Source organism: Schistocerca cancellata, chromosome 5 (assembly GCF_023864275.1).
Source record: "Schistocerca cancellata isolate TAMUIC-IGC-003103 chromosome 5, iqSchCanc2.1, whole genome shotgun sequence".
Taxonomy (NCBI): domain Eukaryota; kingdom Metazoa; phylum Arthropoda; class Insecta; order Orthoptera; family Acrididae; genus Schistocerca; species Schistocerca cancellata.
Genome location: NC_064630.1, coordinates 421,377,213 through 421,512,485, shown reverse-complemented (window position 1 = coordinate 421,512,485; position 135,273 = coordinate 421,377,213). Strand labels below are relative to the sequence as shown.

The 135,273-nt window shown below is 38.9% G+C and overlaps 1 protein-coding gene and 1 non-coding gene across 3 annotated transcripts; both read left to right on the top strand.

Annotated features, from left to right (window-relative positions):
- Positions 1-39,157: 39,157 nt before the first annotated feature.
- Positions 39,158-126,008, top strand: LOC126187911 (syntaxin-12-like). Of its 2 annotated transcripts, none has more exons than XM_049929266.1 (8): positions 39,158-39,228; positions 58,144-58,280; positions 64,616-64,685; positions 77,511-77,610; positions 101,204-101,333; positions 101,892-102,016; positions 102,336-102,491; positions 125,703-126,008. In XM_049929266.1, the coding sequence occupies exons 2-8, from the start codon at positions 58,169-58,171 to the stop codon at positions 125,796-125,798; spliced, it is 789 nt and encodes a 262-aa protein (XP_049785223.1). In that variant the 5' UTR covers positions 39,158-39,228; positions 58,144-58,168; the 3' UTR covers positions 125,799-126,008. The 2 variants fall into 2 exon arrangements, with proteins under 2 accessions (XP_049785223.1, XP_049785224.1); XM_049929267.1 differs by lacking the exon at positions 125,703-126,008 and adding an exon at positions 103,711-103,768.
- Positions 59,614-59,688, top strand: Trnal-caa (transfer RNA leucine (anticodon CAA)). The gene has a single exon. It is a non-coding gene; the product is annotated as a tRNA-Leu (tRNA).
- Positions 126,009-135,273: the final 9,265 nt, after the last annotated feature.

Genomic DNA, 135,273 nt, shown 5'->3' with positions numbered 1-135,273 from the left:
TCCTCACTATGGATCAATTGGAATGTAAGCAAATCTAGTCTAATCTAATCTAATACTGTTACCTTTTGCTCATGGGATTAGGTACGCTAATAAGAAGCAGCATTGTTTGAATAAATCCCTTAAATGAACACATGAAAATAATATTTCTCTTACTACAATACTCTATACAGTTCTGCCTGTTAAAATTTATAAAATCATTGACTTGAGAAACCTCAAACCTTTTAATGTGTATATTCATTAGAATTGGAATCATTTAACTACACCATCCCATGAAACCTTTTGTAAATATTATGCTGCAGTTAAGAACAAATAACAATATTGTTAATTACAATTCAGGAATAAAAAGACTTAAGCTTAGAAAAGGAAAAAAAAAGATACTGACAGAAAACTCTTTGATAACTTACCTGATGATATCTCTAGCATAGCAAAATTAAATTTAAAAGGAAGATGAAGTTTTTTTAAGGGCAATTACTGTTGCCTGAAAGAATTTTTATCTAGAAACATGTAACTCAAGAGGAGAAGGTTGTATACATGGAAGATTTTATATAATGTAATAATAGGAAGTCTGTGATTTTGAAACCAAATTTTAAACTGCTAAAATTTTTTAAGGGTCCAGATGTAGATTCCGACAATGATTTATTGATTATGAACTGTTAATTAAAAGTGAATAAATATCAGAATCATGGAGACTGCCGTTGGTGGGGAGGCTTGCGTGGCTCAACGGTACAGATAGCCGTACCGTAGGTGCAACCACAACGGAAGAGTATCTGTTGACAGGCGAGACAAATGTGTGTTTCCTGAAGAGGGGCAGCAGCCTTTTCAGTAGTTGCAGGGGCAACAGCCTGGATGATTGACTGATCTGACCTTGCTGTTCTGGTACTGCGAACAGCTGAAAGCAAGGGGAAACTACAGTCGTAATTTTTCCTGAGGGCATGCAGCTTTACGGTATGATTAAATGATGATGGCGTCCTCTTGGGTAAAATATTCTGGAGGTAAAATAGTCTCCCATTCGGATCTCCGGGTGGGGACTACTCAAGAGGACGTCGTTATCAGGAGAAAGAAAACTGGTGATCTACGGATCAGAGCGTGGAATGTCAGATCCCTTAATCGGGCAGGTAGGTTAGAACATTTAAAAAGGGAAATGGATAGGTTAAAGTTAGATATAGCGGGAGTTAGTGAAGTTCGGTGGCAGGAGGAACAAGACTTCTGGTCAGATGAATACAAGGTTATAAATATAAAATCGAATAGAGGTAATGCAGGAGTAGGTTTGATAATGAATAAAAAAATAGGAATGCGGGTAAGCTACTACAAATAGCATAGTGAACACATTATTGTGGCCAAGATAGACATGAAGTCCACGCCTACTACAGCAGTACAAGTTTCTATGCCAACTAGCTCTGCAGATGACAAAGAAATTGATGAAATGTATAATGAGATAAAACAAATTATTCGGGTAGTGAAGGGAGACTAAAATTTAATAGTCATGGGTGACTGGAATTTGACTGTAGGAAAAGGGAGAGAAGGATACATAGGTGAATATGGATTGGGGCTAAGAAATGAAAGAGGAATCCACCTGGTAGAATTTTGCACAGAGCATAACGTAATCATAGCTAACACTTGGTTGAAGAATCATGAAAGAAGGTGGTATGCATGGAAGAACCCTGGAGATACTAGAAGGTTTCAGATAGATTATATAATGGTAAGACAGAGATTTAGGAACCAGGTTTTAAGCTGTAAGACATTTCCAGGGGCAGATGTGGACTCCGACCACAATCAATTGGTTATGAACTGAAGATTAAAACTGAAGAAACTGCAAAAAGGTGGGAATTTAAGGAGATGGGACCTGGATAAACTGAAAGAACCAGAGGTTGTACAAGGAGAGCACAAGGGAACAATTGACAGGAATGGGGGAAAGAAATACAGTAGAAGATGAATGGGTAGCTTTGAGGGATGAAATAGTGAAGGCAGCAGGGGATCAAGTAGGTAAAAAGACGAGGGCTAGTAGAAATCCTTGGGTAACAGAAGAGATAATTAATTTAATTGATGAAAGGAGAAAATACAAAAATGCAATAAATGAAGCAGGCAAAAAGAAATACAAACGTCTCAAAAATGGGATCGACAGGAAGTGCAAAATGGCTAAGCAGGGGTGGCTAGAGGACAAATGTAAGGATGTAGAGGCTTATCTCATGAGGGGTAAGATAGATACTGCCTACAGGAAAATTAGAGAGACCTTTGGAGAAAAGAGAACCACTTGTATGAATATCAAGAGCTCAGATGGAAACCCAGTTCTAAGCAAAGAAGGGGAAGCAGAAAGGTGGAAGTGGTATATAGAGGGTCTATACAAGGTCAATGTACTTGAGGACAACATTATGAAAATGGAAGAGGATGTAGATGAAGATGAAATGGGAGATATGATACTGCGTGAAGAGTTTGACAGAGCACTGAAAGACCTAAGTCAAAACAAAGCCCCAGGAGTAGACAACATTCCATTAGAACTACTGACAGCCTTGGGAGAGCCAGTCCTGACAAAACTCTACCATCTGGTGAGGAAGATGTATGAGACAGGCAAAATTCCCTCAGACTTCAAGAAGAATATAATAATTCCAATCCCAAAGAAAGCAGGTGTTGACAGATGTGAAAATTACCAAACTATCAGTTTAATAAGTCACAGCTGCAAAATACTAACGCAAATTCTTTACAGACGAATGAAAAAACTGGTAGAAGCCAGCCTCGGGGAAGATCAGTTTGAATTCCGTAGAAATATTGGAACACGTGAGGCAATACTGACCCTACGACTTATCTTAGAAGTAAGATTAAGGAAAGGTAAACCTATGTTTCAAGCATTACAGAAAGCTTTTGACAATGTTGACTGGAATACTCTCTTTCAAATTCTGAAGGTGGCAGGGGTAAAATACAGGGAGTGAAAGGCTATTTACAATTTGTACAGAAAGCAGATGGCAGTTATAAGAGTCGAGGGACATGAAAGGGAAGCAGTGGTTGGGTAGGGAGTGAGACAGGGTTGTAGCCTCTCCCCGATCTTATTCGATCTGTATATTGAGCAAGCAGTAAAGGAAACAAAAGAAAAATCCATGGAGAAGAAGTAAAAACTTTGAGGTTCGCCGATGACATTGTAATTCTGTCAGAGACAGCAAAGGACTTGGAAGAGCAGTTGAATGGAATGGACAGTGTCTTGAAAGGAGGATATAAGATGAACATCAACAAAAGCAAAAGGAGGATAATGGAATGTAGTTGAATTAAGTCGGGTGATGCTGAGGGAATTAGATTAGGAAATGAGACACTTAAAATAGTAAACGAGTTTTGCTATTTGGGGAGCAAAATAACTGATGATGATTGAAGTAGAGAGGATATAAAATGTAGACTGGTAATGGCAAGGAAAGCTTTTCTGAAGAAGAGAAATTTGTTGACATCGAGTATTGTTGTAAGTGTCAGGAAGTCGTTTCTGAAAGTATTTGTATGGAGTGTAATCATATATGGAAGTGAAACATGGACGATAAATAGTTTAGACAAGAAGAGAATAGAAGCTTTTGAAATGTGGTACTACAGAAGAATTCTGAAGATTAGATGGGTAGATCACATCACTAATGAGGAGGTATTGAATAGAATTGGGGAGAAGAGGAGTTTGTGGCACAACTTGACTAGAAGAAGGGATCGGTTGGTAGGACATTCCTGAGGCATCAAGGGAGGGCGGCGTGGAGGGTAAATATCGTAGAGGGAGACCAAGAGCTGAATACACTAAGCAGATTCAGAAGGATGTAGGTTGCAGTATGTACTGGGAGATGAAGAAGCTTGCACAGGATAGAGTAGCATGGACAGCTGCATCAAACCAGTCTCAGGACTGAAGACCACAACAATAACAACAAATATCAGAAAAGATGGGATCCATATAAATTGAAAGAACTGGCTGTTGAGAATTTCAAAGACAGCATTAGTCAGCGATAGACTAAAGCAGGTGAAAGGATTACTGTAAAAGATGTAGGGTCAGCCTTCAGAGATGAAATAGTGAAGGCAGTAGAGAATCGAATAAGTAAAAAGACTCGGCACAGTAGATATCCTGAATAACATGAGGTATTGAATTAACCTAATTTAAAGGAGAAAATATAAAAATGCAACAAGTGAAATGGACAGAGGAAATATAAATACACTATGTGATTAAAAGTATCCGGACACCCCCAAAAACATAGGTTTTTCATATTAGGTGCATTTTGCTGCCACCTACTGCCAGGTATTCCATATCGGCGATCTCAGTAGTCATTAGACATCATGAGAGAGCAGAATGGGGAACTCCGCAGAACTCGTGGACTTCAAACGTAGTCAGGTGATTGGGTGCCACTTGTGTCACATGCCTGTATGCGAGATTTCCACACTCCTAAACATCCCCACGTCCACTGTTTCCAATGTGATAGTGAAGTGGAAGCATGAAGGGAACCACAGAGCACAAAAGTTTACAGGCCGATCTCGTCTGTTGACTGACAGAGACCACCAGCAGTTGAAGAGGATCGTAATGTGTAATAGGCAGATATCTATCCAGACCATCACACAGGAATTCCAAACTGCATCAGGATCCACTGCAAGTGCAATGACAGTTAAGCCAGAGGTGAGAAAACTTGGATTTCGTGTTCGAGCGGCTGCTCACAAGCCATGCGTCATGCCGGTAAATGCCAGGTGACATCATGCTTGGTGTAGGGAGAGTAAACACTGGATGATTGAAAATGGGAAAAAGTTGTGTGGAGTGACGTATCACAATACACAATGTGGCGATCCAATGGCCGGGTGTGGGTATCGCAGATGCCCAGTGAACGTCATCTGCCAGCATGTGTAGTGTCAACAGCAAAATTCAGAAGCGGTTGTGTTATGGTGTGGTTGTGTTTTACATGGAGGAGCTTGCATCGCTTGTTGTTTTGCATGGCACTATCACAGCACAGGCCTACATTGATGTTTTAAGCACCTTCTTGCTTCCCACTGTTGAAGATCAACTCAGGGATGGAGATTGCATCTTTCAACACGATCGAGTACCTTTTCATGATACTCGGCCTTTGTTGGTGTGGTTACATGACAATAACATCCCTGTAATGGACTGGCCTGCACAAAGTCCTGACCTTAATCCTATAGAACACCTTTGGGATGTTTTGGAACATCGACTTCATGCCAGGCCTCACCGACCAACATTGATACCTCTCCTCAGCGCAGCACTCTGTGAAGAATGGGTTGCCATTCCCCAAGAAACCTTCCAGCACCTGATTGAACATATGTGTGTGAGAGTGGAAGCTGTCATCAAGGCTAAGGGTGGGCCAACACCATATTGTATTCCACCGTTACTGATGGAGGACGCCATGAACTTGTAAGACTTTTTCAGCCAGGTGTCCGGATACTTTTGATGACATAGTGTATGTAAAAAATGAGATTGGCATGAAGTGCAGAACAATAAAGCAGGAGTGGTTATAGTACAAATGCAACACTGTAGAAGAATGCATGAATGGGAGAAAGCAGATATTGCAAAATTAGACTTCTTGAGAAAAGGAAGCAGCTATATAAATATCACTCTCTTAATATGGAATGCCGCTATTAAACAAGGAAAATAAAGTTAAAATGTGGGAAGAATATGCAGAAGGTCTATACAAGGGAATGAACTTACAGACAGGTTTTATAGGAAAGGAAGTAGGTAGATGAAAATGAGGTGAGAAATTTTATACACAAGAAAAATTTGACTGAGCACTGAAAGACCTCAGCTGAACAAGGCTCGTGGGGTAGATGATATTCCCTCATAATTATTATGATCTTTTGAGGGCCAGACAACAATATTATTCCACATAGTCTGCTCAGACTTCAAGCAGGATGTAATAATTCCAAAGGAAGCTGACAACTATCAATATTACTGAAGTACCAGTCTAATAAGTCATTTTTGCAAAATACTGACACAAATTATTTACAGAAGAGTGGAAAAACTAGTGTAACCGGACAATGGTGAAGGTAATTGTAGATTGTGGAGAAACATAAAAATGTGCAAGGCAATGGAGACCCAATCTTAGAAGACTGTTTTATTAAAACTATCTTACATTTATAGCATTTGTAGATTTAGAGAGAGCTTTTGAGATTGTTAACTGAAATATGCTCTGTGTTGTTTCCATTAGTGAATGAGATGGCACAGACAATTCAACATTTATTAAATGGTTAAAAGATAATCATATTTAACTGCTCCACACTCTGATAGTTCGAAAGTACTGTGAATCACTGGCTGTCAGTACAATGTTCAGTCTCTTTCTAATTATTACCAGAGTAGCGGCATTGTGCTAGGTCCATCTATTCTCACTGCAAGTTGTCAGAGATCTGGGATTGCACCCAGTGTGCGCAACTTAAAAATATGTGCAGAGAGGTACATTTGGTTTCAAAGTGTCTCATGCTCAAATTAAAGGTGATGTGGGATTTGAGACCATCCGTCTCTGGGACACAAGTGTCTATTTGCCGGGGGAGAGATGGTGATGGGGGTCAAGCTGAGATTTTTTGTTCTTTGTGATTGGAGAAAGTACAAAATGACTCAGATGTCTGGTTAAGTATGGTTTTTCATACAATGAATTATGAAAAGGAGCCAGTTTCCATTTCTGTAATTGAAGCCTTAAGTTCAATTGCACGTCACAATGGAAGTGACGAACAGATACAGGTATGTATTTGCAAACATACAAAAGAAACCTCTAACCACGGTCCGGAGGTGCATACAGGCAAGTCTCACAAGTCCTTTTTAGTGAACAAGCTTAGTTGAGTTCTCAAATTTCATAGTTTCTGCTGCTGGCTGTTGGTCGCCCAAAGTGCTGGCTGGGTCAGATTTTGTTGCTTGACATTTGATGGCCTCTATATACTACATTTGGGGCTGTTTACTTACAGGTGCATAACTGCGTCACTTTTTAGCATCCAATTTGCAATCAGCAAGCATGAAATCAACAGTTTCATAGTGCGTGTGACCTCTTATTGAACTGACGAAAGTGACTAGCATGGTGTCTCGATCTAAGTTACCAGGCTTTACTGCTAATATTCATACTTAGGTGATTTTTTTTTTGGTGATCCTTCGCGTTATGCTCATTACAACTATGTATTAATTATCAGTGTCCATTAACCTGCTATACTGCATTCTTGTCAAGGAAGCATATAAATGGTGTATGATTATGCAACAAGATTGCTACTTTGGGGGGAAATCAGCTGTTTACTTATACTAAGCAGCAGATGTTTCATCCCTCACTGCTTCTTTAATATTTACTCGACTGAGAGAACGTTAAGGAAGATCTCTTTAAAGTTGGTACCGCCATTAGACTGTTTTTTATTTGCAGTGTTACATTTACCTGATCATGATTTCGGCTTTGAAGTGCCATTACCAAGTGTTTTAATGTTATAAGTGCCTAAGATGGCATACTGTCATATTTAAAATACACTATTAGACATATTGTCTAAGAGTCAATATTTCTGGTAAAAGCCTACTGCTTTGTTTTATCACTGAGTACACCACCTTGAAAATGGTTGCCTGATTTCCTTTTTAATTTATAGCTTTACCTAAATTTTTTTCTTATATCCGCTAGCAGTTTTTAAAGATCCATGCATCAGAATATGTGTTCCACTTGTAACATAAGACAAAGAGCCAAAGTTTACAAGGAACTGATTTGTATGACTTTTATTATCATTTTGTAAATCACAGTTTTATAATTATAATTAAAATTATATTTATAATTAGTGATCAACTTCATCAAGTAGCCAAGTATAGCTTACATCACTAGACATATGACATGGAAGCAGTATGTATCCCCCATTTTCTTCTTTCTCATGGCCAGAGAACAAGTAGGCAATTGGTGTAGTCGTGCTCAGAAAAAAGAGTCAGACACTGCTGGGTGGCTGGACATGGTTTGCTTGAATGTAGAAACAAAAAATAAATTCCATAGTGGATCAAGCATGTAATACTATCTATAGACTGAAGTGGTGTTGACTGGGTGCAGAAGATTTGCTGACCAGCTGCTTCAGAGATTTGGCCAGAACTATTGTATAAAATTTTGTCTTCTGCCTGTTCTGTGATGTCAAACAGATGGTGCTGATTTGTAATCACCGGACAGTCTCTAATTGGTGGTTCATGCTGCATAGTTAGTGCAGCATGGTGAATGTTGCTAATGTAGGAATCCCACACCAATCTTTTTTTTTACCATCCTGAATTCTCCTCTAAAATACTTCTTGAATAGGGCAGTTGCTTTTTAAAGTATTTATATTCATTATATGATATTTCATGAAAACTGTAGAATGTCAATAATTTGCTGTCAAGATGTTTCAGTGCAGAATCACCTGGTCGTTTTCACTGTGTGGTGGTGAAAGTACAAAGAGTTGGCTTTTATAAAACTGTGCTGGCACATGTTTGGTACAGAGGACCAAGTGAAGACACCTCTGCATGAAGTTATGACAGCTGTTGGGAGCCTATGAAGCATCTTTGACATTAGTAACACATTATTAGAGTTTAATCTTTTGTTCTCACTGTTTACAAATTGTTGTTCTTCCACACCAACCTTGACTGTTGCTCATTTAGCTGCTTGTTGAATCTAGCTGATGCCTGTCAAGTCATCTCTGTGGTTGCATGCCCAGGAGAAGGTGTCAGTGACCCTGGCGCCACAGAAGACTGCTAGCGAGCAGGTTCACCCATTGCCCAGTGCAAAGTGGTTCTTACGCTGGCTGCTGGAGTGTACTTGGCCCCACTCTGAATTCTACGATGACCCAACCATGATGTGCATGGTGCAGTTGTCTTGGGGTCAGCTGATCTCCTCCCTACTTCTGGTAGGTGTCAACACACAGAGACGCCTGAGTGTTGAACAGGAGTGTGGACCCCAAGAGACTCCATTGGATGACTTCTGCATCAAAGTCCAGTGTTGGCAGCACTCTGCAATGTAGTGTTGCTGGAAAATAGCCAGTTCCTCCATCAGCAGATGGTAGGTGGCAAGTAGCTTGAAGTTCACCAAGTGAAGGCCATCATTTCGAGTATGTCTTTAGCTAGTTCATGGACTGCAGTATTATAATCATGGAATCAGCCGCTGTTAATGTGAATGCTTCCAATCTCAATGATCAACTCATGATAAAGAGCTGGAGTATTTAAAGGGAGCTAATGCAAGGCTATGACGCAAGGCTCAGTTCATAATGACTGCATGTGTCCTCCTCATTCTGCTATATTCACTTAACAGGCTGTTAACTGCTGTGTCAGTTCCTCATTCCATGCTCTAAGAGAGTGAGTTTCTTGCAACATGTCTTACAAGCTGATGAATATGCTTGTCTTGCTTCTGTGGTCTTCTCTCACAGTCCCCTTTCGGTTGAACCTGTATCTTCACGCGAAAGACAGTGTTGTAATCTGTTAATGACCTGACCCACTTGTGACATACTGGCTTGCTTCCTGTTTCCACATTTGTCTCTGTTATGACTTGAGTTTGCCTGTGTTGATGTGGCTGAGCTTTGATAAAACTTTTCTAATTTGTACCCCTTACTATTCTGTACCCTAACAGTGGTCTACCCAGTTGTCACTAAGCATGTGTTGCTAGAGTGCATGTTTTTTGTGGCAAGTCTATGTGAGCAGCCTCAGTCTTCACATGGTAAAATCACAAAATTACACTGGCTATCTGGCTATGCAAGCAGAGCACAAAGTTTTTCTACAACAGGATTCCATGCATTATTTAACTGGAAACTACTGTCCACATTGATAAGAGTCTCAGACAGTTGTATTTCCATTGATTCTTTGATAAAAGAATTCCAAAAGTTTTAGGGGTGGGCCACAATTACTGTTTGAGTGTATTTCATCAGATGTACAGTACAAATACAGTTTTTTGCGATAGTGGATTTGCTGGCTTCGTGGAGGTGAATATGCCACTGTTGTTCCATGATGCACTCCTGGAAAGTGTTCATTGTTTATCTTATATACAATCTGATGCCCCCCCCTCCCCCCACACACAAACACACACACACACACACACACACACACACACGCACACACACACACAGAGAGAGAGAGAGAGAGAGAGAGAGAGAGAGAGAGAGAATCCCTATAAGTGCTTTTATAGTGCAGCTCTAAGTCATCTTTGATTGATCCCAGAAGTGCTGAGTTTTTTTATGGGAAACAAAAGAACACTTTAACCTTGGGGTGCTCTGCCTATTTTCATGAAAACTTTTCCCATATAAAGGAGGTAGGCAGTCGTCTTAAAGATCTTGTCTTCTCCCTTGTTGTGCCATTTGTATGTTTGGAGCACTCTCTATATGTACTGATGTGAGAATCCATTTTACAGGAACACACTTTGGACATATTCCAATTTCACTTTCAGATTATCTGAGAGGGTACAAGCTTAGTGAATCAAGGTTCTTTGGAACATCCACTGTTAGGCAACTAGTTTCTGTAAACACAGCTCAGTATGAGTGGCTTTCAAAATATGAAATGTGAAAGTGTACATGTGCTCTTACATTGCACTAAGATGTCTAAATTGGCAAACAACCTTCTTTCACCATCTCCATAGTAAATTTTATATTTTCCTGTACGGAATTTAGATATTGAAAAAACACTCGAAGACTGTCTAAACCATGTGGCCAAAGTATAAATGTCATCGGTGCATCACCAAAATACTGTTGATTTTAAAACAGTAGAGCCAAATGCCTGCTCTTCAATGCTTTCTATAAAAATTTCTAGGCCTGATAATTGTTTTAATGGTAGTGTGATGTTGCCTTTTGCTATGCTGCCTACGAGTCCCTACTGCTATCTGCAATTACACTATCGAAATTGTATGACAGCTGTTAAAATCACATACATAGCTGGGTGAGAAAGTGGTGTTAGAGCTTTGGGTGGCCACTGGATTTGTGGTGGCTTATGTAATGGGTGGTCCAGTGATAGTGACCAGTCCAAATATCTCACAAAACAAGCATCAAACAAAAAAACTACAAAGAACGAAACTCGTCTTGCTTGAAGGGCGAAACCAGAAGGCACTATGGTTGGCTCACTGGATGGCACTGCCATAGGTCAAATGGATATCAACTGCATTTTTTTAAAAATAGGAACCTCCATTTTTTATTACTCATGTTAAAATGGATCGTTTACCAATTGCGGAAAAGGTCAATATCGTGTTGATGTATGGCTATTGTGACCAAAATGCCCAACAGGCATGTGCTATGTATGCTGGTTCAAGTGTCCGAACCATTCGCTGGATAGTTATGTTATTTAAGGAAACAGGAAGTGTTCAGCCACATGTGAAATGCCAACCACATCCTGCAACAAATGATGATGCCCAAGTAGGTGTTTTAGCTGCTGTCATGGCTAATCCGCACATCAGTAGCAGACAAATTGTCTGAGAATCGGGAATCTCAAAAACATCAGTGTTGAGAATGCTACATCAACATCAATTGCACCCATACCATATTTCTATGCATCAAGAATTGTATGGCGACGACTTTGAATGACGTGTACAGTTCTGCCACTGGGCACAAGAGAAATTACAGGACGATGACAGATTTTTTACAAGCATACTATTTAGCGACGAAGCATCATTCACCAACAGCGGTAACATAAACTGGCATAATATGCACTATTGGGCAACAGAAAATCCATGATGGCTGTGACAAGTGGAACATCAGTGACCTTGGCAGGTTAATGCATGGTGCTGCATTATGGGAGGAAGGACAATTGGCCCCCATTTTATTGATGGCACTCAAAATAATGCAATGTATGCTGATTTCCTATGTAATGTTCTACCGATGTTACTACAAGGTGTTTCACTGCATGACAGAATGGCGATGTACTTCCAACATGATGGATGTCCAGCACATAGCTTGTGTGCATTTGAAGCAGTATTGAATAGCATATCTCATGACAGTTGGATTGGTTGTTGAAGCACTATACCATGGCCCGCATGTTCACTGGATCTGATGTCACTGGATTTCTATCTGTGGGGAAAGTTGAAGGATATTTGCTATCGTGATCCACCGACAATGCCTGACAACATGCATCAGTGCATTGTCAATGCATGTGCGAACATTACGGAAAGCAAACTACTCGCTGTTGAGAGGAATGTCGTTACACGTATTACCAAATGCATTGAGGCTGACGGATATAATTTTGAGCATTTATTGCATTAATGTGGTATTTACAGGTAATCACGCTGTAACAGCATGCGTTCTCAGAAATGATAAGTTCACGAAGGTACATGTATCACATTGGAACAACTGAAAAAAATGTTCAAACGTACCTATGTTCTGTATTTTAATTTAAAAAAACCTACCTGTTAAACAACTGTTCATCTAAAGTGAGCCATATGTTTGTGACTATTACAGCGCCATCTATCATAAAGTGAAAAAAGTGGTCCAACTAAAACATTCATATTTCTTTATGTACTACTCGAATATGTAATAAAAAATGGGGGTTCCTATTTTAAAAAAATGCAATTGATATCCGTAGGACCTATGGCAGCACCATCTAGAGGGCCAATCATAGCGCCTTCTGGTTTCCCCCTTCAAGCTAGACAAGTTTTGTTCTTTGTAGTTTTTTCGTTTGATGCTTATTTTGTGAAATATTTGGCTCAGTCACCATCAATGGACCACCCTCTATATTTGCTGCTGTGATCTCTTCAACTTTTATGGTAACGCCATTTTCAGTATTAACACTTAGTAAGGAGGCATGTTCTATATTACTGCAAATGTAAGTTGTGCATCCATAAACATGATGGTATGTTGCACCAGTTATTTTACATCTAGATATTCTGCTTCTTGATCAAAGTCTGTCTACACTGTAAATATTAGTTTCTTGAATAACAGTAATTTCCACATTCTTTTCTCTCAAGATGTTGGAGATAATTTTAACCTTTTATTCTTCTGGATCCTTCTTTATTGAGTTTGCATATTCAGAGACTAGATCCAATATTCCTTGTCTTGTGGCTCTGAGAAGAGCCATTTAGATCTAAATTTGATTCCATGTTTATTATAACGAGGGCACCATACTTGGAAGGAGCCCATGAAGATATTTCCAGGTTGAGAACAAACTGACTTCCTTCCAGAAACCCGCCCCTGCAACTGGCCCAGCTGCTTACTGGTAGCAACTTCACTGTTGACAGAAAATGTCATGGAATCTGGACTGCAAATGTTCCACCTGAAAGGCAATATCTTATTGATCCTCTGCAGAGACCCAAGGTCTTTGAATCCCCACATAATCAATGGAAGAATATAAATCAGATCCGAACAGGACACAGAGTGTGTGCATACAACATGTGCAAATGAGTTAAGCAGCCCACCCTAACGCTGTGACTGTGGAGAACTGGACCAGACCATTTGGTGCATTGACAAGAAGTGTACACTGAGAGCTTACCTGGCTGACACAAACAACATTTTCATGGCCACAGCATCACGCCTTGACTGGATAAGGAGATTGAACATTAGAATATTACACCAGTTTTTAATGTATTGTCTGTATTTATTTCTCTTTATGTATTTTTGGCTGTATTTCATGTGTAAAGCTACTGTATACACTAAATGAATAAACAATATTGAAATAACTGACTTAATTGTTCTGATTTGCGTATAACTTCTGTGTGTCTGGTACACTTTTTAAAGTACATGTTAAGCAAGAAAATGTTCTGAGAAGTGAGTGTAAGTATTCCAAGACCTGTGAGACTCTCTGCAAGATCTACTTTACACAACAGTATTGTTTGCTTTCACTGATTATTGAAGAAGTTGGAATGAATGACATCTATGGAAGTTGGAAGAGCTGGACTGCTAGTGGTCAGGAAGGCCTGTAGCTCACCACCCTGTCTGTGGCTGCAGTGGTGCTTGATTTGGTTTCGTTTTGGCTTTATGGCGCAAAAAACAACTGGGGTCATACAAGTCCAAGTCAAAACTATAGAACACGAAGACAGAGAGGAGTTAAACGACTATACATCAGCTCTGATTGACATTAGAAAAGACAGTTAAAAACAGGGACATGGAGAAAGGGCTAAAAAGACACCATACCAGAAATGAAGGTCCAAAACTAAAAATTAAATGGCCATCACCATATTGCTTTGGTGGATAAAAAGTAAAATGCAGTCAACAGCCCATGGGACAGTTGCTAAAACAGCTGATATCTCAGGCGGCAAACCCAAGCGGGAACATAAACAGTAAAAAAAATGGGGATTCTGTCTGGAAGTGGTGGACAATTAAAATGTGGGCACAATGTGTACAAAGTGGTTGGGTAGCGCCACTTATCAAATGATGATGGCTAAAAAGGCAGTGCCCAATATGCAGCCTAGTTAAAATGACCTCCTCCTGGTGGGAGGGCCGAGAGGAGGTGGTCCAAGCCACTGGGAGAGGCTTAATAAGCCAGAGCTCATTCCCACGAATGGAGAACCATTGGCAATGCCAAAGAGATGCCGACTCCTGACAGACGTCAACACAGAGACCATTGAAGACCTTGTAGGAATTAATGGACTGAAGTAGGACTGCAGCCTTGGCAGCAGCGTCAGCAGCCTCGTTTCCTGGGAGACCGACATGGCCAGGAACCCACAGAAACACCACACTGGCTTCACCAAGAGTGAGCAAGTGACAGTTTTTTTGGACCTGCTGCACTAAGGGATGGACGATGTACAGCACTCATAGACTTTGAAGGGTGCTGAGTGAGTCTGAGCAGAGGACACAATTGAAAAGGCTGTGTCACCAGATGTACTCCGTGGCCTGATACAGGGCAAAGAGCTCAGCTGTAAATACTGAGCAGTGTGCCAGAAGCCAATATTGAAAGACACAGGTGCAGGGACAAAGGCACACCTGACCCCAAGGTTAGTCCATGAGCCATCAGTGTATACAAAGGTACTATCACAGAGTTCCATGTGAAGGTCATGAAGCTGAAGGCAATAGAGCGAGGCTGGAGTAGTGTCCTTAGGTAGAAAATGAAGGCCAAGGTTAACGTGGGCCACTTCATGAAGCCAAGGTGGTGAATGGTTCAGGGATGCACCCCATACTGGCAATCAAAGGAATCATGGAAGAAAGAGGCATAGGATGGGTGGCCATGCATGGCAGAGAAACGGCATGCATACCTGCTGAGAAGAAAGTCACGCTGGTAGGACAGTGGTAGTTCAGCAGCTTCAGCAAGAGACTCTCAGCCGGGCTAGTGTAAAAGGCACCAATGGCCATACGGATACCATGATGGATAGTGTTGAGATGGTGTAAAAGGGATGGACATGCACATGCATAAACAAAGCACTCACAGTCGAGTTTCAAACAGCCAAGGGACCGGTACAAATGGAGGAGGGTGGTTCGATCAGCACCCCAGGAACTGCCAGGTAAGACACATGGGAGGACCAAGAGAGTTTCCTATCAAGCATGAGACCCAGGTGTTTCATGGTTTCAGTGAACAGAAGGGCAAAAGGTCCAAGATGTAAAGATGATGGGAGAATCAGACTGCCAGAAATTCATACAGATGGTTGTGTCAGTGGAAAAGTGAAAGCCATTGTTGATGCTCCAGGAGTAAAGACAATCAAGACACCGCTGAAGATGCCACTCAGTGAGACAGGTCTGTGGAGAACTGCAATAGATGTCAAAATTGTCAACTAAAAGGGAGCCAGAGATGCCCGGTGGGAGACAGGCGATTATAGGGTTAATGGTGATAACAAACAGGACGACACTTGGGATGGAACCCTGAGGCATATCGTTTTCCTGGATAAAGATGTCTGATGAGCCAGAACCTTCACGCACCTTGAAAACTCGGTTTTAAAAATTCCTGAAGGAAACAGGGCAGCCGGCCACGGAAGCCCCATGTGTAAAGAGTATGGAGGATACCAGTTCACCACCATGTGTTGTAGGCATTCTCCAAATCAAAAAAACATGGCCACAGTCTACTATTTCCACAGAAAACCATTCATGATGTGGCTGGACAAAGTAATGAGATTGTCAACTGCAGAATGCCATGCTCGAAATCCACACTGTGCGTTCATCAGTAAATTGCAAGACTCAAGCCACCATACTAGCTGGCCATGAATCATATGTTCCATCACCTTGCAAACACAGCTGGTAAGAGAGATGGGGTGGCAGCTAGAATTAAGGTTTTTGTCATTACCGGACTTAGGTATGGGTATGATGGTGGCTTCACACCAACGTCCAGGAAATGTGCCCTTTGCCCAGATGCAGTTGGATGTGTTAAGCAGAAAGTGCTTGCCTGCAAGAGAGAGGTGCCACAACAACTGAATGTGGCAGTGTCTGGCCCTGGGGTGGAGGATCGGGATGAACTGAGAGCATGATTAGCTCCCTCATAGTAAAGGCAGCATTGTAGCACTCATGATTTGGAGAAGAGAAGGGTATCGCCCAAGCCTCCTCTGCTTGTTTCCAATGGAGGAAGGCAGGATGACAGTGGGAAGAGCTCAAAATGTCCAAAAAATGGCGGCCCAAGGTGGTGGAGACTGGAGACAGCAATAGGGTCCACGACGACATTGTCTGCCACTGTCAGGCTGGAAATTTTGGAATGGATCTTGGTGTCACAGACCCATCAGAGGTTGGCCCACATGACAGAGGATGGGGTGGAATTGTTAAAAGAACTAGTGAATGAAATCCAGCTAGCTCTTTTGCTATCCCCAAGAACATGACAACACTTTGCACACCTCTGTTTATAATGAATGCTGTTTGCTGTTGTAGGATGACTGTTAAAAACATGGAGAGCACATCCCTGTGCATGAATTGCGTCACGGCATGCCTCAGTCCATCAAGGTACTGGGACACAATGTAGTAAAGAGGAAGTGCAAGGAATGGAATGTTCTGTAGCAGTAAGGACAATGTTTGTGAGATGTTCCACCTGGTCAACACAACTGGGGAAATCTTGTTCTTCAAAGGTCACCAGGGAGGAGTAAAGCTGCTAGTCAGCCTTAGTAAGCTGCCATTTGGGTGTGCACACAGATGGGGTAGGAGTCACAAATGGATAGCACATGGGAAATGGTCGCTCGAGTAGGTGTCATAAAGAATGGACCACTCAAGATGATGGGCAAGCTGGGCACTGCAGAATCATAGGTCCGAATGGGAATAGGTGTGTGAGGAGTTGGAAAGGAAAGTGGGTGCTCCAGTGTTAAGGCAGAAGAGGTTAAGTTGGTTAAGAATGTCAGCCAAGAGGGCACCTCTCTGTCAGGTCCTGGGAGAACCCCAAAGGGGATGGCATGTATTAAAGTCACTGAGTAACAAAAATGGGGGAGGTAGCTGCCAAATAAGCTGAAGGAAATCTGCCCTGGTGACAGTGAATGATGGAGGGACATGAATGGTACAGAGGGAAAAAGTCAGGTGGGGAAGGAAAAGGCGAACTGCAACAGCTTGAAGATGGGTAGTCAGGGAGATGAGTTGACTCTGAATGTCATCCTGTTTGAGCAGCATGACACCCCTATGAGATGGAATGCCGACCTCAGGGGGAAGGTCAAAATGAACCGGTAAGAAATGTGAAAGCTTAAAGCCATCATGAGGACGCAATTTAATTTCCTCAAGGCAGAGTACAAGGGGACGCTGCAATGCTAAAAGCAGCTGTAAATCCCCTTTGTGGGAATAAAGGCTGCAAACATTCCATTTGAGAAGAGCCAAGATGGAGAAGAGATGTAGGGGTGTCACCTCTGTGGCTGCCGATCGACAGCCTGTGAAGAACCACTAGTACAGGGCACAGAAGCAGGAGGATCTTGCTCCACGGGGTCCACAGAAGCTCCAGCTTTCTTGTGTGGTCGGTCTGTGGAGTCCATCACTGAAAAATGGTTGGTGGTGTGCACCCTCAACACAGAGGCAGGCCACACCAAGGTATCATGTGGCAACACTGTCGAAGAGGATCTTCGAGTCGAAGACTGTTTGCCTTCGGTGGACTTCTTCGAGCCTTTCCAGTTAGAGGAAGACTTGGGGTGTTGTTTGGCTGGAGGGACGGAGGAAGTCTTCATGGGAGTACTCCTTCTGTCCTTTCTGGCCTACCAGCTGTGTACCTGATGGCTTCGCCCCATGAGGTGAGAGTTTGATGGCTAATTGCACAGCTGGATGGGGGGATGGCAATGCTATGTTGACACTGGGCAATTTCATAACCTTAGAGCTGAATTGGAGGTTGCGTGTCTGCGTGGCCATGTCCTTCATGGAGCGAGGGGTAACAAGAACAGAACTATAGGTGCCGGATGGGAGAACGCAGGGTTTGCGACTGGACAATAAATTGTGAGCGACTGGGTAAGGCACATTTTCCTTAGGTAGGTAGGTATTGAGTGAATACCTGACATTGTGCAAATATTTATGTTTATATATATAAAAAAATTAAACAAATTAATTACAATAGAATCAAATTTGATTTTTATAGATTTTGAAATGAATTAATTAAATTGAATGGTTTATCTTTCTGTCTTAATTCACAACTCTTGTACACTGTAAGTCAGTAGCAGTGTGAACTTATGTCAATTTTTGCATTCTCTATGCCACTGAGATTTTTGTAAATTAGTTTATTATATATTTATTCTTCCACCATAAGTACTTCTCATTTTCGACTGTGAATATAATCCTGATTTTTATTGGACTTCCTCTTCAGATGCAGGCAGCTACAGTGACATGACGTTAGCATAATGCACGGAAGAAAAAAGAAGAAGGTGGTTTTGCACTAAAAGAACTCTCATAATTCATACTTTCATAAAAATTATTATTCAGATAACACAATGTCTACTACACACTTCTCACAATAATATGTCTTTGCCCTATGAGAACTAAAGACAGAGTCTTCTAAAAAATTGAACAAAATTTACATAATTCGTCATTCGCCTTCCGGCGTAGCAAAATACATCTTTGCCGATGCTTACAGTGGCCGCGCTAGTGTTTATTGTCATTGGTTTTTAACTATTACCTTAGTGTGTTGAGGCTTTTCCTTATGTACCTATACGATTGCCCGCACACTGTGCGGAGACATGCGATGGAGACTCACAGTGTTTTGTGCACTTGTACAGCTTAAATTTAAATTTTGCCGAAAAGGGATACAGTGACCTTTATTTATAGGCGTATTTTTCTTTGTATATTGGGTTGGAGATGTCAGCTTGTCTTGTTTACACATCATCCTACAGGAAATAAATAACTTACATATGGAATGATAATTCATTAAGTATTTACATGAGAGCGCAACAAGAGCGGCTGCTTGTCTTTTGGGCAACATTGCCAGTCTCTGCGCATGTGCACAAAATATATTTGTTGGTTCGCTAAGAGCTGTTAGTGTTCCACGTATTATTGTGTATGGTTGTTTGCATTTCCATTTGTGCTTTCAGTGTCATTTTCACACTGAGTGTCATACTATCTGTCGAATAATTTGTTGTGGCATTGTTTTCCATTGTGAGTGTGGCGCATGTGCATTTGTTCTTCAAGAACTGCTGTGGCAGATAATTCACCTTTGATACGGCCCGGGAAGAAATCTTCTCCATCATATCCACATTTTCAGTGGAGTGGATACTGCACATCAACACCCGACATCAAGGTATGTGATGCTTGTACAATTGTAGATTGCTGATCAGATGTTGCATAGCATAATATTACCAAAATTGTTTCATTGCACTATTGCACATGCATTTGGATACTGCTACAAATTTCATTGTTCACTTTGTCATGAGAATCATTTTAGTCTTTGAGTTTTTTTCTTTTTCAAGTTCATCTTTTACATATGGTTTGATATTCAATTAAAATTGACATAAACATTTTGACATAACAATATGTATTACAATAGCTTACACCTAAGGCTGACATTCCACCCATTATTTGTACTAAATGTAGAAAATTCTTAAATACTAAAACATTACAAAATTCCTTCTTCAATTACAGTTACTGGTTAATAAATTTATTTGTTAACTTCAAAATTCCTTCATACAGAAATACATATAAACACATCCTTTCATCTTTCCCTCTCCTTACCTCTTTCCAGATGAAGCAACCATGGGTTGCAAAAGCCTGAATTTTGTGTGTGTGTTTGTGTTTGTTAGTGTCTCTATCAACGTACCAATGCTTTTGTTTGGTAAGTTACATCATCTTTGTTTTTAGATATACACTCCTGGAAATGGAAAAAAGAACACATTGACACCGGTGTGTCAGACCCACCATACTTGCTCCAGACACTGCGAGAGGGCTGTACAAGCAATGATAACACGCACGGCACAGCGGACACACCAGGAACTGCGGTGTTGGCCGTCGAATGGCGCTAGCTGCGCAGCATTTGTGCACCACTGCCGTCAGTGTCAGCCAGTTTGCCGTGGCATACGGAGCTCCATTGCAGTCTTTAACACTGGTAGCATGTCGCGACAGCATGGACGTGAACCGTATGTGCAGTTGACGGACTTTGAGCGAGGGCGTATAGTGGGCATGCGGGAGGCCGGGTGGACGTACCGCTGAATTGCTCAACACGTGGGGCGTGAGGTCTCCACAGTATATCGATGTTGTCGCCAGTGGTCGGCGGAAGGTGCACGTGCCACTCGACCTGGGACCGGACCGCAGCGACGCACAGATGCACGCCAAGACCGTAGGATCCTACGCAGTGCCGTAGGGGACCGCACCGCCACTTCCCAGCAAATTAGGGACACTGTTGCTCCTGGGGTATCGGCGAGGACCATTCGCAACCGTCTCCATGAAGCTGGGCTACGGTCCCGCACACCGTTAGGCCGTCTCCCGCTCACGCCCCAACATCGTGCAGCCCGCCTCCAGTGGTGTCGCGACAGGCGTGAATGGAGGGACGAATGGAGACGTGTCGTCTTCAGCGATGAGAGTCGCTTCTGCCTTGGTGCCAATGATGGTCGTATGCGTGTTTGGCGCCGTGCAGGTGAGCGCCACAATCAGGACTGCATATGACCGAGGCACACAGGGCCAACACCCGGCATCATGGTGTGGGGAGCGATCTCCTACACTGGTCGTACACCACTGGTGATCGTCGAGGGGACACTGAATAGTGCACGATACATCCAAACCGTCATCGAACCCATCATTCTACCATTCCTAGACCGGCAAGGGAACTTGCTGTTCCAACAGGACAATGCACGTCCGCATGTATCCCGTGCCACCCAATGTGCTCTAGAAGGTGTAAGTCAACTACCCTGGCCAGCAAGATCTCCGGATCTGTCCCCCATTGAGCATGTTTGGGACTGGATGAAGCGTCATCTCACGCGGTCTGCACGTCCAGCACGAACGCTGGTCCAACTGAGGTGCCAGGTGGAAATGGCATGGCAAGCCGTTCCACAGGACTACATCCAGCATCTCTACGATTGTCTCCATGGGAGAATAGCAGCCTGCATTGCTGCGAAAGGTGGATATACACTGTACTAGTGCCGACATTGTGCATGCTCTGTTGCCTGTGTCTATGTGCCTGTGGTTCTGTCAGTGTGATCATGTGATGTATCTGACCCCAGGAATGTGTCAATAAAGTTTCCCCTTCCTGGGACAATGAATTCACGGTGTTCTTATTTCAATTTCCAGGAGTGTATTTTTCCCATGTGGAATGTTTCTCTCTATTATATTTATTTATATCTCATTACATTGTGTAACTATATATGCATTTAATGCATCTACATTTTGTTTTGCAGTCATGAATACATCAGTTATGTGAGTTTAATATTTTTCTAGGGAGAAATAGAGAAAAGGATTTACATCAGGATTCGACATTATGCATTGCTGGCTTAACTACGCTTTGGCACCGCCTCCTGCATTAGGGAGGTAATAAGGAATTACTATTATACTGGTTTATGGATTACCAAGGAAATGCTGTTCGTACTTTCTTAAATCACTTATCAAGGAACTTCTTTTTCATGGAAACGAAACATATTAACAATTTACTCCAGTACTATCATTTTTTTATACCACAGCCTTGCTTATATTTGTTTACGTGTAGCTTTGTGTTCGTAATGTAGAAGTTTTTGCATTACCTCATGCTTATCTCTTTACAATTACATGGAAATGCTATCATTTATATTCACATGTGATGCGACAGGAATTGATTAGTTTTATTTGAAGTCACATGCCTCCGTGTTTATGTGCACTTTGTAGTCAGTAAGTACAGGAAAATGTTTTGTTGTTGCACTACGATGATGTATATTCTTATTCTTCATTTTCTTGAGGACCAAAATATACATATAGACATACTAGTAACTAAATCTTTTCTTTGAGGTTTGGTTTTGCTGCTGGTAGCATCTTGTACTTTGCAATTTTGTACTCGTCAAACAGGAAATTTATTCCGTCTTTTTAATTCAGTGCATCAGACATTAAATTAGTCATGGAACCAGTGTCAAGTCTAGCTGGTCTGAATACACAGCTCAGAGTGAATCACACTGAAGTGCACAGAAACTTATGTGAACACCAGCACAGACATTGACAGCTCACAGTGGTGACATATGCACAGAATGTCAGTCAGCAACAGAAATTGCTCACACAACGTGACTCACAGTAGGAAAGTTTGCCCACACTGATAGTGGTGTTTGGGTGACTAGGTTGGCCACGCACAAACCGTGATATCCCGAGGTAAGCAGCTAGTAGCAGATTGAAGTTATACAGCAGATGGCCTGCTGGGTAGTATGCACCCAGTCAGCAGCATTCAGACTTAATGCAGACGGCAGTAGCTTGATGACCCAATATCCGGCATAGTCTTCCCCTTGTAGACAGTTCATGGTTAGGACGGAACACTGACTGTCTTAAAAGAGTAGTATTTATATGAAATTAGTCCACTATTGATTCTGAAATGGCTGCGCTTCTGCCTCCTAAGCCATAACAGAACCGAGGTGGCAGGCATGGCTACTGGACAACCCTTACCTCACTGCCCCCCCCTTTTTTTTTTGTCAGCACTTTCCACAACCCTGGCTATGTTGTAATGGTATGGTAATTTCTCATTTCAGATGTCCTGAGTAGTACTACTACAATGTCAGCACAACCTGGATATAGCTTCTTTCAGAAAAACATCTTTTCGCTCTTTGATGTTGAGGTTTCTTGCACTAGCCTTGCAACTCCTGTTGAGTTGATTACAGGACTCTGCTTCTAAGCCAGATGAGGCTATGGCACAACATTACATACCTACATTACCCTCCTCCATGTGTCAACAATGTGAGACATAGTTTTCATTGGAAAACATCACCAACAGAATGTTTTCACTATTTTATTTATCGTCTCACTCAGTTTTAGTGTTTTTATACAGCTGATTCCAACAGAACTTTACATGCAGTATTTCATGTAGTGTATGTGAATGAATGGCCATCTCTAGTGCCAGTAGATCATGTTTATTCATTTCAGTTGCTTAACATGTGTCCTTGCTTACTTTGTAAATCTTTTCCCAGTGTTCCCCCAGTTAATTATCTCTAAGCACCCATGACTGAGTTATTCATAGATATATGGTTTATGGGTGCTGCTTCTTAAATTTGTTTGCTGTTTGAATGATTATAATGTTTATTTGTATGGAGAAAATGTGAAATAAACATGGTTAACTATGATTTACTTGCACCTTTTTTCATTGTCAGCATGTTTTGCAATTTTTTTTCTTTTTTTCAGTGTCAGCACCCTTTGTAGCATTTTCTTCTTCTACTGGAACCTTGAACTTTTTCGTGAAAGATTTAGTTTATTCTGTTTTTGATGATGATGATTTGGTTTGTGGGGCACTCAGCTGCACTGTTACCAGCACCCGTACAAATTCCCAACCTTTGCTCGTTCCAAACTTGCCACTTTCATGAATGATGATGAAATGACGACGACAACACAAACACCCAGTCATCTCAAGGCAGGTGAACATCGCAGACACCACTGGGAATTGAACCCAGGACCCCGTGCTCAGGAAGCGAGAATGTGACCACGAACTGTGGACTATTCTGTTTTTGAGACCCATTGTAAATGTTTGGGTTTTTGCCTGAAAGAATTTCTCATGGAAGGCATGTAAAGTTTATACTGCATTTTAGTTTTTTATAAATGGTAAGAGAGACACCTAAATATGTCCCACAAGTCCTCAAGTGGGCTGTTATGTATAAGAGTTATTCTGAAAATTTGCAGTATCTGATAGAAAATCAACATTTTTAATTATAAGTAATGAACTTCAACTCTCAGTGACTTTTCACTGAGAGATGGGTAGAGCACCAGTTTACTTCCTCACACAGCACAGTTATAGACTGTTTGGTTGACTATGACAGAGCTGGAGTGGGTACTTATTCCCTGAGTTGCTTACCGTTTCAGTACCTCTCTTCTCCATTATATGCTGAAAGTAAGTGACACCATTCTTTGAGATAGTTTGAATAACTTCTCATGCCACTGAGGTTTAGTAGACCAATCAACAAGACCAAAAAGGTGGAATGGGGGGGGGGGAGGGGGGGGGGGGGGAATCTTGTAGTCACAACTTTTTGTTCTGTGGTAGGAGGGAGTGTGAATGTGGGGGTGGGAGATGTTTAAAGGTAACTTTTTTATGCCCCCTTGGTTCCGAATATCTAAAAAAAGTGGCTTATAGCAAGAATATTTCCCTGAAAACAATTAAATTACACTATTGGCCATTAAAATTGCTACACCGTGAAGATGACATGCTACAGATGTGAAATTTAACCGAGAGGAAGAAGATGCTGTGATATACAAATGATTAGCATTTCAGAACATTCACACAACGTTGGCACCGGTGGCGACACCTACAATGTGCTGACATGAGGAAAGTTTCCAACCAATTTCTCATACACAAACAGCAGTTGACCAGCATTGTCTTGTGAAATGTTGTTGTGATGCCTCGTGTAAGGAGGAGAAAATCGTACCATCACGTTTCTGACTTTGATAAATGTCGGATTGTAGCCTATCATGATTGCGGTTTATCGTATCGTGACATTGCTGCTTGCATTTGTCAAGATCCAATGACTGTTAGCATAATATGGAATCAGTGGGTTCAGGAGGTTAGTACGGAATGCCATGCTGGATCCCAATGGCCTCGTATCACTAGCAGTCGAAATGACAGGCATCTTATGCGCATTGCTGTAATGGACCGTCAGCCATGTCTCGATCCCTGAGTCAACATATGAGGATGTTTGCAAGACAACAACCATCTGCATGAACAGTTCAATGATGTTTGCAGCAGCATGGACTATCAGCTCAGAGACCATGGCTGTGGTTACCCTTGATGCCGCATCACAGACAGGAGAGCCTGAGATGGTGTGCTCAATAACGAACCCGGGTGCACGAATGGCAAAACGTCATTTTTTTTTAATGAATCCAGGTTCTGTTTACAGGATCATGATGGTCGCATCCGTGTTTGGCGACATCGTGGTGAATGCACATTGGAAGCATGTATTTGTCTTCGCCATACTGGCGTATCACCCAGCGTGATGGTATGGGGTGCCGTTGGTTACATGTCTCGGTCACCTCTTGTTCGCATTGATGGCACTTTGAACAGTGGACGTTACATTCCAGATGTGTTATGATCCGTGGCTCTACCCTTCATTCGATCCCTGCGAAACCCTACATTTCAGCAGGATAATGCACGACCGCATGTTGCAGGTCCTGTACGGGTCTTTCTGGATACAGAAAATGTTAGACTGCTGCCCTGGCCAGCACATTCTCCAGATCTCTCACCAATTGAAAACATCTGGTCAATGGTGGCCAAGCAACTGGCTCGTCACAATACGCCAGTCACTAGTCTTGATGAACTGTGGTATCGTGTTGAAGCTGCATGGGCAGCTGTACCTGTACACGCCATACAAGCTCTGTTTGACTCAATGCCCAGGCGTATCAAGGTCGTTATTATGGCCAGAGGTGGTTGTTCTGAGTACTGATTTCTCCGGATCTATGCACCCAAATTGCGTAAAAATATAATCACATGTGAGTTCTGGTATATTTGTCCATTGAATACCCATTTATCATCTGCATTTCTTCTTGGTGTAGCAACTTTAATGGCCAGTAGTGTACGTTAAATTCCCTACAAAAGACGTTCCATTCATTTTTATTCTAGGAATAATAGTTACTGTGTAGCAAGGACTGGAAAAAATCCTATCACTGAAAATGATGTTGTAATGTTATAAAATTAATCTTTAGTCTTAAATGAAGTAGGCTGAGAACAAATATTAAATGAGTGTACTACATTCAAGTGCAGAAGAGCCATATTAAGTGATAAATTGTGTCCTGCTGATAACAGGTTGGAGGGGGAGGGGTGGAGGGTAGAACTACAAGGAAAGGAAGGCTGCCCCTCCACACTGCAGCTTATCACTCACTGGCAATGCAGTGTACAGATATGCCTGGGGTAGTTCATATTCCACAAAGTGCATTAACACTACATGGAATACAGATGTGAATTACTAATACTACTAACATGAAATGGGAGATATGATACTGCATGAAGAGTTTGACAGAGCACTGAAAGACCTAAGTCGAAACAAGGCCCCGGGAGTAGACAACATTCCATTAGAACTACTGACAGCCTTGGGAGAGCCAGTCCTGACAAAACTCTACCATCTGGTGAGAAAGATATATGAGACAGGCGAAATACCCTCAGACTTCAAAAAGAATATAATAATTCCAATCCCAAAGAAAGCAGGTGTTGACAGATGTGAAAATTACCAAACTATCAGTTTAATAAGTCACAGCTGCAAAATACTAATGCGAATTCTTTACAGACGAATGGAAAAACTAGTAGAAGCTGACCTCGGGGAAGATCAGTTTGGATTCCGTAGAAATATTGGAACATGTGAGGCAATACTGACCCTACGACTTATCTTGGAAGCTAGATTAAAGAAAGGCAAACCTACATTTCTAGCATTTGTAGACTTAGAGAAAGCTTTTGACAATGTTGACTGGAATACTCCTCTTTCAAATTCTGAAGGTGGTAGGGGTAAAATACAGGGAGCGAATGGCTATTTACAATTTGCACAGAAAGCAGATGGCAGTTATAAGAGTTGAGGGACACGAAAGGGAAGCAGTGGTTGGAAATGGAGTGAGACAAGGTTGTAGCCTCTCCCCGATCTTATTCAATCTGTTTATTGAGCAAGCAGTGAAGGAAACAAAAGAAAAATTCGGAGTAGGTATTAAAATCCATGGAGAAGAAATAAAAACTTTGAGGTTTGCCGATGACATTGTAATTCCGTCAGAGACAGCAAAGGACTTGGAAGAGCAGTTGAACGGAATGGATAGTGTCTTGAAAGGAGGATATAAGATGAACATCAACAAAAGTAAAATGAGGATAATGGAATGTAGTCGAATTAAGTCAGGCGATGCTGAGGGAATTAGATTAGGAAATGAGACACTTAAAGTAGTAAAGGAGTTTTGCTATTTGGGGAGCAAAATAACTGATGATGGTCGAAGTAGAGAGGACATAAAATGTAGACTGGCAATGGCAAGGAAAGCGTTTCTGAAGAAGAGAAATTTGTTAACATCGATTATAGATTTAAGTGTCAGGAAGTCATTTCTGAAAGTATTTGTATGGAGTGTAGCCATGTATGGAAGTGAAACATGGATGATAAATAGTTTGGACAAGAAGAGAATAGAATCTTTTGAAATGTGGTGCTACAGAAGAATGCTGAAGATTAGATGGGTAGATCACATAACTAATGAGGAGGTATTGAATAGGATTGGGGAGAAGAGAAATTTGTGGCACAACTTGACTATAAGAAGGGATCGGTTGGTAGGACATGTTCTGAGGCATCAAGGGATCACCAATTTAGTATTGGAGGGCAGCGTGGAGGGTAAAAATCGTAGAGGGAGACCAAGAGATGAATACACTAACCAGATTCAGAAAGATGTAGGTTGCAGTGGTTACTGGGAGATGAAGAAGCTTGCACAGGATAGAGTAGCATGGAGAGGTGCATCAAACCAGTCTCAGGACTGAAGACCACAACAACAAAAACTAACACAATAAATGCATATGGGCATACGGACAGAATTTACATAAATCTGTGTGCACTGTTCTACACTGCTAAGAGGGGAAACTGATTCTTAGTCATGTGATTGTAGCAGTTATCCAGAAAAGGCAACTTTCCCTGGCAGATTGCTGCTCCCTTTTTATTTTGCAGACTGATTGTACCTCCACAGCATTTCCCATTCAGCTCTTTTATGTGAGTTAACAAGAATAAATCAGTGAGCTAGTGTTTACATAATAGAGTTATTTTTGGTCCATTAAATGAGTGTATGTTTATAGTTGTTTAGTGAACTGTTATGTAGAAATGTTGAACAGCTGGCGCTGTCAATCTTCTACCACACTGAAGAGCCTGTCTGAAGTGTAACACTTTGTCAGTATGTATTTGATGACAATGTCGATTTCATTGTCTCCACCATCACTGCCAGGAATACTTTTAGTAGCAAATCAAATGTATCACCCTAGCCTCAGCTCTCCCAACATCTGAAGAGGCCCAAAGGCTTAAATTGTGCCCATGTGCAACAGAAGTAAGTCACTTAGGTGTTACTGAACTTCAGATATATTAATGTAAATCATTGCATTATAACAGATTACTGATCTAGTCTTGAACGTGATCAGTCATATTCCAACAGAGTTGGTTAGTTATGTGTTCCATAGATAATTTGAACAATTCTTTTATCAAAATAATGTGGAACGCATCAGTTTGCAGGATATGTATGTGTGATTAGTGTTAAAATTAATGAACTCATTATTTTTAACCTCATTCATGCAGCTACACTTATTTTTCTTACTGGCTACCAGTTTTAATCAGAAATTCATCAATGGAATGGGAGCTGTCCAGGAAAAATGACTTTAAATTAGATTTAAAACTTGCTTTGTTAACTCTCAGATATTTTAAATTATTGGGAGCTGATACAAAATTTTTGTTGCTCTATATCAAACCTCTCTCTTAGCAATTGACAGCCTTAATAATGGGAAAGAAAGGTCACTTTTCCTCTAGTCTGGTATGTAAATTACTGTTCTTTTGAAATTGTGATGAATTATTAATGATGAATTGCATTAGTGGATATACATTTAGGGTACTGTGATGGTGCAATTAAATTCCATAGCTCATTGAAGAGGCACCTACATGATGTCCGCAGGAGAACACCGCATATTATTCCTACTGCCTGATTTTGCACAATCATTACTTCCTTTCTAAATGATGAGTCACCCCAGAAAATTATTCCGTATGATGTTATTGAGTGGAAATATTCAGAATAGGTCAGGAGGTTGATATGTTTGTTTCCACGATTGGCAAGGCAATTATATGAAGAGAAAAAGTTGCTGAAATTAATTATTTGAGAAGTTCAGACATATTAACACCTACCTTGGAAGATATCCTGTGAATGTGTGGTTCACACCTACCTTGGAAGATACCCTGTGGATGTGTGGTAAGTGGCTCCGTTCAGTTTAGCCCACACTACGAGTACCTGCAATTCCTGAATTGAACAGATTTGTGTAATCTGCCAGTAACACAATTAATAGTGAGAGAAATAAAGTATCTTTCTGATGAATCATTAATTCATCATCAGGTGACTATGAAACAATTACATGACTTCACTATATGCTGCCAAAGATAGACAGCAGCAAGATGTCCCATTTACCAATCCAATCCCTTTTCCACCAACACTGCAAAGGTCATTGCTCACAAGACACATATTATACACTTCTGAGCCATTGTTAATAGGAATGTATTTTATATAAAAGCTCACTTAGCAGCTGCAAATAAGTACCTATTTAATAAAATGGAAATAACTCCATTATGTAAACATGAGTTCGGTGAAGTTTTTTTGTCTACTCACATAACAGAACTGGACAGGAAATGATGGGAAGGCAGAGTTTGTCTGCAAAATGAAAAGTAAGCCACACTCATAGTGGTGGAAACTGGCTTTCTCAGAAGAATGCAACAGCTGCCTTTCAGAATGACTAAGGATCAATTTGCCCCCATCAGTGTAGAACAGTGTGTAGAGATTTATGTAGATTCTGTCCATATGCACTTTGTGGAAAATAAACAACCCTGGACATGTCTGCACAATGTGTTGCCAGTGACACCCTGGCAAAGATCAGTATAATTTTGTAAAACACCCTGAAGTTGCTTCTTGTGTCATTGGGGGTAGATAAAGTGGGACTCACCTGTTCAAACATTGGTGGGGTGGATAGAGTGGGGAATTGCCTGATCCCACTTCAGTTTGCAGATCTATGACAGACAGAACTGCGTTACCACAATCTGGCAACCTACCTTCCCTCAAATTTCTACCCTCCACCTCTCCCCCACCAACCTGTTACACCCCGAAGCACAATCAGTCCTTATTACTGTTCCACTGCCCTTAGATGTGGTACACAACTATATATAAGTTCTTAACCAATTCATTTAACAGTAAACATTAACGTTATATCTTTAAAACACTATTTTAATGATGTATGATTTTTCTACCCCCTCCATATAAAAACTATTCATTATAGAGACAAAATGAATAGGACATTTTTTGTAGGAAATTTATTGCAGTTTGATTTTGTACTGGGAAAATTTTTGCTAGACACCACTTTTCTTCCATTTATTCGCAATATTACGACTGTACTGGGAAAGTTCTTGGCAAGTTTCAAGTTGAAACAATCTTTAGACCCATCAAGAAAATTAGTGAGTGTTTAAGATCGGCGAAAGATGCTCAACACCCCTTAGCAACTCCTGGGATGTATAAATTTCTGTGTAGGTGTGGGAAGGTTTATATTGGAACAATGAAAAGCAGTGTCAATACCCACTTAACAGAACACAAAAGGAACTTGACTGGGACATGCCGACAAATCAGCTGTAGTGGAACATGTTTTTAAAGACGGTGATCAGGAAATAAAATTTAGTGAGACAAGTGTGCTAGCCAGGACATTACATTATGTGCATGTATGTATACAGAATGTATAGAGATTCAGAAACGCCACAGTAATTTTAAAAGTAAAGAGGTAGACTTGAAGTTAGATAAGATATGGTGGTCGACTGTATGAATGATGTGACAATTGATTATCTTCGATCGAGAATAATGACGCTAGTCAGAGATGGACTTACAGTCACACAACATGACATATGGTGGTGCCCTCTATGTGCTCTATATAAATGGGACCTCCATAGCATGGCAGCCTGTCTTTGACTCACCTTGGAAGATGCTGCCCACAGTTGGCAATGAAACGTCAGGAAGATGAAAAGTTTTACAGATTGACCATGGCCTCTCAGCCTGAAAGTCTTAACTAAAGAAGATGCTAGCCGTGAAATCCTACACATTATGAGAAGAGAGAAACTGATCTAAGGCAACATCAGATGAAGAGTTGGCAATATATTTTTCATCTGAGTTTTGAGCATTTGCACTAGGCATTCTGCCTCACTGCTAGATTGTGGATGGCACAGCGGGGCAAGAATGTGACAGATACCACAGGAATCACAAAATGCCACAAACTCTTGTGATGAAAATTGTGGGCCATTATCAGATACTAACAGTGTGGGCAAGTCTTCAAGTTAAAAAGTTTTGGACGAGGCTGCAACAGTGGCAGTTATGGATGTGGAAACACAATGAATGACATCAACAACCAACAGCCAATAAGCATTGAGAAACAGGAAGCAAAATCCACATGTATATGGTCCCATACATGTGAAGGCATTGGCCAAGGAGACAATAGTGTCTGGGGAGCTGCTAAATGAGTTCCACACTTTGAACAGGAGACAACCAGGCAGGTAACATCACCATCCAAGCTGGGCCAAAACATGGGTCGATGGACCAACACTTTTGTGCGTCATATACGCCAATGATTTGCATGTAATAAATGGAGAACCTCCAAATGAAGCACTGAGGGGATCACTGTCTGAGGGCAGCGTGATCCATGTCTAAAAGCAGAACACCATCCACAACAGAGGATCAATGTCAAAAGATGTAATAATTATGGAGGGGGTGAGATGCACAAGAAGGTCTTGAAACTGGCCACCTATGTTGTGAATGTTATGATCTTTTGCTGCAGCCTTCATGATCCTTGTGCTAGTTACAGAAAAACCATCAACTGTCTACTGTGCAGTGACATCAATGTGGAGACAAAGCAATTCCTCCTGATGAAATCCTGGGTCTGGACCAGCCAGCAGGTGGGACAAAGCATTGGCATTTGCATGTCAGTTCATAGGGCAGAAATGAATCTCATAGTTGTAACACAAAAGGGAAAGAACCCACCGTTGAATGTGATGTGGTGTTTTATGCAGTAATGATGCAGGAGGACTGAATAAGGAAACCAATGGTCTGTGATTGGTGACCAGGTGGAATTTAGTACCATAGAGAAAAACATGGAATTTCTTCACAGCATACACAATGGCCAAAGCTTCTTTCTCTGCCTGAGAGTACCTAGTTTGAACAGCAGTCAGCAGTCAGCATTTTTAAGGCTTGAGTACTGACTCATCGGGATATCTATGGGTCAGTAGTGCCCCCAAACCATACTGTGCAAGGACCAAGTGGAGGCCTGGTTGATACGTCACTAAGCAGCACACTGACTGCAATGTGGTCTTGAGGGTGGAAAACTTGGTTTCACAAGTTGGAGACCAAACAAACTGAGTCTGTTTGCTTGTAACTTCTGTGCAATTGTCATTACCCCAGGCAAAAATTTATAGTAGTAGGGGACATTGGTTAGAAAATCCTAAGATCTGTGACTGTCGTAGGGTGTGGAAGCAACACAATAGCAGAAACATATTGATGCAGCATTTGAAACCCTTGTGAGAAACTTCAAACCCAAGGTAAACAACAGAATGTTGAAAAAATTGACATTTTTCTATATTAAACTTCAACCCAGTCACTTGGACAGCAGAAAAACGAGTACAGAGATTTTGTAAATGTTCCTCAGAGGAGGCACGAAAACTACAATGTCATCCATATAGTCTGCACAACACAGCACAGACACTGTAAGCTGTTTCAAAAAATGCTGGAAAATAGTAGGTGCACTGGTGACTCCAAAATGCAACCATAATTACTGGTACATTCCAAAAGGGGTATTGACAACTAACATATGGTGTGGCTCTGTATCTAAAAAGAGACGTAAATAGGCATATAACAAGTCAATTTTTGAGAAATATTGACCACCTGAAAACTTTGCAAAGACTTCATCTGGGCACGATATCGGGTATGTATCCACTACAGTTTGTGCATTCACAGAAACTTTAAAATCACCACAGAGGCATAACCGGCCCGTGGTGTCTTTACTAAAATTAAGGGGTTAGACCATGCACTTGATGAATAGGCTGAACAATGCTGGATTCCACTGAGGGGATCAAATTCATCTTTGACTTGTTCCCTGAGTGGCACTGGAACAAGATAGGCTAGGAACAAACGAGGTCGAGCAGAAGGTTTCATAGTAATGTGCACTTGAAAATTGTTGGCACAACCCAATCCAGGAAAGAACAAAGAGGAAAACTCAGAACATAATGCATTTAACTGTGTATGTGTACATGACACTTGTTTGGACACAATTCACTTAATCTGAAATGGTAGAATCAAACAAGTTTTAATCATTTCACCCAAAAATATTCTCCGCACTTGCATTATCTACAACAATAAATGTAACTGACCAGACTACTGAGTTGTAGGTCACTTGGGCAGAGAATTGCCCAAGAGTAGGAATACTCAACTGTAATTTACTAACTTTCATGACACAGGGAGAAGATGAGGAGAGCCCAAGTCCAAATAAGAGTGTGAGTTTAACAAGGTTATTGCAGCTGTTGTATTCGATTGCATGTGCGAAACTTTATGAAAAATCATAACATCAATGAAAAGCTCATTTGGTGCAACAGAAATAGCTGATAAAATATTTATGTCCATATCTGCATCAGGATCATTGTGCTGAATTTTTGCATTACAAACAAAAACAGTGTAGCCATTTCTGTTGCAGTTATGACAGGTGTCTCACTGCTTTGGGCAGTCTGGGTGCTCATGGGTAATGAAACAATAAGGTCAGGATGGGAGTGTGGAAAGCGTACACTGCTGTTTACTGGCCTGTTTATTTTGTTGGCGGGGCTGCTGCTGGGAGTGAGGCTGGCCATCTTGATGCTGTGATTGTGTGAGGACTACTGTGACCATGTCTCACCCTGCGAATCATCATCTGGAGCTTGGAGTGGATGAGAGTGGACTCCTGATACCTTCACCATGACTCAATTTGGTTACCCACAGCTCATGACACCTCGAACGACTGTGCAATAGCTAAAACCTTGGAAAGGGATGGATTTTCTCACTGGAGGTCCCACTCTTGCATCTCACAATCTAGGGCTAAATGAATGATAGCATCTCTCACCATCTGATCAGCATATGGTTCTTTATTCATGTCAGACACAAAATGACAATGATGACTTAACCCTTGGAGTTCAGCCACCCTTGCTCGATAGGGTTGACGCGGTTGCTTCCTACAGCAGTAAAACTCAACGTGGGATGCAATAACATGGGTGCACTTTCAGTAATATTTTGGAAGAAGTTCACACATTAGGTCAAATGTTAAAGCAGACTGTCCCTGCAAAGGGGTGAATCATCATAGGACTTGATACATTCTTGGTGATATCCTTGAAAGAAACAAGGTACTACATAAAATAGTGTCAATTATCCCAAAAGCTTGAAAGTGTTGTCACAGACATTTCTTGTATGTGTCCTATTCCTCAACAGACACATTGTATATAGAAAAGGGAAGCAGATAAATCATGGTGCCATGGAGGGAAAAACAGCATATGACACAGACTGATGTGCATGCTGACTAGACAAAACAGAAGTCAATGACTGAAGTAGCTGAGTTCAATTGCCAGCACCTGTGATTGGTGGTGCGATGCTGTGGTAAATGATTCTTGCTCCTTGATCAGCTGATGTAAAATATTCTCTGTAACACTATCAGCCATCATGAGAATAAATAGAGGACCAACCAGAGTAGAAATGTGTGCAGAGAACAGGATCACACTTGTCTCCAGTCATGTTGTAATTATACATAAGTACAAAGCAACCAGCAGACTGAACAAAACTTTATTCCATGGGAGGATTAACAACATGAACACAATATTTAAGTAACATTTACCAAGAACCAGTTACGTACACAAAGAGCTGTAGCAATACACATAGAGAATGGAGCATAGCTCGGCTAACTTTAAATAGTCTGGGGTCTTTGGCAAGCTCTGATGGCGATTTCTCTCTCTCTCTTTCTACAAGGTGCCCTCTGTAGATGAGATAGCACTGTCGCACATGGGCCTTTTGAAAGTACTTGGACATATCAGTGCACTGACAAGCAGAGCAGAGTTACATTAAATACTTTGGCAGAACCCCTGAATGGAGAACAAGTGAACTGACTTACTGACTTGTTTTCTTGAGAAAGCAAAGAATGCCACTGTGATGCAAAATTTTACTGTCCATATTTTGTGTTATGGTCTCATGGAGCAAAGTACTAATACTGGATTGTGGCTGCTGCTTACAGATTAAGCTTCTCACATGGTATGTGCATTTTTCAGTTTCGAGTTTATGTTGCTTAAAATAAGTCATGTTACTTACAGGTGACACAGACTAATGAGCATGCTGACTAGACAAAACAGAAGTCAATGACTGAAGTACCAGAGTTCAATTGCCAGCACCTGTGACTAATAAAATAATTAAGCTTTCGGTCAAAGTGCTTCTTCTGAAATAGAAAACTTACTCACTTTCACACAAGCACCCACTATTGCCGGGCACTGGGGCCTGATTGTGGTTGTGTCTGACATGAGCAACTATCTACTGGAGTGGGTGGTAGAGGCTAAGGAGGAGGCATGGGGCTAGGAAGGAGAGAGGCAGCAGGGTAGGGCTGGGGGAAGATGCTGTGCTGCCTGTGGGAGTGTGCAGGGATGTGGTGAGGACACGATAGGGCCACTGGGTGCAATTTCAAGAGACTGTGCTAGGGGCGGTGGGTGGAGGGTGACGGGGAAAGTGAGAGGTGATGGGAGATAACCAGCAAAAATGAAAAGTGGTAGCAGGGGAGGGGATAGACAGGTGATGAACAGGGAGTAGTGAAGGTTGAGGCCAAGTGGGTTAAGGGAACGAAGAATATATTGTTGGGAAAGCTCCCATCTGCACATTGCAGAAAAGCTGGTGTTGGTAGGAAGAATCCAGATGGCACAGGCTGTGAAGCACTCATTAAAGTGAAGCCCATTGTGTTTAGCACCATGTCCAGCAACTGGGTGGTTCAGCTGTCTCTTGGCCACAGTTTTGGTGGTGGCCATTCATACCCTTCATGGCCACAAACAGCTTGTTATGTGTAGAAAGCAGTGCAGTGGTGGCACTTTATTTTGTAGATCACATGGCTGCTTTCACAGGTAGCCCTGCCTTTGGTGAGGTAGGAGATGCCTGTGACAGAAATGGAGTAGGTAGTAGTGGGACGATGTGTGGGACAGTCTTGCAGTGCCTATTGCAGGGATATGTGCCATGAGGCAAATGGTTGGGAACTGGGCAGAGTATGAATGGACAAGGATACTGCATAAGTTTGGTGGGCAGCAGAATACCACTGTGGAAGGGATGGGGAGGATATCTCTCATTTAAAGGCATGATGAGAGGTATTTGAAACCCTGTCAAAGGATATGATTCAGTTGCTCAAATCCTGGGTGACACTGTGTCATGAGAGGACTGCTTTTTTTCAGCTGGTCAGTGGGTGTGTGGGTGGTGGTAAGTGACTAGAGAACAAGGAACGGGAGATCTATTTCTAGACAAAGTTGACTGGGAGGGTAATTTTGGTATGTGAATGCCTCAGTGATACAATCGGCTTATTTGAAAAGGAACTGTTTGTTACTGCAGATGTGACAACTATGAGTGGCTAGGCTTTATGGAAGGAACCTCTTGTTATAGAATTATTATTTTTTTTCATCATGCTTTTCTGCAGGTCAGTGCCTCCTTCTTTTCCGTACTGTTGTTTCTCCTTTCTGCACATCCCATTGTTTTATATTCAAAATAATGTCTTTAAATATATAATGAAACAATGAAATGTCTAAATTGGATGACAGGTTCACATAGTATATATTTTTTGGATTACGGAAATTTTGGAATTATTGGACAATCATTTTCCCCATTAATTATTGTTTATATTTAATATTTTTAATTTTTTTTTAGTTTCAAAATTTCATTCAGTTAAACAGGGAAAAACTTTTTCTGAAAAGTTTATTTGTGAAGATATTATTTTTACTTTGTATTTTTCTTTACAGATCACTTAACAGTCATTTAAAGTTCACAGACTCAATGTGGACTTTAAACTGCTGTATTTATTGAGAATATTAATAATGAAGGTAAACTGTTATAGTGTGCCCCACAATGGGGCAAAGTGTACTACTACAGTGTAGTTTTAGCTCTCTGAGACTGCAGACGTGTGTGCAAGTTGCACTTGCATAAGTATGTGTGTGCGAGTGTATATGTGTGTCTACTGCTGACAAAGGCCTTAATGGCCGAAAGCTATGATTGTGTGAGTCTTTTTATTGTCCCTATTATGACTCAGCATCTCCACTGTATGGTGAGTAGTAACTTTCCTTCTTTTGTATTGAGACAAAATTAAAATTTAGAATATTTGAAAATAATTTAAAGTTTTTTACAATATTCATTGGACATTAAAACCTTTTAAATTGACATAAAATTTAAGGCACCCATGCTATGTTTTGGTTTTTCCAAAGCAAACAGATTTTGGTAAAACCATTACTACACTTTTTTCTGATACACATGTTGATATAGAAATATGCTTGGATTTTTTACCCTTCTATGGAGTAACGTTAATTCATATTCACTATCATAATCATTGTTCCTCATCTGTGTACCAACATATCAAACTACGTTCTTGCCAAGGGACCCTACTAAAATATAACTGTCTTGAACAGCAGGCCTAGTGTTTACTTCTTTGCCCTCATTTTGACCTTTAATAGTTTTATTGTTGGAGTAATCTAAAGGATCATACATTTTGGCGTACACTGTTCCAGGCAAGTATGATTCTTAGGAAAATAGATTACTCTTGTTAGTTTTAGTTTTCTCTTCCTGTTACATTTTCCACTGTCTTGTGTGATCTTCAGACACTTTTTATCAGGGTTATCTATTGCAATGCAACTCACATCCCACTCTCTATTTTTCAGTTGCTCATTCATCATTAGCTTTAGGGGGACTTCTAAAAGAAACCATCAAAATTCTGTCATGGTGGATCTTCCTCAGATGATATATTAGCAGGATCTCCCTCAGACTCAGTTTTACACTTATCATTGTCACTGTCTCCTAGAACAGGGGTTTCACTGCTAAAATCACTGTAACAGTCCTACACTCTACACCACATTAAACTGTTACAATGTTTATACAATTCATTAAGTTTCAAAAAAGTCCATAATATTACGAATTGTTTGCAATGTAGGATGATTCATGACCGTTGACTAGGGTCATAATATCAAGAATTACAGCAATGTTTCATGACTTTAAACAATAAAGGGAATGTTATTTTATGATAAAAATTTACTTCACGTACCTCAAAACACATTTTTTTTTTCCTACACCCCAAAGATGAGTTTTAATAACTTCCAGAGTAGACTGGGCAAATCTTGTAAATAGGTTAAATGCAAGGCTATGAACACGATATAAATTATCATGTTCATAGCCTTGCAGAAATCCAAATTTTGCAGTGTGCTCCATGTTACACTATACCTTGCCCTCCCCTATTATAATTATTCTCACTGACGTAACATAGTGATCAGAACAGGACCCCTGCTTCAGCTAAACTGGCTTCAAATCCTGGACCAATGAATTTGTGTGAAATTCTTTTGTGTTTTCACAAATAAATTCCAATGCAATTCTTAGAACACTGCTAAACAAGGCTCCTGGGGACCTTCTTACATAGTGTAGTTCCATTAAAATTGCAAATGTTCTACATATTTTATTTTCAGGAGGCACTTGCATCCCAACAGCAGTCATGGCATAATTAATACAATTTTGGAACATTTTATGCATTTTTAGCATTAACATTTCTAAATGTTTTGTACAGAAAAACTGCAAGTTTTGTGTGTAATGTACTGAACATTAATTTTCTTTTCATTCACTTTGCATTCTTGTATTATGGGCTCATACACGCAATATATCACTCAAACTGTAATATGTTACTATTAAATGAAAACATATATACATATTTAGTGAGTGAATGAAACAGTAACTTAAGCATGACTGAGACCAATGTTTACAAGCAGCTGAGTATTTTGACTCAGGTGGCTTATCTGATTATACTTTAGAAGGCTATATCTTATGTAATGTGTCTTATCTCTTTCTTAAGGTGTGAATAGGACTATATCATGAAACATGACACAGTATCATTTTCAGAATTTGAGCAAGTGCACACAAAGGGAGCAGTGGGTAAACATAATTCATTTATAATTTGTTCATTAAGATAAGATAATTGTAATGAACTGTAATAAAATGAGAACAACATTTTGAATAGTAGTGATTCCCCAGTAAGAAGCTGTAGTATAATTCTCTTCAGTTTTCCACCACTGTTTTTTGTTATACATTTTTGTGAGTAAAGCTTATGGTTTGTTCTAGTGAAGATCAGTAGGTAAAATCCTTGGAAGCAAATTACATAAGAAAGTAGTTAAGGCAATAGCATATTTGTTAATTATTTGCCAGTGATATCAATAGTAAATAATGCAAAATGGAAAACATTAGACTGGAAATAACAGTGTGTACAACCATCAGTTCCAAATATATTTACTTCTAAATAGTGTCTGCTGCTGAGGATAAAACTAATTTTGCTGAATTGTGAGCTATACAATTACAATACAAGAAACAGAAAAAAAGATTATCATGTGTTACATTATTTTGAGGAGACATTGATTTACGGCTTTCCAATATTTTTCAGAAACCACAATTTAACACAATAACTGTTATGTTGCTTCACTATTTTTTAAAGAACAACAAATCATATTTTTTTTTGTTTAGACTTTGTCACTTTTTCTAGGATTTAGAGTGAGGTTATGTAGTCTGGAGTTAAAGTGTTCAGTGAGCTCCCATCTAATATGAAGCAAGACAATGGTAATCTGTACCAATTCAAAAGAAAATTGAAACCTTACAGCATTAGCCACTCTTTCTACTGATTACCTGAATACCTTGATTCATGGATTGAAAAGTCATGTTAGCTACATGGCAAATAGAAGCATTCATTGTAAAGCTGCATGACAAATAGTGATGCATTGTGAACATGGCTCTATATTTGTAGATGTAGGCAACTATTCTCTTTTAAAAATACCATTGTAATTGAGTACATATTTAGGTACCAATAGGAAATGAACAGCAGCTATGTAGTACAACTCAGAAGGCAGCAGCTTTTTGCACTGCTTTCTAATTTACTTGCTTAAATTTAGTTGGCATAAGGAGGAACCATAACAATGCTAGGTTAATGCTGATAGAGAATACAAATTGAGTTTCTAAGATCTGCTTTCCTTTAATTAATGTGTACCTTAACTTGTTCCACATCACTGAGGGTTTTGTTTTTTGATGAGGTCTAAACAACCCAATGAATAAATGAATGAAGCATTGAGATGACAAATATCAAAATATTGCCCCACTCATTGCCTTCTTTGAGTCAGATAGTTTCTGGTTACTGAATTTACAGCCTCATAAGTTAGTGTCACAAATTAAATAGTAAGAATAGATAACTAATTTTAACTTGCTTACTATTTGCTAATACTATGTGTTATTGAACTTTTCTTTGACCTATCCAATATCAATTGTACAATTTGGGTTGTGTGATAAAACTTGACCAATAAAAAAATCAATCAATTCATTCAGTCAATTGTATTATGAAATGTGTTTTATTCATCTCATAACATACAGAATTTCAGAATGTGGGTCTGATGTACAGGAGACATGTCAAGGTTACAATTCACTTATTTGAAATTTTGTCACACTTAACAATGTTACTTTGTGAAGAATTTACTTGTTTACAATCTGTCAATCTTACAGTATTTACATCCACTGTTACTATCATAAACTTTTATTCTACTTTAGGGATCCAGCTCAAAGTATCACTTCATCCTTCATGAAATCTTCCACAGGGTAGAAACATCATTCATTTAGAAAATTATGTAACTTGCTTTTTAAAATATTTATCTTCAAATTCATTATGTCACATGCTTTTATTGTGTGTCACATGCTTTTATTGTGGCTATATACTGAGGAGTCTGAGCACACAGTGTGAAGTGATGTGAGGTGAGCATAAAGTTTTCTTTATGTCTTGTGTTGTACAAGTGTTCAAAATGTTTCTTTTCTTTTTTCCTTTAAATAGATCAACTCTGCTGTGCAGTGGCAGATACAGAAAAACCCCAAGGAGAGGGCACTAATGGTATCTTGAGCTACCTTTACTTTTACTGTAATAAAAAAAAGGTCACATGCAAATGTTTAGAAAGTTTTATTTAAACTGATTACACACTTATACAAGACAATGCCATCTTATGATCTACCAAAGTTACAATTGTGGTTCTCTTCCTTAAATGATGAATTCTATGAGCCTATTCTTCCTGGCGAATTGGTTAATTACATCATCAATAGGCCAATCAGTGTCAGGGTGAGTATTCAACAGAGCTAAGCCATTAAGTCGATCCCTATGTGCCAGACAGAAACATATAAAACACGATGACGCAGATGCGTGTGCTAAATAGGAAAAAACAACTAGTCGGTAACTCGATTCAGTTGAGTCAACTGACGAAAGAAACAAATCACTAGCGTGCGGCAGGCCAACTGGTGGGGGCGGCTGTGGCGCGGGAAGCCCTGTAAGGGGGGGGGGGGGGGGTGCATATGTATCCACTACTGCTGCTGTGTAGGAAAAGAATCACATCAAAGAGGGAGCAGTTAATATTTCTATGTCTTTAAATAATGGTCGACATGATGCCCTCGGTTGTACGGTGCACATTTTACAAATGATTCTTTTTTGCAACTTTAAAATTCGTGTAACATTTCCCAAGTTTCCCCAAAGAATTATGTGATATCTGATAACAGATTCAAAGTAGCTATAGTATGCTATTTTTCTGGTGTCCTTATGAGTGGAACTGGCTAAAATTTCCATAATAATTGCAAGGCTGTTTAATTTACTTGCTAGATATTCTATATGAGAATTCCAACTCAAATTTCTGACTGTGTATATGCCTAGGAATGTGACTGCTCAAGTTATTCCATTTTTTGATTATTGTAAGTAATACAGATTTCTTCAGTTTTTGATTGTTTGGTTTTAAAACCCATCATGTAGGTTTAGATTGAACCATGTTTCCAAGTTACTTAATGTATTCATGATACTCTGTGGTATATTGTCAGAATTTTTATTTTCAATTAGGGCAGAAGTATATTCTGCAAACAAGGGTAAATGAGAGGCAATTCATTTGCATAGAACAGTAATAAAATTGGTCCAGGGATTGAGCCTTGAGGAACAACTTGTGACACAGTTTTCCACTCTGAAAAGTAATCTGCTCCATTTGATGTGTTTATTACTCTTTGTTACCTCTTGATGAGATATGATTCAAGCCATTTCAAAGCAATATCCCTTATTCCATACCTGCTGAGTTTGAAAATTAGAATGGCATGGTTTACAGAGTCGAATGTGTTTGTGAGATCACAGAATATTCCTGCAACTTTAGCTTTTCTATCTAATGATGAAGTAATTTTTTCAGTAAACTCATTTATTGCATCTACTGAGTTTTTGCCTTATTTGAAATGATATACTATGTAATGAAGCTTTGTATCTGTAAGGCAGAAATTTTTTCAAATATTTTTGAAATGACTGGGAGTATAAAATGGGGCAATAATTTCCCATACCATCTTTTGAACCTTTTTTAAAGAATGGTTTTACTTCTGCATACTTCAAGAGATCAAGGAAATAACCTTCCTCAAGTGACTTCTTTATTATGAGAGAGAGAGAGGATGAGATATTATGTTGTAAACTTTTTTTAATTACTTTGGAGGGAATGCGTCCAAACCTGCTTAGTCTTTGTATTTTAAGGAGAGTATGGCATTTTCAACAAATTTTGTTGAGACTGTGTTGAATTTTTTAAGATATTCACTAGTATTGCCTTTCAGCCCAAAACTATTTACTTTCTTCTCATAATCTGCTACATATAAATCAGATTTTGCTACATTTATGAAGTACTCATTAAAGCACTCAGATATTTGAGCTGGGACTAACAAAAGATTTTTTCCTTGAGATTGTTTTTTGAAATGTCTTGTTTGTGATTTTTGACACCTAGTTCAGACTTAACTACAGACCATACTGCCCTTGTTTTATTTATTTATTTATTTATTTTGCCCTAGAATGAATTTATTATTTGTCATTTGTTTCAAAGCTTTCACAACTTTTTTTAAAAAAGTTTTATAGTCCATAAGATATTTTTACAAACTCAGGATCTTCGTTGTACTTCAGCTGATTGTGTAGCTTCCTTTTCCTCTCACTGGAAATTTTTATTCCTGGTGAGATCCATCTTATCTTACTTGATGCTTTATTGCAATGTGATCTTGGTGGGAAAGTTTCAATAAATACGTCAAGAAAAATGTTTAAGAATGTACTAAAGTTTTTATTTGTCGAATCCCCATCCCTGAGAGACCACTTAATTTCAATTAGTTTCTCATAAAATATTTCAATATTTGTTTTATTGAAACTTCTTTTGATATAAGTTTTTCTGACATTGTGTTTATCAGTGGCTGGCAGTGAGACAAACAAGGCTGAGAGATCAGAAAGTCCCAAGTCTAGACAGAATGTATGTACATTATCAAAGTAGTTATTTGTTTGAATGTTATCAATGCATGTTCCTGAGTGAATATTTTTTCTGGTGAACACTGAAAAATTTAGTTTAAAACCAGTCCTTTTAATTGAATCAATAAATTTTGTTGATTCTTTATTGACATTTGCAGTGTTTATATTAAAACAGTGTTTATATTAAAAAAGGAACGGTGTGACTAATGCCCTTTCTGGAATTCTATAAACTGAGATGACTAACATATTAAGGTCATTAAGCTCTACACAACAGATTTCACATATACAATCTTAATCTAAACAATTAGAATCTGTATTCAATTTATAGCTTATAGAAGAATCCAGGAGTATGCAGCAATCTCCATGAAAATTTTTTCTCCCTGCAATAGCTGCTTGTAACATTGAAGTTTTCAATTTTATTTAAAATATTTATTGTATTCGAGCTACACCAATGTTCATTTAAACAAATGATTTTTATGTTTTTACTTTCTAAGAGTACAATTTGTAAGTCATGAGGTGCTGGAAGATTTCAAATTTAAGTCGTTTGTATTCCAGTGCATCAAAAAAGAATTTTCGCTTGTTTTAATGGTATTAGGCAGACAATTTCCTAAACACTGTTTAGCAGTTTTCCCTTTAGCTAACAGGCATTTTTCTTTTACATCCCCTCCAGTAAATATTAGTTGTTAATGTTCAGCAGCATCAAATGGCAGTTTGTGCAAATGACTTAGGGCTCTATCTTCTATGTAATTTGAGTTATCTTGAAGTTGGGAAATGGCCAGTTTTCTAGAATAGTAACAACATCATTCCTATTCCATGTGAAGTTTGGAATTGCAGCCAGATAATGCTGCTTTCTTGCCATGATATTTCTGCTTACAACCATCTTCAGGTGAGTGTTTTCCCTGGAGATTGCTAGTTCACATCACAACCTTTATATAAAAAATTTGCGTGAAGACGCATACACAAAGACAGCCACTACCTGAGCGATCTCTTCTGAGTTAAACGCCCTCTTTGAATACGGCAGGTGCATGTGTAAAGAGATACTACATGCATGCTTTCTGTCAGAAGGTATATTTGCAGAGTTAAAACTCAGATGTCAAAATGAATCAAATTAAGTCACTAGATGTGTCATAGGTCATAAAAAGTTTTCTTTCTGAAGAAATTAAAGGTATCACTGGATCCCATGCCTTATCCAGTTGAAAGCTGCCATCATGATTAATAAGGTCTTCCATTAAAATTATTTCCACCAATTCCTTAAGGATCTCTTCAAGGCTAAGATTTTTGTGGCAGAGTAATCCATGGTATGTTCTGTGGCGATACAAGTCTCGGCTGTGGCTGACTTACTGGGCTGCAGAAGGTGACAATCATGTTTAATGCATATTTCACACACTGTGCATGTTGTCTGACAAATGTAGGCTTTGCCTCACTGGAAATATATTCTGTAGATTCCAGCCTTCCACAATGCTAGATCATCCTTTGCCAAACAGAGAAGAGCACACGTCTTTGTAGGTGGGTAGAAGATTACTTTCACTTGATATTTTCTTAATATTCTGCCTAATTTTGTTGCAATATTGCTGATGAATGGGAGGAACACCCTGCAGTTGAACAGCTCCTTCTCCTCTTGATTACATGGCTGCTCATGTTTCTTCTTCCTTAAAGCTGTGCTTATCTGATGTGAAGAATATCCATTATCTTTGAACACTGATTGTATGTTTTCCAGCTCCTGAGCAAGGCCCAATGAAACAATGTTTGGACAAACATAGTTTTTGATGGGTGGTGGCAGCTAGATACCTGCAGATAAATGTCTGTATGTGTAGACTTACAGTATATGGAATGCCCCAGTGATCCATCCACTTTCTGTCTGACCAAGACATCCAGAAATGGCAGACAGCCACCTTTCTTCACCTCCATCATAAAATTGATATTCTTTTTGCTGTGAGGCCACACTACAAAAGTATCATTCGCATATTGCCAGAAGACTTTTGGTTTAAGTTCAGCTGAATCAATTTACAATTAAACTGGTGAAGGGTGCCTGTCTGCCAGATGTGACTACATGTACTTGATTGACTTCTAAAATAATTTTGTAGTATAGGACAATATGGCATGTCCAGGAATTATTTGGTAACCATATCCAGGAGCACATGCTATGGTGTGGTGTCAATATTGTTCGCACTACATAGTTCTGTTACTGAATTGGCATCAGGCCTAGTGGTCTATCAGTGAAGGGCATGCCTGGAAACTGAAATATCGTGTGATTTACCTCTGGTTGGACTGTAGAATATTCCAGTCTACCTTTAACCGAGCCTTCACTACTCAAAGATGTGAACATTCACAAGGAAATACATGTGTTTCAGGTATCACATTAAACTTTCCATGACACAATTACTGGAGTTAAGTCAGGGACATGCAAATTGCTGAAGTGGTGTGCAACAGAGAGGCTTACATCAAGTTCATGAACAACACATAATCATCATTACTGCTGAAATGTTCTTGATATCCACTAAGTTATCACTGAGATGACGCTGTATACAATTTAAAAGTTACAGCCGTTTCACTATATCACTGCAGCTATGATAACATTATATATTTGTACCTAAATTTTACATGTGTTACCCAGTCAGAAATATAAAGATGATACATCAAGCTGAAGACAGGCACAATTAAAAGACACTCATCCACAGCCCATCAGCAAAAGAGACACATGCACCATTCACACACACAAGCAAGCATACCTCACGCACACATGACCGCCAGCTCCAGCATCTCAAAATAAAAGATATAATACTATTAACAGCGCATACTTCTATCATTGCTGTGAGTTCACAATCTCATAAAACTAATATTTGTTGTTCATCAGTCAGTTATAATTAGCTTTATAATTTATACAAATTTTCCCTGTCAGAATGATTAAATATGGCAAACACTGCAGAATTGTTGGGAATGGAAATCAGGATGAGGAATGTCAGTGTTTCTTTCATGTGGAATTTTGCACTACAAGCTACGTTATGAGTGAATCTGATTAGTTCTTCTGATAGGTATTGGGACAGCAACTGCTATGTTTAAGAGCAATAATGGCAATACCTTCAGCTGTATGCATTAGTTTTGGTGATACAATTCATTATCTTCAGGTCCCTAGATACAGCAAACATATCAGCCATCATTTTGCATGAAAATAGTATTTTAATAAGTACATTTACTTTTCTGACTGATGAAATGTTAACTATATTAGACTGAGGCAGTTTTCATTACATTATGTGTAAGTGAGCAACACTGTATTAAAAAGTAATACATCAACTTCCAGAAGTGTCTCCACTATAGCAAATTTGTAATAATTCTTGTAAAAGGAAACAGTCTGTATATAGTATTGTTGGGGACTGTATCCCTCATGTGTTTACCACATAAAGCTGTCAAATGCTTTGGTGTACAATGTGTCATTTTCATGGGATGGAACAGAAACATATAAGTTTTTTAGTTCATTTGGGTATAACTGATACAATTGTTAAAAACTATCCATATAGTGTAGAAATATTATTTTCAATGTAATAGGCTATACATAGCTACCAGCAATGCTCCACACATTTTGTGCAACTAAGGTAGGAATGCTATCTGGAGTGGAATTTCAATAAGTGTGACATTTTGTAATAGTGATATCCTATTAGTAACAAGACAACATACAGGGTGTGATCAATAAGTAATAGGACTGAATTAATTTAATGTTTTTATTGAACTAACTGGTACAAAACCTTAGTATTCCTTGAAGTAGCACTCTTGTGATTCGACACAACACATACAACGTAGTTCCCACTGCACATACGCCTTCTGGAACACGCTTTTCATGGTCCTCTCCATGCAAAATTTAATATTCACAGTTGATCCAGGAGGCACAAACTCCTGGTGAACCCCACCACAACAGTCAGAAAAGCAGATGAGCGTGGTTTTGACCCTTGACTTGCTCATTTTGGTTTTGTACAGTTGCAGAGAATTGGCAGTGTGCCACTCAGCACTCTGCTGTTTGGTCTCCGTGTCGTACTCCAAACACCACAATTTATCACCAGTAATCACATTGCGAAGAAAATTTGGGTTCTCTTGGACACAGTTCAAAATTTCCTGGGAAATCTCCACATGATCTATTTTTAATTGAGTAAATGAGTAAGAAAGCTGCTTGTTCAATTCCTGTCTTATCCATGAGTGTCTGTACACTAACTTTGGTGTCACTAAAGTCATTGCATATGATCAGAGTTGCTTAATGTTTGGTGTGACATCTTTCAATAATAATATCCTGCAGCAGTCACTTAAGACTTCATGCATTCCCTCTTAATTGCTAAATAAGTTTCCTTCAGCATCTCTCAAATCATAGCTCTAAGCTTTGTTCTACACCTATCATACAGTAGTTTCTATTTCTTTAGAAGTTTTTTTACAATGACTGTATACACAGAGGATTACTCCCATCATCAACTCCTCTATTACATAGCTATCCAGTGGATGCTCAACTATTCTTTTCAACTTGAGCCACAATTGTTCTACATGCTCCTGCCCAGAGCTAAAAGCTTGAAATTACTCACTAAGCTATTACAATAATGCCTCATAATCTAGTTTACAAAAGCTATAGATCTTTCTACTTGTTTTAATTATTCTTTGTACTGCATCAATCACTGTTACTGCAATTGCCTCATGACCATTAATACCAGTTCAAAGGTGGACGTCCTCAAAGAGATAAGATCAATTTTTGCTAATAAATCCAACATATTTTCATCACAAATGGGGGTCCAAATTATCTATTCTAGGTAGTTTTCAGAGAAGGTATCGAGTAGTGTTCCAAAAAATGTCTTGTCACATCCACCACCAACTGATTATTCGATGATTTAAGTCTCCTCTGATGACTACATTGAGACGGAAGAAGTTATGTATTAGCATCTAAGGTTTCCTCGTAGGTTTTTGGTTATGTGTGGAGGTGATCATGGTGGTTCGTAGAAGTTTACTACGATAAATACACCTCCTCTGTTTTCCATTTGCCTATCGTATTGATAAACACTTAAATTTTCTCCAAAAATCTCACTTCTTTCAGTTTCAGGTTTTAACCAGCTCTCTATACCTAGAATTATGTGCATGCCACTGCTTTGTGGGAGTACTTCAAATTATGGTGCTTTGTTGTGAATGCTTCAGTAGTTAATCACTAGGATTTCATTACTCTATGCTGGAGAAGGGATGGAGCATTTCTTTGGATCTTACATAGATACTTCTGGATCTCCTACATATATTGTAATCTGGACTGTATGGAGAGTCACCCAATCTAAAAAAAAAGGACCTTGTGTGCTGCAACTCACACACAGTCAGTTATCTGGTTAGCAGCCTCTGATGTGTAGTTCACACATGACACATTTGGGTGAACCTTACAGTTCCCAGACCTATGGTGCAAGTCTCACAGAATCTTTTGAGGGCTCTTGTTGAAGCTTTCCACTCAATTCAGAGCCAGGTGACAATGCTGCAATCTGTGAGCTTCGTTGAAACTCCATGAGCAAGGTTGGTCACATCAGCCTTCTCTACCAGTTGCTGGAATGATCTAATTATGATCTCAGAGCCCATAGGCATCATTTGTTCTGATGTGTGCCACAATCTTCAGCTGGTTACATTCTGTTTCCTCAATGGCTGCGAGAATAACCTCTTCATCATGTTGAATGAGGCCACCAGGGATGCAGAACAAGTGCACATGTACTCCATCACATCCCTTGCTACCTTTTCTCTAAGGGGTTCCATTATTCACCATGTGTCTGAGCTGCTGATGCTTAATAAGACTCCCAACACATGCATTCACCTTCCATTAACACAGCACATTTCCTAACAGTTACCAGCCTCTGTTGATGATGCAGCAGGACAGTAGCAAGTCACTTGTTTAGCTTTTTCTGCTTGTTTTCATAATTTAATTCTTAAATTTGTTGTGTGTTTTCAAGGGAATTTTTGCATTTTAGTGACAATGTAGTGTATATTTGTACACTCTGTAGTACAATTCTTTTTCATTTTGAAAGGCAAGTGATCACTGATCACAGCTGTCAGTCAGCAGGAGAGTAACAAGTCACATATTAAGTTTTCTCTGTTTGTTTCAAAAGTTTAATTTTTAAGTTAGTAGTGGTAGGATGGATGGAGGGGGGGGGGGGGGGGGGAGGTCATGCAGATGCAGTGTGCTGATGCAGAAGGAGCTGGCTGCAGTTCATGAGCAGTTGAAGACACAGTAAGCCATCTACAGGTTGCTGCCTTTGTGTGTATAGGGGTGGGGGAGCACCTGGTGTGTCAGTGTGTCAAAAGGAACACCTCAGGTGTTGCTTGTTTTGCCATATATTGCAGTGTGCCCATTGTGGGGAACCCATGCTCACCTCAGGGAGAGTGGCAGGTTGTAAAGCATATGTATCACTCTAGGTGGAAAGCCAATGTGGAAACTGGCTGCCTGGTCTTACCAATTCACCGCGTGAGTGGAAAGATGGTCGCAGCTTCCGTGCAGGGTTCAAGCAGGCGCCTGGGGGGGAGGGGGGGGGGGGGTAGAGTCTTAAAGCTTATCAGGAGCTAAAATTTTAGGCACATTGTAGAGGCCCTTACGAAAATAATGTCCAGGACTGGAAAGGAATCCATTATGCACTTGGCACGTGTGCCGGAGGGCCTCACCTGAGATGCAGGGGAAGTCCTGTCTGTGGCTGTCTGACATGCAGTGTGTAGTGGTCTGCACGATGTGGCTCACATCAGCAGCAGTTACATCTGTTGCCTGGGTTCTGGGGCCAACCTGAGTATGTAGGGGCAGCTGGCAGAAGTGACTGCTGGCCTCAAGCATCAGGTCAGGCAGAGCTCAAAGTTTTCAGCATTGTTCCTATAATTGATCAGGGTCCTTTGGTTTGGAGCCAAGTGGAGGATCTCAAACAAAGGCTCCATCAATTGTGTGATGCTCTTGGCTGCAGATCTCTGGAGATGGGATGGAGAATTGTTGGACTCCCCGTGTGGGGCCATGGGTGCACTACGCAAAGGGAGCAGTCACTCGGGTAGCAGAGTACCTGTGGAGTGCACATCATTTTTTTTTTTTTTTAATAGATGGTAGTTTGATGTCCTCTGCTGAATGCTTACCAGTCAATATGCAGAGAGTGACATCAGATCAATTACAAGGTATATACACTTTTACTGTCAAAACTTTAACAGTAAATTGTTGAATACATTGCCTGCCCTCCAGGAAAGTTGTCATATTCAGATTATTCTCAGAACTGAGAACTGACTGAAACATGAAGTAGAAAGCTCTGAAATATTTACAGAGGCATGGAACATTTACCAAAAGAGCTGATTGGGTGCCATAGGAGAGGGAGTATTCATTGCTACTGACAAAAACATTGTGTCTATTGAGGTTGAAACAGAGCCTGACTGTAAAGTCATCTGGACGTGAGTACAGGCCTTAGTGAATTAAAGTTAATTATTGGATGTTTTATTGGCTGTCTGATTCCATCATAAGAGTAGCAGAGTCATTCAAAGAAAGTCTATGCTCATTAGTGTGGAAATATCCAGACCATGCAATATTAGTTGGAGGCAACTTTAATTTAGGGAGTACTTGTATATTTCGGGATATCTAGAGATTCGTTGCAGGTGGTACAGACAGACAGTTTTGTGAAGTATTTTTTGAATATATTTTCTGAAAACTGAAAGAATTGAAAACAAATGTCACCAGGTTTCGATGGAGTACCAGTTGAGTTTTATAGAGAGTACACTGCAGCATTGGCTCCCCTACTTAACTTAGAACAATGTCCTTAACATCGGTTTGCTGCAGAATTCTTGAACATATTACCAGTTTGAATATAATAAACCTCCTTGAGACAGAAAAGCTTCTGTCCACAAAATAGCATGTATCCAGAAAGGATAACTCATATGAAACTCAGCTTGCTCTTTTCTCACATGACATTGTATGAACCATAAATGGAGGGAAACAGGCAGAGTCCATATTCCTAAATTTCTGGAAAGTGTTTGACACTGTGCCCAACTACAGACTGTTAACTAAGGTATGAATACACAGAATGTGTTTCCAGATATGTGAGTGGTTTGAAGTCTTCTTAAGTAGTAGAACCCAGTATGTTGTCCTTGATGGAGAGCATTCATCACAGACAAGGGTATTGTCAGGAGTTCCCCCAGGGTAGTGTGATAGGACCACTCATTTTCTATATACATAAATGATCTGATAGACAGAGTGAGCATCAGTTTGTAGCTGTTTGCTGATGATGCTGTGATGTATGGTCAGGAAGCCACTACAACTTGTAGGTTATGGAGATGAGTGACTGTAGAAGGATGCAGAAAGACTTAAACAAAATTTCTAATTAGTGTGATGATTAGCAGCTTATTAGAAATGTAAAAAATCTAAGTTAAAGTGGATGAGTAGGAAAAACAATTCAGTAATGTTCAAGTATAGCTATAGCAGTGTCCTACCTGAGATAGTCACATTGATTAAATATCTAGGCATTATATGGCACGGCTACAGCAAAGGGAATGAGGTAGCAGGGAAGGTAAATGGTTAACTTTAGTTTATTGGGAGAATTTTAGGAAAGTGTAGCTCAGCTATAAAGGAGACAGCACACAAAATACTAGTGTGATCCATTCTTGAGTACTGCTTAAGTGTGTGGGATCCCCATCAGATCAGATTAGAAGGCATAGAAGCAATTCAAAGGCATGCTGCTAGATTTCTTACAGGTCATTTTTCGCTCACTCCATTTGCAAGTGGAACAGGAAAGGAAATGACTAGTAGTAGTAGTAGGTACTCTCTGCAATGTACTGTATGGTGGTTTGTAGAGTATGTGTATAGATGGAAATGTAGTGAACCCACCTGGTTCAATTTCACTTTAAGGAAGCCATTACAACTTGTAAGTTAGGGAGACGAGTGTAACACCCTGATTTCTCTCTGGTCCCTGTAGCTCTTGTACAGGGTGCCCAGATCTACCGTCGACATGCCACTCGCAGTCAAGTGGATGAATTGTGATGGATCCTGTACCTACTGCAGAGGAGACAGCATCCACAGGAGAGGATAGTAAATGAGGCGCCTTTAGTATCTCCCAACACACCAATTTGTAGCAGCTTCCAATCACTATACAGTATTCTGGACAATTTCCAGCTACTTATAAACAGCAACAAATTCATCCTGTGTCCTGCATAGTGTACACAGTGTGGCTGCAGTGTGCCTTGTAACTAATTCATCTGGTGCCCTAGAACAGCGTAAACTGCATGGTTGTACTGTGGCTTGTACAGTATTTTACAGAACAGTAAACTAAGCTTTCTGATTTTCTTTTAATTTGTGGATCCAATATACTACAACTATTACCAGTTCTCTTTAAGAAATAATGTAATTAACAGTCAAAAATAGATATCTATTATGATAACATAAAAATGTGGGGTGAAATTTACTAATTCCCTGAAATTTTAATTATTTAGGTTACAGACTAAATATGTCAGTTATATGGTGCAGTGGCTGTAAATCACAGATACCAATTTGCTATAAAATATGTTGTGCAAAACACTTGTAACCTCCTAAAATTCTCAAAAATGTATGTTTGGTCACATATACGATGAAATGAGAAAACGATTGTTTTCAAATGAAGATATAGGTGCCAGAAGTTTCTAAAAAGCACAGATTAAGCTTATTAACATAGTCAGTTAAAGATTATATGAAAATGACATGAACGGTTAAATATCAGAATCTACCATTTTTAATCAGACCTGTCTAATACATACAATCTCGCACAAAGAAAATTTTGGAAGCAGGTTATATATAAATAAAAGTGCGAAATCACAGATTTTTTACTTAATTTGTGTTACCTTTTACACTAGCACAAAGCACCTCTTCTGCTTGGGGTTGCTAACCATACCAGAAATCCGCTCCTGTTCCTAATATCCATACTTGACTTTTCAGTGGCTCTATAGCAATCTTCAAAAACTATAATGTTGCTGATGACACAAACATATTAAACAAGGATCCAAACTCCATCATTTGTGAACAGCATGGATAACTGAACAGATCTACAGATGGTTCACATCAAAGAGAATTAGGCTTAATCTTAGCATAACTGTCCTTATGCTGTTACAAACAAAAACTACTTGTTGGTAACATATTAGATATACATAGATGTTAATATACTAAACAAAACACAATGTCTGAAATTCAATAGTGCCAAACTGGCTAAGAAGCTAGAATGGGGTCCATACATAAATGAATTATAATTTTCTTCATGCAAGGCACTTTGTTAAAGAACATTTTGAAGTTTTCCACCTTGGCTATTTGTCACAGGTATACATTTTATTATACCTTGCACAATTGGCCAATTTTGTCCTTACTGGCCATTTTCAAATACAGTAGGTGTCAATGTGTTGTATAATTATCCTGTTAACAAGCAGAGATATAGCCAATCTGAAACAAGCACATAAAATGCAAGCATCAGAATTAAAACCAGAAAGCTTACTTCATGCTGCAATAGTCACTTTTATAAATAATGTCATGTTATAGGACTCTATATGCACTTACTTTTGTTGTTGAACACCAACTCAGTTGTGCCCATGAAATATTATTGTTTCATAAAATTTCCCTCAATTACTACTATCAGTGTTGTGAAGTCATTCTTGATGATTCCCCACACCGTGATGCAAGGAGTAACACTGTTGTCCTTCTACAAAGCATTGGAAAAATGGGACCTCTTTCCAGGCCACTTCCATACTCACTGACAATTGTCATTCAAGAAGTGCAAAACCACAATTCATCACTGAATATGATGATGTGACGCCATTCATCAACAGTCCATGCTTCCTGGTCATGGCATTACTCCAAATGCAGCTGTTTGTGTTGTGGTTTTAATGGCAGCCTGCACATGGGGCAGTAATTCCCTAGTCTGGATGCTGTTAGTCTCAGACCAATTGTGCAGGATGTCGATGAATGTTGCAGGGTGTTCACTACTTGTTGGCAGATGACAGGCACAGACATGAAGGGGTTATGTATGCTTGGTACACAAGATAGCAATCCTCCATTGTGATGGTCTTATGTAGTCAGCTGGAACCTTGATGGTGAGTATTCCTGCCCTTAGATTTCCATGCAGACCAACATCAGGCCACTGCCACAGCTGAATGACCCACAAATCTTGATATTACATGACTTTACCATTTGGCCAAATGGAAACCCACAATGAGGCCCCTTTTAGATACCGTCAGATGCTGAAAACACAGTCTCACATGAGTACGAGGCATCTGTCTAACCTTCAGAGTGATCACTCAACTGATGCTGTTCACACCCCCTTATATAGTCTACCACCCCTTGTAATAACATTAAACATGAACAACCCTAAAACACTCTGGTGGCTATTCTACATGTTACAGTGAATTACAACTCTAATGATTTGCTTACCTGCCAGTGGTATGTATGTGTATGAAATTACATTGACAATCAACAATGTATTTTGGATACTTCATTATTTTTTTCAGGCAGTATATATTATTGTTGACATTTGACTATGGTTATTGGGTAAACCTTTGACTATTGGTTTTACAACTAAATAGCTAAAGGTTGCTGGATCAAAAAACAAACTACGTTTGGCTGTTGCACTACATCCTTCAGTTCTTGTAGGGAATTTCACAGTGAAAAATAATCCATTGACAGATGTTAACCCTGTGTCATTACTATTTGGCAGAAAATCACACACTTAAGTCTCCACAATCCATGATAACCTTATTGACATGATTCCTAGCAGTAAAAATTGGCATTAAAGCTGCTACTTCTTTTCCACCATTCATCTACTTTTTATCTATCACTCTTACTTAATAACAACAATATTGTGAAAAAGGTTGATTGCTACTTAACATAAAGATGACACATTGAGTTGCAGACAAGCACAACAAAAAGACTGTTACATGCTGATCTTTTGACAAAATCCTTCTTCAGAAAAGAGATGAAAACAGGCACACATTCACACAAGGTGGTTCACCTGACACACACATGACCACTAACCACTATCTACAGCTGCTCTGGCCAGAGCGGCCAGAGATATTGGTCACTTGTGCTCTGGCCAGAGGTGCCAGAGATAGCAGTCATATGCGTGTGAAGTGTGTTTCCTTATGTGAATGCATGGCTGTTTTGCTCTCTTTTCTGAAGAAGACTTTGTTTCAAAGCTCAGTATGTAAATAGTTTAGTTGTTGTGCTTGTCTGCAACTCAGTGTGTCAGCTTTACAATGAATAGCAATCTTTCTTTTTCATAATATTTTTGATATTCCAACTGAGGTGCATGGGTTGGTTGGCTGCTTTGGGAGGAGGCAACCAAACAGAGTGGTCATCAGTCCCATTGGATTAGGGAGGGATGGGGAAGGAAATTGGCCATGTCCTTCCAAAGGGACCATCCTGGCAGTTGCCTGAAGCGATTTAGGGAAGTCACAGAAAACCTAAATCAGGATGATTGGACGTGTCATCCTCCCAATTGCAAGTCCAGTGTGCTAACCTCTGCACCACACTGCTCAGTGATATTCCAACTGTTACTTAATATTTATGAATACATACCTTTACACACACACACAAATGAAACTGCTTACATTTTTAATGACTTCTTGGTGTGGTATGTCTTTACTCTATTGGAAGTTTCATCAAAACTGAGAAATACAGTTGCAGGGTATGAGCAGTTTACTCGACCAGGAAACAAATATGATGTAGCTCCTGTGTAGGCTCACAGAAATTACAAACAAAGTCAGTTAAGGTCATAGCCTTGGAAAGGCTAGGACAAATGCACATGTGTATGAAGACAGATGGATTTTACTTTGATGGCAATCGCCATTAACTGAACATAATTTATAAGTACTTTTTACATAATCAGTCTCATCTTGTTTGTTTCAGACCTTATGCATCATATTTACTACAAAGCATAAAGACATTTCAGCAGTAAATGGCTTGTCTAATGCAGCCAAATTGTCTTTGAGCATAAGGATACAGTTCAAAGTTGTGTTTTAACAGACAAAAATCTCTTAATGACATTTCTTGTTAGACCTCATAGGTATTACTACTTATAGGTAAAACAGAATTGCTGTGATATTATTATAATGGATACATATTTAACTATTCATATTAATCCATTATTATAGTAACAACTGACAAAATATTTAATTCACCCATTGTTCCATGTAACGACAGGGGTGAAATTAATATTTGATAGCATTTTCACTTGCGTGTCAACATAATAAGAAATTGTACTAAAGAAAATTGAAACTTCAATAAATTGTTTGATTAGCATGTCTCTATATCCATGGCCCTTCAATTTCTTATTTGTTTGGATACAAAAGGATTTTACAAACAATTTTCATTTGTTGGGTAGTGGTTAATACCTGCCATTACTATTACTTATAAGTCATCATTGTTTATCTGGAAAATCATCATATGACTTTTGTAAGATTAACATTTAAGCTGCTTGCAATGTTCCAGTTGTAGGTCTGTTCACCTTTTGTCAGGCTGCAGAAGTAAGACAGCATCTACTTAAGACAGGGACTATTTTACTATGGATTACGTGAAGGATAAGTTACTTTATCTATGGAAGACACATTCTCATTCTGTGTAGTGGGTGAGACAATCTTTATATTTTGCAAGGAAGCCAGCCTCAGCTGCATTTCACCTAATTCATTAAAGTTTGTATTTCTACACCAGTCCTACACAGTGTGGCATTGTAGTCTCCCACCTCAGTAGGTGAAGCAAACGTACCTAAGAATTAAGTGTGTAAAAGAGTGTGCAAGATCATTAAATTTATATCAAAAGAAGCAAATAAGAGGGTTCTGTTATAACTTCAAGTTGAACAAATATATTTCAAGGACAACACAATACATGAAAGTCACAGATCAAGTAAACAGATTAAGACATGTGTACACTTTAACAGTCAAATCATAACTGAGTCCGAGTCTAGTGGCCGCTGGCTGGCTGGCCGCTTAGGTGGCGCTGCTGCTGCATGGCTGGCAGACAGCGCTGCATGTAGAGGACGCGTGTAACTGCGCGGCGGCACTTCGAAAGATTGGCGAGTCACAACAGGTTCAATACTTTTCACGCAATGTGGCCAACATTTGTGATGGAACCCACAACACTACTATTGTCCCCTTCCCATCCAGTCATTTTTGCAGCTACAGGCCAACCCATTTTTCACGATTTGGGTTGTGACACACATTCATATGCTTTTAAAATAGAATTAAAGAGAACAATAAAATGGGGGTGCAACAAAGGATTGAGGAATGGGATAACATTGTACAGCATAATAAAAATATTACATAAACTTGATATGCACTAAAATTACAATTTGGGAAACATATTTTGGTTCCATATGTTTGGAGCTAGTAAATATTAGGCATAAAATGAAGTTACATATCATCATACATCAATAATAGTTGTTTATTAAAATTAAAAAAATACTTTTTAAAATTTTCTGTTAATGTAGCATAAAGCAGAAATATATTCTGTGTTTACTCTGATATCCTACTATGAAATACAAGCGGTAACTGTGAATAAAATATGGTGTAATGTTTTGCTCTAGGACAGAGTACATAGCCTACAAGAAAATGGATTCATCTGATAACCATTCTCAGTCCAATGAGGCTACCATAATAGATAATAATAAGCAAAAAATTACAGAAGAGGTTACTAGAACTTTGCAGGAAATCTCCAAAAATGGTAAGTGCTACCATTCTGTCTGACTCTGTTGCTGTATATGTCTAGTGTCAGCAACCAAAGAAGAAATTAAAATGAGATATATGGTATGCTAGCAATACAAAACACACTTAAGCAGCTATCCCTTCATGATGTTCTGTTATCTCTTTCTTTTTTATGCCACAGGATGGTATCATGCAACCTCATAGTTGCAATTGCAAAATCTCATGGAATGTCACTATAAGAAATTACAAAATCTTATCTTTAGCTATTGACAATGAAATTCTTATTTATCTCATCACATTTTCCACCATCTTGTACTAAGTGTGTCCATAAATGTGAGGACCAATAATACCACATGATGATGGGCCAGTGTTAAGTCCCCTCTTCTGCTGAACTGTGTGGATATGTAATGACAGGAATGATCATTTAATGACAGGAATGCTAATTTGAAGCCAAAAAGTCTAGGCAACATGGGCTCTAAAATGTGTACCTTAAGATCTATCATGAGTACATGTTGCCTAACTGCCATAGGTTGAGGTTTTTATTTAATCACCATCAGATTTGTCATATTCATTTTCCTCTCAACCTGAATACCTTTCTGACAACAAACAATTTACTGAACAAAGTATACAACAGAATGACAAAAAAAATTGTTGTAACAATGAAGTTATAAAACTTCCTGGCAGATTAAAACTGTGTGCCCGACCGAGACTCGAACTCGGGACCTTTGCCTTTCGCGGGCAAGTGCTCTACCAACTGAGCTACCGAAGCACGACTCACGCCCGGTACTCACAGCTTTACTTCTGCAAGTACCTCGTCTCCTACCTTCAGTTTTAATCTGCCAGGAAGTTTCATATCAGCACACACTCCACTGCAGAGTGAAAATCTCATTCTGGAAACATCCCCCAGGCTATGGCTAAGCCATGTCTCCGCAATATCCTTTCTTTCAGGAGTGCTAGTTCTGCAAGGTTCGCAGGAGAGCTTCTGTAAAGTTTGGAAGGTAGGAGATGAGGTGCTGGCAGAAGTAAAGCTGTGAGTACCGGGCGTGAGTCGTGCTTCGGTAGCTCAGTTGGTAGAGCACTTGCCTGCGAAAGGCAAAGGTCCCGAGTTCGAGTCTCAGTCGGGCACACAGTTTTAATCTGCCAGGAAGTTTCATATCAGCACACACTCCACTGCAGAGTGAAAATCTCATTCTGGAAACATCCCCCAGGCTGTGGCTAAGCTATGTCTCCGCAATATCCTTTCTTTCAGGAGTGCTAGTTCTGCAAGGTTCGCAGGAGAGCTTCTGTAAAGTTTGGAAGGTAGGAGACGAGGTACTGGCAGAAGTAAAGCTGTGAGTACCGGGCGTGAGTCGTGCTTCGGTAGCTCAGTTGGTAGAGCACTTGCCCGCAAAAGGCAAAGGTCCCGAGTTCGAGTCTCGGTCGGGCACACAGTTTTAATCTGCCAGGAAGTTTCATATCAGCGCACACTCCACTGCAGAGTGAAAATCTCATTCTGAATGAAGTTATAGTTTTAATGGGTTAATTTGATAGAGTTATGTGTAAATTAATGTTGAGACATAAAATTGCAAATGTTTTTGACCTCAGAGACATTAATATGAGTACTTTTTGTGGTTGTCAAGAAAGTTATTATTTTATGCTTTACATTTTTACCTGTGGAGCTACTGATTTATTTGGACTTGTGCCTAATGGAACTACTAACAACACAAATAATTTTATCAAAAATTACTATGAGATAACCTTAGCAGATGCCATAAATGGCCACATCTCAGGTCATTTACGGTAAATTTTGGTCCTTAAATACAGGTTGCCCCAGGAGGAATGGTCAATATTCAGGGACATGACAGGAATTATCATTTGAGGCCAAAAAGTCTAGTAAACATGGGCTCTAAAATGCATACCTTCCTCTCCATGTCTGATACTGTAAAACAAGTCTCTTCTACTGCAAGCTCTTTGCTTCCCATATTTTGGGAGGAGTTAGTATTGATCAAAACAAAGAAAAAGAGGTATGAGCTCTTCAGTAGAAGAGATTTATTTCACAGTATCGAAGATGAAGATATGTTCATAGCCCTTAAGATATGTACCTTGGAGCCAATGATCACTGGACAATTTGTTTTTATTTTTGTCCATACTACAACCTCTCAAAATATGTAAACCAAAGAGCTTGCAATACTGAAGATGAAGAAGTGTTCATAGCTCTTACTTAAGGTGTGCATTATAGAGCCAATAATTACTAGAATGTTTGGTTTGAAAGATTGTTCCTGTCGTATTCCTGTGACATCCTGTATTATAATAATTTTAAATCAATACATATGAATACTATTGAAGAATAATGTCACATTCAGGAAAAGTTTAAGAAATAAATATTGGGACTCAGTAAGTAAAGCTGTTTGAGCCTGCAACAAATAAAATATATCATTGTGTCTGACTTGGCTCATAAACAGCACTACCCCATTGAAGTAAGTTAATTTCCACAGTAATATATCCGTACAGTTAAACTAGGTAGCATTTGATGATGAAATTAAAGAGCTTGAAATTATTGGAAACCTTATAGAGTTTGCATAAATAGACCAATTCAGATGTGCAGTGAAAATATCCATTTTGGAAGGAAGGCAGGTGACAAAAAGTATGAGGAAGTAAAGCATAAGGTATGTTAAAAAGATAGGGAAGTATTTTTGCATAGCAAGAGAGACAGGTTACAAATTTCTGGGGATCTGAATAGTGAAACAAATTAACAAATCTTGCTATGTCAGAGATCGAACAGTAATCAGTATTGTTGCAAATGATTAGAATGATTTCTGTAGTTAGTGAATCATTTACATTTGATAAGCTGAACCTTGTAATTTAAGTTTTTAATTATAAAGTCCAATTACTGTTTCTGTGTAATGCAAACCATCAATTATACCTCATATTTTATTTATTTATTTTGTGTTTGGTAGACCCAAGTAGCAAGTGAATCACAAAGATGTGGAAAATATCAAATTGAACACAGTTTAGATGTGACTTACATAAATACAATAAAAGATACAATGTAAATATAATATGAAGTTAAGAACATAAAGGCAATTAGCAGAATGTTGTGTTACACTGAAGAAGGATCAGGAATATATGCAGTAAGCAGAGTTAAACTAAGTATTACAACCAATAAATAAATGCATGAATACTAAAACCCAAATTTTTGAATGCCAATGATGGTGCTCAAAATAAGTATTTGTAAAACTATTATAAGTTTAGTGACAGTATCCATTTTCTCTCAAAAATTCATTGACCTTATAAAAAGGTTTCCCTGTTAGGTATTCTTTCAGAATTTGTTTGAATTTTTGCAATTATTTATGAAGGGATTTGATATGCAGTGCAAGTGCATTAAACAGCTTAATGCAGGTATAATAAAATCCTTTTTGAAGCAGATTTAGGCTTTTCAATTCAATGTGCAAACTGTTTTTTGTTCTTGTGTTGTAGTCACTTTTCTGTTGTCTTTGTACAGAGAAAGGCTGTTACGGATAAAATCCAACAGGAAGAAACAGTCCTAGAGAACAATCCACTAATTTTGGATATTGATTTGGGAATGTGAAGAGGGGCAGCAAAGTTTGTACCCAGACTTCTCACCACAGATTAGTATATTCAAGCTTGTGAAATGAAGGACACATTGAAAGACAATCCTAATTTTTTTAACAAGATCATCAAAAGTGATAAGTTCTGGTGCAAGGAGAATGGTCCAGAAAGAAAATGACTTGGAAGTTACTTGGCTTGCCTCCTCAAAAAAATGTGTGTTATGTGACACTGAATGTGAAATTATTTGACACTGCTGATGTTTCAACTACCAAAAATCAGGTAGTAAATCAGTAATTTTGCCAGGAGGTTACAAAATGGCCATGCTGAAGTCTAGCACAAATGTTTACAGCTTTGTGGAATTCCAGCAAGCTGTTTATACACCATGAAAATGCTTTGTGCACATGGCTTCCAGTGTGCACCTCTTTTTGGCCTCAACAAAGATAACTATCTTGGCCCATGCTCCTATATATTCACCAGATTTAGCTCATTGGTACTTCTTTGTGTTCCATAGGATGAAAAGGAACTTGAAAGGAAAATGTTCTGACAATGTTAATGATGTAAAACACTGTATCTCAAAGGTCCTTGCAGGTATCAAAGAGGATGAATTTGAAAGGTACTTCCAACACTGGAATTAATGTTTGGACAAGTGAATTAATTCTAATGGAGACTACCTTTAGGGACATTAAAGTTGTATTTGACAAAAATAAAGTACATGCTTTTTCTAAAGAAATTTTGGTTATTTTTCGGCCCCCTCATATGTACCCTCTGCTATATATCATACGGTGGCTTGTACAGTACAAATATGAATGTAAGTCTTAGAAACCTTATGTGTTTGATCATGTTTGGCCTTTTCTGCAGAAATATGAAAATAATGAGCGGCAATAAAGCCCATGGTACTGTCATCTATTAGTTAACAAAGAACAGATGTAGATTGGATTTTTTTATAAATAACTTGTTTTCGCAGTTACTGGCTTTCAAAAAACCATTTGTAATGGGCAAAATCAGATGCAGATTCTTTTATACCTGCCTGGATAGCCATGCATGATAAAGTGCTACTTCCAGGATGGGGAGATGCATCATCCCCAGATTTAATCACCCCATTGGATTAATGATGAGGGCCGATGTGCCAGCCATCCTAGATGTGAGTTTTAGGTGGTTCCCCAAAGCCCACTAGGCGAGTACCAGACTGGTACCCATGTCCTGCCTCACTTACATGATTCACAAATGTTCAGAAAACTTTTGCTCACTTTTATCTGTGAACATTCCAATGCAGTCATAAAGATAAAGTTTTAACTATAAAAAAAAAAAGTTTTTTGTTTGTTTTGCAGGTGGCAGACCTCAGTTTATTAGCAGAATAATAGGGGAAGTGCAATCTGTCTACATAGGAGATTGCTTACAAATCATTCAAGTGATCCATTCTAGAATATTACTCAAGTGTGCAACACCCATACCAAATAGGACTAACTGGGGGGTATTGAATATATACAGAGAAGGGAAACATAAATGGCCACAGGTTTGCTTGACCCATGGAAGAGTGTTAAATAAATAAAAAATAAATAAATAAAAACATGAACTGGCAGATTCTTGAAGATAGATATAAACTATCCTGTAAAGTATACCAACGAAGTTTCAAGAAACAACTTTAAATGATGACTTTAGGAATTTACTACAACACCCTATGCATTGCTCACATAGGGATGGTGAGGACAAGATTAGAATAATCACAGCATGTACAGAGGCATTCAAACAATCATTCTTCCCATGTTCCTTATATGAATGGAAAGGGAAGGAACCTTGATAACTGGTACAGTAGGGTGTACTATCTGCCATGTATTTTGGGGTGGTTTGCAGAGTATGGATGCAGATGTAGATGAAGATATCTGCAATCCTTATGCACACTGAAAGCTCTGAGCCACAGCATTGTATAATATTACTTGAGAGGTTAAAACAAAATGGCACTGCTGGTTGATGAATCTGAGTGCCTTGCAGTAATTTGGTTTTGGCAGCAGCAGAAATGCTGCAGCTGTGGCAGGCCAATCCAGATGGCTAATGAAATCATCTGGATTGACCTCATACAGTTACAACATTTCCATTGCTGCTGAAAATGAATTACCCACAAACCTAGTTACACATCAGCATTCAAAAAGATATTAATAGTGATGCTAGTGAGCATACTAAACCTACAGACAATCTTATCTTCAGAAAAGGAAGATTATACTCAGTTATTATAAAAGAATTATTGAAAATTCTCTGTATTTTGCACACATCATTTTCTTATTTCTCAGAATAATGTTTCCTGAACAATTGTGACAAGTTAAAATTACATGCAGGAGACCATCCTGGATACCTACCTGTTTTTAACAGTTCTCTTCCAATTGATTCATTTGATCAAATACTAATGACCACTTCAGAAGCTTGGTACTTAATCCTCTCTGCAAAGACTATTCCACAAAGCTCTGTAGGGAAAGGTACAATGTGTATTTGATTTGTCTACCATCTTAGATTTGTCAATGAGATAAAATTTTCTTACACTTTTACTAACTTTTGAAAAAACGAAGAGAAGGTAGTACTAAGCTTAAGTGTGAAGTTGTTCTCTGATATATATATTTTAATGCAATGAAAAGTAAAGTGGCCATTTTCTAATCTCTATCATGTTCTAATTTGTCACAAATGTTTAACAATTTGTTTTTAATCATATATTTATTGTTTATGATGATGATTCACACCTCTTGACATACTTATTTTTGCTGTAATTGATATTGAAGATTAATTTTTATCCTTTTAATGTATGTTACTTATTTTCAGTATCAGAAATGCAAAAGATTTTTTCCAAGATGGGAAGAACCCAAAATCACAGGGAAATTGAAAACAATTTGTGAGTATGTGCTAGTTTATGATTATTATATAACACATTTATGTGCAACAAATGGTCAGAAATCATGGACCATTATTTACTTAGTTATTGTCTGTCACACACCATCCATTTTAAAAATCCTGGGTAATATAGCATACATGTGATGAAGACTGTGTACAAACCGTTTTTTGTGATTCATTCTTAAAGTGTTGAAATAGGCAGTATTCCTCTTAAGGCAGACTGAAGGAAGCAAGTTGAGCTCAGAAACTTGGTAAAATACTGAAGGAAGCAAGTGGATGAGTTTAGAAACTTTCTAAAAGATTCACAAATGGTTGCCCAGCAGTCTTGAACAGGAAATAATGTAAGATAATGTTCATCTGGTCAACGTTCAAAATATAGTTGTCAAGACCCGTTAAAAATATTTTACTTGTTTTGCTATATCTTCAGCTGAAGGGGCTATAAGGTGAGAGCAAGAGAAGTTAAGATGCATATAGAGCCATAGAAATAATCATGTAGGCCTACTCCTCTTGCTATCTTTACTAGTACAGTAAGAAATGGAAGGGAGAAAGTAAGAGAGGAAGGTAGGAAAGAAGATGGGGGAGAAACAGAAGAAAATAGGGAGGAATGAAAATTAAGGTGTTATACACTATAGACTACAACGTAATTATTGATGGATCACAACTTGGACTGTGAAGTACAGGGGTTGAAATCTGCCATAGCATTTTCAAAAAATCCACCTAACATTTGCCTTTAATTAGGTAGAGAAACCATAGAAAATCTAAACATGGTGACGAGTTGGTGATTTGAACCCCACTTCTCTGAAAGTGAGTTCAGTGCCTTAATCTCTGTGATGCCCCATACTGCTGCAGGAAATGGGGTGACAAAAATTAGCAGTAAGGACTATTTGCAAAGGAATAGAACATAAAATTGTGGATTATTTATTTACAGTTATGATTTCAAAACAATGTATCAAATTGGAACACATAAACATTTTACAACTTTTCACAATGTGTGTGATGTCAGTCTTAACAACTGCATCAGCTTTATTTTGAATTGTGGTTTTTTAGTCTCAACACCAATTCTAAATATACATAATAATTTATTTTCAATTTTAACAGTAACTCCATTGTTCTGTTAATGAGTTTTGATTATCCTGATGTCTTAACCCACAATTTTAAGGTGCTTATTCCAATTCCTTCCGTTCTGTTCCTTTATTTCTCATTACCATGCATGCTTCCCACATGCATACTAGTTACCCAGTGATGTACAATGAATACATATACTTCTAGTTGCTATAGTTGCTAAGTAGTGAGTGACTGCCATACTGGAATCCACCTACTCTCACAACTGTGGTTTTTGCATCAGTCATGGTTTCTGTTATTCCTGTACATGATCCTTCTGCTTGTTTTGATATTTAATATCTCTTTTTAATCCTCTCTATTGATACATGTTACACAGTATATTCCTATATCTACATCCACATCTACATCTATACTCTGGAAACCACTGTAAGTTGCATGGCAGAGGGTACGTCCCATTGTACCAGTTACTATGGTTTCTTCCTGTTCCATTCACATATGGAGTGTGAGAAGAATGATTGTCTAGATGCCTCTGTGTGTGTAGTAATTATTATATTCTAATCTTATCCTTGCAATCTGCATGCAAGCAATATGTACAGGGTTGTATGTATCACTAGAGAAATCATTTGAAGCTTTATTAATAAATGTTTTCAGGATAAGTTACACCTGTCATCGAAAGTCTGCCATTTCAGTTCCTTCAGTATCTCTGCGACACACCCCCATGGAGTAAACAAAACTATGGTCATTCGTGTTGCCTTTCTCTGTATACGTTCAATACCCCTGTTAGTCCTATCTGGTACAGGTCCCACACACTTGAGCAATATTCTAGGATGGGTCACATAAGTGTTGTAGACTGGCTGTGCTTCCCCAGTATTCTACCAATAAACCAAAGTCTACCACCTGCTTAACCCATGACTGAGCCTATGTGATCATTCCATTTCATATCCCTACCAAGTGTTACATCCAGGTATTTGTATGAGCTGGCCAATTCCAACAGTGATTCATTAATATTATAGTCATAGGATATTATGTTTTTTCATTTTGTGAAGTGCAAAATTTTACATTTCTGGCATTTGGAGCAAGTTGCCAATCTCTGCACCACGTTGAAACCTTGTCATGACCTGACTGAATATTTTGCAGCTTCTCTCAGATAGTATTTCACTAGATAATTGCATCATCTGAAAAAAAACCTGTTTTTGTTTTTAACATTGTCTGCAAGAGCATTAATAATCAACATGAACAGCAAGGGTCCCAACACACTTCGCTGGGGTACACTTGAAATTAATTCTACACTTGCGATGACTCCCCATCCATGATAACATGCTGCATCCTCCCTACCAAAAATTTCTCAATTCAGTCAAAAATTTCACTTGATACCCCACATAATCTTTGACAATAAGACCAAATGTGATACTGAGGCAGATGATTTTCAGAAATCAAGGGGTACTGCATTTACATGACTGCTTTCATATGTCATGTGGGCAAAGTGAGAGTTGGTTTCACATGCCATGCTGTATGGCGTGGAAGAGATCATTCTGTTCAAGATACATCATTATGTTTGAGCTCAGAATACGTTCTGAGATTCTACAACAAATCAGTGTCAATGATACTGGATGGTAGTTTTGTGGATCACTTCTACTGTCCTTCTTGTAGACATATGTGCCCTATGCCTTTTTCCAAGAACTGAGCATGGTTTTTTTATTCGAGGGATCTATGACAGATAATAGTTAGAAGAGGGGCTAACTCAGCCACAAATACAGATTAAAATCTGACAGGGATCCCAGCAGGGCATGGAGCTTTGTTCAGTTTTAATGATTTCAGCTGTTTCTCAGCACCACTGACACTAATACTTATTTCATTCATATTAAAAGTGAAACAACAATTAAATTGGGGCAACTCTCCTTGGTTTTTCTTTGTAAAGGAACATTTGAAAATGGAGTTCAGCATTTCAGCTTTTGCTTTGCTGTCCTCAATTTCATTTCCTGTGTCTTTCACTAGGGACTGGACACTAACTCTGGTGCCACTAACAGACTTTGCATATTACCAGAAATTCTTTGGGTTTTGTAAGATACCATTTGACAATATTCTGCTATGGTAGTATATTCTGCTGCCAACCCATCTATCTGATCAGGCATCACATATCCATTTCTTGATTATATCTTTTTAATTATCACCAGCTACCTATTTTGGGACTGTCATTACTTTAAAGTTCCATCTCCACAATATTAACAATCTGAGTACCTTCACAACCATCACAGCACACATTTCTTCAAAAATTATTTATTACATAAAATAAAGGGAAGACAGCCACTTACCTCTAGAGGATGACAGGTAAGCAGGGCACAGAACCACATAATAGAAAATAGTTAACACTAGTTTTCAAGCTCTTGCCGTTTTTCTAGTAAGAGTACACACATTCATACACACACAGGCTCTAAGTCTTACATGCCTGTGATAGTGGTGGGACTTTGTTATTATCTATCCTCTATTACTGCCTTTTTCACAATAGGATAGTTTTACTTTTACATTTTTTCCAAAGTTCTGGTTCCTGTGTGTCAGTGAAACAGATTAATAGGAATATTATACAATTAAAAATTATTGTGTTTGGTTCTGTTTATCAACAATGGAAATGCATCCCAAGTTAGTGTAGAATTAGAAGTCTGCATCTTCATTATTAACAGTCAAGAAATGGATAGATGCTTTCAAATTTTGAAACAGAAAGCAACCCAATATATGTTGGATCCGAGGGCCAATGCTTCCTGCAAATTGTATTTAATTGAAAACTATGTATTGATGGTCCCAAATCTATACATATTTCACACCCTTATGCAAGTCAAGATCGGTTGATATGAACACAATATGAGGCCACATATCTAGTCTTATAGAGCCAAGAACAGGAACATTGAATATTCCCTGGATTAGACTAACAAAAATATGTAAAGATTTCTGGATATAGGAAAACTTTTTATCAAAAAATTAGCAAGTGGTTTGAGGCATAGCCAAGAACAGGAACATTGAATAGTCCCTGGATTAGACTAACAAAAATACGTAAAGCTTTCTGGATATAGGAAAACTTTTTATCAAAAAATTAGCAAGTGGTTTGGGGCATTTAAAATTTAATAACTTCAAAAAGGCAATAGAGTATTAACTGAAAGACAAAGCTCTCTACATTGTTCATGAATTTGAAAATAGTAATGTAAGTGATCTATTAATTTAACTGTGAACAAACAGCTTTTATCCTCATTATTCATAAGCATGTGTGTATAGCACCTAGGAATAATGCAACTAAATATAGACAATTGAAAGTCCAGGTAGAAATTTCAACATTATTATGAAAAGCATAGATTGCTACTCATCATAAACATGACACATTGAGTCGCACACAGGCACAACACACTTAGCTTTTGTGCAGAGCCTTCACTAGAAAAGAAAACACACATGTTCACACAAGCAAGCCCAGTTCACACACATGCGTGACTGCTATCTCCAGACACTCTGAGCTAAATGCAACAGTGTCGCGATGAATGCAAGCAACAATCTGATGTGCGATGGGAAGGGATAGCAGGGTACAGGTGCAGGGAGTGGAGTCAAGCATTAGATGAAGTCAGACAAGGCTGCCAGGTGCAGGGGAAAAATAGGGGGGGGGGGGGACAGGGAGCAGAAAAGGTGAGACAGAGAAGGGGAATAAAAGACCAGTACTGGCATTGGCAGATAGCAGCTGGTGGAGGTGTAGGATGGGCATATCATGTTCATCTGCAAGTTTGCTCTTGGCCACACTTTGGTAGTGGCCATTCATCATGGTGGACAGCTGGTTGGTAGTTATACTGATATAAAAAGCTATACAATGATTGCAGCACAGCTAATATATGACATGTCTGCTTTCACACATAGCATGACCTCTAATGAAATAGGATAAGCATGTGAAAGGACTGCAATAGGAATGCCGGGTGGGTGGATCAAGTAGGTCTTCTATTTGGGTCTTCCACAGAGATATGGGGTTTGGATAGGGAGTGGCACAGGCATGGACTAGGATCAATGGAATAGTACTTTGGGATGGATGGGAGGGATCTTGGGTAGGATGTACCTCATTTCAGGGCATGGCGATAGATAAACAAAGTCCTGGCAAGGGATTTATTTAGTTGTTCCAGTCTGGGGTGGTAATGAGTGACAAAGGGGATGCTCCTTTGTAGCTGGTTCTTGGGGATGGTGGGAGGATTGGATGCATCTGGGGATATGGCATGCGAAATCTGTTTGTGGACTAGGTCTGGGGTTAGTGCATGTCTGTGAAGGCCTTTGTGAGACCTTTAGCATACTGGGCAAGGGAGTTCTAGTCACTGCAGATATATCATCCCTGGGTGGCCAGGCTGTATTGGAGAGATTTTTTGGTGTGGAAAGGATGGTAGCCATTGATGGGATTTATCCCCACAACAAATTCTGTACTCTCGAAATTATCCCTTCCCTCATCCTCATTGTACGCCACTGTCAGAAAATGCACTCCCACTGGTCTTTTCCCATTCTCTGGGTGCCCCTTTCCTTTTTTGCTCCCTATTACCCCTCCCTCCCCCACAGCCTCCTGACACTGCACTGGGCAGCCTTGTATGGCTACTATGTAGCCCCTGCACGCTCCACTAGGCAGTGCTGATTCCTCTCGCCCCACCTGTACCTTAGTGTACTTCTCCCTTCCCTGCCCCAGTCCTGACTGTTGCTTACATTTGACACTGCACCATTGCATTCTGACCAGAGCAGCCAGAAATAGTGGTCCTGAGTGTGTGAGAGGTTTGCTTGCTTGTGTGAGTGAGTGTGTGTGTGTGTGTGTGTGTGTGTGTGTTTTCTGAAGAAGGCTCTGGCCAAAAGATAAATATGTAACAATCTTTTTGTTGTGCCTGTCTGCAACTCAACTTGTCATCTTTATGATAAGTAGTAATCTATCATTTTTATAATATTGTTGATGCAACTAAATTTAGTCTATGTACCATACGTTTGACTAAAGAGTGTCTTTCCCTGTGTCAATTACACATTGACCAATACAATCTGTATTTAAATAGGTACAAAAGGTACAAAGTGTCATATTTATTTACACAACTGTTGATGATGCCTTTTAAAGTTCGAAAGGTGTTTACAGACTAATAAATAATAATAATAATAGGACATGACACTAATCAACTGTCTTCCTCCATGAATGGCCACCAATAGTCTGTGAATCACAACAAACTGAACTATCCAGTTGCTGATCATGCTGCACACTATAACAATGGTAACTTAAACTGCAGCTGCAATACACATGTAATAAGGACCATCTCCTGTCACTTTCCACATCAAACCCCTACCTGTTCTAACAATATACTCTCTGATTTCTCTCTCTTACACTCTGCTCCATAACTTTTGTATTTGTTACTCATCTTAATCCACCTTTTGTTGCTGCTGCTGAAAGTCATCTGTGCCCCTTTTGACCTCTCAAAACTTTCCTACTGCTCCTTTTCTTTGGTGTATTTCACTATTTCCCCCTACCTGCTGTCTTCTCTTACCACTCCCCCCTTACTGCATCCAGTCTGACAAAACAACTACTCAAAAGACAATGTTGCTCTGACCTCATAGATTATGGGTTGTGCACTGTGTGTGTGTGTGTGTGTGTGTGTGTGTGTGTGTGTGTGTGTGTGTAGTGAGTGAGTGTGTGTGTGTGTGTGAGAGAGAGAGAGAGAGAGAGAGAGAGAGAGAGAACATGGGGTAGACAAAATTACGAAAAAAATAAAAATTTATCATGCCTAATACAGTGCAAGAAAATTGTTGGCATTCAAAAGAGCTTCCAATCATCTCAGAATGGATAAATAAAGATACTGCAGGTTTTTCAAGATAATCTTATACTACTGTTTGTGATGACTGCGAATTCTACCCTCACTAAGTATTGCCAAAATACCCGAAAAGTACCGTATCAACAAATGCAGTCAAAATCAATCCGTATCTAAATAGACGTTCCTCCAAATTTTACTTCCCAACACAATATCTGACCGTGCATTTATCCCAGTTCAGCCAAAAAAAAATAACTTACTTGTAACATAAATAAACAAAAGAATACCAAAGTTGAGTGATGGACCCACAATTCAAAGTAATCACAACCTGTGTGGTTTGACTGCTACCCACCTTTGAACTACCCACTATAGAATATTAGCACCAATAGCAAGCGAGCTTCGCTGTCATTGGTCGACGTTTAAGAAATTAACCCTGTGGCAGGCGCGCTTAAGATTGTTGCGTCAGTAGGCATGTGTGGCACTCGGTGCCGCCTACATTTAAATACAGAAAAAAGCAGTTTTTTTAAATTTTTTAGTGGAATTAATTATTTATTGTTTATAACATCATTCTTAACAGCAACTTTTAATATGATCTGTATACATATATCCAAGGTGCATGGGAAAATTAAAATTGTTAGAGAATATCTGACATAGGTTTCCAGGATATTTCCTAAGTGCTACTTTAATAACAAATTCTAAATAAATTATAACCACAGATATGATTCAATTGTTTACCATTGTTAAAGCAAGTTTTACAAAAATGTGTAATATGTATAAAAACTTTGTAGTAATAATAAAGAATAAGGCAGTCATTAAATACATATCAAGAATCACACACTTTCTTCCTCTGGAGAAGCTCTGCAATCATTACATGTGGCAATATTGTGGCAATGTTGCTTGCAAACGAATCTTTTGCAGCTATTGCAAGTGACATTAGTTTTATTATTTTTTTTACCACCACAAATATGGAACCTCCCACACCTTCTTACAGTCTCATCATGATTGGCGGGAATTGATTGATGAGGTGACATAAATCCTTGAATATCTCATGGTAGAGTATAGAGCTGAGCCCTTTCTTTCAAATGGCAGTCCATCAGAGCCAAGGCCAGGTTTGTTAAGTAGGTTCTTCTTTTGAATCCCTCCTCCGGATTGTTTGCAAAAAACAAGACCTGGGAATTTATCCCAGCAATATCCAGATAACAAAAAAACAATGCTAAGGGCCATCTTCTTGTGGTCCTTTGTGTAGAGTAGGATGTACACATATAATCCATAGTATCGACTCCACCTTTTGTTGCACTGCAGTCCAAATTTACAACAGACTTGACTGTAGTGGTGTCAATTTTAGCAGTTTCATGTATTGATGACAGGAAAAGCACAGTCTTGTTCCTTTTTGTTGAGCATGAAACAAGACAGAAGTCATCTTGAAATCTGAAAAGACAATTTCCTATTTCTCACGACCTATTGGGCAAAAATTCCAGAGGAATTTCCTTCTTGTTCTTTTTCAATGTGCCAATGAACGTTAGCCCATTTTCTAAAAGATTCTGGGCTACAGGGTAACTACTGTAGTAGTTGTCCGCAGTTACATTCCTGTGAGTTCCCTTGATTGGCTCAACCAATCTCTTCACAATATCCATTGGCTGGTTAGATGCAACATATTGTCCAGGATTCTGCCTGCCACAGTACACTTCAAAATTAAAAGTATAAATGTCTTGCTATCGCACAATACATACAACTTAAATCCATACTCAGTGGGCTTATTGGGCATGTACTGAACAAAACCACAATGTCTGCTAAATGGGACAAGCATTCCATCTATGGTTGTGAACTCCCCTGGACTGTAGTTATTTCTGCAGTTGTTCAGAAATGCTGAGTGGAGATTGCAGATGGCAGCAAGTTTACAAGTTGCTAGACGTTCTTTTCTTGTAGAAGTATCATCAAACCTAATTGACCGGAGCAAGAAATGAAAGCACTTGTAGCTAAATGCTGCCCTTAGAATAATCATTCCTGTTCCATTTAATGCCCACAGTTCTAATACATTTGTGCATTCTCCTTTTTGTACAGCAATCAGAAACAGTGCTCCTAAAAGAGCCATTATTTCAGAAGCAGAAGTAGTTTTGCAATCTCTAGCCCTTGAGTAATTGACAGATGATCTCTTCTTATTTATGTACTCGTTTGTGTTTGCAACGACATAATCAATTATCTCACAATCAAACAGTTTGAGAAAACTTTCAATTTCAGTTTTAGCTTCTCTACCATTGCGTTTCAGGCCAGGTAGGACTTTGATTATATTCTTACGTTTTGGTTTCCCTGGTAGTGCTAATGGATTACTTATCCGCAAAGTTTTGTCATCCTTACCAATATAAAAATGGCAGTCATCATGTGGCATTCCTTTCACTTCAGTCCTGTCAATGCATGACTGCTCAGATTCGCTGGAATGATCTGCAGTTTCAATTATTTCTGCTTTCTCATCGCTGTCAGAGAAATCTGCGTAATCTTCTTTGTCAGATGATTGCAGAAGAAGACGCTCAATTTCTTCTGGTGTTAGTCCTTTCATTTGTGCAGACCTGGGAGAAAATAAAATAATTCTAATACCAAAGCAATGTTAATAACTAAATCATCATTCACCTACAGAGTTGTAAAACAAAGCTTCTAATCATCAAAATATTCGACAGTGGTACGGCTACATGTACTTACATTACCGGGCGCGTGCAGTACGCAGTGCCATCTTGGTGCAGTCGTCCACTTCACAGGTGAGTCACAGCCGTTGTGGGTATAATGACAGCACAGTAATGCAGTTTGGTGCGTGACTAAACAATCGAAGCATATCTAGCACCACTGTTGTGTGCTCGGCGCGCTGACGTAATTATTAAACAAAAACAAAATTGGCAGCACTGTATGCTGCCACGCAACCACTGCAGGGTTAATGGCGGGCGCTCTTGTCCAAGTAGCAAAACATTACAATACTTCTGCTAAATGTTACGGCACACGAATTTAGACACATACCCTCCAAAAGTTATAAAAAAATATAAATGCAGCGGCAGCGGATTTAAAATGTAAAAAAAGGAAAAAAATGGAAATAATTGAAAGGGTAATGGCTACTGCTAATGAAAGTCAACAATGTGTACATAAAATACCCCACTTCGTGGAGAACACTTTTATTCTAAAGAAGACAAACATTATGTGAATGTCAGCCAAAAGGAAAAGAAATTACAAATTAAAATTGTTTGCAATAATTTTGAGTCTTTGAGAGGAGAGTGCTGCTTTTAAATCTTATCTTGTGTGTTGTGACAATGGTCGCGATATTGATGGCAGCTGGCTGGTCCTGGTGAAATGCTGAGATCTGCTCCCACGGTCGTGTGATTGCAGCTGACGATTTTTCCTCGTACTCGGGTGGGCGTTGGTATTCATTAAGCCGCAAATCTGATTACAGTGGCATTTTGCAGGGCACAGGCCAGTCCATGTAATTGTTGTTACAGATGTCCATATGTGCACAGTTTTAAAGTTTCAGGCACACACAATTTAAGTTTACTTATGCCACACACAGTTTATAAAACTTGCTGACGTGAATTCTGTAGAAAGTCAATTTGTATTATGAGTGCCGTGATCGAAAAAAACCGTCCTGGGCGGGAATGTACTCACACACAATAGACAGTTCGCGTAAGTTCAGAACGACTGTTACTGATTATAGGCGTCCAGTAGTTCATCGGAACGCGAATAAATACGTAAGTTCACAGCACTTGAGTGTACGAAAACACAGTCAAAATTCAAGCACAGTTCAATTAACAGACACAGAGCTACAATACCATTCATTCTCAGTTGCATTGTCATAGTTACTTCATCTCACGGCACAATCTCAGTATTTACTTCACCCAGTTTCTACACTCACTATCATCATATCATGTCCCGGTATAAAACAGTCATTAAAAACGTACATCACTTGCCACTAAACTCAATCTTCACCAACCAGCTCATAAAAGTCACGACTCCCACAGTAAAGCATGTGTCCACCTCTCTAGCTACCCAACAACCCCCCCCCCCCCCCCCTGCTTTGTTGGATCGACTATCGAGGTATCTTTACACAAATATTTTCTACCAAACTTGTTACAGTAAAAGATAAACAAAAAAATTAAAGCTTTCCAAAATCAATAAACTCTAAACATATTTATCTACTTACAAAAAAGAAATAATTTCCAGTTACATATTACATCTAGAAAACAACTTTTATCTCTATATTACAGGACAAAATGGCAAGTTCAGGGAATGATAGTGGAAGTGGACAGCAATAATGCCACACACCGTCAGGTGGCTTGCGGAGTATGGATGTAGATGTAGATGTAGATTGATATCTGGTGACTGTGATGGCCAAGGGAAATAGGACAATTCATCCTCATGCTCACAGGACTGGACAATGAGAACTATATGAACAGGAGCCCTATTGTCATGAAACACATCATTACCATTGGGGAACAAACACTATACCACAGGATGGACCTATCAGACAAAATGGTCACATAATCTTGGGCAGTGTTGTGACCTCACAGGGTAAGCGTGGGGCCTATGGAATAGCATGCTATAGCTGCTGCAGTCATCACCAAACCCCCACCAAGTTTCATTCTTTGAATGTGAACTCGCCAGAGGTTGGAAACAGTGTGAAATAGGACTCATCCAACCAAATGACTTTCTTTCATTGTTCCATAGTCCATGTTTTAAGGCTTTAGCATGATGTTTTCTTGCTATGTGCATTTGCATCACTGATGTGTGGGTTTGGAATTCCATCTCATTCTGTGATTTACAGCAGATGGAGCTTCCTTTGTATTTTCTTGGTGCTGGCAGGGTTCATGAGTATAACATTCAGTTCTGCAGTGACTTTTGCTGCTTGCATCCTCTTATTTTTTGTCACAACCCTCCTCAATGACCATCCACATTTTGATTTAGCAGATTATGTTCCTCCACTTTCCCTGTATGCGCTGTAAGTCTTTAGCATGGTGACCCTTGAAACACCAAACACTTTAGCTACCTTGTTTATGGAAGCAAACACCATATCAGCACCAACAATTTTTCCACATCCAAAGTCACTTAGCTCTGACATAATGCACTCACAACTACACAGAACACTGTTACCACAACATATTGAGGGCATTCTATAAGTGCTGTTAATGGTCAATTGCAACAGTGCAATCTGCAGGCTTGGCTAGCATCTGGATTTATGTTCAAGCATGCATTTCTTGAACTATTTCCATATTTTTGTCCAACCCCCGTATATCACTGACTAACCATATGCATGTAAGTAGAATGAAATTTTCACTCTGCAGCATAGTGTGCGCCAATATGAAACTTCCTGGCAGATTAAAACTGTGTGCCGGACCGAGACTCGAATTCGGGACTTTTGCCTTTTGCAGGCAAGTGCTCTACCAGCTGAGCTACCCAAGCATGACTCACGACCTGTCCTCACAGCTTTACTTCTGCCAGTGCCTCATTTCCTACCTTCCAAACTTCACAGAAGCTCTCCTGCCAGGAAGATTATTATCAGTGCACACTTCACTGAAGAGTGAAAATTTCATTCTGGAAACATCCCCCAGGCTGTGGCAAAGCCGTCTCCCAATATCCTTTCCCCCAGGAGTACTAGTTCTGCAAGTTCACAAGAGAGCTCCTGTGAAGTTTGGAAGGCAGGAGATGAGGTACTGGCAGAAGTAAAGCTGTGAGGACAGATTATGAGCCATGCTTGAGTAGCTCAGTTGATAGAGCACTTGACGGTGAAAGGCAAAGGTCCTTAGTTCAAGTCTCGATCTGGCACACACTTTTAATCTGCCAGGAAGTTTCATATGCAGGTGAGTGTTGGCTTCCTGGATTTTTCATCATTGTAATAATTATGTCTAATATTTTTAAATCTAAATAGAACCTCATGTGGTTGATTTTATGAAAATAAAAGTTCATAAAATTCTACTAGATTCTCAAGTATTATTTTATGTTGTTCATTATAGATCCCGACTAATACAATATACAACAGATCTCTGTAAAACAACTAGTACTAAACTGAAAGAATTGGCTGGACTATGTACATTAGGGACATCAGTTGATGAGGTATCTATAAATCTATTATCATCTTACTCAGATAATGGATCACTTACTAAAATTATATGGTAAGAAAAACCTCAAGCTTTCAAATAAAAAGAATTTATATAAAAAATCATATGTGTGGATTATCTGCAGCTGAACAATTAATATTACAAAATTTATTGTGTATAATGTACTTTAATAATATATGAAATTTATTACAAATTTCTTATGTGAGTTTTCATTTTTATGCAATAAACAGATATTATTATTAGAAGTTGATAGCAAGTTTCCATATACAGTCTAGTACTGAAAATTTTTGTCCATTTGGTCTTCATGGTAAAATGAGAATCTGTATCTGCACAATGTACAATGTGTCCCATAATTGTTGTGACAAACTTCGAGTGGTTGTAGAGGTTGTCCTTAGGAACAGATTGAGGATAGGAAACAGTGGCCAGAAACATCATCCAATGATGCCACAGAATGTCAAAGTTGTAGGCCTCGATGCCTACCAATAGTCCATGCCTTCAACAGCAAATGTGACTTTGTACTCTAACAGAACATAGATGGAACGTCTCACAGTGTTGCTGATTGCCATGATTGCCAGTGGACAGGATGAAGCTAGCTGCTGCCTGGAGAGGCCTTGTCTCCTATGAAAGTGATGCTCTGTTGCCTTGGTGATTGATGGTTTCAGAGGTTTCCATCTGTAGTTTATTTTTCTCTTGAAATCATTGAAAATTTATTATGTATTTTGTCACACAGCAGAAAAATAAATTTCAGATGGAAACCCATGTCCAAAAGCATCGTCCACCAAGGCAACAGAGCATTGTATTGATAGGAGACAGGGCCTTTCTACACAGTAGCTAGCTCCATCCTGCCCACTGGTGAGCATGGAAATCAGATGTGATCACTGAATAACAAACAACATTACAAGACTTTCTGCCTATGGTCCATCAGGGTACAAGACATGCTTGCTGCTGAAGGGGTGGCCTAGTGGCAGGTGTAGCATCTAAAACTTTGGCACTCTGTAGCATCATTGGATGATGTTTCCAGAAAAAGGTGCTTATCCTTAATTTGTACCTTGAGACACTCTCTACAACATCTTGAAGTTTGTCACATCATTTCTGGGACACCCTGTATAGATCATGCTCTGTAATGTTTATTGATTATTATCCTTATACAGATATGTCTGTTCAGTTTCACTGTTGCACATTGCTGAGCTGAAATATGATAATTAATAAATAATTAAGACATAACAACAATTTTTTTTAAAGGAGTAGTAGGAAGATGTATAGAATAAGTTCTTCAGTGAATTATTGTTCTTTAGTGATGTTTAAGTCACCTACTAATGTTCGCATATCATGTCGTTTTTGGAAACCCAGATTCTACTCTGTAGGAATCAACATGGATTCCGGAAACAGCGATCGTGTGAGACCCAACTCACTTTATTTGTTCATGAGACCCAGAAAATATTAGATACAGACTCCCAGGTAGATGCTATTTTCTGTGACTTCTGAAAGGCGTTCGATACAGTTCCACACTGTCACCTGATAAACAAAGTAAGAGCCTACGGAATATCAGACCAGCTGTGTGGCAGGATTGAAGAGTTTTTAGCAAACAGAACACAGCATGTTGTTATCAATGGAGAGACATCTACAGACGTTAAAGTAACCTCTGGTGTGCTACAGGGGAGTGTTATGGGACCATTGCTTTTCACAATATATATAAATGACCTAGTAGATAGTGTCGGAAGTTCCATGCGGCTTTTTGTGGATGATGGTGTAGTATACAGAGAAGTTACAGCATTAGAAAATTGTAGCGAAATGCAGGAAGATCTGCAGCAGATAGGCACTTGGTGCAGGGAGTGGCAACTGACCCTTAACATAGACAAATGTAATTTATTGCTAATACATAGAAAGAAGGATCCTTTATTGTATGATAACAGGATAGTGGAAAAAACACTGGTAGCAGTTACTTCTGTAAAATATCTGGGAGTATGCGTGCGGAACGATTTGAAGTGGAATGATCATATAAAATTAATTGTTGGTAAAGCGGGTACCAGGTTGAGATTCATTGGGAGAGTCCTTAGAAAATGTAGTCCATCAACAAAAGAGGTGGCTTACAAAACACTCGTTCGACCTATACTTGAGTATTGCTCATCAGTGTGGGATCCGTACCAGATCGGGTTGACGGAGGAGATAGAGAAGATCCAAAGAAGAGCGGTGCGTTTCGTCACAGGGTTATTTGGTAACCGTGATAGCGTTACGGAGATGTTTAGCAAATTCAAGTGGCAGACTCTACAAGAGAGGCACTTTGCATCACGGTGTATCTTGCACGCCAGGTTTCGAGAGGGTGCATTTCTGGATGAGATATCGAATATATTGCTTCTCCCTACTTATACCTCCCAAAGAGATCAAGAATGTAAAATTAGAGAGATTCGAGCGCGCACGGAGGCTTTCAGACAGTCGTTCTTCCCGCCAACCATATGCGACTGGAAAAGAAAAGGGAGGTAATGACAGTGGCATGTAAAGTGCCCTCCGCCACACACCATTGGATTGCTTGCGGGGTATAAATGTAGATGTAGATGTAATATAATTAAAGGTGCCCACATTGCAGTGGAGATGATGGCAGTAAAATGAAGCTAATGAATGAGAGGGAGATAACATTATAAAGAAGTGTTGTATCACTTCATACTTAATTTTTTCCTCTTCGATAATTTCTCAGCAATAATGATTTGAGGATTGGATTATCATTTTTATGAAAGTTTGTAACCAGTGTTTGTAAAATTACTTTAATCTTGCAAAAACATTATCACAATAAAAATATCAATATTCACACTGAGTCATTTGCTGGATATATCAATCGGTTTTCGAGAAGATTTAAAGAAGAAAAATTTCTCCTTGTAAAAATATTTGAATTCGATTTTCTTTTATTTAAAAGCAAATGACATCCAGTTTATTATGTATATTTTGTCAGCTTACATCATAATAGTGATCAGACTGTTTATCTCAAAAACATTTTGTTTTTCAATTGAAATAGCATTCTTTTCACTGTAACTCACAGCATGCAATGCCTTCTCCTTGGTTATCTACGACTCAGCTGCTCCACATTTATGCTCTGTTTTTATCAATGATGCAGTATTACAGTGGGACACATGGGATAGAAAATGAAAAAAAAATAAGATAAAGAAGAACTTTCATGATTTAATGTCTCTTAAATATATCTCATTTATAAGGTGGCAGTTTGATATTGTGAGTTGGGTAGGAGGTTTGAGCAGTGGGCTAAGGATGGGGGAGGGATCCTTACAGAAAAAATGTTAACTCCTCTGTAGTGTAATCTCCATGTGTGGTATTCTCTTCCATACAACCCCTCTTCAGGTAAAACAGTTAGCACTAAGACAAATATTTTTACACAATTAAAAGTTGTTTAGCAAATGTAATAGGTTTCTAGTTGTTACTGTTTCCATTGAGTAAAATTACTTAATCTAACAATACCAGAGAAAGAAAGTTGCCACTCACCATATAGTGGAGATGCTGAGTCACGATAAGCACAACAAAGAGATTCACACAATTATAGCTTTCGGCCATAAAGGCTTTTAGCAACAGTAGACACACATACAAACAAGCACACACACACTCACACAAACACAACTTGCATACACGTCTGCAGTCTCAGAGAACTGAAACCACACTGCGAACAGCAGCACCAGTGCATGATGGGAGTGGCGACTGGGTGGGGGTAAGGAGGAGGCTGGGGGGGGGGGGGGAGGGGGGGGGGGATAGTATGGTGGGAGTGGCGGACGGTAAAGTGTTGCAGTTTAGACATAGGGCAGGAGAGGAGCTGCAGAGGGGGGAGGGGGTAAGTAGTGGAAAGGAGAGAAATAAAAAGAAATTAAAAGACTAGGTGTGGTGGTGAAATCACAGCTGTGTAGTGCTGGAATGGAAACAGGGAGGGGCTGGATGGGTGAGGGCAGTGACCAACAGAGGTTGAGACCAGGAGAGTTGTGGGAATATAGGATGTATTGCAGGGAAAGTTCCCACCTGTGCAATTCAGAAAAGCTGGTGTTGGTGGGAAGGATTCATATGGCACAGGCTGTGAAGGAGTCATTGAGATGAGGGATATCATGTTTGGCAGCATGTTCAGCAACAGGGTGGTCCACTTGTTTTTTGGCCACAGTTTGTTGGTGGCCATGAATATGGACAGACAGCTTGTTGGTTGTTATGCCTACATAGAATGCAGCACAGTGGTTGCAGCTTAGCTTGCATCTAGGTATGTTACAGGTGTATGAACCGTGAGGTAAGGGATTGGGAGCAGGGGTTGTGTAAGGATGGATGAGTATATTGTGTAGGTTTGGTGGACGGCAGAATACCACGGTAGGAGGGGTGGGAAGGATAGTGGGCAGGACATTTTTTCTCATTTCAGGGCATGACGAGAGGTAATCAAAACCCTGGCAGAGAATGTAATTCAGTTGCTCCAGTCCCGGATGGTACTGAGTTATGAGGGGAATGCTCCTCTGTGGCTGGACTGTGGGACTTTGGTAGGTGGTGGAGGACTGGAAATATAAGGCACAGGAAATTTGTTTTTGTACAAGGATGGGAGGTTAATTACAGTCAGTGAAGGCTTCAGTGAGACCCTCGGTATATTTTGAGAGGGACTGCTCATCACTGCAGATGCAACGACCACAGGTGGCTAGGCTGTACGGAAGGGACGGATGGGTGGCAGATGTCGAAGTGGAGGTATTGCTGGTGGTTAGTAGGTTTGATACGGACCGAGTTACTGATGTAGCCATCTCTGAGGTGGAGATCAACATCTAGGAAGGTGGCTTGTTGGGTTGAGTAGGACCAGTTGAAGCAAATGGGGGAGAAGTTGCTGAGGTTCTAGAGGAATGTGAGTAAGGTGTCCTCACCTTCAATTCAGATAGCAAGATATCATCAGTGAATCTGAACCAGGTGAGTGGTTTAGGATTCTGGGATTTAGGAAGGATTCCTCTAGATGGCCCATAAATAGGTTAGCATAGGATTGTGCCATGCTGGTGTCCATAGCCGTACCCCAGATTTGTTTGTAGGTAATGCCTTCAAAGGATAAGTAATTGTGGGTGAGGATATAGTTAGTCATGGAGACTAGGAAAGAGGTTGTTGGTTTGGAATCCATAGGGCATCTGGAAAGGTAGTGTTTAATAGCAGTAACCCTTGGGCATTAGGAATATTAGTGTACAGGGAGGTGACATCAATAGTGGCGAGCAGGGCACCGTGTGGTAAAGGGACAGGAACTGTCGAGAGTCAGTCGAGAAAATGGTTGGTATCTATTATATAGGTGGATAGGTTCCAGGTAATATGTTGAAGGTGGTGGTCTAGGAGAGCTGAGATTCTCTCAGTGGGGGCACAGTAACCGGCCGCAATGGGGCATCCTGGGTGGTTGGGTTTATGGACTTTAGGTAGCATGTAGAAGGTTGGAGTGCAGGGAGTAGAAGGGGTAAGTAGAGAGATGGACTCTGGGGAGAAGTTCTCGCATGGTCCTAAGGGTTTGAGTAGTGACTCGAGATCCTGTTGGCTTACTGGAATGGGATCACTGTGGCATGGTTTGTAGGTGGAAGTATCTGACAGCTGACAGAGTCCTTCTACCATGTAATCCTTGTTGTTCAAAACAACAGTGGTGGAGCATTTGTCTGCAGGTAGGATTATAAGTTTGGGATCAATTTTTAGATGGTGGACTGCGGTTCTTTCTGTTGATGTAAGGTTAGTTTGCATTTGGAGGGATTTGGGGATTGATGGTGAGGCAAGGTTTGAGGTTAAGAAATTCTAGAAAGGTAACAGGGTGTGGTTTGGAGGCAGTGGGGGGTGGATCACAGTTGGATAGAGGAGTGAACTGAGTTAGGCAAGGTGCAGTATTGGTCTTTGTTTGAGTCTGATTGGTCAGTTTGGTTGCGAAAATGTGTTGTTGTGCCTATTGTGACTGAGCATCTCCACTATATGGTCAGTAGAAACTTCCCTTCTCTGGTTTTGTTACATTTCATCCTGGATTTTCCATTGTTTGAGTTTTTCCTGATGGCTTTTCTTCAATCCTAACCCTGTGCTGTTTTGCTTTGTAACTACTTTCTTTTGCATCGCTATACTCAATGTTCATCCTTCATTCTTTTCTTTCCTGTGTTTCTGTTGTTGCCTTATGAACCGCACTACACGCTCTACTTATGAACCACACTGTATCAACCATCTCAGCCATGCGCAACAGACAGCCTGAACACCATGCTGATTGTTGATGCAGCATCTTGTGTCCCACATTACTCCCGCCAATATAATTAAGCCTATACCTTCAAACTGATCACTCTCCCTGTGCCAGTTCTCGTATTTTTGCGTGTGTTCTCGTATTTTTGCGTGTTATCTCCCGCACTTTTCCAGTGCCACATGATCTTACATCTCTACCTATGAACCCCTCCCCACCCCGCCCACCCCCACTTTCTCCATTCTATCCCTGTTCGCACCCATTAAATCCACCTAATTCAGCCACATCTGTCATCCCCCTTCTTTAGGCTTATCCACACTCAGACCTGCTACCCACAGTAATATACAATGATATTAATATACAATATATATTAATAATATATTATAATAATAATATATTAATAATATTAATATATTAATATACAATATATTAATGATTAGTTATTCTCTACTTTGATCCTTGGGACTCCTCACCAATTTTAATAAGTTTTCGCCTTCCACTATCATCTTCTTCCTCAGATTTCATCTCTTTTTTTCCACTTGTGCATCCATTTCATCCTTTCCATATTTTTCATGCGTATGTGTGAGTATTTTGCGTAATTTTTTGCGTAATTATTCGGACATAATTCTATTTTCTTATGTAATTTTTCACATTTTTTGTACCATCATGGATCCTTGCTCCTCCCATCTGCATCAATACAGAAGAGTTTCCTTATCCCAAGCCAGATCCCAGTCCAATATACTGTTCCTGTGTTGTTGTTTGGCTCATGAAATCCCCCTTATGGCCTTACCATTAAATTACCCATCTCTGGTTGCCACCCCTCCTTCCACAATGACCTACACCTGTTCAGATTCCGCCAATCCTTAGCCGTCACCAATATAGTCCTGCAAAAGCATATCAACCAAGCCCAATCCTCCTTGCAGTACCTTCTCTCCATCCACAAAATTCTCCTGCTATGTAATTCCAAATTCCTGGAATCCATAATACACATTCAAACTCTTGTCCTGCAGGAACTTGAGCAACATGCACAACGTCATCTCAAAAAGCTCTCCATCCTGCTCACTTCCTATTCCCACCTCGGAGAACCACTGTCCACCACTTCTACAACAACCTCCAAACCTCCCCCACGCCCCCTCATAGCTGACAAACCCTGTCTCGCAGACCTACTACACTTACCCCATCCTCTAAAACTCCCTCCCAGCACAACAAAGAATCCAGAACCTAAACAGACCCACAACACAGTTATGAACCTTACCTCCAGAAGCCTTAGTCCCACAGAAATATCAGTCCTTTACAAAGGCCTCACCTTTTGCCCCACTCCCAAATTCAACCATGCAGGACTAGTTAAAGACTTTCTCTCCTTCTCCCAGTCCCTACTGTGGAAACACTTTTTTGCCACCATCCCAACCAATCAGACTCAACCAAAGACCAATATTGAACCTTGCCTAACTAAGTTCACTCCTCTATCCAACCTTGGTCCACCCCCACTGCCTCCAAACCACCCCCGTTAACTTTCCAGAATTTCTTAACCTCAAACCTTGCCTCACCATCATTCCCCAAATCCCCCAACATGCAAACTAACCTTACATCCACAGAAAGAACCACAGTCCACCATCTAAAAATTGAGCCCAAACTTATAATCCTACCTGCAGACAAAGGCTCCACCACCATTGTTTTGAACCACAAGGATTATGCGGCAGAAGGACTCTGTCAGCTGTCAGATACTTCCACCTACAAACCATGCCACAGTGATCCCATTCCAGTAATCCAGCAGGACCTCCATTCACTACTCAAATCCTTAGGCCCATCCCAGAACCTCTCCCCAGAGTCCATCTCTCTCTCCCGCACTCCAACCTTCAATATGCTTCCTAATGTCCATAAACCCAACCACCCAGGATGTCCCATTGCAGCCGGTTACTGCGTCCCCACTGAGAGAATCTCTGCTCTCATAGACCGGCACCTTCAACCTATTACCTAAAAGCTATCCACCTATATAAAACATACCTACCATTTCCTCAACCGACTCTCCACAGTTCCTGTCCTTTTACCACACGGTGCCCTGCTCATCACTATTGATGTCACCTCCCTGTACACTAACATTCCTAATGCCCAAGGCCTTACTGCTATTGAACATTACCTTTCCAGATGCCCTATGGGTTCCAAACCAACAACCTCCTTCCTAGTCTCCATGACTAACTATATCCTCACCCATAATTACTTATCCTTTGAAGGCATTACCTACAAACAAATCTGCAGTATGGCTATGGGCACCCACATGGCACCATCCTATGCTAACCTATTTATGGGCCATCTAGAGGAATCATCCTAAAAATCCAGAATCCTAAACGTCTCGCCTGGTTCAGATTCATTGATAACATCTTTGTTATCTGGATTGAAAGTGAAGACACCTTACTCACATTCCTCTAGAACCTCGACAACTTCTCCCCCATTTGCTTCAACTGGTCCTACTCAACCCAACAAGCCACCTTCCTAGATGTTGACCTCCACCTCAGAGATGGCTACATCAGTAACTCGGTCCATATCAAACCTACTAACCACCAGCAATATCTCCATTTCGACATCTGCCACCCATTCCATTCCAAGAAGTCCCTTCCGTACAATGTAGCCACCTGTTGTCGTCGCATCTGCAGTGATGAGCAGTCCCTCTCAAAATATACCAAGGGTCTCACTGAAGCCTTCACTGACTGTAATTATCCTCCCATCCTTGTACAAAAACAAATTTCCTGTGCCTTATATTTCCAGTCCTCCACCACCTACCAAAGTCCCACAGTCCAGCCACAGAGGAGCATTCCCCTCATAACTCAGTACCATCTGGGACTGGAGCAACTGAATTACATTCTCTGCCAGGGTTTTGATTACTCCTCGTCATGCCCTAAAATGAGAAAAAATGTCCTGCCCACTATCCTTCCCACCTACCGTGGTATTCTGCCATCCGCCAAACCTACACAATATACTCGTCCATCCTTACACAACCCCTGCTCCCAATCCCTTACCTCATGGCTCATACTCCTGTAATAGACCTAGATGCAAGACCTGTCTCACACATCCTCCTACCCCCTTCTCCAGTCTGGCCAATAACATCACCTATTCCATCACAGGCAGGGCTACCTGTGAAACCAGCCATGTGATTTACAGGCTAATCTGCAACCACTGTGCTGCATTCTATGTAGGCATGACAACCAACAAGCTGTCTGTCCATATTAATGGCCACCAACAAACTGTGGCCAAAAAACAATTGGACCACCCTGTTGCCGAACACACTGCCAAACATGATATCCCTCATCTCAATGACTCCTTCACAGCCTGTGCCATATGAATCCTTCCCACCAACACCAGCTTTTCTGAATTGCACAGGTGGGAACTTTCCCTGCAATACATCCTACATTCCCGTAACTCTCTTGGCCTCAACCTTCGTTGGTCACTGTCCTCACCCATCCAGCCCCCTCCCTGTTTCCATTCCAGCACTACACAGCCGTGATTTCACCACCACACCTAGTCTTTTAATTTCTTTTTATTTCTCTCCTTTCCACTACTTACCCCCTCCCCCTCTGCAGCTCCTCTCCTGCCCTATGTCTAAACTGCAACACTTTACCGCCCGCCACTCCCACCTTACTATCCCTCCCCCTCCTCACCCCAGCCTCCTCCGTATCCTCACCCAGTCGCCATTCCTATCATGCACTGGTGCTGCTGTTCGCAGTGTGGTTTCAGTTCTCTGAGACTGCAGACATGTGTGCAAGTTGCGTTTGCGTGAGTGTGTGTGTGCGTGTGTGTATATGTGTCTATTGCTGCCAAAGGCCTTTATGGCCGAAAGCTATAACTGTGTGAATCTTTTTGTTGTGCCTATCGTGACTCAGCATCTCTGCTGTATGGTGAGTAGCAACTCTCCTTTTCTGGTATTGTTATATTCCATCCTGGATTTTCTGTTTTTTGATTACTTAATCTAACATGGAAATAATTTGACAATTTTTGTATTACTGAGAGTCACAGTTACATAGAACTGTCCCAGCAATAACTGCACACTGTTGGTTCCTAGTACTTCAATTTCATTTACTACTATGATTTATGAGCTCACTTAAACTTTTTCACTGAAGTATCCAAGTTCTAGTGCTGAGTAATCTGCAGTAGAATTTGGTAATCACTACTCTGGACAATTACCCCTTTGATGGTGACAATATTTTATTCCAAAATTATCACAATAGGGTAGTTTAAATATTACAGAACTGAATGTTGTTACATTTCATTGTCTGCCTATGTACACAGCAGTCTCTGTACTTATCCAGTAGCTTGCAGTTTTGTTTTACTGAAACAGTTTAGTGTTTGTGCCATCTAGAAGACACCAGAGCTCATCTTTAGTTCCATTCTTCGTAGTTCACAACTGTAGCAGTGTACCTTAGCAACAGCTTTGGTACCACAGCCTTGTAGTTTGATTCCTTGAAGCTGCATTGATCAGAATCAACAGGCGTTACGTTATTGCTCCCAGATATCAGTGACACTGCAGCACCTACACTGAAAAGTGAGGTGCTTTTAGAATTTTTTGGAAACTGTAAATCATTTTTCCTTACCTTATGCATGATTTGGTTCAGGAATCACTGGGAAGAAGTCAAATGTGGGTACTGGGTACACGATTGCCCCTTACAGCTCAGCAAGTGCTACACAACAGTGTCCATTATTGAAAGCACATCAGAGACAGCTGGTGGTTCAATTGGACTGGCGGACAGTTGTTCTGGAGCTGCAAAAGTATGAATTTCAGCAGTTGATAGTTGGTGTATATGGTTAAGATGTGGCCTTCAACCACAAATCTGAAAGATTTTAGGGCGTCATAGGCAACCATGAGGTCTGTATAAAATGGTGGCCACGAGCACTTTTTATGTCAGTCTTTTTGGAGAAAAAACTTAACAATTTCTAGTCTCTGTTGATGTGCTGATGCAGCCAACACCCACAGCAGGATTTGAAGCATCCTAAAAGATCATCAAGGGGTCTCAAGTAACAGAATGTGCATGAATAATGTTGACTTATCTAGCATACTTCAGAAGCTTCCCATGTACTGATATTCTACAGATGTTGTGAGGAATCACAGATTCTGGAGCCTGCTATGACCATGTGAAGTACCACCTGGACTGCAGCAGTGTGAGGTAGTAAATGGCACTTTTTTAATTTTTTTTAACGAAAACAAAGAGAGAGAAACTTACCAATGCCTAGGTATTGACACAGTTCTCACATTATTGTTAGCACTGTGGATTCTCTCAGAGTGATGACTCATCCTGGAGGTGGGCATATGCCTGCAGCAAATATCTTCCATCTGATGAAGTAGTGCCAGTAACACATTCTGTAGAAATTCAGTAGTATTCCATAGTAGGTAGAGTATTGGAAAATGTCTTGAAGATGATGTCTATGCTCTTCTGGCAAAGATGACCAAACAACACATTATCAATGCAGGTGAAACAGAACTGTAAATTCCTTAGCATCTTGTCAATAAACCTTTGCAGAATCTGTACAGCACTGTTCGGTATGTGAAACATTTAGGGGAATTCAAACAGTTCAAACATTGTTGTGATAGCTATGTGATCTGGGACACTGGCATTTGGTTGCAGGTCTTGACAAGGCCCAGTGAGGAAAATGCCATACAAGTGAAAAAATGAGTTTGCAACCTCTAATTTGTTGCACCTGGTAACAGTTGGGAATTATCCGAGCCAACCAGCTGGCCTCTTTACCATCAAATGCAGTGGTGATGCTCATGTGCTTTTTGACATGGATACTATGCCTGCCTGAACTACTGTGCTGAATTCTGCCTAACAATTTGGAGTTTGTGGGAATTAAGACACTGTGGTCAAGAGAAGGAAGGATGGCAAACTGTAGTCTGCATATGATGAACTGTTAGTGGCATGGGAGGGGCCAGGTACATCTGTTGGATGCATGTTTGACAGAAATTACATCAAGTGCTGCAACAGGGCAGGTGGTCCTGTGATGAACTGCACATTTGGATTACTGAAATGAGTTGGTTTTTGACCAAGTTTCTGTTGCAGGCAGGCTCACTCTATAAACTTTAAATGCCTCCTGGGGACAAACTGGCCAATGAGAGGAAATAATTGGGATATAGCACTACTCATTAAAGATCCTACACAGCAATTATAGGGAAATAATTTTCCAAACAAGGGTGAGTCATAATCTCACAGACTTTCATATTATGCAATATCACACAAGCAAAAATGACCTGTTAGAACAAGAAGTAAACCTTAATGATCATACAGTAAATGAAAATCTGGGTATAAAATTCCTTGGGATCCAGCTGGATAACAAGTTAAATTGGAATCAACACACAGATAAACTAATCAGAAGCTACGTTCAGCATGACTCACCTCTAGATGCTTCTCAGAGAATGTTGACCAAAAGACATGAGTATCAACGTCCTTGCATGTATTCATTTCCTTTGTCTTATGGAAATATCTGCTAAGTCTGTGCTCCTAAAGTAAATAAAATATTTATTATATAAAATTATGAGACAGATCTATTGGTGAGTACTTACCTCCAGGAACTGAAGTGCAGTGATTCTACACACTTCTGCATTTTGTGGGACAAAGCGATGTTCAAGAATACAACAAATTACATTACAATACAGTACTGTGCATTGCAACCATGTAAACCAAAGTTACTGTAACATAAAAAGCTTCATAAAATTTAACAATGTCATCTGATGAGTCAATTTTTTTTCTTCTCATGCAAAATTTCCTCATAGCATGCTAATAAATTTTTTATTCCCTATTTTATAGTACAAATGCACATTTCATTGGAGCGTGTTTTTTATAAAACTTGTAAACCTTTTTCAATTGAAGTGAGGACTTCTGTCAAGTTTGCAACCACCATTTGATCTTCTGATTGGACTGGGTGTAAAGAATCAGGTTGTTCAATGTTTTTCTCTTGCACACACATTTCTGTAAGCTCATCAACTGTCAGCTCCTGACTGTGTGAATCCAGTAGTTCTGGAATGTCATCATTATCCATCTCTAAATTTAACTGTCTGGCAAGACTGACCACTTCTTCAATCACATGATCAATTTGATCAGGATCTAGTGCTGATTTCCCCTGGGTTTCAGTGGTGAAAAAAATGGAATTTTTTTTCCAGATACCATTTAAAGTTTTTTGTAGAATTTCATTCCAAGGTTGTCGAATAATTCTCACAGCATTTAAAACATTGAATTACTTCCAAAATTCTTCACCATAGAAAGTGTTGTTTTTCCTCATAGCTTTATGTAAATGTGCAAATGATCATCTCATGTAGTAAGCTTTAAACATTTTAATGACTGACTGTACAGTGGTTGAAGCAAGCTGGTTTTATTCATTAGCAAACATACAGCTATCACATGTGTGCTGAAATTAATTGGAGTAACAGGAGGATGACTTCATGTGTTGTGAACTAATAGCATCACTTTAAATGTGATTTGTTTTAATTGGCAATAACATTCTACTTGGAAGTGACGACCAACAGTCCTCAGAAAGGGAAGTTTGCACACAAGCTTTAGTATTCGATTGGCAAATCACAAGCAACGCAGCTTTAGATGCATTTTTTAAAGCTCTTGGAGTTTATAAGCAATAAAATAAGTTTTGATTTACAGTCACCAGCTGCATTCACACCAACCATCACTGTCAACTGGTTTTTTGTGGCTTTGATGCCTAGAAATGTTTCCTCCTCAAACATGATAAAAGGCCTTTTGGGCATCTTCTACCAGTTTAATCTACCCTGAATATGGTTTGACTGGTATAGCCACCTTCTTCTATCATTGCCTTCAGTTATTCTGGATAGGACAACATGATCTCTTTATCAACACTTGCTGCCTCTCCACTTTCTGTGATGCTGTTCCAATTACAAAGACTTTTGAATCAGCTAAACCAGTCATTACTAGCTTTAAAAATTTCATTCTTAGCTACCTCCCCATCTTATTTCTTCAATTTCTCAAGAATCATCTCAGCTCAAGAGCACACCCTGTTCTGATAAGCAGGACAGTTTTTCACTTTTACATGATTATCACACCATTACCTTAACATTGTTTCCATCTGAGTGACAGTACCATGCTGTAAGCAAATGATACTTGAATTCAAAGACTGAGCATTTTACACAGCTTTGAGAATGTTTTCTTTATATTTTATAATTGTTCTGACTATTGAGTCTGGTGGATCTAACTTTTTTGCCAATTCACAAATTTTTATTCTTGTGTCAAGCTCTTTGATAATATTAAGTTTACTTTACAAAGGTAATGAATCAGTTCTGCTTTGTTTGGGTGACATAGTTAGAATCTCGGTAGATAAATGACCACACATGAAACATGTCTGAAATTCTTGTAAGTTGAACATCATGTGGGCAGCATGTGGGAATCAAACCGATGAATCACATAACTCTCGATTTGTGTAAATTTGGATAGTAAAAGTCAGGACATTACTGTATTTGGTAGTGCTGAGAACAACATTATCCTAACTTTCAGGTTTGTTAAGTCCTTCCTCAGGGAAGAGCAAGAGGGATATGTTGCAGAAGGTAACAAAGGATGGACAGGCCTCTCGGACTGCAGTTTGAGAGTGACCCACCTGTTTTAAGGACAAGGGGAAACAAAAATCAGAGAGAGCAGGAGGTCAAAGATGGCACATTGGTATGCACTGTGACAGCTTCAGTCCAGAGATGATGCAGACAGAGTGAGAAATCGAGATTAATTAAGATGAAGAAAATTAAATGACTAGTGTAATTAGAAAGTGGGAGAAAAAGGAAATGGAGAAAAAGAGTGAAAAGAAAAATATCTCCCTCCACCAAGCCCTCCCCCCATTACCAATCTCCTAGCCGAAATTCATTTTTTCCAAAGGCCTAACAACCATTCCAACATCCAAATTCAATCACATTGTGCAAATCAAAGATCTCTCATTCACCCCTAATCTCATGCAATTACAAATAGTGCTTCACCATTCAATCTCAATATACAACCAACAGCTTGAGAATTTAACCCTGCCCAGAACAGTTCTACACCAAATCCCAAAGACATCATCCTCCTCCTCCTCTCCAAAACTGCCCTCTCCAGGCATTCCAAGAATTTCTCACTTTCAGTATTCTCACTCAATCTTTTCTCAAAAATATCACCAAAATCCCAAGACATATTCAGGCTATGTCTTAAGCTATACATGACCTGAATGAAGACCACTCTATCATCATCCTCTTGTACAGAATGGTTCCATGACTGTTGTACTATACGGTAAGAAGTATGTGGCAGAGGAGCATTGTCAGTTCTTGATCACTTCAACATACAAAACTGTTCATAACGACACCATTTCTTCCATACAGATTGAGCTGCAGAAAATCTGTAAAAGTATATGCCTCCCAAAGGGTTATAACTTTCTCCATGGAACTCCTTATCTCCTATTTCCAAAAATACCCTAAGACAGTCATCCTGATCATTCCATAGTAGCTGACTTCAAAACCTCTACCAAATGCATCTCAGCCCTGGTTGATCCGCACCTTCAGCCCGTCACATAGAGCCTCCCACACTAAGACACCAAAAACTTCATGCAGTGTCTCAAATCCATTTCCATTCTTCTCCCATTCAGAACATTCCTTATCACTAATGATGTAACCTCACTTTACACAAACATCCTGCCTTCATATAGTCTCTTAATCCTAGAATGCTACATACACCTAGTAATGGGATAATTTACAGGTTTTAACAATCAATTGGTCAGTTTTTCCAGTCAAACAAAACAACAGAATGGAACTAGTGCCTGTGGGAATGTAATATTTGTGAATGTGTTTCAGTCGCTCTCCAGGCATATAAGTCTCTGTTGTTAATGTCAGTTTTACTACAGTTTTCACTCAGCCTAGAGATTTGAGTGATTTCATTTACATATTTGTTTCAGAGTATGGTTGCCCACTTCTTTAGAGATAAATAACAAATCTAATTTCAAGCAGAGACAAATAAAAAGTACAAGTATATTGCTAAAATTATTTTCGAAATTTAGGTATTTATTTTTGTGTGTATAAATGTTTTGTACTTCTGGCATTAAGTACGGATTTGTGTTTGGTTTTAAAAGGCTAATAACTGGTGCTACATTATCAGTTTATGTTTAAATAAATGAACAATTACTTTTCTATTTAAATGTATTGAAGCTCTCTCTGTCTCTTCCTGCTGATTTTCACCTATCACCAATAATTCTCTTTTGTTAACTGCTGAGGTGACATGAACAGACTGTCTTCTTTTCTTTCTTCTTTTGCTTGTGCCTTTATCCTGCAGTTTCAGAGGGTCAGTGTGGTTAGGGTCGGATTTGGCAAGGTTAATGTTAAGGGGTGTCCGGATGCCCTTCCCGTCTCCACCCCATACCCCCCGGAATGGAATTAGTGTGCCCCTGCTGTCTGTGTCTAGTATAATCCATGGAATAGTGAGATCATGTTCAGATATCTGCCAGTAATGTAACTGAGTCAGGACGTGGGGACCAGCCCATTATTCACCTAGTGGGGTGTGGAAAACTGCTTTAAAAACACATCCAGGCTGGGTGGCACGCTGGCCTTCATCGGTAATCCACTGGGTGGATTCAATTCGGGTAACCTGGTGGGTTGACATGAACAGACAGTATACTTTTTTAATTGTTTGATGACTTAATCACTTGCATTTTAAGGATATGCTATCACTTGTGGGAAGATTTTTTTCCCAAGATATACTTGTCATCATTGATTAATTTTCTTTGTCTTTCTTTAATTAATATAGTTTCAGAATACAAATCTTCCTTGCAAATATGGTTTATCACATTTATCATGATATTGTATATGAATATGTCATGAGGAAGACTTTTATCCAGTCATATGATTTCTTTCATTCCTATGTCACTGAGCATTTCAGCATTCTGATTCAGGTACAAAATTCAGTAGTCTATTGATAAACATGGAAAAAACTGAACTGAAAGCTACCACTCACATCGGAAGTAAACAACAGAATAGTAATAACAGTGATAACAGAGTGCAGTCAACAATAACTGATGAACAGATCAAATACTTCCACTCAGAACTCAATATTCCAGGCGGAAATACTCTGTGAACTGAAAAAGAAATCCACCAAGGCAAGAAGATGATCTTGTCCTGAAACCCCATTGCAGTATGATTCTAGTGCCACCAAGGTACATGGTCCATAAGAACCACCACGTCAGAGTAAGTGATACCAGTGCTCGTACTCAAGCATATAGACAGTGGTTATTCCCTATCTCCATTTTTGGGTAACTGTTTTCGTTTGGTTGGTCCTGCAGACTGCTTTCACTCATAAGAATGTGAAAATAATTCATTAGATATGTAAGATTACAAGCAAATGGTTCAAATGGCTCTCAGCACTATGGGACTTAACTGCTGAGGTCATCAGTCCCCTAGAACTTAGAACTACTTAAATCTAACTAACCTAAGGATATCACACACATCCATGCCTGAGGCAGGATTCAAACCTGCGACCATAGTGGTCGCACGGTTCCAGACTGTAGCATTTAGACTGCTCAGTGACTCCGGCCGGCTACAAGCAAATGAGTTGACTGTTTTCATTTCAATGTTCTCATCACTACCTATACCGACAGCCACCTGAATGTCTTCCTAAAATGGCAGTTATTCCCACCCTAGCCAATTTCGTCCTTACGCATAACTTCTTCACTTAGTAGGGCCAGACCTACAGTCAGGGGGACTGCTATGGGAACCAGGATGGACCCATTTTGATTCTGCTTGCTTTCCCATGGGCCACATGAAAGAGATGTTCCTCCAGAACCAGAAGCTGGGCTCTCCTGGTAGGTGCAGCTTTGTCTATGACATCTTTGTAATCTGGGCTCCTGGTGAAGAAGAACTCTTCCACGTCCTACAACAACTCCAATTCTGGTTCTTTCCCAGTTTCTTGCTTGACACTGATCTCCACCTTACTGAAGCCCACATATAACCTCAGTCCATATAAAACTAACTAATAAGCAAATAACTGTGTTTACACTATGACAGTTCTCAGTCCATCCACATCAAACACTCCATTTCTTACAGCTAAGGTATCTACAGCAACAAAAGACTTGACACATATACCAACAACCTCTTGTAGGTTTTCCTCTCCTACATGTATACCACACATCTTAATCACTAACAAATCATCCATGTCTTATCAACCTCTGACAAACACAGCTCATACATCCAAAAAAACTCAGAAGCAACCTTTATGTCACCCAGCAGTACCCATGTTGTGAATGTTTGAATACATGTCTGATAAGGCTATGAATTTCTCAAGTCAAGCCCTGCAGATAGGTTCTGTCTCCATAATATCATCTCCATCACATCCATGGTTGCCTTCTGTTGACCTCATAAGCTCTACAGCATTGTAGTCAAACCATATAACATTCTCTGGTCACTATTCCTGCAACTATTCCCGCAGTAAAACCTACCCCACAAACATATCCACTACCCCCTACTCCAGCCCCTACTACTAATTATTCCTACAATATCGAAGGTAGAACAACTTACAAAACCAGGCATGTTCTTTACCAGATAAACTGTATCTGATGCACTATGTTTTTCATAGTAACAGCCAATACTAAACTGGTTGAGCACTGTCTGCTACCGGGACACGTCAAACTTGGTTGCTGAACATACTCTACAATGTGACTCAAGAGAGCAGAGTGCCTGCTGCACTCCAACACATTCTCACATCCTGATACAATCCTGGATTTGGCTTGCATTGGCAGATAGTGCCCTTCTCTTTTACATTATCATATTCATTTTTCATTATACACGTACATTTTATGTGTATGTTTTGTTTTATTATGCCTTATTCGATTAATTATTTTCTTTATCGCTTTTACTTTCTCATCTTCATCTGCCCCTTCTACCATCCCAATCTTTCCCCTCTCTTTCTTTCTCCCCCCATTTCTTTTTCCTCTTTGCTCTTAACTGCACAACTCACTTTATTTCTCTTCTGCCTAATCCAGCTTTATTTCTCAGTCTGTTCTCATCATCTCGTACTGAAGCTGGTACAGTGCTTACCAAAGGGGTAGTATCTATTACCTCCTTCCCCTTCTGATGCCTCCCACAACATCTTTCTCTCCCCTCATCCTCACAACCAGTGCTATTTTTCTGGGGGAACACTGGGGGATGCATACCCCTAAACTTTTTCGTCGCCAAAGTAATTTTTTTACAATGTTGAGAACTTGGAAGAGTGCCAAACATTTATTTCATGGACATAAATTTTTTGTTTCATATTTTCATGTTGGTAATTGCAATACGAATGATACCAGTGAAGTTTTTGGTGGGAAAATCGATGTCATTCACTGTTTCAAGCATTTCTGCGGCAACCGTTCTCGACAACTGAATCGCTGGCAGCCAGTTCGACAAGCATGTAGTGTCTTCACCCGCTAACAGTGGGCGATGGTAGTGCTAAACATGCGTACGCTCAAATCGCATGCTTCATTTGAGGTGACGTAAACTGAAGTGTTCGATACCACTTTCTCCTGTATGTTTGTGTGTTTCTCAGTATCACCTGCTTCATTTGAGCTGTAAAGTCAACTGAAGAGTCCGATACCTTTTTCTTCTTTTTTTTTTTTTTTTTCTTATTTGTAGTTTTACATGTTGATGAAGTCACGGCTAAAATCAGACGGGTGGTATCCCATGCTTCAGTTATAATTAATTTTCGCTGCATTATATCCCATGTTGGAGTACCCTCAAACATTTTTTTAGAAAAAAAGCACTGCTCACAACACATGCGTCCTCTCATCCTAGGGTCTGAGAAACCTGCTCTTGCTGTTTATCCTTCTCTGAGGAAGGAACTAAGAGATCCAAATGCTAGAGTACGGTTGTACACTGTTATACATGGCTATCAGTAATACTAAACATTTCACCCTCAGCATGTAATTACTAGCCGTAAATTGAGCCTCAAAATGTTCTCAAATGAATTTTTATTCATCACAAGTAAGCAGTAACAATATTTCATACAGCTACATGGATACTCTGCAAATCACATTTAAGTGCCTGGCAGAGGGTTCGTCGAACCACCTTCATAATTCTCTATTATTCCAATTTCGCAGCGCGTGGAAAGAATGAACACCTGTATCCTTCTGTATGAGCTCTGATTTCCCTTATTTTATTGTGGTGATCATTTCTCCTTATGTAGGTTGGTGTCAACAAAATATTTTTGCATTGAGAGGAGAAAGATGGTGATTGGAATTTCGTGAGAAGATTCCGATGCAACGAAAAATGCCTCTCTTTTAATGATGTCCAGCCCAAATCCTGTATCATTTAAGTGACACTCTCTCCCATATTTCATGATAATATAAAACATGCTGCTCTTCTTTGAACTTGTTTGATGTATTCTGACAGTCCTATCTGGTAAGGATTCCACAATGAGCAGCAGTATTCTAAAAGATGACAGACAAACGTAATGTAGGCAGTCTCCTTAGTAGATGTGTTACATTTTCTAAGTGTCCTTCCAATAAAACACAGTTTACAGTTAGCGTTCCCCACAACATTTTCTATGTGTCCCTTCCAATTTAAGTTGTTTGTAATTGTAATTCCTTGGTATTTTGTGAATTTACGGCCTTTATATTTGACTGATTTGTCATGTAACCAAAGTTTAACGGATTCCTTTTAGCACTCATGTGGATGACCTCACACTTTTTGTTATTTAGGGCCAACTGCCAATTTTTGCACCATTCAGATATCTTTTCTAAATCATTTTGCAATTTGTTTTGATCGTCTGATGACTTTATTAGTTGATAAACGACAGTGTCATCTGCAAACAACCTAAGACGGCTGCTTAGATTGTCTCCCAAATCAATTATATACGAGTAGATAAGGAACAGCAAAGGGTCAGAAATCACTTCTGTTTTACTCAATGACTTTCCATCAATTACCATGAACTGTGACCTCTCTGACAGGAAGCCATGAATCCAGTCACGTAACTGAGACAATATTCCATAAGCACACAATTTCACTATAAGCCACTTGTGTGGTACAGTGTCAAAAGTCTTCTGGAAATCCAGAAATAGGGAATCAATCTGAAATCCCTTGTCAATAGCACTCAACACTTCATGAAAAAAAAGAGCCAGTCATGTTTCACAAGAACGATGTTTTCTAAACTCATGTTGACTGTGTGTCAATAGACCATTTTCTTAGAGGTAATTCATAATGCTCGAACACAATATATGTTCCAGAATCCTGCTGCATATTGACGTTAATGATATAGGTCTGTAATTAAGTGGATTACTGCTACTACCTTTCTTGAATATTGGTGTGACCTGTGCAGGGAAAGAGTAGATAACAGTAGATAACTACACATTCTGCAGAATTATTTTAAGAATTCTGAAATTCCTACAGTAACTTCTTGGCATATTTTTCCTTAATGAATTTTGTTGCTGACAACAACAATCAGTTTCAGCTGTACTGTGATCTGCACAGTTGCACAACAAGGTAGACTTTCCCTCCTTGTCCAGGGTTCAGAATGGAGTTATGCACTCTGGTGCAAAGATATTCAATATGTTCCCTTCTAACATTAATCCTAAGCCATTCAAAAGTAAATTAAAAACACACATCTTCAGGCAGTCTTTTTCACAGATTACCTGAATATCTAGATTCAAAGCTTATTAAGTTCTGTTAGCTATAGGTAACTGTTTTTTTTAAATACCACTGAAATCAAGAAAATATTAATCTATATTCTATAAGCAAGAGATAAGCAGCAGCTATTAAAATACCTGTGGAAGTATGTGAGGTTACTGTTGCTGCATCTTGATTTATATGAGAATAAATACAACCTCCTGGAGATGCAACATTGGTCGGTCAAGCATCTCTGGGCTCGATAGTTAGTTTTGTGATTGCTTGTTTTTGAGCACACACCAGCATGGTAGACATTAATGTGGAGTCTTCAGGTGTGACTGGTTGCAAACTCCTGGTCATAGAAAGGTAAGTAGTGTACTTAATTTTAAGGTTGCATGTTGGAATAATATTAAACAGTAATTCACACTTAGGGAATTCCAACCAAGACTGAAAGACTCATAAAACCTGAAGTTTTATTTGAAGCTCATGGCATGATTTCATTACTTTGTTTCAGTAAAACCTCTCAAAAAAGGAATAATAAATGAATAGTGGTATCTCAATCCATTGTGCTTAATGCACTTCACCCAGCTGATCATTAAATAATACTAGTGATGAAACAATCCATTATCAAGATGGAGAAGGGTAATTATCATTGAAGTAAGGCAGTGTGGCAGGAGTCTTATAAGCAGCAGCTTTTGTGAAAGTAGTTACTTTCTTTCTCATTCACTTGATTACATTCTAATGTGGTACAGTGATAGTTTGTTGTTTATAAAGTGGGGAGATTAAGTTTCTATTACTTACTTGTCCTTTTTTTAAATGTGTGCTTCATAATCCCTCCCACCTTTCTATATCCAGTTATTGTCCACAGTGAGCAAAGTCTTTTATGAAAAATTTGATAGGAGCAAAGATAACAATAAACTTTCTAGTTTACTTAGCTTTTTGTGTAGAGCTGGCTCCAGTTCTTCTTGCCTACGAGTCTGATTCTTGAAGCTGAAATTGTCATATTTTATGTCATCATGGTTGAATTGGTCTAAATAAATAAGAAGATTTTCCTTGCAGAATTTTTGTTGTTATGTTAATATATTTTGTCATATTTCTGTATATCATACAGTCTTGAATTTTCACATTAACAAAGCCAAAATTACATTGTTTGCCAAAAATACAAAAATATGTCCAATCACATCAGAGGCATGCTTATTACTGCTTCACTCAGCAGAAAAAAATAATCTCACTATTTCAACATTACAACAGCTTGTTGATTGATAATTACAGGGAGTAACAATGAACATATAGCATAACGTTGTGCTGACATGCCAATTGTTTTTATTCCCAAAGATATTATGACATCTGGTGCTCAAAAATCATAGTATTAAGATTAAAGAACATGTTACATAACTCTTCTGAGAGTTTCCCTCACTCAAAGTTCATACTGCAATCACAATTATTATAGCCCAATATCATTACTTATATTACATGAAAATTGCATCCATTGGTAGTATCTTAAAATGTATAGCTATCATAACAGTACTTTTACTTTTGAAATTTTATTAGTATCTCTCACTTGTATTGCTGTTGCTGCTACGGTGCTCAACAACATGGAATTTTATCCATTTTGTTCCACTCCCCTTCTTGTGATTAGTCATATAAATTTCTGCTTTCCTAACGTGACTCCTGAAAAGATATTTTCTTTGTTTTCATTTATTTGTAGTTTCATACACTTCATCTTTAGACAGCCTGAAGTCTCTTCTTCATGTTAGTTTACATTAACTTCGGTGGTATAAATTTTTTAATTGAAGCTTGTACAATATGATTAACTTTAATTTCCAGAGAAAATGGAAACTGCAGTTGAAGCGGCTGTCAGATGAATTTATGGTGATATGCAATGAATTCCATAATACACAGAAAATTATAAGAGAAAAGAGAAAGAACCAAATTACATCAGGCTCAGATACAGAAGGTTTGCAGATTCTTCTTCATCTTCTTCTTCTTCTTCTTCTTCTTTTTTTACAAATTACTTAATTTATTGAAAACTGCCTTCAAATCTAAAAAAAAAAAAAAAAAAAAAATCATTACACTCAGTGTTTTAGATATTCTGCTATTATATTCATTCATGTGTGATTTTTGTCTGAAATCAAGTTAGTTTTCAATAACAGCACTATTAATGTGGTCAAAGCATAACACAAGGAAATTACTAATTTAAATCAACATCAAAACAACATGGTGGATGCAGCCAATTATAATCGACTATGTAGGAGTCTCTGTAATATTTATGTAAAATTATATTACTATGCATTTTATTCATAAAATACTGAAGCAGTTGGATCAAAAACAACAAAATTTATATAATACATTAGCATTACCCCACATTAATAGAATTTGTTCAGATGCACTGTATTGGTAATTTCTTCAGAAAATTTGTGTAAGCCATGCTGTGAATCATACATGAATATGATTTTTTTTTTTTTTGCATAGAGATAGATAGCATGATTGAACTTTATTATTATTTGTGTTATAGGACAATACTCAGAGCCAAGATTAGAACATGAAAATGATGTGGAAGATGAACAGATCCGATTGCATGAATGGGAACTGAAACTCCGTTTTGTAGAGGAACAAGAACAAGAAGTTCAAAAACTACAGGTACACATACACAAAAATGGTGCAATTTTCAGTTTGTGAGTGTGCTGAAGGTAACACAGAATTTTTGGTGGTCACTGGCATTGCTTTTCTTAATTTGCACCTTTCTTGCACTACTGTGAATGAGACAAACTACAATAATGGGTTTAATTTCTGACTCTAAACTTTTAGAAAGTCAATTTTTTTCCATACAGAAAAGCGCCAGGTTCTGCAAATTTGTGATTCCTTACACTCTTTGTACATCTCTTGATCTGCTAACAACTGATAAACAGACCTGTATTTCATGAACAAAAAGTTTGTATTAGAGATACTGTTATTACAGGAAGACATTCTGGTCATCAATCAACTTATGAGAGAAATTTCCTCACTGATTAATGAACAAAGTGAGAATGTTGACAACATTGAAGCCAATGTGGAAGAAACCACCATACATGTTACTGAAGGAACAGAACAGTTACAGCAAGCAGCCATTCACAAGGTATCTACATACTTAAGTCAACATATTTCTTGCAATTTTATACTGTTTGTTGCACAATAGGTGAGTGAGAATAGAATGAGACACTAAAAAAGTTACAATAAAGCTAATATTTTATAATGCAGAATAATCCAAAATCTTTAGAATACAACATTTGGAGTGATTGTGTGGTGAAAATTTAATATTTGGCATCACCTGTGGTCAAGGCACAACACATCTTGCAGATGTCTATATATTCAACACTAGCAACTCATCAATTGGATATACACCCTAATCTCCTATTCCCAATCTCTATGTCCATTCCTACCCCCCCCCCCCCCCCACCCAAAAAAAAAAAAAAAATAAATAAAATCAGGCACATTTTCTCTGGTGTTTCAGTAGATATTTGCTATTTTGTTTTTGCAACATGTAGCTGTTCATCACATCTTTCACGCAACACCTGGTGTTGATGGAAAGCATTGTTTTATTTCCTGTTACAAACAAAATGATTTTTAAAGGTACCTATTCGAAAGTAGTACCAGGTTAGTATAGTGTGATATTCATTTTACAGGTATCTATCAACAGTGACAGTACGACATGAGGAATACTCCAGCAGCAACAGCCTTGCCCTGGCCCGCCCTGGCTGCTACCACCATGTAGAAGAGTGCTCCTCTGTCATTGCTGGAGTACTGGTTCTCCTCATGTTTTAGTGTTGCTATTAATATTTATTGGTAAAATGAATATCACACTAAACTAATATGGTAATGCTCTATTGAAAGGGCACATAAAATTCTAATTTAACCCATTAGTGCCGTGTGTTGCCATAAGGCAATGTTTGTAACACTTTTTTAAAATCATTGATTCCACGACATCAACGAAGTGAGAGTGTTGGCAGCACTGGATTCTGTTCCGCAAGACTGTAAATATCACTACAATCCAACAGTTTTAACAATACATTTAAATTCTGCAGCGTAAGCAGTGTTGGAAGTCATTGTTTGCTGAATGACCAAGAAAAATGGAGTATAAGTTCGAGTAAGTATGTTTTACACAGTAACTTATGATATATAATTTGGTTTTTTAGTATGGTTGTGCTTTAAATACTCAAATATATATTCTTTGGAGGTTAGTGCTTGCTGTGAAATAAATTGCGTTCATTTAGGCTGTTTGAACATCAGTGTTATCATATGGCAACACCAGGCACTTGTACTCAGTAAAAGGACGAATTTTCTCGTTTTTGTTTTAGAAGAGGTTTCTCGCTTCCTGAGGCACTGATTCTTTATAATGACGATACTGGAGGTGATGTGTTTGTTGAGCCCCAAAATTATTTTCCAAGAAAGATCGAGGATATTTTGAGACAGCAATAGAGAAGAATGATGGATTATTGTATGTGCAGTGGCTGGACAACTCAGTTGTCACAATGATCTCTTCTTCATGTGGTGCACAAGAAGTTGGCCAAGTCAAGAGATTCTTGCAACTAAAAAAGCGAAATATAATGATTCCCAGACCAAAACTGATAGCCAAATATAATACATATATGGGAGGTACTGATCAGATGGATCAGAATCTAGCATGCTATCGCATTGCAATAAGAAGCAAGAAATGATACTGGTGTTTCTTTACATGGATGTTAGATGTCGCCATACAAAACAGTTGGATTTTGTACAATAAAGCAAGAAACCAAACTATTTCTCAGCTTGATTTCAAGAGAGAAGTAGCAACAGTGCACTTGCAAAGACACCAAGCTTTACCAAAAGGAGCCGGGAGACCACCTGCATCAAGGGCATGTTCCGACAGCCGCATATCAGATTCAATTAGGTTTGATAAGACTTACCAACTCGTCCAGCACACAGAAGGAAAGAAGAAGAAAAGGTGTGCACACAAGAACTGTAAATCTATTGTGAGAACAATGTGTTCAAAGTGCAAAGTGGGATTGTGTACTGGCTGTTTTATTCCATTTCATGTAAAATAATGCTGAGTCCAAGATTTGATTCTTGATTATTAATTGTACTGTGTTATAAAGTATCAATTGTATGATGAAGACTGAACAATAAATTTGCACAAAACTTGTATATGTAATAAGAAATTTCAATAACCTACTTATTTTAGTTGAAGTTGTAATCCATATAAATGTAGGTAGTGAAAGCGCCTAGCGTTGCCATATGGCAACATCAAATATCTTGCTAACAGTGGTAATGACTTTCGTCAACAGACATAACAACACAATTTTAAAAAAAAATCACAAAAAAATTAATTCTGGTGCTAATGGGTTAAAAATAATTTAGTTTGAAACTGGAAACAAACTGACTCATTCTGTCAATGCTGAACATCACATGAAACATGCATTGATTAGTACTTTTTTGGCTAACACCAGCTACATTTTGCAAATATCTCCCAAAACAGCAGAGAAAATGCTTCTGATGGCTCTTACAAGAGACACCCAGTATATGTACATTTATATTTTTGTTCAAAAGATTGCCCTCTAATAGGTATAAAAAACACATGCATATTCAAATGCAACATTGCACAAAATTTCAAAGCACTTGGTGAAGAAATTTCACTGATTAAAGCTTTTGAACAAATGAACACTTATATTTTTATTTATGCAGATTAGTGATGAATGGAAATTGTATACACATTCTAATCTTCTTCCCCCCCCCCCCTCCTTTCTTCTGTCCATCCTGTCCTCCCCCCCCCCTCTCTTTGTCCATCTCCTCCTGCTCCTCTCCTCTCTGTCTAGGTAGCTCATTTGTGCAACACCGGTCAATAACTCACAGGAACATCAGTTGCTAATTTCTCTGTTGATGCCTTTAAATTTATTTATTTGTTATATGGCACACATTGTGATGTGTATATATACTCATATAACAATGAAGTTAATGTAGTTCATACGCACATATGCATACTGTGTAACAAACTCCATTATAAATTAAGCATTGGATATACTTAATCGCCTCAACTGTCGCTGCAAGGAAGTTGGTGAAGGGTCTCTTGTAGGCTTGATTTGGACACCTTTCCCCTTTGCGTCAAGTTGTTTGCTTTTTGAATAAGCAGTTACATTTTAGAAATGGTATCTTTCCCCACTTATGGAGAGTGTTGGTTCTTCTGCCATGGTCAGAGTGTATGCAGTTTAGTGTGATTGATTGAAGGCAGGATATGTGATCATGAAACCTTGTAATTCTGGTGGGCAGTGCTCTTGCCAGTATGGTTTGCATGCATTGTGGATGTCACAGTTGGAGTTTATCAGTTCTTTAGCACTGACTAGTGCTAGTATTCTTGTATAAGTCTTCTGGGATCCAGGTCAGCTATGAACTTAAACATGGTTAACTGAGGGTTATTGTTAATTTTGTGACACTCTTTAAGCAGGGCATCTGTGATGGTAGTACATGGTTCAAGGCTGGTAGCTATGCAATAGGAGTGGCTTTTATTGTACTGCTGATAGTGAACATACTGTTGTTTAGCATCACATCAATCTTGTTCATATCTGAGCTATTGATCCATACAGAAGCACTGTATTCCACCACTGAATAGATGAGCCTAAGTACCCATTGTGTTTCCTAAATATTTAGGGTGATTGTTATGACTCAGACATTTCCTTCAAAATTGACACTAAGCTCTCTTCTTGCTGAGCAGTTATAAAGGCAGAAGCATGATACATCTGTCTTAGTTGGGTTCAGCTGCAGCCTCATTAGTTGGAGTATTACTCAGCAGCTTTAAGTTGGACCTCAAGAGTCTTTGGTGGCCTTGAATGATTCATATTGTATTGCTGGTCCAGTCATCTGTGTAGCCAGATTTTGCAGACTGTGTCTTTGGCACATTGAAAATATAATGACTGAAGAAGAGTAGGGCAAGAACTGAACCCTGTGGCAACCTGCTATTGAATCTTATCACGGTGATAATCATTTCTCCAGAAATCACTTTAAAAGTTCTCACTGCAGGCATATTATCAATGAGACAGGTAGTATGGCTGCATGGAATAATCCACTTTAGTTTATTTTGTTTGTACAACAGCCCATGTCTCCAGATAGTGTCACAAGCTGCACTTCAATCTATGAAAGCAGTTGAAGATTTATTTGGCTTTTTTTTGATAGTCTGCCTCTATATGAGTTGTCAGAGAGAGAATCCAGTCTATGCAGCTTGTAGCAGATGAAAATCCTGTTTGTTCATCTGGGATTGATTCAAATATTTTTGGGCTCAATCAGTTGTATAGGGGTCTTTCGTGAAGCTTGTAGATGGTGCTGAGCAATGTGATTGGCCTATACCTCTTTTTCTGTTTTGCTTGGATTTTCCAGCTTAATCAACATGATGTTCCTTGAATCCTTCATTATATGCAAATGATGTGGCACCCCTCTATATATTACTCAAACAACTTAGGGCAACTTTCACCATTTATTTTTTTAAAATAAAAACTAAACCAGTCATGTAATGAACTACATATTCTATAAAACATTAACTTCTCTAATAGAATATCATACTTGACACAATGAAATGCCTTTGATAAATCCTGGTGATATTTTATCATTTAAAGATTTTTTTTTTTTTCACTTCGAATCACCCATCTTTATGGTACATCAGATCAAGCTTGTGCTCTCTTTTTCTCCCAATAGTTCTTCATTCTACATGATCTCTTCTTTCTTTCCTCTTCTGCTATATGTATTGGTTTCCTGGTGTCGATATTAACTTGGAACCTCTTAGTTTTGTCTTTGGTCACAGTCTTGGCTGTACCATTCTTTAACATGACTTTGGTAATCTGGAGTTTTCTCAAATCCTTTTCCACTTCCTTAAACCAATTGGGTTTAGTCTTTTTTTGTAAAAGAAGTCAAAGATATGTTTAGTTAGTCTGTCAGGATTCATTTGGAGTATGTGTCCACTGAAATCAATCCTCCTTTTTCTCATAGTTCCTGAGAGTCTCTCTGACTTTACATAGAAGGCTTCATTTCTATAGAAAACTTGTTTGTTATTTTCGAATTTGGGACCCATGATCTTCTCTCCTTGATTTCCAATTTCTTCATTTGCCCTTTCCTCCCCATGACTAGTGTGTCTGCTGCATAAAGTGCTTCCGGCTTAATTACTGTGTTATAATGCCTTATTTTGGTGTTCCAGTAGAGGGCTTTCTTATTGTATGTGTTTTTGGTTTTCTGGAAAGCTAGTTCCATTTTGGTCCTTCTTGCTTCCACAGCTTTCCCTTCAAGGTTGTTCCATTCAATCCATTCCCCTAGGTACTTGAAACTCCTAACCACCTTTATCTTTTAGCTCCTACTTTAATTCTCTTGGGAGTATTTATTATATTTGTCATAATCTTCATTTTTTCATAAGGAATCTTAAGTCCTATCTTCCCTGTCTGATCTTGCAACTCGGCGATTTGTTCTTTAGCTTCGCTTCCATGAACAGTGCCATGTCATTCAGCAAACGCCAAATACTTAATCTCGATTCCTTTGTGTTTTTTTCCAAGTCTTATTCTTCCTCTTGTTCTTGCATTCCATCCCCTCACAACTTTTTTGAGTGCTCAGTTAAACAGCAGGGGTGAGAGACCATCCCCTTGTTGGACCCCTGTTCTGATCTCAAAAGGTTCCGATAGATCACTCATGAATCTGACTTTAGAGGATGTATTTGTGAGCGCCTCCTTGATGATGTTTAGAGTTTTCCTGTACAAGCTAAACTCCTCCAAAATATTGAACAATGACTCTCTGTCCATGGAATCGTAAGCCTTTCGGAAGACTACAAAAGTCACATATATGGTTTCGCCCTCTGCTTCTGATATGCTAAAATGCAAGGTTTAAGATCTGTTCAGGGTGGGATCTTCCTTTCCTAAACCTTGCTTGATACTCCCCAATTTGGGCTGAGTGGAGTGGCCACGCGGTTTGAGGTGCCAGGTCACGGATTGCACAGTCCCTCCCGCCGGAGGTTTGAGTCCTCCCTCGGGCATGATTGTGTGTTGTTCTTAACATAAGTTAGTTTAAGTAGTGTGTAAGTCAATGGACTGAAGACCTCAGCCATTTGGTCTCTTAGGAATTCACACACATCTGATCATTTTTTGAACTCCCCAATTTGGCAATCCAACTGAGATTCTGCTCTTTCTAGTAAAGCTCTGGACAATATCTTGTAGTTCACATCCACCAGGGAAATCCCTTTATAGTTGTTGGGATCAGATTTAGGACGTTTTTTGTGAAGAGGGTGCATCAGGGCCATTTTTCATCCCTCTGAAAGGATTCCTTTCTTCCATATCTCCTCAAAAAGTTTCTGAAGTAAAACAATTGCATTTTTGTTAGGATACTTCAATAATTCGGCTGTTATCTGATTTTTCTCTGATGCCTTGAAATTTTTCATATGCTTTAGTATTGCCTGAATCTCACTTACAGATGGGGGTTTAGAGTTTGGGTTGGGGCATGACTTCGGTCCACCATCAAACGCCATTTTTTGGTGTGGTTCCTCGCAGTTTAGAAGTTCCTTGAAGTATTCTGCTAGTATCTTACAGTTGCCCCTATTACTATATGCCATGTTCTCTTTTTTGTCCTGAAGTTTGAGATTTGAGGGTCATATCTGTTTAGCTTCTCCCTGAAGATCTGATAATAGTGTCTCATGTTGTTCTTAGCAAATCTTCCTAGTTTCCACAAAGTGCTGCCAGGCACTCTCATCCTTTTTGGTTTGCCAGATGTGCGATGCTTTCTTCCTCAGATCAAGTAGTCTATCACACTCATTGTTCCACCACCTGTGCTTCTTCATCCTGGTAACAGGACCAAGCTGCTCTTCCTTGGTTATAGGACTCTTCTCCATCTGCTTCCAGTCCTGGTCTTCTAGGTCGCTGGCTAACTTGCCCCATTCCTCCTCCTTCTCCTTTATTTTCTAAGGATCATATCTCCTTCATGCAAGGATTTTCCTATGGAAGTTACTGTTGGGGATGATCTTCAGTTTCACTTTAGATAGGTAGTGGTCAGAGTTGATGTTGGCCCCTCTGAGAACCCTAACATTTTGGATTTCCTTATGAAATTTCCGCTTTATTACAACATGATCTAACTGAAATTCTCCCAGGAGAGGGTTAGGTGAAATCCATGTCTTCTGCTTTCTTGGCAATTTCTTAAGGCTAGTTGACTTCAGGACCAAACTGTGCACCTGGCATAATTTGATGAGCATGATACCATTTGGGTTCATCCTGTTATGTGCCAAGTATCTTCCCACTATATGCCTGAACCTTTTCTCCCTCTCTCCACTTGGGCATTAAAATCACCTAGAAGGATGACATTATGTTTTTTTGGGGATCTTTTGGATCGTGTCATCTAGTTTGTCCCAGAATAGATCCACCTTCTCCTTATTCTTTTTGTTGTTAATGTTTATAGGGGCGTGAACATATATACTCTGTTGGTCGATTTAAACGTGAGTGTGGATAGCCTTTCAGAGGCAGACTCACAGCATATAATGGAGCCTAATACTTTCTTGTCAATTATGAAACCTGTCCCAAGGTGGGGAACATTTTTCGTAACTCTTGTCCCCGTCTTCCCCTTAAGTATCCTGAATCCTCCTGATTCAAAGCTGTCCTCATCCAAGAACCTGGTCTCTTGCACAGCCGTAATGATGACTTTATGTTCACTTAATGTGTCCATTAGAGTCTTAAGTTTCCCCAGTTTCAAAAGTGAATTTGCATTAAAAATTTCTATGTGGTTTGCTTTCCTGTATTTTATTTTGTTTGGGGTTCCAAGATGCTCCGATTCCTCTGTGTGGCATTGCAGACTCCCCAGAATCTGAATGTCTGCTTCTGCACTTACGTGCGGTGGGATTGACTGCACATTAAAGATTTTATTGTGTGATCAGTAAACTTATAAATAGTTATCTCAAAGCAGTGGCCCTTTCGAAATCCAAACTAGAATTGGCTAAGAATCTCATTATTACACAGATGAGTGACAAAACATCACAAAATTTTAGGAAGCGGTGAAGGGGTTGACACTGGATGGCAGTTATTGATGTCTGTAGAGTCACCTTTCTTATAGAAAGTCCTAACAATGACAAATTTTAATCTGTCTTGGAAAACACACTGAGTTAACGATGCATTACATAAGAATATTACAGGAACACAACTTTTTAATGTCTTATTGGAGGTATTATCCTCCCCATATTAACTTTTACTTTTTAGAGTCATAATGATCTTCTTTATTTCAGATGGGGACATGAGATCAATTTTTATTTCACTAAATATCCTCTGAATTGCTTCTTTAGTGTACTGTTTTGCTTTTTCTTCTGAAGTATTTGGAACATTTTCTTATCCAGTTTTACAAAGTAATTATTAAATATATCTGCTACACTTGAATGTTTTTTACAGAGCTTCCATTCTCCTTAACAGAAATGAACTCATCTTCATGGTTCTTTCCTTCTCTCTCTTTTAATAACATTCCAATTTGATTTGATTTTACTGTCTGATCCATCAATTTTGGAAAACATGTGTATATCGTAGCATTTTTGTACGACTTTTGTCAATATGAATTTCAGGGTTGTTATTTTTTCTGGCCATCTTGAACATGATTCTTTTTCATTGTGAAGGTATTCTGACACCTGCAATCATCCAAGGGTTCTTTGTAACTTCTCGATACTGCATTTAATTTCCTTTTAATGTAAACTGCTTTCAAAACTGGAAAAAAAACTCTTTCAGAAACATGGTGAATTTAGAGTTTACTATAGTCAGCATTTTTCAAGCTTTCTTTAAAATATTCTGTTATGTCATTAATCAGCCTCACTGTTTTCTTTGAATGTTTCTGAACCATACATGGAACTAAGTTATGTAATGTAATTAACTATGCATCATGATCTGACACCCTGTTTACCTCAGGATGGCATAATTCCACGTGATGAATGAATGCATTGTCTATAAGGGTACTACTGTCTTGAGCAACTCAGGCACAGAAATTTATGACGATAAATTATAAGTCACTAACAGATTCTCTAGATAATTTTTTTCTGTCAGACTCCTTCAAGAAAGTCACATCAAAATCACTGCAAGTTAATAATCCCTTCTTTATCTAAGACAGACAGCACAATTAACTATTTTTTTTATTCTTGTATCATAAACATACATAGGCACATGCGTCATACATTTTCCACCAAAATTTGGCCACTTCCCATACATTTTTTGTCACTTGATGGAGTCTTCTGCAATATGGGAGGCTGGACACAGTCAACTATGAATCATGTGCTGGACAGTCTGGACTTCTCCACAATCACACTTAATATTGTTTTCTGTGCTGTAGCCTCATCGTGCCATATTAAACCTTGATCTACCCACTCCTGATCTCAACCTCTTCAAAGATTTCCAGGTCATCCAGGTCATCCATTCCTCGTCATGACCTGGAGGCAGAGTTTCAGAAAGTCTTTTCCAACTGGAAGGAAGGAAAGTCTTATCCCTCCAAAATTACACCCTGGCATTTTCCTGTTACCACTGAGACCTGTATACTGTAACAATCACAAGTATTACATTTTCTAATATAAATTCACAAGCACATGCTTCTATATCCTGCTCTATACAGAATTTACTTTGTCTACATTTTTATTTATATTCCTCTTTTATTAATGTGACAACTCCTCTTTTATCCATATTGTACCAATATAAATACACAGATAATTTATTACCACTTACATTAAGATTTTTATCCCCATGGTTATATGTTGTTTGGACAAACATATCAACATCAGTTTCTTTAGAACTAATAAGATATTCCAAAAAAAACTAGCAAGAGATAAAGAGCAGCTATTTAATGCAGCTAAGAAGTTAGCAGTGCTTTTCACAGTAGTGGAACAGCTCGGCAGACCAGAATATTAAAATGGGAGAAAAAGTCACATTGTGTCTGCATCACATATTCATTGGTTATGAAAAAGCACTGGAGAGTGTATTTTCAATGCTCCATGAGTCATTACATCACCAGAACTAAGCTTTCCATCATAACAGACAAATGAAAGCCATAGCTCTTTCTCTGAGGCCAACTGCTCAGTTATAATACTGATACTACCTCCCATACAAAATTCAGGTATATCAGCAGCTTAGTGAAGATGATTATGAACAATGCCATGTATTTTGTTAAACCAAGCTTGAATTCATAGAAATAATGAAAACATGATGTTTCTCATGAATTGAGGAGACTACTTTCATTTAAACAAGTTCATTAACAAATTAAACTGTAAGTAATGAAAACACTCTAATGTTACATGAGTCCCCTCAACACAGCTCAAGAGTAGCAGCATAGTGTGCAGTTGGAAAGAATGTCATTATTGGCCATATTTTTTTTAGGGAAGCAACATTACTGTGACCATTAATTCAGAGCACTACATTATGGTGTTCCAAACCTTCTCCATCCCAGAACTTCAAGTTTGCAGATGGGCAGTGTGAAGAGTATGGTTTCAACAAGATGGTGCAACTGCACACACAGCTTGTAATTCAATGGCTATCTTTCAGGATTAGATTCCAGGCCACTATCCCCAGATATGATAATTTTCACTGACCTTCTTGCTTGCCTGATCTAAGCTCATGTGACTCCTTTTTGTGGGGGTATATCAAGTTCTGAGTATATGTAACAAGCTGTTCCAAGAGGAACTTGTTCATATTCCAAATCATATGTGAATTGATGCTGCTCAGATTTTTGGGATTGGCTATAATCACATATAAACATAAATAGGCAACATCTCAGTGATATGATCTTTAAAACATGAATGTAAACTGAAATGCCCAACATACACTGTGTATTGCAACAAATAAAATATTTTGTAAGGAAAACTGACTGTGTATATCTTATTTGAAAATTATGCCATTTCCTTGATGGTCCCTGTATGAGAGGACCACGAGAGACAACTGTGAACAACTGACACATGAAGTAAATGAAACAGATACTTATGCTGCGTAGGCATCGTATCCCAGCCTTGGTACGTTAGACAACATTGCTAACAATCAAAAGGAAGGTCATACTAACAGTGTTCCAAGCTGCATATAAACCTTGTTATAATTCACTTAATATAGGGGAAGAATAAACATGTTCCTGAAGCATTGTCAAAAAAAGCAGAAAAATGACCAGTAAAAAACACAAATCTCTGGGAATTAGGTGATAACAACACAGATGATGTAAAGCAGGGAATATACATAGTGCAAGCAAAACTCCCAGAAATTTTTCGGTGTGTCTAAGTAAGAATAGATAACTGACATTAAGAGCATTGCCATTTTAGTTTTTGTAGAGCCTGAAAACAAGTACAGAACTATCCTTTGTTAGTAATATACCAGGTTTTCTCCAAAATGCTACATAAATGTATAGGGAAAACATTGGTTTTAACCAGGAGAGAAAATAAGCTGGTTCTAATAGCAGTTACAAAAATAGGAGGAATATGTCAGTTTTAAACAGGATCATTGAAAAAAGGAATGAGCATAATTTACAACTTTTTCTGGAATTTATTCATTTTGGAGAAAAAAATTCTTTTAATTTCAATAAAATTTGTGCTATGGGCATTTACCTAATAAGGAATCAATGGATATATTCAGCAAAATGGAGCAACAGCATGCACTACACATACATCTTTACAGGAGTTCAAGATGTGTTTGTTGAGTAGTCAGCAAAAGCTGTAAAATCTCATGAACTTCAAGATTGCTTGATCTGTGACTTTAATCTTTAAGAAAACAAGAATTGTCAGGTGTGTCAAACAATTTGAACACAGAGGAGAGGTACAGCACAACATGAATACATTATTAAAACAGATGTGTTACATGTGTCTCACAGTCTGCTATATAATGGACAGCACTGCATCACTATCAATAATGGACATTTGCACCTACTTCTGTAAAGAGTAATTCGCCTGTTTTCTGGGCCAGTTTTATAACAGCTACCCTGTACAATCAAGGAACCTATCGTACTGTTTGAGATCTAATTCCAGCTGTACTTTCTGGCTAATTCTTTAATTTCTATAAAGTTTTTCTTTGTCACACATAGTTTAGGACTCAATTCATAATGGTAAATTTTCAAGTTAAGTTAGAATTATTTTAGAGATTTTTTTTTTTACTAATGGTAAATTTTTTGGTCAAGATACCACAAGGAAACAGGCACAATGATTGTACAAACCATTTACATCTGTTTTCATATGTACAAAACAGAAAATTGTTGCATTCAGGATGTGTGACCAAAAACTTCCTCTACAAAGTATTTTATGATCTTGATTCAATGATTTAAGATTTCTTTTAGCTGCAGCACACATACAATGCTCATTGTAAACATGCCTCTGTTCCTTGGTGATATAAGTAATTGTTACTCTTTGATAAAAATCTCTGTGGTCATGTAGATGATATGCTTATAATAGGAGATAAATTACGACTATTATAGAACTGAGGATGCAATAACTTTCTTCAAAGTAGTGGCTTCCCAGATAATTGAACTGTTTTAAATATAGTTCAAGCCACTATAAAGGGTTGTTTAATAACAGTTAATTATCAATCAAATAATATTTCTAGCTGCTCCTGCTCATTTTGAGTATGTAACTTGATATGTTGTTGATTCTTCTTCATGCTTAGAACTACAGAACAAGATGAATAAATGAATGGATCATATTTTTAATGACTGTCTATGTACAACACTAATTCTGCAGGCATTTTTATGGGGACAAGCAAAAAGTAAGACAAGGTTAAAGTGGTCTCAGTCAGTGATAGAAACACTTATTATTTATGGGTGCTCAGTTTCTTTTCTTTTTTTTTTTTTTTTTTAAATTTACTAGCATGGCATGAATCCAAAAAGCTGCTCAAAACAGCATTTACTATGTCAGCCCGCCACACTTTACGTCCATTCATCATTTTGTGTAATTCAGTGGTGAAGGAAAAGCTTCAGTGGCATGGAACAAATCATGGTATGCATTAACAAAGTGATAATATAACTGAAAGTGTAATGATAATCAACTATAAACCATTTGTATCTATGGAAACTAACTTTAAAATTCCACCATTAACAGAAAAGCTACTACTTTCTTGGTCATAATAAGTAGGTGCTGGTGATCTACATGGTTATATTCACATTTATCACTGTACAAAATTTATTTACATGCTTTAAAAATAGAGTTCTTTTTACAATGATGATTGCTACTTGTCATGCTGCCAACAGGATTCTTGAAACCTTTTATCTAGATAATGACAAAATATGTAGACTGTCCATTCACATAAGACCACCTGTCAAAAGCCTAAATAACCACCTTTTGCAGTGTGGATCATTTTGAGACATGCAGGATGAGAGTCAGTGAGATTCTGGAAGATACTGATAGGGACGTGAAATCGTGTTGACTCCAGTGTCATAGCGCAAACAGCCTGATCGATGTGGTCCCACAGATACACAGTTGGTCTTCAATCTGGGGAGTGTGTCGGCCAGATGAGTTCAATAAGTCATCCTGGTGCTCTTTGAAACATGTACATACACAGCAAGCTGTGTGATACATTCCACTATCCTGCTGGTAGATTCCGTCATGCCAAGGAAAAGCAAACTGGATGTAGAGGTGGACATGGTCCCCAAATGTAGATGCATACTTGATTTGATCCACCTGTGGCTTCCAGAAGGATGAAATCACTCAGGTAAAGCCACAAAAACATTACCCAGACTGTAATGCTCCCTTTTCCAGACTGGTTGCTTCTGCCTATTGTTGCACCTGGTTGATTTGCTTTCAGATGTTTCATGCCATATATGCCAATGGCCATTTGTCTGATGGAGCATAAAATGTGATTCACCTGAAAAGGCCCACCTCTTACCACTCAATGATGTTCAGTTGCAGTACTGTGTGCAAATTTCAGTCTTCATCACCAATGAATAGCGGCCGGCATGGATGCATGAACCAGGCACCTGCTGCAGACACCTACACACTGCAACATTTAACTGACTGATCATTAAGTAGACACTGTTGGTAGCACATGGGTTCAGTTACTCAACAGTCATGCATCTATTTGCCCATACACTTCTCTGCAGCCATTGTTCAGCCCTGTCATTTATGCTCCACGGTGCACCACAATTTCCTTGGTGCTGGTTTGGCACAGTGCCATTTTGCCTCTCATGGTTTACTTTAACCATGATAAAATGCAAACAGTTTACAAACTTAGTCATTTCAGAAAAGCTTCCACCTTTGGCCTGAAAGCCAATGAGCACGTCCTTTTGGATGTCAGATAAATTGTTCTGTTTCTGCATTGTGACAATGATTGCACTGTTTTCCATGTCTTCCTGACATACTTTATATGCCCTCCACTGCTAGAAATGCTACATGTCATCTGTGAGTGGTTATTGTATACTGACATCAAACAAACGTGGTCATTTTATTAATGTGACTGGACCATGTACAAAGCTCATTTATAAGGTTTGTTATTAGTTTTCTTTTGACTTGGTGTGGTACCCCAACTTCTTGCTGTGTGGAACAAGGAGCTTTTTGAAGACCTTTAGATTAGACTTACATGGACCAAAGACAAGGAGGTCATATATTATAACTGCAAGTTATTTTCTATCTTGGAGTGTGGTTGTGTAAATCACACTTCAGTTGAAAATGGTTGAATTATTAGCAACAAATTCTGTTAAAGATAAATGTACTGCAAAAGATTGTAAGGGATATGTAGTTATCTATAGATGATTTTGAAATTCGCTGTATAACTGCCCACATCGTGTTGTGCTGACTCCACTGTAGCTTGAATGGATTTTTAAGTTTGTTTTATAAGCCCGACTTCTAATTCCACCATACAAGTCTCCAGGGTTGAGCAGTTATTGCTCGATGAAGACACGCAATACAGTTTGTTAAAGCGGAGTTCACCGTTATTAATTATGTTTTTAAATTTAATATTATTACTCGTACAGAGACTCAACGTTCCTTTGATTAACAGCGCATCGTCAAAATAAGTTGTTGTTGTTGTTGTGTTCTTCAGTCCTGAGACTGGTTTGATGCAGCTCTCCGTGCTACTCTATCCTGTGTGCAAGCTTCTTCATCTCCCAGTACCTACTGCAGCCTACATCCTTCTGAATCTGCTTAGTGTATTCATCTCTTGGTCTCCCTCTACGATTTTTACCCTCCACGCTGCCCTCCAATGCTAAATTGGTGATCCCTCGATGTCTTAGAACATGTCCTACCAACCGATCCCTTCTTCTTGTCAAGTTGTGCCACAAGCTCCCCTTCTCCCCAATTCTATTCAATACCTCCTCATTAGTTATGTGATCTACCCATCTAATCCTCAGCATTATTCTGTAGCAGCACATTTCGAAAGCTTCTATTCTCTTCTTGTCTAAACTATTTATTGTCCACATTTCACATCCATACATGGCTACACTCCATACAAATACTTTCAGAAACGACTTCATGACATTTAAATCTATACTCGATGTTAACAAATTTTTCTTCTTCAGAAACGCTTTCCTTGCCATTGCCAGTCTACATTTTATATCCTCTCTACTTCGACTATCATCAGTTATTTTGCACCCCAAATAGCACAATTCCGTTACTACTTTAAGTGTCTCATTTGCTAATCTGATTCCCTCAGTGTCACCCGACTTAATTTGAATACATTCAATTATCCTCGTTCTGCTTTTGTTGATGTTCATCTTATACCCTCCTATCAAGACACTGTCCATTCCGTTCAACTGCTCTTCCAAGTCCTTTGCTGTCTCTGACAGAATTACAATGTCATCGGCAAACCTCAAGGTTTTTATTTCTTCTCCATGGATTTTAATACCTACTACGAACTTTTCTTTTGTTTCCTTTATTGCTTGATCAATATACAGACTGAATATCAGGGATAGGCTACAACCCCGTCTCACTCCCTTCCCAACCACTGCTTCCCTTTCATACCCCTCGACTCTTGTAACTGCCATCTGGTTTCTGTACAAATTGTAAATAGCCTTTCACTCCCTGTATTTTACCCCTGCCACCTTCAGAATTTAAAAGAGAGTATTCCAATCAACATTGTCAAAAGCTTTCTCCAAGTCTACAAATGCTAGAAACGTAAGTTTGCCTTTCTTTAATCTTTCTTCTAAGATAAGTCGTAGGGTTAGTATTGCCTCACGTGTTCCAACATTTCTATGGAATCCAAACTGATCTTCCCCGAGGTCGGCTTCTATCATTTTTTCTATTCGTCTGTAAAGAATTCGTGTTTGTATTTTGCAGCTGTGGCTTATTAAACTGATAGTTAGGTAATTTTCACATCTGTCAACACCTGCTTTATTTGGGATTGGAATTATTATATTCTTCTTGAAGTCTGAGGGTATTTCGCCTGTCTCATACATCTTGCTCACCAGATGGTAGAGTTTTGTCAGGACTGGCTCTCCCAAGGCTGTAAGTAGTTCTAATGGAATGTTGTCTACTCCGGGGGCCTTGTTTCGACCCAGGTCTTTCAGTGCTCTGTCAAACTCTTTACGCAGTATCATATCTCCCATTTCATCTTCATCTACCTCCTCTTCCATTTTCATAATATTGGCCTCAAGTACGTTGTCCTTGTATAGACCCTCTATATACTCCTTCCACCTTTCTGCTTTCCCTTCTTTGCTTATAACTGGGTTTCCATCAAAGCTCTTGATATTCATGCACGTGGTTCTCCTTTCTCCAAAGGTCTCTCTAATTTTCCTGTAAGCATTATCTATCTTACCCCTAGTGAGATAAGCCTCTACATCCTTACATTTGTCCTCTAGCCATACATGCTTAGCCATTTTGCACTTCCTGTCGATCTCATTTTTGAGATGTTTGTATTCCTTTTTGCCTGCTTCATTTACTGAATTTTTATATTTTTTCCTTTCATCAATTAAATTCAATATTTCTTCTGTTACCCAAGGGTTTCTACTAGCCCTTGTCTTTTTACCTATTTGATCCTCTGCTGCCTTCACTATTACATACCTCAAAGCTACCCGTTCTTCTTCTACTGTATTTCTTTCCCCCAGTCCTGTCAATTGTTCCCTTATGCTCTCCCTGAAACTCTGTAAAACCTCTGGTTCTTTCAGTTTATCCAGGTCCCATCTCTTTAAGTTTACACCTTTTTGCAATTTCTTCAGTTTTAATCTACAGTTCATAACTAATAGATTGTGGTCAGAGTCCACATCTGCCCCTGGAAATGTCTTACAATTTAAAACCTGGTTCCTAAATCTCTGTCTTACCATTATATAATCAATCTGATACCTTTTAGTATCTCCAGGGTTCTTCCATGTATACAACCTTCTTTCATGATTCTTGAACCAAGTGTTGGATATGATTAAGTTATGCTCTGCGGAAAATTCTACCAGGCGGCTTCCTCTTTCATTTCTTAGCCCCAATCCATATTCACCTATGTATCCTTCTCTCCCTTTTCCTACAGTCAAATTCCAGTCACCCATGACTATTAAATTTTTGTCTCCCTTCACTACCTGAATAATTTCTTTTATCTCATCATACATTTCATCAATTTCTTCGTCATCTGCAGAGCTAGTTGGCATAACTTGTACTACTGTAGTAGGCGTGGGCTTCGTGTCTATCTTGGCCACGATAATGCGTTCACGATGCTGTTTGTAGTAGCTTACCCGTACTCCTATTTTTTTTATTCATTATTAAACCTACACCTGCATTACCCCTATTTGATTTTGTATTTATAACCCTGTATTCACCTGACCAAAAGTCTTGATCCTCCCTCCACCGAACTTCACTAATTCCCACTATATCTAACTTTAACCTATCCATTTCCCTTTTTAAATTTTCTAACCTACCTGCCCGATTAAGGGATCTGACATTCTACGCTCCGATCCGTAGAACGCCAGTTTTCTTTCTCCTGATAATGACAACCTCTTGAGTAGTCCCCACCCGCAGATCCGATTGGGGGACTATTTTACCTCCGGAATATTTTACCCAAGAGAACGCCATCATCATTTAATCATACAGTAAAGCTGCATGCCCTCGGGAAAAATTACGGCTGTAGTTTGCCCTTGCTTTCAGCCGTTCGCAGTACCAGAACAGCAAGGCCATTTTGGTTAGTGTTACAAGGCCAGATCAGTCAATCATCCAGACTGTTGCCCCTGCAGCTTCTGAAAAGGCTGCTGCCCCTCTTCAGGAACCACATGTTTGTCTGGCCTCTCAACAGAAACCCCTCCATTGTGGTTGCACCTACAGTACGGCTATCTGTATCGTTGAGGCATGCAAGCCTCCCCACCAATGGCAAGGTCCATGGTTCATGGGGAGGGTCAAAATAAGTATGAAATGCTAATGTCTTTGGAATACATAATGTCGACTATTGAGTTAACATTTGTACCTATTTTGCCATTTTAGAGAAGAGAAGCCTTAAGCGCTTCTGCTTCTATAGTCTCAGTATCAGATGTTCACTAATTAAATTTACTTCCTATCTCAGTTCAGTATTTAACACAAATTATATATCAATGTCATTTCAGAGATATTACGTCAGTTCCACACTAATGGAATAACACGTAATTGTCATTTAACATCACTTTTATTACTAATTCTTTTTCTTATGATGTAAATGTTAATGAATGATCACTATCTAGGAGGAAAGAGGGATTGTTAATTAAATAAAAAGTCACATTCAAGGATGATATGCGAACAACTTTTGTTACGTCCGTTTTCATGTATCTGTCGAAACTAATTCAAATTAACACTGACGTTAACCCCTTTTGTCGGATCATCGAATCGTGAAAGTTTATTCTAGTCCCCGAATTAATTCCTTTCAGATACGCGCACGACCGAACAGCAGAACGGAACACCAACGACTTGTTTTAACAACCGAACAACGCAATGATGTTACATTACAACAATGTCCGCCCAATTAACTTCTCTTTGACTTTATCTTTTCTACTCTGCTTAATTAAATTATTCGTAATTACAATTTATTCAGCTTTTCAACAAAAACATCTAACAAAAAATAAAATAAATTTATCCCAACGTAAAAGATCCGTTATACCTGGCAGATTAAAGCTATGTGCCAGACCATGAATCACACCTGGAAACTTGCCTTTTGTGAGCAATACTCTTATCAGCTCTGCTATCCAGGCATGACTCAAGGTCTGGCTTACAGCTTCACTTCTGCCAGTATTTCTTGCTCAGTTTGTATCTATGCACTTCTGGAAGGAAGGATACTACAGTGACACGTGGCATACCTTGTTTCCAAAACAAATCATTTACTCTGCAGCAGACTGTGCAGTGATTTGAAATTTCCTGGCAGAACTGAGGTTCCAGTCCTGGCCTTGTACACAACATTAATCTTCCAGCAAGTTTCAAAACACTACATACTATGTAAGAGAATAAAAGATTCATTCTGGAAACAATCCTCTAGGCTATGACTGAGTCATTTATCTACAATGCCCTTCCTTCCCAGAATGCTAATCCCACAAGTATGCAGGAGAACTTCCATGAAGTTTGAAAGGTAAAAAGAGTGATAGTGGCAGAAATGAAGGTGTGAGGGGGAGTTGTGAGTCGTGCTTGGATAGCTCACTCGACAGAGCACTTGCCTGTGAAAAGCAGGCTTCCAGGTTTGAGTCCCGATACACTAGGTTACACAGTTTTAATCTGTGAAGAATTTACAAAACAGTGTAGACTCACAAAATCCACAGCAAAGTGTAAGAATCATTCTGGAAATAAATTTCCTGGTAGATTAAAACTGTGTACCCGGCCGAGACATGAACTCGGGATGTATGCCTTTCGCGGGCAAGTGCTCTACCGAATGAGCTACTCAAGCACAACTCGCGACCGATCCTCACAGCTTCAGTCTGCTAGTTCCCTGTCTCCTACCTTCCAAACTTCACAGAGGCTCTTCTGCAAACCTTGCAGAAGTAGCACTCCTGGAAGAAAGGCTATTGTGGAGACCTGGCTTAGCCACAGCCTGGGGAATGTTTCCAGGATGAGATTTTCACTCTGTAGTGGAGTGTGCACTTATATGAAACTTCCTGGCAGATTAAAATTGTGTGCTGGCCTGAGACTCGAACTTGGGGCCTTTGCCTTTGACAGGGGAGTTCGAGTCTTGGTCAGGTTTATAGTTTTAATCTGGCAGGAAGTTTCATATTGTGCACACTTTACTACAGAGTGAAAATCTGATTCTGCATTCTGGAAATGCTCTACACAATATTGTTGATTCCCATTTTTGATGAATTAATACTGTATTTACTTAAAAAAGTGTGACACTTTGTGATTTGGTTGCCCCTGTTTCTACTTTTTATCCACATGGATCCCAAGGAATTCTACATGTAGTTCATTTAGTTCATGGCCGTTAATGTCTATTTATGGTATCTGCAAATATTTATATTTGATTAAAATTGCACAATATGAGTCTTTGTAAGCTCATGTGAGTAATGAAGTGGAAAACCTTACCCTGTGAGCATAGTGTGGTTGAGTTCTGACCCTTTTATTAGTATGCCTGTGTACTCAAATTGTACATATTTTGAGCAATTCTTGAAAACTACTGGAGGGTCAACTAAGTGTGACAAGTTAATACTTTGTGCTGAACAGAGTCCAGAATCTAGAGCTCTGCCTTTTGTGAGCACTGTATTACTACTTATTTCATAAGTATCTGGTATCCATTGTACTTTGTGATCTTAGTAAAGCCTTTGATTGTTTACCTTTTAATATCCTACTGAAAATTGCAATTTTAAGGCATATAAAACCTATCTTTAGCTGTAATCAAGTCCTATTTAAGCAACAGGATATCGTTTGTCTTGGTTAAAAATAGATTCTCTTCACTGAAGGAAGTACAGAATGGTGCACCGCAGGACTCTGCCTTGCTCAATTTCTTTCATTATTGCAATCCATGATTTACCTTCCCATGTAGGAGCCAATTCACCAGTATGTTACAGATGGTATGACACTGCTTAATATGCAGAACAATAATGTATAATTACATCAGGTAATTCAGAAAAAATTATAGCTAGAAATGAATTTGTTTTCTTGTACTGAACTACTCTATAACCCTGATAAAATGCAGGAACTAATTTTGGGATTAACTTAAGATACATAAGTCAAATCATTAAACCTATTGCACTTTCACATTGGTTCCAGATTAAAGTAGGAGAAAATGTAAGTCTTGTTTAAAGCTGGCGTACTTTGGTCTTTTCTAGTCACAATCTCCTAAAGCATACTGATATGGGGGCAGTACTGTTACATCAGCGAAATTCTGAAAAAAAATCAGAATAATGGACAAAGTGAATCCTAAGAAACACTGTCATTTTGTCTTTATCAAGCTGGAGCTAATGACTGTTGTTTACTCTATATTAAAAGCAACTTTAAGTGTGTTTGACAGCAGAAAGAACACACACACACATCACAGCACTAGAGGTGAACTGGAATTTAATATAATATAGGGTGGGCTCCTGAGTTGATGTTTTCATGTTATGCACAATATTTTGATGACTGACCCAGCTGTCTTCTTAAGGTGCATATAGCCCAGTTCTATTCTTGACATCCACTATGCCCTTCAATGCTCTTTATTTTTCAGAGCTACACTGATATTCTGTGAAACGCAAATTATGCTAGCATTCTCCAGCTCTGGTGGATGAGACAGTCAGTGAGATTTCATTAAACTTAGTGCCAGATATCACATGTTATTTAAACTGATACCTTCATTCCTGTTTATTAGGTTTCTTAACATCTTTATTTCAATACACTCCCTAATTATGCTGCCCCACAAACATAGGATCTGCACAGTAATACTGGTCTCATTGTATTTCATTACACGATTATATTCAAGGTACTGCCTCCTCAATAGCTGGTTTGCTTGGTTGATTTAGTCACGCATTTTGATGATGTTCCTTGAATCTCTCATATTGGGTGACAGATATCAGACTCAGCTATAAATAGCAGTGTGAGACCAACAATAGTTCACAGTCTGGTCGAAGTCCAGGCAGTGACTACACATAACAGCAAAAGTCACAGCACCTGAAGAAGACAGCTGCATCAGTCGTCAAAAATATAGTGGATAAAATGGAAACAACAACTTGGCAGAACATCTGAAAGCACAAAGAGAAAACCTGAGAGATCACTTGGACTTTGATATGCCAAGAGACAGACTGGCAAACGACAGAAACTCTCACAAAATAAACACCTGAAATTTTTTTGTAACTTTTCAAAATCTGCTCCGTCCTTGCCCTATAAACTTTTCTAATAATGATTTATGACTAGTGATTGAAAGACCCATTCTAAAAGGTAACAGAACTTTATGAAATAAGCAGGATCAATATCAGGTTTTAGGAATGGCTCTAAGCACTATGGGACTTAACATCTGAGGTCATCAGTCCTCTAGAACTTAGAACTACTTAAACCTAACTAACCTAAGGACATCACACACATCCATGCCAGAGGCAGGATTCCAACCTGCAACCGTAGCGGTCGCGCGGTTCCAGCCTGAAGCGCCTAGAACCGCTCTGCCACAGCAGCTGGCAGATTTTAGGAATACTGAGATGGAAGCAGAATTAAATTTTTAAAATTTTTCTTTCAAAATATTTGGTATCAGTTGTACATTAATGAATAAACTTATTTTCTGCTGTTAGTGGTCAATGATTATTAAAGCATTGTGAAATATTAGCATGCTACAAAGCTTCAATTTGTCATTGTATCCACCAACAAAATGCTGAATTTGTGCTGAAATCAGCACACAAATTTAACTTATCATATGCATTCAACACAGAGTATTTCCACTTAGAGTGAATGAATTCATTCTCGCTGAAAGACTATTTATGTAGGGTAGGAACAACAGAGAATTCAATACCAAACCTTGTGCGATTCCACATTTTAAATTACATGACTCAATTTAGTATTATTCCTTCGCTACAGTTTGATCCTCTGAATTCTGTCACACAAGAAAGACTCGAATCAATCCGAAACTGACAAGGAAGAGCAGAAACTGAAGCATGTACTTTATTTCCATGGAGACATTTATCTAGTTCATCAATTCTGCACTTGTTGTTGAACCATCAGATAACAACCAGACCTTGGTGGAGACATTTCATTGTTTCATCAAACTGTCATACCAACAGATATTTCTCTCTGCAATGATTTTTTTTTTCACTTACTCTTTTTTTCAAATTATTTAATGGAGGAATGTTGAACTACAAACTTGTGCATTAATGTGGATGTGTCTATCGAATTGCCTATGAATTAAAATAGTGGATGGTATATGTTATAAATTCATAATTCTCAAAGACTTTTACCATGAATTTAATTTAGAACAGCTTACTTTAAAACACTAGAAAAATTGATGTACATTTATAATATTTTTTCCCATTCTGATTTTATGTGATTTATTATTTTTCCCCCAATATTTTACAGAACAAATCTAGAAGAAGAAAGTGCATTTTTGCTATAAGCATAAGTCTTATTCTGGCAGTTATCATTGGAATTATAATATGGCAAGTTTCCACATGAATATTACAAAAACACTATTTTTGTAAAATGTATTTATTTTGAGGCTGTGCTACAACAGCACAACACAAAACATATTGTAATAGTAAATTAACAATGAATAAAATTAGAATTTTCTTGACTCCCTCATCTACTCAAGAATTTTGCTGCTTTGTTAAAGAAACAAATGCTCGATAACACAATCAAGTCACATTACTTTGTCTACAAAGTGAAACCTGCACTGTTTTATCTCTCTGTGGACTTGTATTGTTAACATGACCTGCTTTGTTGCATTACTTTTGTTTTTAAATAATTTTTGTCTAATAGTTTAATATATTTTATTGTAATATAACGAATGACATATCAGGCCTTAAATGTTTCTATCAATAACATACATAAATTGTATCTTGCAATCCTTTTTCATCTTGTAGTTACATTAAAATAAATTCTTTCACTGTTCTCAAACTATGGTTCAACTATTTTAAATCCTGTATTTACTTAAAACTGATTTCACAGATCTCCAGCGGATGCTAAGTATGAGAACTCTCATATTTTTGGTTGTTTCATACCTTGAAACAATGCTCTTTCATTATTCAATAAAATTTATTCCTTTCTTTCTTTCTTTCTTTGTATAACTCCCAAAAAATCAATTATTTTCAACAACATGTCAAAATTAGTTGTTCTTTTCCCATGAAATAAAAGCTGCACCACAGTTTAAATACTCTACACCCATACTCCACAAAGTATGGAGTGTGTGACGTAGGGAGTCTCTCACTGTACCACATATTAAGTTTCTTTTTTTTTCCATTTATGTATGAAGTGCAGGAAGAATTAATGAGTCAGAGATACCTGTGACCATTTGTGCTGTCCTTCTTTAAACACATTCAATATCCCCTTTAGCCTTATTTGGTGGATGACACACACACCAGAGCAGTATTCTAGGATGGGCTGCATGAGTGTTTTGTAAGTAATCTACTTTGTAGTCGAGTACTGTACAGAAAGATTAGCACTCACATACTTATGTAACTGGTGTAAAATATAGGATTAATAAATACGAGACAGAATTGCTCACCAAACATTAAAATTAAAGTAATGACCTTATCTTAACTTTTGGAAATACTAGTTCCTTCCTTGGGAGAGAGAGTTATAGTTAGGAAGGTTAAAAAGGAAAGGCGTGTCACTCAGATCTCAACATGAGATGGACCCACAATGTAGTGAGAATGAGGATAAAACAGCAATTTATACAGGCATCACCACCACTAAAGTGGCTGAGTGCATGAATGGGCATAGAAGAACTGTTCACTCAGCAATACATGGTACCCAACTGGTGAATACACTTTACAGCAAGACTCGGGGGGCCTAGTCCAGGCTATTTAGATCCTTACATCCGATAATCAGTTTCTATTAACTCTGGAGATCTCCACTAACACATCACTCCCTCTCTCTTTTCTCATTACACTGTTTCATTTGCCTCCCTTCCCTCTTCCTATGTTTTCTGTTGTCCTAGTTCTAAATTGCACTATTTATTTCTGTTTCCTCTAATCTAGCTTTACTTCTCACTCTGCACTTATCATCTTTACTAATTTACCCCCTCTCAGTGGCTCTGACATTTCATTTTGTCCATTCTCTTCACCACTACAGGTGGGTCCCTCTAATCTTGAGGTCCGAGTGAATTATGTTCTTTTTGAACCTTTCCAATCCCTCTCTTCTTCCTGAGGAAGGAAATAATAGTTCCAAAAACTAGAGTAATAGCACCACTTCCATTTTGTGTGTGTTGGCAGTATTAAACATGTTGTTTCCTGAAGGTAAGTACTGGCCAGTAATTATGGCTTGTATTTATTAGTTTTCTTGACTGAATTTTGCTTTGATACTGTTACACTATAAGATGTCAGCTTAATGTGAGCTGCAATGGACTGAACATAATTAATGTTGCCTTACTTGCTTTTAACAAGGTAAGTGACCAAGGGACAGAATACAAAGTTAAAACCATTGAAAAGAGGAAAAGTGTACCATTGTTTGTTTCTCTACCATTGCTACCAACAATGGGTTATACACCAGAAGACTGGTTTGGTAAATAAACATTTAAAGTGCAATGTTTTGAAGATGTCCTCTAATAAAGATCATAAAGCTGCAGAGCATCAAGCAATCAGGATTTTTAAATGAGAAAACTACAATATTATGAAAAATTTTGGATTTCCCATTGTTAAATGAGCAAATTATAAACTAAGGAGGATTCAGAAAGTCGAGATAAAGTTTATCGGCAGCACTGATCTGAGAATGTGATGCAGTGTAAATTCAGGAATTAACAGTGTTCTTGGCTGAGCAGCACCTGTCAACTCCAGCACTGCAGCAGCATGGGTCAGCTGGTTAATACACATGAAATGTCAGACATATTGCCTGCTGTGGTCAATAACTGCACACTATACATTTATGGCTCAGGTCAAGATATAAGATACCCTTCCATGGCCTCTAGTGCCATATATGTCAGACAGGGCTTGGGTGTACCATGAAGGGGGAGGGGAAGGCAACTTGGCTATTGGCTCCTATGTGGGTGATGCATCTGGCACTGGCTGGTTGTCTGTGGTATCTAGGTATGCATCTGTGTCCAAGGACATGTTGGTGTTCTGGGTAGGTGGGACTGTGGCTGATGTGGGCAGGAGTTCTCACTTCATGAGGAGGTCCTGTGTGCAGATGCTGCAGTGACACTGGGTCTCCGGTGGTGGCTGAGGGTTGGCACAGTGGGACTGAAAATTGGACTGTGTTGCTAGTGGTGTTGTGGATGGCTGGTTGACAACCAGTAATGGATGTTAATGAGAGAGGGGGGAGGGGGGGGGGCACTGGTTTGCATGGCCAGTCCAGCGAGTTCTGTTAACTCAACTACATCCAAGTTCCTTGCAGCTGTAATAGTGCTTGGAACCCTCCCAGATACCCTATCATAGGAGCAGACCCAAAAGGGATCACCCATCTGGTATTGTGGCCAGCTGTGGTAGAAGAAGATTCCCAAGTGTTTGCTTCATGGCCCTTTTTAGTTGCACACACACACACACACACACACACACACACACACACACAGAGAGAGAGAGAGAGAGAGAGAGAGACCCCATGGGAGCAATATGAAAAGAAAGTATAAGCAGAAATTTTAAGACAAAAATTGTGAGCTGCTGTTGACCACCAGTATTCCTCAATGGAAAAATATCACTTTGAGTTGGTGCTTGTTGTTTGAGTGGTGATGGAAGTCATCTAGGAGTTGTAAGGGACTTCGAGAACATGTCCAATAGGTTAACCAGATTTGTCTTGTGCATGAATCCACGAAATCAATGTGTATGCTCTCACAGTTCCAGCAATGTTGGAGCCTTGGCAAGGCAGAATAGAGTTGTGGCAGTGACTGGCTGGTGGTACAGCAAGTTGTTTGATTCTTGTCATCCTTTCCAAGAATATTATGATCCTAAAGTTTATAGAATTAAAATGCTTTATTCTAATGCACCTCTTCAACACAAGATGTAACTAGTCTTAAAATTTCCTTTTGAAGAAGATTATTTTATAATTATCGAAACCTGGGAAGTAGGTTCTTGGCTGGCTCTCTCTTTTTTTTTTACCCCTTTCCAAGACTATCACTTCATAGCCATGTCCAAGTTTCTGACTATAACATTGTTTCTTATTTGTGATGCTGGGTTTACGCATTAAAGCTAGGTTGTCCAGAAAGAATTTGCCAATTCTTTCTGACACTTATCCTTTGTGTGTCCATGTGACATATTCGTCTTAGCTTTTGCTTCCTTAATTGTTTCATTTGTATTAGTAACCGCACTTTTGATTTTCCTAAAAATATGCACGACATCTTATGTCCTATATCCACTTGCTACTGCCACCTGTTTAATAACCCCCAGTTTTCATTCCAGTACGTCTTTGGTGATGGACAGTCTGAGAGCCCTGTTGCACAGGTCATGAAAGTACACTCTCTTATGTTGGGCTGGAAGGCACGAAATCTCACGTATAATTTTAACTGAGTATGTGGTTTTTCTAAAGACACTGGAGTTATGCCTTCCTCCATCCACTATGATGGTCAGATTTAGAAAATTAATCACATCATTCTTTTGCAGCTCGTAATGTGAATTGCATTTTTGAGTTCTGCTCATTTAATATTCCAACAGTTCTTATACACCACCCCCCTCCCCTCCCCCTGCCTCTCTGAGGTGCTACACAAGTGAACAGTTGACTTCAAGCCATCAGTGCTCAGATATATTGTACTGGGACTCAACCATCACAGAGAATCTCAACATGTGTAATTTTCTTTTCTTCAAAACTCTTCTTCTTCTTCTTCTTCTTCTTCTTCAATAAAAATCATTTTACTTCATTTAGGGAATGCTTCAATGTTTTAGTACAACTTATTTCAAGAATGTATTTTAAAAATCTCTTAGTATGCATAGAGGGTTCTTAGTAATCAAAGAATTTGTTTGTATTAATCAAAATGGTTTTGAATTATAATATAAAGGGACAGCAGGCATTTTTGTTTTTAGGGTACATTACAGTGAAACTGATAGTTTTCCTGTGGTGTTGCAGTTCTTCTTATTTCAATGCTTGCTCAGGAAATTGGATGAGGAATTCTGCATTCTACAAGACACTTTGGAGTTTTGTTTTACCCAGACATGTTTCAGCAGTTTTTGTACTATCTTAAGTGGGTTACTTCATTTCCTTTCTGCAGAACTGTCATAGCATATTAATGTTAAGAGAAAAGATTTGGTACAAAATATTTACATTTGTATATGAAGTGATTGTTGTCAAATATTATACATGGTTTGTTCACAGTTGGTACATGTATTACTGGGCTGATGCATCACATGATGTTTATTACACTATGTCTAAACTTCTGGTTTTATAGCTTATTTAGCAAAGGTGGTTGTATGCACTAGTTTACATACGTTACATGAACCTAGCGAATCATTATGTTGGTAGCTCTAAGGCCACTACACAATCTACAACTTGTCATCTGCAAACAGAGAAACAATTTTTATTTTTTGTTTATTGTGCATTTCCGAATGAAAATGAATATGTATCATGTTATTTTGCATGTTACTTTCAACTTTGATGTGTGGTCACACCCCATAAGTCACGAAAAAGCCAGGTTCACATATTTACTACACAGGCTGAACAAAATACCCATGAACAAACATGTTTACACACAACAATTGAAAACAATAAAGCAAATTGTACAGGAGAATGAATATGATACAAAGAGATTAGATAAATTACAAAATACAAAAACAGGCAACACACGACCATGAAACATACATACAAACAAACACAACACAATATACAACAAATCAGCAGTGTGTCAGCAACAAATGGTACATAATGACCTTACAACAAAAAAGTCACAAATGGGGTGAGCAGTATAGTAAAGCAACAAGGGCTCAACATAGCATACAGAACAACAACACAATACAAAACAGACTTGGAAGAAATACCACAAATATTGACAAATACATTAAGTATGGTATATACCAACTAACTTGTAACTGCTGTCAATCTGTATATGTGGGTCAAACATGCAGGATTTTCAGAACAAGGTACACAGAACATCTCAGAGTACTGGAAAGCAATAGCTCACACTCAACATTCACAGATCACTTGATAGCACAGAATCACCACCCAACAAACATTGAAAGTGACTTAAAGATCGTTAAAACTGGTAACAGCCTATATCAAAAATTAATAGAAGAAAACTCACACATCCAAAAAACAATAGTCTAAGGAAAGAAAGTACTAAATGAATATACATCACTGTGCAATAAAACTCTCTTTGTCATAACTGAAGAACTCTTATAAATAACACCCACACCAAAACTTCACATGATCAGCGCCCAGAATTAAATCCCTCCCACACAAAACTATAAATGCCAGTAACACTTCAAATCTGCATGTTCCACCTAGACAAACATGCATGAAACAAATGAATACCACACAGAAACAGCAACACGTAATGGTGATGAAAAAACTGTGCAAGTTCGAAAAACTGCAGAAAATGCCTGTGAAATGCCAAACGTGGTAGAAATCAGTGTGTTAGCACAGCACAAACAAAGGAGACACACATCACAACATCAAAGCTGTAAGCAACATGCAAAATAAGGTGATACATACTCATTTTCATACGGAAATGCATAATAAACAAAAAATAAAAATTATGTTTTGCTGTTTGCAGATGACAGGTTGTAGAGTGTGTAGCAGACTTAAAGCTACCAACACAATCATTTAATTACATCATGTAAGGAATGTAAACTAATGCACACCACCATCTTTTTCCAAATAAGTTATAAAACCAGAACATAAAGAGATACTGTAATAAACAACATACATTGCAACAGCCCAGTAATACGTATCTTAACTGTGAACTGTAAGCAAATCACATATAATATTTGACAACAACCACATCATTCATTCACAGATGTAAATATTTTCTACAAAACGTTTTCTCTTAACGACAACAATTTTACAGAAAGAAAATAAAGTAACCCACTGAAGATAGCAGAAAAAATGCTGAAACATGTCTGGATAAAACAAAACTCCAAAGTGTCTCGCTTAAGGCAGAATTCCTCACCCAAACTGATAGTTTTGACATATGAAGGTTACTGTGGACTTACAAATATGGTGAAAAGTTCTTCAGCTTTGTAATTTTTAAACACAGCATTAAGTCCCCAGGTTTCTTATATAAACTATGAATAACTGCAAAAGGTGTAGCCCACGGACTTTTAAATGGTATAGGGACTACAATCTGCTGACTTTCAAGATAATTTAACGCTTTCTCTAGGTAATCATGTAAAAAATAGGAATATGCTGTTTGTGTTAATATGTTTTAATAATACTCTGTGATTTAGTTGCTGGCACTACAAGCACAGTACCACAAATCTCAAGTTGGATGTGGGTTTGGTTGATGATAAACTGAAAATACTTGAGACTCCTGGGGCAATGTGACTTGTTTACACAAACTGATCCTATTTCTATCCAATATCAACAGCATTCTTGCAAGAGACAGAAATGAGATGTTTGTTCGATCAAACTTTCAGATGATGTACATGGGTATCTACTGCTAGATTTTCAGTGACTGTTTTTAACATAATCACTGACACAATTTGTTCAGGACATACTGTCCTAATTTTGGCCATACTCTGTCCCACATTGGTGGAAACATTTCTTTACAGGCAACATTTCCTGTTCCTCAAAAGTACTACACTTAGGAGTGTTCTGCACCTTCTCAAGTACGACATTGTTCTGTTTTAAGTTTCTGTAATCACTTTTTCTTGACTGGAGAAGAGCAGATTATCATCTCAAACTACAGGGTGTGGCAGACTGAGTAAAGTAGTTTTAAGGAGCAATAAAAAATAAATCTGGATGTATAGAGGAAATATGTTTATTTTCTAAAAGAGTACAATATACCATTTTACATTCATTTAGTTCTGAAAATAATGTCCTCAAGATGGCGGCCATTAGCATCAATACATTGTTGTAAATGATCCCTGAAGTTTCTAGCAGCTCTTGCACACACATATCACTTCATCAATAACCCACTCTTGTAACTCTGGTAGGCTGTGACGGTGGCTTTTGAAAACCTTTTCCTTCAGATATCCCCAAAGAAAGTAATCAAATACTCAAATCTGGTGACCATGCAGGCCACCTGACATCACCACCTCGGAGAGATGAGGTGTCCTGGAAACATTTCTCTCAAAACATCAAGTGAAATTCAAGATGTGTGAGCAATAGCTCCATCCTGTTGGAACCACTAGTACCCCAGTCCATGTTCTTCAACAATTTCATCCATTCTGGGTTGCAGAAAATTTTGCAACATTGAAACATAATGTGTGAAATTCACTGTCATGGTCACTTCTTACTCCTCAAAAAAGTAAGGGCCTACCATGCCAAATTGTGATATGGCACACCACACTGTCACTTTAGGAGAATGTTGTGGTCTTTCATGAATAATTTGGGGGTTATTTTCAGCCCAGCAGTGAAAGTTTTGCTTATTCACACACCCACTAAGATGAAAGTGTGCCTCATCACTACTGAAAAAAGCTGCATTTGGAGGGATCTGAGCAAGCATTTGCTCACACAGATTTTGACAGTTGGCATAGTCTGCTGGGCATAATTCTTCAGCAATCATTATTTAGAAAGGATGGAACTTCAAATCGCATAGCAGAATCCTTCTCAAACTGCAGTCTGAAATCCCCAATGCAACAACATGACGTCAAGCAGAATGTTGCGGCTATTGTTGAACTGGTGTTCTCACCTGCTACACATTTTCTAGCATTCTGATAGATCTGTGTCGGCCATGTGTATCTATTCTTAGTGTGCTACCAGTTTCCTCCAACTGCCAAACCCAGGACCGAATTGTGTTTGCATTAGAAATGATGTTGTTGAGTGGACTGTTGAACTGACACTGAAAAATTTGTTGTGTAGCGATCACATATCTATTGTTTTCATAATAAGCATCAACGGCAAAACCATGATGTGCTCCGGTCCAGACCACGTTGGCTACTGAAATGGGGTCAAACGACTGAACAAAGGCAGACCATGTGCAACTGCCTACCCCCACCAGAGCCCCAGCAGTAATCAACAGAAACCACTTAGTAGGTTCTGCCGCACCCTGTACATTACCTGAACACAATTGTAAAAAAAAATCACTGTTTTCACAATGAAAACTGCACTTCAAAGATACATCTTTATAGTCAGCTGTCCATGCAGCATAACACTATGAATATTTCTTATGATACTGAAAGAAATCAAGCACAGAAAAGACTTATGTTCTTCCCTTAACAAAAACCTACAAATTGTCACTGGAAATATTACAAGCCTTCTAATGGAGGAAAGCCACTCCTAAAAACAGTCCCAATATTTTTCTCCTGGTACAAACATCAGAAAAGGTGGTGGGTGGTTGCTGCAAGTGATAAGAAAGCAATTTCTGTATGGCATTCTACACATCCATCCTGCATCCCCACTGTCCCCATTGAGCTTGTTCCTATGCTCGGAGCTCCATTGTATACTTTGAAGCTACAGTTGCACAACTTGACTTGAGGAACTCTGGATCAATTTTAGTGAATGTGCAATTGTCTCAATGCCCAGTTCAAGCACTTGTTGTTTGAATCCTTGTTTAACACTGTAGAACTGGCTAATTCTGTACCTGCATGCAACAGCTCACAGCATTTATTGATGAAGCACAATGACACAAATGCTGCACCATACCATGGGTAAAACCAGTCCTGGCTGATGCGTCCTGAGTAGATGCCTAAAAAAGTGCAAAACAAAGTTCAGAGTTGTCATCAAAGTCGAATTTTTGACCAGAGAGTGGCCCAAAGATCCAGAATCCATAATCTGAGAAAGATGCAACATTGGTGTGAAAAGTCAGCAGTGTTCCTAGCTTGGCAGTGATCTGTCTGCTCCGGCACTGTGGTGACATTAAATGGTTGCCACACAGGTCAGCTGGATAGCTTATGTGACATGCCACCGACACAAT

Excerpts from the sequence above, each read along its gene's own strand:
- LOC126187911 (XM_049929266.1), top strand. The coding sequence starts at position 58,169 with ATGGATTCATCTGATAACCATTCTCAGTCCAATGAGGCTACCATAATA. Across the intron at positions 77,611-101,203 it reads TAGGGACATCAGTTGATGAG|AGAAAATGGAAACTGCAGTT; the intron begins GTATCTATAAAT and ends TTTAATTTCCAG. Across the intron at positions 102,492-125,702 it reads AGCAAGCAGCCATTCACAAG|AACAAATCTAGAAGAAGAAA; the intron begins GTATCTACATAC and ends AATATTTTACAG.